Genomic DNA, 144,179 nt, shown 5'->3' on the forward strand with positions numbered 1-144,179 from the left:
TACCATATTCGTTTCGGTTAATCGATAAAATCCGTATTTTCGAGAAATGGGATCTTTTGATTAAACTATTATATTATCTTATCGTAATATGTGTAACCAAAATTCTGAGACCAAGTCTGTATTTACAAAATGTATAGATTTGGATATTTATCCTAAAACCAGTACCGATTTGGATCTGTTTTTCATAAGTGGCATTTTATACCACTTAAAACGTCTTATAATGGCTTGAATTGATGTCTTGAAATCAAGTATTTTGTTTATTTGATGTATTTTTCTAGTGTTTGTGCATTTCAGGGTATTAATTGCATTTCGGGAGAGATTTCATCAATAATAAGCCTTGGCATGTGTTTGGCAATGCAAGCGGGAAGATAGAAGCAGATTGCAGCGAAGAAACGAGAGAAAAACAGAGCAGTTTCCAGTAGGGAGCTGAGCGCCCGCTCAGGGACGGAAAATTAGAATAGTTATTTTGGACTCCTAGTTCTGTTTAACTTCTAACTTCTGAGTTAGCCGGGTATTATGGGACTCCTACATAAGTAGTTTTCAGAGACGTTTCACAAAGGTTGGATCGTAGTATTAATCGAAGAGCGAGGAGATAAGGAAGAAGACCGTTTTAGCACACCGCAATGAAGAGGAAGCATATTTTCTTGTGATTCTTTATTTCGTTATAACGTTGGATGCTAATTTTCTTTACTTTAAACCTATTTACTCTCGTGACGTACTCTGGTTTAATATAAGTAGTTTTAGTTGTTATTCTTGTGTGTTATTATCATGTTTTCATATGAACCCATGATGACGATGAGTGCTATCATGGGCTAATCGTGATCATGGGGTCGTAACAGATTTACTATGGAATTTTTTAGTTAGTTGTTTAATACCTTAGTGTGTGATGATTGTATGATATCTAGTATTGGTTGTGCTTATTCGTCTTATGTGCATCGCGAACATATAAGATAGGGTGTTAATTTCTTGTGAAGTGACGGTGGATCTTGAGATTTAGAACTTGCCATGCTAGCATAGGTTCGTGTATGAGTATGCATGATTAGTGGGTAACTCTAACCATTTTATTCGCCCTGTGTAATCAAAAGGAATAACTTGTGTTTAAATCGTTCTGTTGTCAATTTCTGTAGACATATAGGGACTCAACATAATTGATGTCTATTCAACTTCTATCTTAATTATGGGTGTTTGGTAGAATGATATTAGTACAATGAAAGTTGGCTTTTATCATTTTTGTGTTGTTCGATTAATATCATCACCATTGCATGCTAAGGGTAATAACAATAACTATTGAAGGAAGTAGTAATGAAGTTGAGATCTCATGTATCTTTAATATTGTTAATTCAAGTGTTAATTAAGTGCTTAATTCTCGTAGTTAATTGTAGTTGATAATTAGTTAATCAAATCTAAGTGTTATTGTTTTAACATTGAGAGGTAATCATACATTGGTGAGTGAGTGTAATTGAACATAATTAGTCTGAGTCTCTGTGGGAATGAACTAGAAAGTATTCTATATTACTTGCGAACGCGTATACTTGCGTGAATTATTAGCGCGTGTTTTCGCCCTAACAGTTTTATCAAATAAACGTAACATTTTATATCCAATGTGATCCAACGGGGTACGAATATTCCGTAAATATAAATAGCCTATATTGTAAGAAAAACATTATTATACAATAAAAATAGATAATTATTCAGAGAAACGAGCTGTGTTCTTCGTGTTCTTCGCAATCAAACGATAATTTGAATATGTTATTGGAATCCAATGGAGGCGTATGAATGGTCAAAACGAAGCTCTCGATGAGATGATTGTATTCATATCAAAATCTTCAAACAAGGCTACTTATTTTTCAATTTTATATTTTTAATTATTTAATTATCTAAATTTAAATTCGGATTTTGATTTAGATGGATTATTAGGTTGTTTTGATGATTGATTATCAATCCGGAGATCTTAAGGATTGATTTGGTATATAAACTTGTTGATTTTGGTTTAATCCCGAGTTCTTGGATTTCGCTAAAATTTCACATCAATTTTCTGAGTTTATTATCGATTGTTTGTTGATTATGAACATTGGGTTTCATTGTACGAATCACCAGCTTCGTTATGTTATAAACATCTTTGAATTTAGTCGAGTAATTTGTGATTTCGTTATTCGTCGGAAACTCGCTGATTTTTAATCGATTTTGGCCGGAGTTTGAGTTCCGTTGATGCTTATAGCTTATTCACTATTTTTAATCTGACCCGCTTTTGATCCAAACTTTCCTTATTCTTTTTCTGGAAATCTGTTTGTGCGGAAATTATTTTAAAAATAAATCCAAAATCTATTTCTTTAATTTTAAAATTACTTTTAATTATTAAATTAATTACAAAGATTTATTTTTATTATTAACAAATTCAGAATTAAATCTAGATTATTTAATTAATTAATTTTGATTGATAATTAAATATTTAATTAGTCAATTAATTTAAATATTTTTAATTAGTTATAAATTAATTTTAATTAATTATTAAATTACATTTAATCATTTTGTTTGATTTAAAAATTCCAAAAAATAGTTTCGAGCTTTAAAATATTATTTTAAATTATTTTCAAGGCTCGATAATTATTATTAAATCATTTCCAAGTCAGATTCGGGTGTTTGAACCCTATTATTTAATTATAAAATGATTCGGAGACTCGTTTTAATTCCGAAAAAAAATGTTTAATAAAATTTGTAGTAAATACCAGAAAAAACATTTTAGCCCCAAATACCTTGCATGCTATGTGTTATGTGTTGTCTGATTAATGTGATATATGGCTAAGTGCTTAATGATTGGCTTTTTAGTCATAACTTTTAATCCGTAAATCAGATTTGGGTGAAACGAAGGGTAGATAAACCCTTATGACATATATGTGACGATTAGAATAATGTGTGATAAATATTGATAGATACTTATGATGCCTTGCTGAGTAAGCGAGGCATAGAAAAAGGAAGCAAGTGATCAAAAAATGCAATCGATGTATAGAAAATGAAGCAAGTGATCAATGAATAGAAGTAGGGCATAGAAAAATATGGAAGTTGTTGTTGAATAGAATTATTAGATAAGTACAAATGAAGTTGGAATCATTTGAGATAAGGCAAGTACTTCTGAACCGTTCTCGAGATATATTGCAAATATTTCTAAACTCTCCCGTGACATATTGTTAGTATTCAAAATAGTTCTGATTTATATTGTAAGTACTTTGAATCATTCAGCTTTGAACCCTGATCACATCATTTGATCTGGAGCTGTAAGCCTTATTCTTTGTAAACCATCAACGATTACCAAATACTAGACCATAGAAATACGATACCACTCCACAAATACATATCCACCATATACCAAAAATTGGAACAACATTTCTTGAACATATAGAAACTTTTATACTCAATCATACCTTGTAACATCAAAGAAGTAAACCTTGTGAAATCGTTGTTCATCTAATACCTGATTCTCCCACAGGCTGGAGGCCATTCCTCATACATACCTCGATATACCCTTGTGATACTCATGAATTGCATTACGCTTTTATATAAATGTTTTATCACAGTTGATTATGATCTTGTTTTATTGAATTATATTGTTTATCATACTGAACTGTTTAGAATTTGATAGATTTATTTATGTGAACCAGATTCGTGGTCAGACCAGATTCGTGGTCGAATTAGGCCAATTTGTGCCTTGGATCCAGTTTATAGAGCAGAGCCGTTTGCCTTGCTCGGGGTTAGTGCATGACTGATCAGCAGTTTAACCTTGATTTTTAAAATTTAAAATAAATATCCAATTCTAATGATTATTTAACAAGAAACTTGATTCTTCTGAATCACCTCATTTGATCATTGTTTAACCACATCTATTGTGATTATGACTTGTTGAGTTAGTTAGCTCACTCTTGCGAATCTGTTTATGTATCCTAGAGTTAAAAAAAGAAATGATTGATAGCAAGGTTTCCTACCCCAATGTACGAGCTAGGATTCCAGGACAAGTTAGATCGAGCCAGCAGACGCTTTAAATTATATATGAGATATGCAAGCTTATAAGAATACTTTCAATATCGGTTGTAAGTTAGACTAGTTGGGATTTAGTACGATGTAATAAAAGTTAAGATTGTGGCTTGTTTTCATACTTTAATCTGTTGCGATCCGTGGTTGTGTAAAGCAGGGCCACTGTAAATAATATTTCATATACATGTTTATATACTATATGTGAGTTTTGAGTCCCAAACTTCTAACTCGGGTTTTGAGGACGACACAGTAATCCTCCCTCACTTTTCTTCCTTAATGCTTCTCAGATGTGTCTTCTCCCTTGAGTGTGTAACCCTCCTTCTAATGATAATAGATGTCCCTCTCTTACCTAGGGCTCCCAATTTAATATAAAAATTCTGATATATATTATAAAAAATGTTTTTCTATTATTTAATATTAATACAAGTGAATATCTTAGATAATATTGGTATCTAAAAATGGAATTTCGAAGTTGCTGCTTCTGGTAATTTTCTTTGCATTCTGGAACACCAATAAAATTTAAAACCATACTTGAATTAAAGGTCTTCTCGCAAGCTTTTCAACGATGCCTAAATCACCTCAATCGCATACCCCGAACACCAAATATGGTCAAAATAATGAGCACTGTACATTCTATCACAAACATTGCAAATTCCATCTCAAAAATCAGAATTCCAATAATATCAACTCCAAATTTTGCTATTTCAGCTCCAATCCTATTATTAATATAAAATCCAAACCGTTAAATCAAAACTATTAAATCTTTTAAATTGAATAATCAGAAAGACATGGAATTCGGTTAACCAGATCATTTTCAGATCGGATCAATTTCATATCACATATACTTTTGAACCATTAGTTCTAATTTAAATTTGATTAAGGTCAGACGAAATTCGGTTCAGATTAAGTTTGGTTCAGATATATCAGACAAAATTTGGTTCGGATAGATCGAACAAAATTTGTTTAGAATAAATTTGTTTGGGATATTTCTGAATCATATTTTTTATCAAATTTTTTTCAAACAATGTTAATTTATTTCAACTTGTAAGACTTTAAAAAATTTCTTTTATCAAATTTAGAATGTTTTATATAATGGAATCTAATTTTACAAAAAATTATAATTAAATAATTTTGTTATCATAAACATAAAATTTTCTTAAGTATAAATTTCGATTATTTCAGGAGACATTCCGTTCAAGATAATATATTGTTTGGTTTAAAAATAAATCAGATCTAGTACTTTAAATCATTTTTTATTAAATTTTCGTTTCGAGTAATTTTTGGATCAAATTAAATTAGTTTTCCGATAAATATCGAATTATATGAATGAGGACCTCAAATAGGATCTCGATTTTATGAATTTCGATTTCATTTTCCGGATTCAGACCCATTTTATCAGGTCTAATCAGAACCGTTGAATCAAAATATTTAAAACATGTACAACTCAAATTGTCATATATAATTTTCGTCAAAAACATATTAAATTATTTATTACTATTAACATTATTATTATTATTATTGTTAATATTATTATTATTAAAGATACACATAAAAATAGCCACCTATTTTTGTACAAGTTTCATTTACCCTATACTTTTGTTGGAAAGTACTAAATTCGATTATATCACTTGAATTTGTTTTGCCTTCTCAACAAAAGTCAAAAAATCCGATATTTTTCCGAAAAATTTGCATTAATATAAAAAATAAAGCGGATATTATCCGTACCAGAAACAGAACGGATATTATCTCATTTCAAATTCGACATTTGCCGATACAGATACGGATATAGGCATATTCGTATCCGATAATATCTGAATGTATCTAAATACACACACACATATATATCTAAATAAACAGTATTGGCATATATAAAAATATTATTTGAGTTCAAAAGTTCAGAGATAATATATTGAAAAAATAAATAAAAATTAATTTTTGAAGAAATTAAAATAGGATTAAATCGCTTTAACTCTTATTTTAATTTTTAAAAATGAAATTTTAATTTTATTGTATTTTTTCAATTTTTTGAGTTTTTAGTATAAAAATAAATTTTTTTATTGAAAATTGGATTCAGATCCGGATATTATCCGTATCCGGATAGTGTCCGTGGATCCGAATTCATATATAATTCTTTAAATATTTCCGGATCCGGATACAGATACATATATAAATTTTCGGATTTGGATCCGGATATAGGAAGATCTGTATCCGAATAATCCGTTTGACGGCCCTAAGTACTAGTATACTTGTAAAAGATAAGAAAAGAGATTACATCCATATAACATCAATTAGATTGCAGTTTAATGTATTTTTTAAAATTACTGGAATAGTCTCTACATATTTTAAATTTAACTTAATACTTGAAATATAAAATAAATTTAGAAATAGGTTGTGTATCATATTTAAAAAAACTATTACATAGCCTATACAAAATTAAATTCTTTGAGGGACATTGTTGAATACCGATACCATTTTGTAGGTCTTATAAATCTTTCACCCAATGGATGCAATTTGGAATGAGGTTAGCAATTTTATAATGCTCTCTTTGAGAATAAATTGTTGATAAACATTTTAGTAGTGCCATGTTTAGTATGTCTGTGATGTGTTTTGTAAATTTCTTGTCCCAGCATTGATTTCACATATTTAATGGAATTTTATTTGGTATGTAATTGGTGCGGCAATAGTAGACAAGTCGATTATAGGTATGTTCAAACCCTTAACTTTACAAGGATTTTATAAGTGTAGATAGCTAAATTAGGAATTTGGGACTTTAACATAATATGAATCTTTGTTTTAATGATTTTTCTTTATAATTCCTTTTTTTACTTTATTTTGTATTCTACAATCATTACTTCAGTTAAATAAATGATTAATTAATTATTTTGTACTCCACCTAAATTAAGTGATAGAGAATATATGGTTATCTTTTACTGAATTAATGATTAAAGAATACAAAATAAAAGTAGAAAAATGAATTATAAAGGAAAATCATGCAAAAAAAAAGTTGATGGCTTAGGTATACTCTACACTCCCACAAATTAATACTCACTATCCCTATACAGTTATTGTCTTGAACAAAACTATATAGTTGACCTTGTCTACTATCGAAATTAGCAAATATTATTCTACTAAAGGTTTGAAATATTTAATTCGTTTTAAGCTATATATGCACAAAACACATCATCTAACAAACTAAACATGCCACTCAAACTATTAACAATCAATTCTCAAAAAATACAAAATGCTAACTTCATTTTAAATTAAATCCATGGCATAAAAAATCGAGAACAATGACAAAACTCTAAACCTATTAAATGAAGTCCCTCAAACAATTTAGGTTTGTATAACTCTTGTCTAAAACTTCTTTTTAAATATAGTACCTAACATATTCTTATAGTACCTAACACAGTTTAAAAGCTTGGTTGGAGGTTTATGATACTTGGTCCATACACGACCAGATATCGCGTTTTATGTCGATATAATCAGCAGGTACATGGAAACACCTACGGTAATGCATCTTAATGCTGCAAAAAGGATCCTGCGTTATATCAAGGGTACCCTGAATTATGTTCTCGTGTATACAAGAAACAGTGGCAACAATGTGTTGACAGGCTATAGTGACAGTGATTTGGCAGGACAAGTCGAAGATTGAAAGAGTACCAGTGGGGTGGTGTTTTATTTGGATGAAAGCTTGATAACCTGGGTTTCGCGAAAACAAAAGTGTGTGGGTCTGTCATCTTTGGAAGCGGAGTTTATGGCAGCTACTGCAGCAGCCTGCCAAGCAATTTGGCTACGAAAATTGTTGGCTCAGATTACAGGTGAGTTTATCAGTCCTGTGGTGATCTACTTGGACAACAAGTCCTTTATCGATTTAGCTAAGAATCCTATGTTTCACAGACGCAACAAGCACATAGATATACGATATCATTTCATCCGGGAATGCGTTGAAAAGGGAGAAATCATTGTCAAGCATGTGAATACGAACATGCAGTGAGCAGATTCTCTAACTAAGGCTCCTGCAGTGGTGAAATTCGAGAGGATGCGTAAACTTCTGGGCATCAAGGAGCTGCTGGAATAAGTTTAGATTACGGGGGAAATTTGTTGGTTTTAAGCTAAACGTTTGAATTATGTTTTATTTATATCTATTTGTTTTTTGCACTCTGGTTAGACCGAGTCTTCAGCTGAAAGGATCAGGTGTCAAGTAGTTGCTAGTTAGTAGGACAAGTGGTAGAATAACGTTCTAGTCATGGAGAGTTTGTAGGAGTTAGTTTAGTTCTCTAATTCTCAGTTAGTTTCCTTTGCTTATGCATTCTATATATGTAAGTGTTGCTTCATAAATAAAATACGTCAGTTGGACAAATACTGCTTTTGTTTTCTCAGCTGCATTCAAATTTGTTAATAAAATGCATATATATATATATATATGTGTGATTTCCCAACAGTGTAGGAGTTCAAATTGCTCCAAGCACCAAAACCATAATAATAATGAAAATTCAAGAGCAGATATTGAGCAACAACCTGGTGTTTCTCCCCTTGAGGTCGTTTCTCAATATTTGCAAACAAATTTTCATTGTTATAATAGTTCTGGACAATGCTCAGAGAAATTTGAACCTAGGGTTTGTCTAACATGACTAATTTCTTTGAAATGCCCGTCGAGTTACAGGAAAAATGCCTACTTTGTCTAACATGACTAATTGCTTTGAAATGGAGAATGATGATGGTAGTAGGGGTGGTGATATGACAAATAACACTGAAATGAAGAATGATGAGGGCAGTAGGGGTGGTACGACAGGAAATCAAGAGCAGAATAACTTACACTTGAAAGTGGAAAATACTGATAGAGAAAGTGTGAAAAGAAAAAAGAAGCAGATTGCAGAGAATCCTAATTCCAAGAGAGTAAGTATTCAAATATTTTGATTCTTCTATGACAACAATAACATGCTCATATTTACGATTCATACTAAGAAAATAAATTCCAAGACTCCACTACTAGAAATAGTAGATACGACATCGGTCCTTAGACATCGGCATGTAATGCACCCGATGTTAAAATACAGTTTAACATCGGTTTTGTAAAAAACGATGTTGAATACGTATATTGACATCGGTTTCACTTAGTAGCCGTTGTCTATCTTCAGAAATTAAAAAGGCCACAAATATGTTTTTAACTTTGACATCGGTTCATTTTGTTAACCGTTGTCTATGGCCTTTTAAAAAAAATAAAAATTACTTAACTCCCCCCCCCGCTTTTCAGTACACTTCCCCCTTTAATTTTAACAAAAAATTCACTTTAACATATTTTCCCCCCTTTTCCAAAAAACCTCCCGCGAGCCTCTCATCTCTCCCCGACCCTCGCCTCTCTCGTCTCTCTCGTCTCTCTCCTCCTTCTCTCTTAGTCTTCTTACCTTTCTTCTCTCTTCTTAACTTAGTCTCTGCTAACCGTCTCTTCTCTCTTTTCTCCGAAACCCTAATTTTAGCCCCAATTCTAATTCAAGATTTGGAGCTTCAAATTAGAGCAAATTAAGCTTGAAATTGAGCTAGTATCTGAAGGTTGGAGCTAGTATCTGGAGGTAGACAGCATCTGGAGGTTGGAGCACTGAGGTTTTAGAACATTGGGGTTTCGGAACATTGAAAGCATCCGAAGGTATATTCTTCTTTACTTCTTTACTGTTTATCTCCCTCATTTTTATGTTTAATATCTTCTTTGTGCATGTAAATGTTTTATGTTTATCTTCTTTTCTTCTTTACTATTTTTCTTCTTTGTGCATGTAAATGTTTTATGTTTTTGGGGGTTTTATGTTTATTTCTTTTTGGGGGTTTTATGTCCTGTTTTTGGGAATTTTATGTCGTGTTAAATATATTAAGTACACTGATGTCAATCAATATTTTAGGTACATTGATGTAAATGTAAATGTTTCTGTTATGTTTTTAATTATGTGTTTTCTGGGGGTTGTTCATAAATATTAGTGTGTTTTGGGGGTGTTTTGGGGGCTGCATTTGAACAGGTCTCAGATATGAACAAGTCTCTGCATTTCTTGTTTTGTATGATAGTCATTTCTCTGATATGAACAAGTCTCTGCATTCCTGATATGAACTATCTGTTACTTGTGTTGTATTATAGTAATTGTTTTGTATATTTATCCTTCTCACAGATACAAGTAACAGATAATTTTAATTTATTTATTTATGGGCTGAATTTGTTTCAATACTCAAGTTCTCACGGAGTTTTATTTATGTGAAGGAAATTTAACAATTGTCTGGGCTGTGAATGTTGGAATTATTGGTTTTTAATTATGTGATATTTTCAAATATCTTGGTTTAATTTGTTTTAATTATCTTGGTTTAATTTAGTCTAGTTTATAAATTTAGTCTAGTTTTGTAATTAATTGGGTATATGTATAGGATCTTAGAGTAATGAATTAGTACTATAAATTATTAGGATATCAAGGTATTTACTCCTTTCTAAGTTTATATAATTAATCCCTACAGTAACCAACACAAATTTGATATGCATTTTATTAAATAATTATAAATAGGTATGTGTTGGATTTTTAATATTTATAGTGGCTATCAAGTAGGGAAATTTGATTGATAAGACATGGATTTTGCAAGATAGGGATTCTTTAGCATTTGAAATGGGGGTGGAAAACTTCTTGATATATGCTGAAGAAAACTCTGAAGATCGTAACAAAATTCCTTGCCCTTCTGGACGATGCGCCAATTTTAAAAAATTCTCTATAAAAATAATCAGGGGCCATATCTATGACAATGGCTTTTGTCTAGGTTATGTGCATTGGGTTTGGCATTGGGAGACTCCTTCTACGGGTCCTAAATCTTCAAGTGCTAGTTGTCCACCTGAAGAGCAAGCTCCAGACCCACCTCCTGAGCAAGCCTCTGATGAAGCGTCAGAGCAAGATCAGGAGCATGTCGCTACTTCGGAAACTGTTGATGTTTGTGAAGCGGCATATAACTCGGGTCAATATGATAATGATTCACATCAGTTTAGGAGGTTCATAGCCGATGCTGAGCAAACCTCTATATGAGGGTAGTGACTGTACTAAGTTAGAGTCGATGTTAAAGTTGCATAACTGGAAATCTAGGTTTGGTATTACCGATAGTGCATTCACTGACCTTCTTTCTTCTGTTGGGTGTCTACTTCCCAAAGATAATGTGTTACCTAGTAATGCATATGAAGCAAAAAAAACCCTCTCCAATTTAGGTCTAGAGTATATAAAGTTCCATTCATGTCCGAATGACTGTGTACTGTACAGGGGTGTACATGCTGATGCAACCAAGTGTCCTAAGTGTCGACTTTCTCGGTGAAAGTTGACAAAGAAAGGTAAAGAGAGGGTTAATCTTCCAGCCAAAGTCATGTGGTATTTTCCAATAATTCCTAGATTTAAACATCTGTTTAAATCTCCTTCCACCGCTGAACTAATGTGTTGGCATGCGCAACAGTGGACACAAGATGGTAAAATGCGACATCCAGCCGACTCTCCATCTTGGAAAAATATAGATTATAGGTGGCCATCCTTTGGTAGTGAACCGAGAAACCTTCGCTTGGCTTTATCGGCGGATGGTGTAAACCCGCACAATAATGGCCTATCTAATAGATATAGTTGCTGGCCAGTCATATTGGTGACTTACAATCTTCCTCCCTGGTTATATATGAAAAGAAAATTTATGATGTTGTCGATATTGGTCCCTGGCCCGCATGAGCCTGGTAATAACATCGACATCTACTTGCAACCGATGATTGATGATTTAAAAAAGCTTTGGAAGGAAGGGGAACCAAATGTGTATGACGCGTATAACCAATCATTTTTCACTTTAAAAGCAGTTTTAATGTGGACGATAAATGACTTCCCTGCTTACGGAAATTTATCTGGCTGCCTTAATAAGGGTTATAAGTGTTGTCCAGTTTGTGGAGATGACACCGTAGCTAAATATTTGACTCATAGTAGGAAAATGTGCTACCAAGGGCATCATCGATATTTGCCTCTACATCATCCTTATAGAAGGCAGAAGGCTGCTTTTAATGGACAACAAGAGTTTGGGTAGCCGCATCGAACCCTATCCGGAGAAGAAGTGTTAGCAGAGCAAGAACAAATCAAATTTGAATTTGGGAAGAAAATGAAGAAGGCAAAGAAGGTTGAAAGTCCATGGAAGAAAAAGTCAGTATTTTTCGAGTTAGAATATTGGAAATTTCACCATTTTAGGCATTGTATTGATGTCATGCATGTCGAGAACAATGTATGTGATAGTCTGATTGGCATATTACTAAATATGCGCCATAAGACAAAGGATAGTGCGGCAGCCCGTCGTGATATGATGGAAATGGGCGTTAGATCTGATTTAGCTCCCCAATTAGGAGTAAAGAAAATCTATTTGCCTCCTTCTCCCTTTACTTTGTCAAAGGCAGAAAACAGGACTTTCTTGTCATCATTAAAGTCAATGAAACTTCCATACGGACATGCATCGAACATAAAAAATTGTGTTTCCATGCCTGATTTGAATATTTACGGGCTGAAATCACATGATTGCCACATTCTTCTCCAACAATTACTCCCGATTGTAATACGCTCCGTTCTTCCGAAGCATGTTAGGGTCACAATTATTAGATTGTGTTTCTTTTTTAATGCTTTGTGCAACAAAGTAGTAGACGTGTCAAAACTGGATAAGCTGCAGTCAGATGTTATACTAACCTTGTGAGATCTAGAAAAGGTTTTCCATGCGTCATTTTTTGATGTAATGGTACATATAGTAGTCCACTTGGTCCAGGAACTACGCTTATGTGGACCAATATTTTATAGGTGGATGTATGCGTTTGAACGGTTTAATAAAGTACTAAAGAGTTATGTTCGAAACCGTTATTATCCCAAAGATTGTATGGCAGAGAGTTACCTTGGAGAAGAATCCGTAGAATTCTGCACCGAGTTTCTTAGTCAGAATTACTCCACTGCCGGTCTTCCAAAGGACCAAGATAATAAGATATCAGGTCCATTATCCGCTGTGATAATAAAATCAGTGGAAGAGAAGGAGCGAGATGAAGCACATCTACATGTCCTTCTAAACAACGCTGAAGTGTTTCCATATATTCTATGAGATTATGCAGTTTGTTATTTTTAATTCCTCATTATCCAGTAATTAGTCTTGTAATGTGTCTTTAATATATCATTCCATATGCATTTTTCAGAATGCATAAGGAATATCTTGAAGAAATTCACTGAGGGAAAAGGAAAAGCTTACATTGGCTCATGAGAGAGCACAATCGGCTCTTTGCTGATTGGTTTCAAAACAAAGTCAGTGTTGTATTAGGTTCTTTGATCTGTAGCGTAATGATGACTATTAGATATTTAGGATTTAAAATTTCTTATAATATCTGTAGGTGAATGATGAACTAAGGGAGAACAACAAAGGTGTTTCATATACGATAAGATGGCTCGCTGCCAAGCCATCATTTTCAGTACTAACTTATCAAGGTTATCTAGTGAATGAAGTGCGATATTTTATAAAGGAACGAGATGACATACACGTTGTTCAAAATAACTGGGTGTCTGTCATTACTAAAGCGGTCCAGGTTTCTAGTGCCAAGGACTTGAACCCCATAGAAAGTGATTTGACATTTTACGGTATCATACAAGAGATATGGGAATTAGACTACCATGCATTCAAAGCTCCCTTGTTCCTGTATAAATGGGCAAGTAATGATAAAGGAATAAGGGTTGATGACCTTGGGTTCACACTTATGGATTTTAGTCGACATGGTCACAAAAAAGATAAATATGTTTCTGTTAACCAAGTCAAGCAAGTGTTTTACCTTGAAGATCCCGTTGATGCTACCTGGTCTATTGTTCTGTCCTACACAACTCGAGACTACCATGAATTGTATAATGAAGATGACTTAGGAGACACGATCATGGAACGTCCCCCATTCTGCACTGAAATCCCCGCAACTAATGTCACTACTGATGATGTCGCTCATACTGCTAGACCAAATATTGAGGGAATTTGGATTAAAAATACTACTACTAATACTCTTGTACCTAATGTCGTTACTGACTAATAATGTAGCTTTATGTAAAATATATATCTTAATGGGAATTTGGATGACTGAATGAACCATATATATTTGCCTTTAATTGTGTTATAATGTGTAAAATCAATTGTTAATTTTTTTTTCTTTTGTTTTGCATTGTTATAATCATATAAGTAATTCATCCATAATTACTGATTGATGGCATTATTTTTTCTTTAATTATTTTGCATTATTTAATTGTACTTCTATAAAATGCTTTAGAGTTATTTCAGATGTGATTAATTACTGATTGCAGTTTAGGTAAATTATTGTTCTTGTATAGTTGTATTCGTACTTGCTGATTTTATAATTTATTATTTATGCTTGACTGTAATTAATGACAGACTGAAAATATATTGTTCAACTGATGGCTTTATTATTCAATTTAATGCAAACTAAGGGAGCAAAATGGCAAAGAAGCAAAAAGCCAAGAAAGTAATTTTCCAAGAAAATGACGGGAAAAATAACTCCGAAAAGTTTGAGGATGAGATTGTTCCTGATGTCAAAACTTCAGAGACTTGTAATTATAAGTTGGTTCAAGTCCCTCCACAATATCAAACTCAAAGTAGTGGTGAAGAAATGATGACCACTTCTGAATCTGCAAAAAAAGGCTAGGAGGTGCGCGTGGTGTTTCAGCTCTTCACAAAGTAGTGGTGAAGAAAGCTCGGGGAAAGAAATTTAAAGTTAGATATAATGATTTTGGAGTTCCCATCGGAAATACCAGGCCTACTTTACAGTCTTACATAGAAATGCTCGCAAGGACAATGATTCCAATCGACACTGAAAACTGGCCAAAAGTGGACTGTGATCTAAAAGCAAAATTATGAGATGATGTCCAGGTAAATTATATCCCTTGTTGACTTCTTCATTTTATTTAAATTGTGACTGTAAATTATGTGGATAATTTATATTATGTGGCTTTTTAAGACACATTCAAAATTTCCCCAGAAAGTGAGAAGCTTGTGCTACAATAAGCAGGTGAAAAATGGAGGCAGATTAAAGCCGATTTAACTGCAAAATATGTGATGCCGTTTATTGGAATAAAGAAGAAATTGATGAAGCCTCCGAAGAAGTATGCGTTTGTTGGTAAAGAACCTTGGAAGAAATTTGTTGTAGAAAGGACGAGCCCCAAATGGCTGGTATGAATATATTCTACTAATAAAATATACAGGATTGTCATTTTACTTGCTAAATGATTAAATAGATTTTGGTTAAATAATATTTATTAATTTTTACTAATTTATTTTGGTGCAGGCACAACATAAGTTACAGAGCAATAGAGTGGGTAAACGGAAATATCATCACCACTTGTCAAGGAAGGGGTATATTGGTTTGCAAGAAGAAGAAGTAAGAACCATATCTATTTGGCTTTGCAATTCTAAGTTTTAAGGGAGTTTAAACATTTTCACTTTTTTAAGAGATAAAGAAAGGGAACTTAAAGCGGAAAGAGAAACCTGATCGTGCAATTTTTTGGTGGAAGGCTAGGATTCCAAAGAATCCTGATGAGCTTACTGAATAGCAAGGGGAAATAAATGCGAGAATTGTAAGTGATATTTTTAATACTGCATTCCCTTCAAAGATAATTGCGTCATAAATAATGCACTAATTGTTTATATTTATTTTACAGGCTGAGTTACTTGAAATGTAGGAGAAGGGTGAATTTGTTCCACATGGAACAAAAGATGTGTTGACTACGGCACTTCAGACTCCTGAGCACGCAGGAAGGGTTCGAGGGGTTGGCAGATTTGTCACTCCAACAGCATTCCTCAATTTGCCGAAAGCGAAAAAGACTAAAATTACCAAGGCAGAGTTGTTGGATCAGTTGGAAAGAAATCAGCGGGAGATGGCTGAACTTAAGGCCTTGGTTAATGCTTCGAATGGTCACTCTCCTATGTTCTCTGACAAATCAAGTTATCAAGTACCTGTTAATAAAGAGGGAGCTGCTGATAAGTGGAATGTTGGAGTTGCTGTTAAACCGCTGAGTGCCAAACAGTTGTTGGAAAATGATGAAGACTTTGTTGGTTTTGACCCCTCTCCTCCGAGCGGAAAGAAGGTAAAATATTATTAAGATCTACTAGATATATGCCTACAGACTTGGGATTTATTCAATAAAATTAAATTGATCCCTCACTATATTGTAGGGTCCACAGTCATGTGAGCTTGTACTGGATTGCATAGAGAACAAGGTTGCTTTTGGAACAGTTTTTGATGATCACGAAGAGATGAATGTTTCAGTAAACGAAGTGCCTCTAAAGCCCGGACATGTTCGTGTGTCGGTTGACGGACACATCGAGCCAAAGGCGTCGGTTCCAGTGCCCATACCTGGTGAAATTGAGGTTGTACGCCAAGCAGTTGGCTCTCACATAGCATGGCCCCGTGAATTGATCATCTACCCAACTGTGGCGGTATGTCATATAAAAATTATGTCAATATACTCTGAATTGATTGTTGCATTCTTTAGTAGTTATGTCAATAATAATCGATTATTCTTGTTTTATTTAATTCTGTGTAAAAAAAGAAAAAGGAGGTGTTGTATGGGCAGTCTAAGCGGAAAGATGAGTTGCAGAAACTTCAAGATGATTATAGAAAAATGAAGCTAAACAAGAATGTGCCAAAGCAGTACAAGGTGTTATACAAACATGCTGCAGTCTTCATGAAATCCACTGGGGAGTCAATACCGATTCCGTGTGATTCGGACGTGTTTGGGACTGAGAAAATAATTTATATATTGCATGAAAATGTGAAAGCATTGTTGGAGTTCGATATGATTGGCCAAGCTGCAATATCTGCTTATATGGCGTAAGTTAATTTTTTATCGTTACATATTCAATATTCATGTTTTATACGGATATTATAAGTAATGTAATTCACTCCCTGGTAGGCTCTTGCAAAGACTGATTAAGATTGAGAGGAAGAATGATGATGTGGTCTTATATGGATTTTTCGATCCAGGAGCTACATTTACGTTGAACAAATCTTTTCATTCTTATTTTGTTAATCGGTTGAAAGAGAGTAGTCCCTATCGCATGTACTTCATGCCACATAATCATAAGTAAGTATTTTTCATTTAGACATGCTTTTACAAATTAATATATTTAGGTAATTTTTTTAAAATTTCTGACTTGTGTTTTTCTTTTTTCTTTTTTATAAACATAGTTGCCACTGGATTTTGGTTGTAAATTGGGATGGCGACATATATATTCTGAACCCTCTGACATATCCAACACATTTTGACGAGTTGGAAAAATCATTAACATAGTAATATATTTCTGTTTACTATATATATAAATATATATATATAGTAAATATTCTCCCTTTTAAAAAATAATCATGTATATTATTGTTGTTCTGGAATGTAGAGCGATGAAATCCTACAATGCTAAAACTGGAAGGGGAAATAAAGCTCCTCAGATAAAGAATCTTCTTGTAAGTTTTTTGTATTTTTTTATCACTTTGTAATTTTAATTAATTTCTGGAGCTAATTCAGATTTTATATTGTAACAGGGATCTCCCAAACAAGGGGTTTAATGTGGCTATGTTATAATGCGATACATGAAAGATATCATTGCTGATAATGAGCTATCTTTTACTACCAAGGTATATATGTAAATCATTTCCGATAGATGGCATGTAGAATTTTTTTGTGTAGTGTTTCAGAAAAGATAAATATGAGTGCCATTTTTATTATCAGTTTTTATTATTAGTGATTTCCAAATGGATCTTGTTTTTATTATTAGTAATCATAGATAACTATTAGTGATAAGGAACTATCTGGTATAGTTTTTGATTAATGAAGAAAATTACGGTTAAATATAGAAAAGGTCCTCTTCTGGTTAAATTATAAATAGTTGGTTCTGTTTATATTTAATTATACATATGGCATTTCTGGTTAATAATATTCTGGTTGCTAATTTTTACGTGTGTTTTATAGTGAGCAGCCAAAACTCGAAAGTCCTACACAAGGCAGGAGCTGGATGAGGTGCGGATGGAGGTGCTTGAATTTATCCAAGACAAGATGTAAAAATGATAAGTATCTATATATATAGCTTTCCTCTGAACTATGTGAATTGATATTGTGTTTGCTGGTGGTTGGTGGTTAATTAAGGGATGTTTGGTGACAATTACATCCATCAATCTGATTTATGTTTGGAATTGTCGAAATTTGACAAGTGGTACATATTAACTAGTCAAATATGTTTAGAATGTTGGATGTAATAACTAGAGAATTTGGGTTTTATTGTTTTTAGTTGGGATGTTTATTTTAGACTTGGAATGTAATGTCCGAATTGAGCTCTTATTGGATTGAATGTTAGTAAATTTGGTATCAATGTATACCTCTATGTTTTTACAAATTTGGTTGGATGTATTGCATATTGTTGGTATTTTTCTGGTTGAAAATGCAATTGGTTCCCTGGGCTATTAATAGTACCAGGATGGCATATGCAATTTACAGTACATTAACATCAGAATGGTAATTTAAAACTGATATAAAAATGAACAAAAGACATCAGGTGAAATAATATTAAAAGAAAAAGAACTACAAAAACCAATGTCAAATAGTCATTTGACATCGGTTCTGTAAAAAAATCAATGTATTTTAAGCCAAATAACATCGAATTTTCAATAGCTGATGTCTTAAATTTTACAATATTGAAGATTAAACATCGGTTAGAAAAAACACTGATGTTTAACAAAAGGATTTAACATCACCAAATGAATGAAACCGATGTCTAATCCAGTATTTTACATCAGTGGATAAAAGTATCCGATGTCTGATGGACCATTTCACATCGGTCAGACAACATAACCGATGTCTGATCTAGATTTTCACATCGGTTTGTTTGAAAGATTTTAAAAAAAATGTCTTTTAGAGCTTGTAGGTTTCATGTTTTAATGGATAATTACCCCATAATATACTTATATTCACCTAGAAATACTGTAATATAAGCTGAAATTTGTTGCAAAGACATCAGAATTATTCTTAAAACCGATGTATAGCACTGTAATAGACATCGGCTGTGAACCGATGTCAAAGGCTAATGACATTTAACATCACACGTGAAGACATCGGTGCAGTTTTTTTTTTAACATCGGTTCAGAACCGATGTCTGATCCCATATTTCTAGTAGTGCTCTTTTATCTGAAATATCGTCTCCATTAACACGAAGTTGATTAACAATTAAAATTGTTTGATTATAAAATTCCTTCACTATTTCACTTTCTTTCATCTCTAGTCAATCAAACTCACCTCTTAGAGCTTGAAGTCTCACCATTTTTACTTTTTCTGCACCTTTGTAGGCCTTGTTGAGGATATCCCATGCCTCTTTTGATGTTTATATAGTTGAAATTCTCTCAAAAATTACTCCATTCACCACTTGATAAATAAAATAGAGGGCCTTCTTGTCCTTCTTTCGGTTCTCCTTTAAAGTGTTGAATTATTGCAGTGAGAAATTGGCTTGATTCGCCGATTCTTCATAACCATTTTCAACTATTGATTGTAATTCTTTCCGATCAAATGTGGAAGTTGAGGTTGCAACATATTATTGATGGAAGACATCACTTAACCTTGCTCTTGATACCACTTTGTTGGAACTTAAGTATAAAAGAGTTGGAGATTAAAGAGAAGAAACTTGTTCTCAATAATCCACAACTAACTCACAAAAAAGATATAAACTCACACTTATATTTACTCAAAATGATTATATAAAACTTTATGATTATAAAGCTTGAAAGAGTGTCCTATTTATAGGCCTCCATAGAAACTAGTAGAATATTATTTAATATACAACTCCCTAGGTACAGGAAAAGCTAAAGGTCATGAACTCAAAAGACCATGAACTCAAAAGTCTTGAACCTCAAAGGTCTATTCTAGGGGCTTCCAAGAATATTCTATATTATTAATATAATAACCAATGTTTAGCTATAATTATTTGAAAAAAAGTGCCTTGTGCACTTCTTGTGGGGTTGGGTTCCCCTGTGGGTCAATGTCGTCGATTGCACAAATGACTAACCAATTCCCGACAGTGCCTTGAGAAATTGATAACTCGAAAATATGTCGAGGATGCTTTAAACATAGTAAAGAGTTAGATCTTAATATAGAGCTCCTGATTATCATCTATAACTTATAACTTTTATCTTTCAAATACAATTCAAGAAACTGAATTCTTTCGAATGTATACTGGTTTTTGTTCTTGATGACATGTGAAGTGCATAGTCTGTTGTATATTTGCTTGTTCCTTTCTTACTCAAACATGTTGCTTGTTGTAAAAACCAGGCTCCTATATAATATATAACTACGCTCTCCTACCTTCCTAAGTACACTTATGATCAAAATCTCTGGCAGTTAGGGTAACAATATCAAATTGGGTAGAAGTTCAATGAAAGGTGATAGCAATAGTTACGGTAAATTTTAAAAAGCACAACATAATGTATTATAAATTTTAAGTGATTCTTTTGTTCTTGGCCGCTGATACCTCTAAGATTTACAGTGTATGATCATTAATATCTCGCATTCTAAAGAAATTCAGTTCTCATATAGATTTTAATAATTAGTTTATAATTCACCACACATATCTCAGAGCTACTCACAAGAAGCCGCAAGCCAGAGTAGAGTATAGAAGGAACTCATTGCAGATCCACTAGTCATGATATCAGTTGAATTTCTTGGATGCATAGTAAAAATCTATATTACTTCTTAAGCTGCGTTCATTATTTACTTATTCCTTCCACCAATGCTACTTTCTAATTTTATTACTCTTTTATACTCGCTCTTTATCTTCTCTAACGAATATATTATACTCTTATTTTTAGTACCCTTAGTAACACTGTTAGTTCTCTTGAAGCCACTACCCTGAAACTTACTAATTAAATCAAGAACAATATTTGATACATTAAATACGGATTTTAAGAACTATTCAGTAATTTATCCAGAGGAATTCTTATAGACAGAGCTCGATATAACTAGGTAGACAATACAAGAAACAAGCAATCATACAACAGTTTTGCACTCGTGTGATAGAACATTGGAAACCGGTTGTTTATACCCTTATAATAAGAGAGAACAACCATTTTAAACACTTCTTACAATCAGGATGACATAACGGTCCTTTTAAATAAACTATTGTTGGAACGTTTTGAACATAACGGTCCTCATAGCAATAAAAAACGTAGCAATAATTGTTTATAAACAGAAGAAAAATAGTTGTTTATAAAAACCGTAATATAAGTATTTATTAGACAATGGGTAGTCAATGGCAAGAAAAACTTCACAACCAATTTCTTTATTATTCAAACAATGGTTTGTTTAAAGCAATAGTTGTGTAAAACCTTCTAAACCAATCATTTTGATATTGTGTTCTAAGTCATGTCTTCATGAATTCAAATAACGGTTAATAACTAATTGATGTTGTTGAATTGTTGCTTAGACAATGGCTTATATTTTGACATAATTATGTATTTGAGGTAACAGTTGTAATATAATGGTTACTTTTGGTTTAAAAAGCCATTATCTCATTAGGTATAAGAAGTTTGCATATCAGTTTCATATTTAATTAAAACCAGCTGCATAAAACTAAATTAACTAAATTGTAAATTAAAAATCCACAAAATCTAGACCCCTAACAAAACAAAATCAATTCCATACCATAAAATATATACTAAACAGAACCCCAACATAAAACACAAAAGTCCATACCATAATTCATACCATACCATAATCCATACCATACCATAATCCATGAATTCGTCAATGCAAAACGAAACACAAGATAACCAGATCTACTTACCAAACTACCAGCAATCCACCCAACACAAAATACATTATCTCACGTCTATTTGTCACCAACTACATACATAAAACATCCATTTTATGATAAGTTCAAAAGAGTCTACTTGTCACCAGCTACATACATAAAACATCCACTCTACGATAAGTTCAAAAAAAAGAGGACCTAGCTCGCACAATGTTTCATAAAATATATCACAAACTCAACCCTGATCTTGTTGATGTCATCCTCAACCAGGTTTGACCTACGAGCCAGTGAAAAATCATCCAAAATTTTTTATAAGTAACATGTTCTGCCATTATAAAAGTAAATACAAAGTGATGAAAAGGCCCAAAGATAGTCAATTGTGACCTTATTAGCAAAGTCTATATCTTTATCATGAATGATTTCCATCATGTATCGCATCACGATCCGACCACAATCCTTGTTCGCGGTCTACACTCGATCTCCGTAAAATATCAAACAAAAATTTAAATACAGTCTCCAGGTTCCTTTAATAACATAATTAATATGTGATCAAAAAAATGAATAAATACCGCCATTTCTCCCACAATACTTTCTACTTCGAAACCTTTTTCAAATCCTCCTTGTACATTTCAGTGGCACTGCAACCAAAATAATATTTATCAAAACATAAAATAACCACAGTAAAATATGGCTGGACAAGGTTTACAAGTCAAGAATTATTATAAAAAATTTATAAGGTGAACTGTTACTTGTCAGACAATATCCACCCATTCTCCATTTTTAATTTGGCGTTTAACAGGGTCCATTTTGTATGTCTGGATTGAAAACTGTCAAGGTCTAGTTGTTCGAATGAAAACATTAACATAGGTTCTTCTTTAAAATTAAAGCCTAAATTGTCAGTTTTTTGTCACCCTAACAACTCAAATATCATTAAAAATCACATTTCTATTAAATTAAAATCAACCTAAAAAATATTTAAACTCAGTAATTATGAAAAATAATCCAAAATGTGATACTAGTAGAGTGTAATTTATTGCAATAAACATGATCAGGTATAACATCAAAAATTGAAGGCTCGTAATTCCGATAAATAAATCAAATTTAAAATTGCACCTATACAACTATCATCAAATCTGAAATTCAAATATTATGATGTGTAACTATATAATTGCCCCTTTCTTAGAAACAAACCTAACATCTAGTAAGAAAATCAATTTAAAACTGTTAAGTCATTTGATTATGTTTATATTAAATTCAAAACTGTCAAGGCATTTGATTATGTTTATACTAAACAAATGCAATTAATATAAATTTCAACATCAAATATTATCGAGTTTAACTGTACAATTGAACCAGTTTCTTAAAAATAAAACCTAAATTCTTGAAAAAAATTAATGAAAAACTGGCAAGGCTTAATAGCTTAATAACTTGGGATACTATAAATACTGACACATCATTGTATAGAGAGAGAAAATGTTGCCATTTCCTAGAATTTTTAAATTGTTTAGACAATCCACGCGACCACTACCACATCCAATAGAACCAATTGTTCGAGGATCTACAAAGCTAATCATGTTGACTATTTTATGCTTCTTTATATATTCATTCAAGAATTTACAAATTAAATTATGCAGTCTTGAGTAAAGATTGTCATATTTATTCCTATGTTATATACTCCGAAAAAATCTTTGAATAAAAAGGCAATTGACAGAGGGTGCCATTTCACCTGTAGAGCATACTGCATGTATATCAGATAAAAACATGATTTACTTCATTGTAAATCCAAGTGCTTCTTTGCTTAGCTCAAAAGTAATTATTTGGCTACCACTCAAGGCTTCCTTTTCCCATGTCCACAAACATTTCATTGCAAAAGGATAATTTAGACCAATCTCAATAACAAGCTCTGGTTGAACATCCTTAATTACTTTACACGTCTTCTTCATTTTCTTAGTAGGGCCTTTCTTGGTTTTCTGCAAAAAATGGAAATCAAAATAGTAAAAGAACAGATTAAACGAACACATACTAGATATAATAACCATTCTGAAAAAGCAATATGTCCTTCGCGGCCAAAACATGAGAAGTACTTGTATTGTTTTCTACAACTATCATGCTATAAAGTTCCCATGGCTTCTTGAACATTCAAAATTTCATCCCCGACGGGGAAGGAATCTTAGCATCTCCTTGAATGCCTTTAGTAATAGACATTTTTGTGTTCTTTTCTCGAAGACATACTTCAGGTATAGTCTCCTCATGTCCTTCGAGAATGTATACTTCATTAATTGTTGCACAAATGACAATGTTGCTCAACGATCCAACAACCAATTGGCATACAGAACTACCCAAAGAATCTAGTTTCATTTCATTACATTTATTCTTTTCAAAAATAGTCCTTCCATTATCATCCTCACCTGCCACCTCTTTATTATCCTCAAGCTCTACCGCTAAATCCACAAATAAATTATCTATCAATTTCATATTTTTATGAACACCTGCATCCACATCTACATCAGCCCAACCCTTAGACTGAAAGCTTGCCTACTGGGAATTTGGTTTCGGACTACCGTCATGTTGTATACCATTTTTTGACGAATGTGCATTGAATTTTTCAAATTTAGCAACCCAGAATGCATCTTTCTCTTTAATAATTCTTAGAGTCTCTCTACCATGTACTTTTGCATTACCCTAGGTACCCTTCCTTCCACTCTCCTCGCTTTCTTTTCCCTCGGAAGATCAAAGTAAACTAACTGCTTCGCATGAGTTACCTGATCACGTACTCTGCCTCCGGGCTCAGGCTTACCGAGCGCCATTGTTAAGACATCATTAGTACCTTCAACTTTGAGATTTCCTTCCTTAACCTCCTCGTTAATCTTTTTCTAAAAAAAATTGGAGTAACATTTTTCTTACAATATGTTTGAATCTTAGATGTTCCTAGGTAAAAGTCCATTTTTTATGTACATAACATACTTCTATAGTTTTAATAACAAAAATAAAAAATGAAAGTTTGCTTATAGTTTTGAAAATAATATTTAAAGCATGAGAAATTGATTACGTTGAATACAAATATAAATAAATAACTTACGATTTCCTTAGTTTTTTTGGAACTTCGTCATTTAAAAAATTACCATCATCGTCCATCCTTGCTAGGATCTAGGTGTCCGATCAACCTACTTCCTCTGCATCTGGATGAGATTCAGTCTGCATTTAAATATAGAGGATCACCTTAGTAATAATATAAACATGCTTGTAAAATTAGTATGAAGTCAAAAATGTGCATGTTTTTTCATTATCACTAACCTATTCATTCTCAAGATTAGCATAACCTTTTCGAGACATTCGATGTGGATATTTACTCAGCCTCCTTTTATCTTGTTGTTTTTTTATGAATTTTCTTCATATAAAAGCAGCAATAATGTTAGAAGATTATAAGTAAGTAAATATTAAAATTAACATAGCTAAGTAGAAATATACTAGAAACTAAGGTGACACTACGCCATAAGTGCTCAAATGCAATGCCTTTTAAGAAGCGTTGCACCAAAAGCGTTTCATTATCTACAAATTTTTTGGTTTTTTGCAATAAAGTAGAATAAGCGTTGCATTATAGTTAAGTTATTGTTGCTAGTTATTGATAGTGTTGTGCAACAAGCAACACTAGAGTTACTGGTGTTGCATTACACATTTTAAAAAAATAAAAAAAAAGGCTGACATGGACAGAAAATGCTGACGTGGCACTGTGGGGCCCACATTCAGTGCTGACGTGGCATTGCGGGGCACACATTCAGTGCTGACGTGGCACAGTGGGGCCCACATGTGGGACCCACGGTGCTGACGTGGCGGTGCCATGTTGTGGGACCGGAGAATCGAATTCAAGACCTTCGACGTACTTAAAGAAAAAAATAAATTAAAATATAAAATATTTTAATTAATAAAATTATATTTTAATATTCAATTAAATAAAAAATGTAAAATATTTTTTTATTTTTTAATAAAATATAAAATGCAAAAAGAGGGGGTGTTGGGCCAACATGTAGGTGCCCATTTTATCCGGGAGCACTCTCTAACGGGTCAGAAACACTCTCTAATCGGACAGAGAGTGCTTTCATATAATGTGAGTTCCACGTGACCTCACTTAATATTAATAGTAATATTAAAAAAAAATTGTCAAGAAGGTTTGCTAGCCAAGGGAATTGAACCCAAGACCTCCCACTCAAACAAAGATGTTCACAACCACTGCACCAACTTAGTTGGTGTGTTTTTATATGCATAACTTATACTTTAACTATACAATAAATAAATAAATTTAATGAAAAAGCATTCAGACAGAGATATACTTTTATAGTACCGAGGCCAAAATTTTGGGAGGCCAAAATTTCCCCCAATTCTCAACATTTCCCCCTTCTTTCGACTCTCTCGGTGAAAAAGTACCATTTTAGTTTTTAGTTTCAATTTCTCAAACTCTCTCAGTGAAAAACTCTCTCAATTTGTAGTTTCAAAATTTGTACCACACCTCCGCCCGCTTTTGTGTCGTAATTTCTACTCAAACTCTTAGTGACTTCTCTCAAACTCTCAATTTCTGCACCATTGTCGCTTTGGGGCTTTTGGTTTTGCTTTCATTTAGGGGCTTTTGGATTTGCTTGCTCTAAAAAGATTTTGCAGGTAATTTCTAAAAAGCTTCTAATTTTTGATTTAGGGTTTTTGTTGATTTAGGGGAATTCGATTTAAGGTTTGATTTTGATATGTTTGTGTTTGATGTTTGTGGTTGATATTTGATTTTGATTTTAGATGTTTTTCATATTTTCATCACGGCATATCTTTATTGGGTTTGATTTAGTCTGCATTCTATTTTTTTATATTAATTTGTTATGTTTTTTTTATTATGTTTACTTGTAGCTGCACTCATTGCTCCTACTTTTTCTGAGATTATTTGTTAGTTATTTTATGTATGTGAATGTATGCATAATTGATTATATATGGGAAAGTTTTGTTAGTTTGAGGATTTATGTTACTTGTTATATTATGGTTTATAAGTAATTTATATTTTTCGCACCATGTGGTTTAGTTTGAGGATTTATATTACTTGTTATTATGTTATATTATATCCAGTCTTTTTCTTTCAAGATTGTGTGTAAACCGTTAAACTGATAAGAATGACGGTGAGGGAGTGTAATTCTTGATGGTAGAATTAGCGTACTTTTGATTTGGAATTATGAATGCAGATGGTAGAATTAGCGTACTGAACCTGTTTAGATAAAATGAATAGGTAAAACCATATAAATAGTATGATATTACTTTCCTCTAATTATAGTATGAGAGTATGATAGGTAACACTATCTCATTAGCGTACTTTCCTCTAATTATAGTACTTTGTATGATTTAAAATAGTATTAATGAGTAAGTAACACTGTATGAACATGACCTATTTAGATAAAATATGTACTAAGAATTACAAAAGTGTTGAATCTCCTATCGACTTTATTAATAGGTCACAGGGTTCGTAAAAAATGACGAGTATTACATTTGGATAGGTTTTCCAAGATCCAGTCCAGAGTATATAAGAGGGATAAAAGCATTTTTGAAAAATGCATTTCCCATCTATAAAAATGGTGATCAAATGAAGTGTCCGTGCAAAAAATGTACTGAACGTAATTGGTACTGTCAAGATGTCATCTACGATCATCTTGTTTGCAATGGCCCTTCTCCGTTGCATGCCGATTGGATCTGTGAGGTTTCACGGACAAAATTAGGGGGTACTAATGACTTTTAAGATTAAGAAATGGGAATTGAATTTGAAGATAATTTAGATGCAATGTTCAATTATACGCGTACGGAGGCTGTGAAGACGAACCAAATGCAGACGCTAAGAAAATTTTTCGGCATGTTGAAGAAGGAAAACAACCATTATATCCCGGTTGTACTACGTTTTCTCGATTAAGTTTCCTGATTAGATTTTATCATTTAAAATGCGTTTACGGAATTAGTGAGTCTGCATTTGGAGAATTACTAAAGCTGATCAAAGAAGCGTTTCCTGATGCCAATCTCTCTTTGTCTTTTAATGCTACAAAGATTATCATTAGGGATTTAGGCCTTGACTATGAGAAAATACACGCGTTCCCCAATAGCAGCATGTTGTATTGGGGTAAAAATAAAGAAAAAAATGAATGTGAAACTTGTCATTGAAAATAATGATCCACCAAAGTTGATTCATAAAGTAGCAGCAAATGTGATGAGGTACTTCCCACTACGACCAAGGTTACAGAGGATGTTCCTGTGCAAAGACTTTTCCAGACTTATGAGATGGCATGCATTCAGGGACGAACAAAAGATGGAAAATTAAGACATCCGGCTGATGCTTTGGCTTGGAAGGCGATGGATGCTTGTTATCCTGATTTTACAGCGGAAAATTGAAATGTTAGATTGGGTGTAGCAGCTGATGGTTTTAACCCATATCGTTCAATAAATTTAAGTCATAGTACATGGCCAATCATATTGGTAAATTATAACCTTCCCCTCTGGCTATATATGAAACCAGAAAATCTGATTCTGTTCACGTTAATATCCGATCCAGATTCTCCCAAGAACAATATTGATGTTTATATACATCCCTTAATTTCAGAGTTGAAAGCATTGCAGAAAGATGGTGTCAAAACTTATTATTCCCTGACCAACGAGAATTTTAATTTACGAGCAAGCACGTTGTGGACAATAAGCGATTTTCCGGGGTACGCTATGTTATCAGGCTGGAGTACGAAGGGGAAACTAGCATGTCCAGAGTGCCATTACGAGACTTCTTCTGTTTATTTAAAACATAGCAAAAAAACAGTCTACATGAATTATAGAAAGTTTCTTGATCTGACGCACGAGTGGATGCTAGATAAGAAGAGATTTAATGGTGAAATGGAAATGGGGAATAGTCCAGTGCCATTAACAGGAACAGAAATTGAAGAGTTATTATGGGGGTATGAAAATCAGTTTGGAGATAAGACCCGGAGGAAGATTAAAAGGGTTGGCCCTTTCAAAAAAATCAATATTTTTTGATCTGCCCTAATGGTTTCATAATCCGCTTTGACATAACTTGGATTCCATGCATATAGATAAGAACATATGTGATAAAATATTAGGTACTTTGCTTCATATAAGTGGCAAGTCGAAGGATCACCTAAATGCTCGTTATGATTTACAGGGTCGGGGCATAAGAAAGCCTTTTCATCCTATTAAAAGTGACGATGTAAAGCATATTGAACTTATGGCAGCGATATTTGACATGACAAATAAGGAAAAAGAAAATTTCTGTAGCCTATTGAAAAATGCCAAACTTCCTTATGGTTGTGCCTCAAATGTAAGTCGGTATGTGCACATAAAAGAGAGAAAGGTGGTGGGATATAAGAGCCATGATGCTCATTTCATACTTCACTATTTATTGCAATTTGTCGTAAAAAATACATTAAAACCCGAGGTCGCATTACCGATGATCAGGTTGGGTTCATTTCTTCGCGGTCTGTGGAGTAAGGTGGTAGAATTAGATGATATCAAGAAGTTGCAAAGAGAAATTGTGGTAATACTTTGTGAATTTCAAATGATTTTCACAGAGCCATTTTTTGATATTATGGTCCACTTGCCTGTACATCTATGCAGGGAAGTAGAATACGGTGGACCTGAGCACCTATGTTGCATGTTTGCAATTGAGCGATATCTAGCAAAGTTGAAAGGCTATGTTAGAAATAGAAGTAGGCCAGAAGGTTCTATTGCAGAAGGGTATTGGCTGAAGAGTGTGTCACATTTTGTTCAAGGTTTCTGGACGTCGATGGAGTAGTAGAAAATAATTCAAATGATTTTGGAAAATATGGAACAAATGTGGAATATCACATCGGAACAAAAAAGAATAAGGATGGCAGGATATTCAAAATGAAAGATGTAAATTGGAAGGCAGCGCATCGTTATATTCTTTTTAATTCCGATAATAAGGAAATATAAAGCTTAATCGAGTGAGTTCTAATATCCCTTTTAGTTTACTCACTAGTTAAGTATTGATATCTATATATTATTTGACCTTATTAACTATCCAGGGAGCATCGAGCTTTCATGGATGGTCTTGCAAGTCAGCAAAAATATAAAAGGGAACAAGCACACATGTAAGACTTTTGGAAATGGTTAAAAGATGAGGTTCTGAAAAAAGAAAATATTTCAAGGGATTTAGAGTTGTTTGCTTTGGGGCCTAATCGACTAGCTACAAAGTTTACGGGCTATATAATAAATGGATACAGATTCCATACCAAATTTAGAGGTTCCCGATGTACTACACAAAATAGTGGGGTATTTTTAACAGCCGAGACCACTACCTTTGCAAGCTCGAAAGACCAGAATCCAGTAGTTGGGGGTGTCAATTACTACGGATCAATTGAAGAAATATTTGAACTTGACTATTGGGGAGCTATTACAGTCATCCTGTTTAAATGTTGATGGTACCAAGAAGAAAAAGATCCTTTTGGTCTTACTCGAGTAAACTTTAATAAGTTACGCCAAAAATCTGATCCTTTTGTCCTATCTTCACAAGTTCAGCAAGTGTTTTATGTGGATGATCCAGTTGAGAAAAACTGTCAATATGTTATCAAAAAATTACATTGGGACTGGTGCAACACTGAAAATTAGAACGCAATGGAAGAAGACTTGAGCAGTTATCATTCATATAATATTGGAATAAATTGTGAAACTGAAGGGGTTTGGATTAAGGACGATGTTCCTTTAACACAAATTCGTGTTCCATTTCCTTAGATTGTGTATTTGTATAACATAATAGTGGTTAACTAAGTATTTTCATGTTGTTCTCTGTTTTTATGTAAGGTATTTAATTATGTGTTTGAAGTAAAGTTTATATATGCCGAACTATATATGTTTCTTTTCTTTATTTAATTACCTTCATGACCATTTGTTTTAGTCTACTTTTATTGCTTCTTTTTTTGTCTTTTTTGTCTTTTTTGTACATTTATTCTCTGTTCTTTATTTAATTACCTTCATGTCCATATGTATGTTGGTCATAGAGTTCTAATGTTTTTTTTTCTAAAGAATGGATAAAATAATAAATGTGAGGCTACACTATAAAGGACAGTTTCAGAAGGCAAGTTATGTTGGTGGAAAGTCAATGTTGCTAACACGCGTGGACGTGGAAAGATTTTCCTATACTGTCCTTATTGAGTTTGTGAAAGATTACCTCAATTTCCCAGAAATTGGAGGAATCTATATAAGTAAAGGAAAGAGGGGTGGCTGGAATCTTTTGTTGGATGACAAGGATGTAAATCAACATGTACTTGGCTACGAGAATGACGAAGAAATTCATTTTTACATTGATAACACTGTTGACCTGGACATTGAGCCCACTTGCCAGATGCAGCCATATGTTAAAATACGAGCAAGGAAAAACATAATTGAAGGTAATTAATTGCATTTCTTTGTAATCTTTGTGAAGCAGTCCCATTTTGTGTATACTGATGTTAAGCCTCCTTAATTTGTATTTATGTGTAGCTAATCCGGGTTCTGCTAAGAAACAACCAGGTTCTGCTAAGAAACAACTGAAGCGTAAGTACACTACAACTCATTTGCTTCAACAACAAAGAAGGAGTAAGAGGACGAAAATTTCCCCCGTGCCTGAGATGAGTTCAAGTAAACAAGAAGCAAGTCTGAAAAAAAACGATCGGCAAGGAGCAAATTACCGTTAGCAACTGAACCAGATGATGATGAAGACACCGCAGAGAATGACCTTGATGTTGAGGTACTTTTGATTTTTTGTTCTCTTCAGGTGATTTAATTTCTATGGTTTAATTACTTTACACCTTATAAATATGGTTGCAGTTGCCTCCCCCGCCACCACTACCCGTGACAAACTATGAACTAGGGAGAATACAACGTATGAAAGAAAATGATGTAGTTTATAAATCACTTGGGTTGCCCACTTTAGTTGCTGATAAGGGAAAGTAAGCTGAAGATATTAAAAAAACAAAAAATAAAGATCGATATCCAGGGGAAGGCGATGAATATTTTCCAGAAAATGAGAGTGAAGATGCCAGCGATGATTCATTAAAGGTACCAGATCATTACTAAATCTTTCGGAAAGATTTTTTAGTGCTTTTGTATTAGTACATAATTTAGGGTTAAAGGATTTTGTAATACTTAGTTGATAAAAGGTATCTTCCTATGTAGCAGCTCCTTCATAGCAATCTAGAACAAAACACAGTATGTAATGACGCTTATGTTTCAATCAATTCTTGCCAATAGCCATAATTAAATCATAAAAAAACATATTATTACGACCCCTGATAGTTATAATCTATATATCATTTCACATTATTAAATATTGATGAACAGGAGTTTTTGTGATATTGAATTTATATAAGATTTTATAATCATTAATTAAGATATTTAAATGATAAGGATTAATTTCCTTTATACAGTTTCCACATGGTCTCCGCGTTTTAGCATCTCTATATAAATAAGTTCAATTTTCATTATTAATCAAGTGCAAGTAATTTTTCCATTCTGGTACTAACTATCATTTTTTATTTTAGAGAAAAGAAATTGTCAAGTCAAAAAAAGCTAGAACTAACAGGGAAGCTGGACCGACAACTCGGTCGCGAGCTAATGCAGTAGTTCAAAGTGATGTCATTGTCACTACAACAAAGAAGCACCCCAACAAAGCTGGGAATAATAGGGAAGCGACTAGCTCATTTAATCCACCAGTTCTAAAGCCAACATGTAGAAAAATGTTTAAACAATCTGGCAATCATGAAGAAGCTGGTTCAGTTGCTGCTTATTTAGTAATGCGTGAGCGTCAAAAGCAGAATCTTGCAGCTCCAACAATGGAAAATGTTCCTAGACTAGGTCAAGAAGGGATGGAAACCGAAGAAGTTGAAACAGGTATATGTTTTTGGATTATTTACATGTTTTTGTAAGGTTATACATTGACTTGTATTCATTTTCTATAAACCTGGTATTTATGCAAAGTACAAGCTCCAAGAAAGCCTAGAGGGCGGTAAAAAATGAGTGCAGTTCATGCCAGAGGTCCTAATGAAAAAGTAGTCATTAATGTGAATGAAGAGGGTCAGCCAATTTCTGATGAGCAGAAAACTGTGACGGAGCTGAGTAATTTTCTTGGAACACTATCCAAGGGTAATGTATCTCTCATTTACATCAACTGGCATGTTGTTCCTGTGCAATTAAAGAACCAAATGCTGGAATATACTTTGGTAAATCTCTAAGACTTACTTGTGAATTTAAGTGGCACTTTAGTAATTTTTTTTACTTGTGAATTTGTTGTTACTATGAAGGTCGAGCATATTAATTTCTGCTTTTAAATTAACTGATTTATTATTGCATCATTAGAACTTATTGCATCATCAGAACTCATTATCAAAACTTTGGTAGATATTAATTTCTACTTTTAAATTAACTGATTTATTATTGCATCATCAGAACTTATTGCATCATCAGAACTTATTATCAAAAATTGGGTAGATATTAATTTCTGCTTTTAAATTAACTAATTTATTATTGCATCATCAGAACTTATTGCATCATCAGAACTTATTATCAAATCTTGGGTATATATTAATTTCTGCTTTTAAATTAACTGATTTATTTCTTTATATATGTATATGGTAGGCTAGGTATGTTATTCTGGAAGAAGGGCACAAGTGGGTCATGCACACACTTAATGAGTCTTGGAGGTGGTTTAAGTCTCTGATGAAAAAGGCACATTATAGGAAATATAGTACTGATGAGGAAAGGATTGAGAACAGGCCCGAGACAATTCCGCTTGAAGATTTTAAAATGCTTTTGAAGTACTGGGGGATGAATCAATTCAGGTACTATGCCCAATTTATATAATGTTAATATTGTTTCATGTGGAACATAAAAGATGAAATGAGGACAATTCATGATAATAATATAATTCAATGTAAATTAAATTAATGAGATTTAAATAATAATGGTTGGATACATTTATTGATATATTTTTTATTGCTTTTTAATTTTAAATCCCTATCTGAGGATAATGTTGGATGTCGTAATACAATAACTGAGACACATACCATGGGGCCCAAGACTCATGCACAAGCTAAAGAAAAGCTGGTATGATTTTGTTGTTTTCACTGTTAGTTTAAAATACATTTTTGTTCGGTCGAATATTAATTGGTCCATCGTTTATGCACCAAAATTTTCTTGTATTGATACATGATAGAAAAAGAAGGACCTAAATATTGCCAAGCCATCTGATGCTAAAATCTACTTGGAAACCTAGAAACGAGAACCAGGGAGAACTTACAAGACAGATATTGAAGAACTGAGAACAAAATATGTAAGTATAATATTATATTATACTGGTGTCATTTGAGTGCATGCCAGGCTTCAAATATTAATATAGTCATTTCTTCTAGAGGCAAGTTCAGGAATGGGTGAATGAAGGAAACATTGTTGAGGCGAATGCACTTGTCCATGGTGGTAAACCCTATGGACGAAATTGGTTAGTGGGAAGAAAGGGTAAAAAACCTATAAATGACACGACTTATGCTGCTCCTTCAGACTAGTATGTGCAGAAGTTGTCTGCAAAAATAAAGCAAGAACTTGAATCTGATTTGGAGGCCAAGGTGAACGGAAAAGTGTAGGAGAATATGTCATGGATGTTGAAAAAGCTCGGTGAAGCTAATCCAAGTCTTAAGTTCGACATTAGAGACTTGTGTTCCACTGCATCAAGTGATCAAGATGACAACGGTACTCATATTACTCAAGGCGGCACCGAAATTTAGACTATCCTTATGTCACTGGACCTAATATATAGAGATTATCGTTCCTTTTAAATGTTAGACTTAATTTTGTGTGCTTTTTGGCATATTGGACAACTTGTAATGAAATTAATAGTTAGTATGATGTTGGGGTTAGATGTATTTTGTGGATGGGCTTATACTGGGGTTGGATGATGGTTGTTGGATGGCTAGTTGAATTGTTGAATGGTTGTAGTTGAATGGTTGTTGGATGATTTTCACGGGTTTATGTAATTATCAAACAGTATCTTGCAATATTTTTATTAGAGCGTTGCATTTGATATTTGGGTGTTGTATTATAACTTACTAGTACTGTTTTTAACAGAAATTATGGTATTGCATTAATTATTTAAGTGTTGCCTTAAATTATGTTCTACTGTGCTAAAAAAAGAGAAAAAGCGTTGCATTACATACCACTGACGTGGCATGGGGACCACTGCTGACGTGGCATGTGGGCCCCAACTGCTTATGTGGCATCCACGTGTAATTTCTATGGGGACCAGTGCTGACATGGCATCCACGTGTCACATACTGACATGGCCTTAATGTGGGCCCCATAGATGACGTGGAGTTTGACATCTCTCTTATGTCAAATGCAATGCTGATTGGTGTTGCATTTGATGTATTTATTGTTGCATTACATCTATTAGACAATGCTTATTGGTGTTGCTTTAGACACCCAAAAAGCGTTGCATTAGGCCTCTAATGCAACGGCCGCAGATGTAACGCCCCTTGGTGTTGCATTATTGAAAATACAACGTTTTTCAATCATAAGGCAACATCAGAAGAGCATAGCATTTGAGCACTTATGGCGTAGTGTGACGTGCGATCGACCATAAATATGACCCAGTGTGATTTTTCTATAAAAGAAAAATCTGCACGAGGATGTGCAAAAATTGGAGTTTGACCCAGATAAGGAAGAATGTAGTACTTGGTCAGCCGACATTTAAATTCTCTCCTTTTTTTCGGCCGATCTGAATACCAACTTTCTTACAAACTCATGTACAACATAAGCCATCTACATACATATACCAACAAATTAAAGGTAAAAGATGCTAGTTAATGAAGAAAAAATAATAATTATAAAAGTTAAGAAGATGGTAGTTATTTATATTCGGTTTACATGTACACATTCCCAATTTTTATCTTTGTCTCTTTAGGAACACATTTCCAAGAATTATGCCATATCGGGGTTTTGGTTCTTTCCAAAACACAAATATATGATTGTATCTCTTTACCTTCATCACCAAACGGATCTCCTTTCGACTTAAAAGACACGGTAAGTTTGATCCCTCGGATCTTGCGTTTCACAATTTGGTGCATCGTTACACAGACTTGGTTCAATAGTTTTAGTCCTTGAGTATTGTCCGATGTGGTAACAGCTTTTTCACATTTTCTTTTCGTTGAAATTTTCTTTCGTAAGTTTTTAGAAATGGCCTTCTTCACAGTTTTTGGGGGAGAACTCAATAGAGTGGAGGTCTCGGTGGTTGAGGATTTTGTCTTTCTTAAAACCCTTAGCACAGTCATTGCCCTTGGATGGGGTGAAGATCACATCTTTTTGAACCCATTCCTGTGAGACGCTTCCTTTTTCGAATTTCTCTTGTCTGCCTTGGTCTTCTTCTTAGGATTAGAAATAACTTATAAAGCACACAAACAAAGAATAAGTACAACATTAACATGAGTGTGAACTGAGTAAATCTCAATACAATCGTGTGATTAACATTAATATTAACTTGAAAATCTAATTAAAGAAATAAAAATTGGACAACGGAGAGACATGTTTTTGTTAATCACTTACAAGAAACACAAGTTTTTAACATAACACTCAACACTCCATAATTTCATGTAAAGTTTCATCAAGTAAAGACAATTGCATGAAAAATTTTCACAAAGAAAGACTGGTCATCTTAAGTATGCCATATGGTATGAAAGACTGGCTATCTTAAGTACCAATGTGGTTGTCTCATTCATATTCAAATTATTACTTCTTCTTTCTTTTCAAGTATAAGTTTATTGAATTATGGATCCTTCTAGTTGTTTTGTTGCACTATTGTTCTTTACAAAAGTTCTCCAAAGAAGAAGAATCAAGAGGGAAAAGTTCCAGCTATGAAATTTTTATATTTTACGTATGGAAAACCAGGGCATATGACGAGGATTGTAAAGCACCAGCCCCGGTCAGTGATGAGTTAAAAATCAAGGGATCTAACCCGATAATGAATAAGTCTCCAAGAGAGAGAGTTTATGATATGACTGTGAAGTATGTTATTTAGAATATGAATGTGATTGAAGGAATGATTATTGTGAATACCTTATGTGTTAAAGTATTGGTAGGTGTGGGTGCAACTTAATCGTTGATAAGTTGAATTACCATGTGGACTTGTTAAATGAGATCATGACTATAAAACTAGGAAATAAAGAACGTGTAATTGTTAAATAATTTGTGATGATTTGACATTATTCTAGGAAATGGACTTACTATTTAAGTCTGATACTTAGATAGAACGTCATAATAAGAAGATAATTCTGAAGACTCCGGATAAGAAAGTGGTGACGTTTAGAGGTCGAAGGCAAGTAAAGAAGTTTTTAACAATGATTCAACTAAAAGGTTATGGTGGCAAAAGATGTGAGCACTTTGTTGATTATTTGATAAATAGAAGTCAGAAGCCAACAAAACTTGAAGATTTCCTAGTAATCAATAAGTTTGTAGAAGTGTTTCCAGACGAGTTACCAGGACTTTCTCCAAACAGAGAAATTTAGTTTGCGATCGATTTAGCACCTGGAATGGAACCAGTGTCCATGGCCACGTACAGAATGGCGCCAATTAAAATGAAGGAGTTAACAAAGAAACTGCAAGGGATGTTAAAAGAAGGAGCAATTAGACCTAGTGTACCCCATGAGGTGCACTGGTATTATCTATTACTAAGGATGATGGAAGCAGGAGTTTATGTGTCGACTAGCGAAAGCTCGACATGTTTGTTATCAAGGAAAAGTATCTTTTACCTCGAATTAAGGATTTGTTTGATCAACTGAAATAAGCGAAGAATTTTCCGAGATGGATTTAAGATTTGGGTATTATCAATTGAAGATTGAATCTGAGGATGTATCAAAGACAACTTTCAAAACTAAGTAGAGTTATTATTGAATTTTAGTAGTGCCATTTGGATTAACTAATATACCAACAATATTTAAACTTGATGGACATAACTTTTAAAGAGTATCTAGGTAGGTTGTATTTGTGCTTATAGATGATATTGTTGTTTACTCAAAGTTAAAGGAGGATCATACCAAGGTATTTAATGATAATTTGGGGAGTCTGAGAAGAAAGAAGTTGCATGTAAAGTTTTCAAAGTGAGGGTTTTGATGGTAGGAAGTTTAATTCTTAGCATAAATAGTCGGTGATGAAGAAACCAAAGTGGATCCAACAGGGATTAAAGATACTATGAATAGAGAAAGACCAAAAGTACCAATAAAAGTGAGAAGTTTTTAATATTGGCAGGACAAATATCAAAAATTTGTTCAAAATTTCTCGAAGATTACGACACATTTGATGAAGCTCACTAGGAAAAGTGACAATTTTATATGGAATGAAGAAGTGTGAAGAAAGTTTTGATGAGTAAAGAAGGGATTAATCATGACACCTATTTTATCGCTTCAAGATGATCAAGAAGAGTTTGTAACCTATAGTGATGCTTCTTATAAGGGATTAGATTGTGTGTTGACACAGCTTAACAAATTTATTGTATATGCATCTAGACAACCGAAACCTCATGAGCGGAAGCGTCATACTCATGACTTCGAACTAACAGTAATAATATTCCCTTTGAAGATTTGGAAAACATTATATTGATGGAGAAAGGTGTGAAATTTATATAGACCATAAGAGTTTGAAGTATATATTCATGAGGAAAAGAAAATATAGTGGCAACATGATAAGCAAAAAGGAGAAAATGAATGTGTTGACTGCACCAGAAGAGTTATCTATGGGATTTCAAAAGTTGGAATTGGAAGTCAGAATTTATAATCCAAAAGGAGCAAGGAAGTGTAGTATAATCTTTTAGCCAGAAGGGTTAGATAAGATAAAGAGATGTCAATAGGAGATAATGGATCAGGATGTTAACAGATTAGTAAGAGGAAATTTATGCACTCAGATGAATGATCACGGTATTATAAGATGTTCTTCGAGAATTTGGATGCCACAAGTGATAGAATTAAAAAATGAGATCCTTCAGGGAACTCACAATATTGAGTATTTAATCTATTCAAGAAATGCCAAGATATACGGAAATTTAAAGAAGAATATTGTTATCCAGATAGGAAAAGGAAATTTCAAAATGGATCAGGAGGTGTTAGGCATAGCAAAGAATTAAGGCGAAGTATAAGAGACCTAGTGGATTATTGCAAACATTAGAGATGCAGAATGAAAATGGGAGTGGGAGCATATTGCTTTGGGTTAAAGTCAGATTACCAAGAACGAAAGGGAACCACGATGCCAATTGGGTTATGGTGGACACGCTAGCTATGTTAGTTTATTTTCCACCTATTAATGGAAGATTTTTATTGGACTAGTTGGTTCACATGGATTTGAAGGAGATAGTAATTCGTCATGGAGTTCCCGTGTCTATGGTATTCGACCAAGATTCAAGATTTAATTCAAGGTTCTAGAAAAGTTTTCAAGAATATTTGAATATGAGTACAACTTATCTTCCACCGACTGGCGGCCAAAACAAAAGAATGATTCAAATAATCAAAGATAAGTTATGTGTTTGTGCTATTATTTTTAGAAGAAATTGAGATGAAGTTGGAAAAAAATGTGAAATACTTGGACTAGAGTTAGTACAAAAGATAAGGGAAGTTGTCGAGATTATTTAGAAAAGGTTAAGTGGATCACAAGATCGTCAAAGGAAATATGTATATCAAGCTAGAAAGAATGCGAAGTTTGAAGAAGAAGATTTAAAATTATTAAAAATGTCACCGTGATAAGGGATCATCTTCGATTAGAAAGAAATGCACTACCACATAAATGGCCTTTACCAACATTTAAAAATGGTGTTGCCACTAAAAATATTGCCTTAAGTGGAATAAACATGAAAATAATGATGTATAGCAACATGATAAACAAATGTTGCTATAAACGTTGCCTTAGATTTCTTATTCAAACACCTTCTTTGGTGTTACCTTTGATGGGTGAAAATTTGTTAAAAAAGTGAGGGAATTATCCCGCTCTTACCAAAATAATTTGCACGCACATATTAAAATAAAAAATAGAATAAGGAAAATCTCACACAAACACAGTCATATAGTCTCTCCACCCCCAAACACCCACTCAGTGCCGCTCACCTCTGGATCTCGGGGCAAATATATACTCACAAACGCATACTCGTCCCACCCCTCTGCTGCTGCACACTCAAAACTCTGTATCATCTCTGCCAAATCTTCATTTGAAAGCTCTGTTTCAAAACTCTGTTTGAAATCTTGGTTTCAATGCTCAGTATTAACAGTATACTTCATTGAAAGGTACAAACCCTAATTTTTGGGTTTTTTATAATTTTTTACAAACCCTAATATTTTGGAGTTTTAATTTGTTTTCTTGAATTTACAGAGATTAATGGCTAAGTCCTCTTACAAAAAGAGCAATCATTTGGTACATGTCCCTAATCATTTGATTTTATTTGTCTGATTTGATTTTGGGATTGAATGTTTAGGTGGAATTATTGCTATTGAGGTTTGTTTTTGTGTTTGAGTCGAGATAATTTCAGTCGTAATTATTTTGATTAGTTCCATGGTTGCTTTTTTATGAAATTTCTGTATCATTGATGTTCAAAATTTCTTCTCTTCAACTTGCTATTGAACAGTCACGCTTTAGTAATGTAAATAATCATATGCAATTTTCTACCACTTTTAATCATAATCTCTATTCCAAATCGGTGTTATGTTTATACCAAAATGCAGCACTTTCCTGTTTTATTCTGATTAACAGAGCAGAATAGTTTACTAAATGTATGTTATATAATATTTGTCTTAATTATATAACTTATACATGCTACTGCTTTTTGGCTTTTGTGATCCGACTACATTATCTGTCCAGGACTATTACTTGATCATCTTTTATATCAAGCACATATTAATGTATGTCTTGCTGTTTAAAGAATATAATGCCATGGATTTTGGATGTGCTTCCGACAGAATGCACTTTTTCTCCTCTTCTTTGATCAAAATTTAAGACAAGCACTAGGCAATAGGAAATACAATTTATAATTGTCGTAACGTACGTTTGCTGTATATTTCTATTTATGAGTACTTTATGTTTGAAATGTTTTAGATCACAATTTATTTTCCCATTTTGTTTCCTTGTACAAGGATCTAGTATGCTCCCTCTACTTCCACAAATGCCACTAAAGTCACCCGATAATCAGTCTGAACATGCATCATCTGAATCCGGTACCACATATTATTACAAGAAAATAGTCAACTGACATCACCCTGTTAATATCAGTTACATTGGTTCCCGATGTTAGAAGAGTTTTTTACATCAATTTTATCAGAACTAATGTGAATTTATTTGTCAAGTTTCTAAAAGCCCATCCTCTGGTTCACAACACAAATTGACATACTATGAAAATGGTTTTAGTGCTTACTACGCTTGTATAATGTGTTCAACCCAAACAAGGTACACGTATTGATACATTATATTACACATGCACTTTAAAAACTAAGAGCATCGAAAGCAGGTTACATACGAAGAACTGAAGCCTTCTACTCTGCTTTCTTTTAGTATTAATGGACATAGACAATGATGGTGAAGTTACATACAAAGAACTGAAGGCTGGGCTACAAAAAGTTGGATCACAATTGGCTGAAACGGAAATAAAGAAGCTGATGGATGTGATAATTTTTACTTTTCATTCAAAAGATCATATCCTATATGACTATATCTATTCATCTCTGACATCTGTTGCATCTTTGGGACTTATCAATAAGAGAGATTTGTTTAGCCAATGTGTCTTCTTAATCTAAAATATATTCCAGTCATCTGGTCACTAATGTTTGCAGCAGCTCGATGTTTAAAATCTTGCACTAGTGCACTATGGTGCATTCCTATAGGCCTGACTCATCTTTCTGAAAGATTACATATGGTTATGAATATATGAAAGATAGTTAACTAGTTTCTATATGGTTGTGTTTTGTGAATCTTGTCGCATGAAATTTGTTGTTCTGCACTTGGACTAAAAGCTCCCTTGCCTTTGTTGTAAATTTAGGTACTGAAAAATGAAAGGATGTAATTTTGTTGATCATTTAAGTACATCTACTTCTTTATTCATCTACTACTTAATTTGTTTATAATGCGAGAGGTTGACACATACAAGGTCAGAAAACAAACCAAAAACTCATAATCTCAGCTTGTAATTAACATGGTACTTGATTTACTAATCATGTCATCATAAGTTCTTCATTTCTATTTCATTTAACTTGTCAAACATAACAATAACAATAGTTGATTTGATGTTTTAATCTTCTGAAGTTTTGTTGTTGTATGATCATTTATTTATTATATTTCATTGGCAGAATTTGATGATGTTCATTTGTCTGTATCTCCTCCTCCGCCACTGCCTCTAAGGACAGAGAAAAATCAATCTGCTAATTTGGGCAATTTGATCTTGCAGGAGCCAATTTAGGTAATATATTATTGTTCATTTATTATTGAATAGTGACATATTCTTCCTTGTAACAGTTTTCAGAGTTCACTTATAATTGTTGTAATGTACTTCTGATGTATATTTCTATTTATAATTTGAGCATAAGCTTATAAATTTTTGCTGCACAACTATGTTTATCTCCTCAAATATTCTGATAACGACGATTTAACTTTCTCCAGATCTCCCAATAGATAAAATAAAAAATTGCATGGGTGACCCTAAAGCTGATATTGAAAATGAAGTCCTAAATATTGAACAAGATCGTCTAGGTAATTTTTTATTTTCATTCATACATTGTCTATATCAATAAATATACTTGATTGTATATTTTCTAGTGATTATGTGCTTGTGAATTATTGAAGTAATGTAAACATTGTTTATCAGGATATACTTATTGATGCAGTGTGTTTTAAATTCTAATACTGAATCATCTAAGAAGTCGTGCAAGGATCTTGTGGTGATATTACTATATTACCAACACTATTTATAAACGATGTTTAGTATAGAGGTTGGTAGTACATTGTCATATGATAACCCCTCTATGAGTCAGACTCATAGTCAAGTTTGCAACATCTGTATAATATATTTTCATCTTTTTCCTCTATCCTAATAAGTAATTATCATCTTTACTTAATCTAAGGCATAAATTTTCATTTTTACTCTTTCATAGGAAAACTGGAGAGGACTGCAATTTTGAAGACTATGTGTGCTGGATATGAGGAGACCGTGGATCCTCCAATATGTCTAAGTGGAGGTTAAATTAACAGTCCTTTTGTACTATTAGTAATGAGTCATGGTTGTGTAAACAGATGTTCTTACTACAACTACCAAGTGAGCATCCACCAAGTGATGCAACTGGAACAAGCAATCAACCACCAAGTGATGCAACCGGAGCAAGCAGTTCTGGTCCTTGATCCTGCATATCGAGTCCTTGATGCCTTTTGCGATATTAGACCATATATGGTACTTTTTAAAAATTCTCTTATGGTCGTAGACTGTAAATGAAGTACTTCATTTTATTTAAGTAGAATCAAGTCGGAATGTTGGAATTGATATTGGCATTATGTAGTGCTTGTATGATTGAAAGTATGTATTCAAGTTTTCTAAGTAGTTTTTGACTTGGCTTGCATCCGGGGATTTGGTTTTTGTGTTGTTGTTATTGGATTTGAACTATATTGGGATGTTATAATTTAGGCAAGAAACTGTCAAATTTTTTTACTAAACATTGTAAGTCACATGTCATAGCCTATTTGTATATTCGAGGATTCAACTCAACTCAAATAAGAATGTAATAAGTAAATAGTGGATCTACCGTCAGAGAGATCTCGCAAAGTAACATCTGTCAAAGGATTCAGAAACAAGGTTCATCTACAGACTTGAGGAATTAATTCATTGGAAGAAGTTCAAGAAATTGATCATGCCTCAGTGATATAAATCAAGATTGTGGATTTAATCAAGTGACAGAGATCTCGTCAGGGTATCAGATAATTACAAGGATTTAATCTGAAGAAAATCAGAGTATCAAAGTCAAGACATGAAAAAATGTCACGGAAGTTAGTCACTCATGAACCAGACAGTACATCGAGTGTCAACATTGAAGTGGTGGAATTGATTCATAATTTTCAGTGATTTTCAGAAGATTTGCAGAAGAATGGTTGCAGTTCAACAATAGTATTAATTCTCTATTAATTAATTAAGTCATATAATTTAATTAAGAAAATAAATTATATCTGCAAAGATTAATTTATTTATTAATTGAATTAATTGATTAATTAATTCTGAATTAATATTAAGATTTTTCAGAATTTTTTTTGGATTAAAATCAGTTTAAATCAGCAAGACAATTGAAAATGAACTAGCAAGACAATCTGGATTGTCATACCGATTGTCATGCCAAGTCATTTCAATTGTCATACCGAAAGTTACACTGGGAGGAGGATTGTCTTGCCAGTTCATTCTGATTGTCTTGCTAGTTCAATCAATAGTCTCACCGAAAGTCTTGCTAGCTCAATGGATTGTCTTGCTAGCTCAATGGATTGTCTTGCTGAGCTAAAAGGATTGTCTTGCCAACAAATCAGGTGGTTGTTTTATTATTTAAACAACAGAAGCAATAGAAGTCAATCATCCATCTGAAAAACAGTTCAAGAACAAAGAAAAGCAGAAGCTGAAAAATATATCATCTCTTCTCTGCTAAAATCAAGATCACAATTTCTAGCTAGTAAAGTTAAATCCAAACCACTAGAAATCATTATCTTGTTCTTGTGTAACAATCTAGCGGATCAAAATCCCTAGAACTTAATCTCAAATTGCGTTTAGCATTTGAATCTTTTTATTACAAAAATAGAAAAAGTTCATGTCGAATTTATTCTAGATTTGTGATAATTAATTTGAGATTAATTCCTTGTAATCGATACAGTTGTTGTAACACCTTTCAAGTTTAATAATATTTTTATTTAACTTGAATTTTGTTTCACATTTTTTTATTCCACATTTAATTCGATTATTCGGTACTGTTTGTATTCAACCCCCCTTCTACAAACTCATTGGGACCTAACAATTGGTATCAGAGCCTTCTGATTAACGAACAAATCAAGATCCTAGACTTTTGTGATTTTTCAACTCCTTGAATTTTTATTTATTCAAAAATTCATAATGACTTCACATAAAGTTGGAACCGTAAAAATTCCACAATTTGATAAAGAGAATTATATCATGTGGAAGAAGAAGATGCTCTTATTTTTACAAGTTGCAAATCCCAAATATTCAATCTTGTTAAAGAAGGGTATAAAAACTCCGATGGTTATTGAACCGGAGGTGATAATAGATGATGTGGTGACTACTAAAGCTAGAACCTATCCAAAAGAGCCCGAAGATTTTACTCCTGATGAGAAGGAAGGAGCCTCCTTGGATGCCAGCCTTCAATTAATATTAATTGATTCCCTAGATCCCTTAATGAACAGACATGTGATGAACTGTAAAAATTCTAAACACATGTGGGAAACTATTGAGGTAATTAATGAAGGCACAGAGGAAGTTAGGGAGAGCAAGTTGGAGATCCTAACCTCTGAGTATGAATATTTTAAATCAAATCCAGGAGAAGGAATTACTGTAGTGTTTGAGAGGTACAATGCGTTGATCAACAACCTGAACATAAATGGAAAATATTATTCAATCAGGGAGGTCAACAAAAAGTTCCTTTTAACACTGCCAGCTCATCTTGAACATAGAATCACTGCCATTAGAGAAGCTAGAGATATGAGTGAGATTTCTTTGGACAGGCTCTATGGAGTGTTAAAAACCTATGAGTTGGAGCAGATTCAACAGAAGGAAGTCTACGGGAAGGATAGAATGGTCAGCACATCTACTGCACTTGTAGCTGAAGATCAACAATAACAATAATCTCAACAGTTAGAAAGAATGGCACAGTTTTCCAAGGGTGAGGAAAATGAGTTAGTAGCAGAATATGATCCTCCTACTACAAATCAATCAAGTGATGATTTTTATTCCTTGGAAGAGCTGGAGCAATTGGAAGATGAATCAATGGCCCAAATTGTCAAGAGATTCTCTAATGTCAGATTCAGGAGGAATCCCAAGCTTAAGTACGAGTCCAACTACAACAAATTCCAGAAAGGTGGATCTTCATCCTCTAACACCAGCAGTGGTGGGTACAAATCAGGGATGGTTGATCGAAGCACCATTAGATGCTATAACTGCAATGAGTTGGGACACTTTGCCACAGAATGTAGGAAGCCAAAGCAAGTAAGAAAGAACTCTGAAAGGGCTTATCTGGAAAAGGGAAGAAGCTGGGATGATACTGATAGTGAAGATGAAGAAGAAGGAAATCTTGCTCTTATGGCTATTGATGGAAAAGCTTCATCGTCAAGAATAGAGGTAAAACTTTCTGATGCTGAAATGGTTTATCATCTAAGAGGTAACTTAGATTGTGCACGTCATGATAATGAAATGTTAAGTTTACAGATCACAGACCTTGAGAAAGAGGTCAATGAATTAAGACTTGTGCACATTAATCAAGACAAATTAAAAGAACAAGTATCTTTTCTAGAGAATAGAGTTGACTGTTATAGAAAACTCGAAACTATTCTCAAAGACAAGATCACCGGTCTTGAGACTAAGGTTAGAGCTTACTTCAATTCTTGTTCGAAGGCTAAAGAGTTCTACAATAAGCAAGCTGTTAATTAAACATCTGGAATATGTTATGATTACAATGCTGCTATTGGAGAATTAGGCATAAACTCCCCTCCTCATGTCTGTGCTAAAGGGAGGGAAGTACCACATGTGCTTAAGGGTGTTGATGAACCTCTCTATAAAGCATCAATTGCTGAACCATTTGATGCGACCTCTTCTGTTATTCAAGAAGAAATACGTGCTGAGGATCATGCTTATGAGGAGATTGTTTCCAAGTCAAGTGAGTCGAAAGTTCCAGTCAAAGTTGTGAAAGCAACTGAGACTAACTCAGACACACATGAGTTGGATAATAATAATGCCATGCCTACCATGCATAAATTACCTGCTGTTAATCACTCTCATAAAGCATGTGGTGTTGCTAATTGTATGTCTTGTGTTTTTAATATGATGTATGCTTATTTTAATGGTAAGCATGTGTCTAATGATAAGACTACTCCTTGTCAGTGTGTGAATAACAAGAAGCATGATAGGTCTAAGACTGCTAGTCCTTCTAGGGCTAGAAAGGAGACATTTGTGCCTAAGCTTAAACAGAAATTTGTTAAGGCTGTTTACAAGGTCAAATGTTCAGTCATTGAGAAAGTTGAGGCAATTAAAATTAAAAATATTGTTTTGCCTGACAAAGGACAGTTCTACAAGTATGTCGGGCCCAACCAAGTTTGGGTTCCGAAGAAGGTCTAATTCATTTGAAGTGCAGGGCAGTATACAGGTGTAACCGGTAGTGTGGATTCTTGACAAGTGGATCATCAAGACATATGACCGGAGATAGAGACCTGCTATCAAATGTGGATTGAGAAAGCTGCCCCCTGGTTACCTTTGGAGATAACAAAAAAAAGTTTATCTGAGGGATATGGCTGTTTGCAAGCTGGTAATATTATCTTGAAATTGTAAATAGTTTCTATATTTTTGCAATATTTATTTAAAATTTTATTTGTATTTTCTGTAATTGTAAATATTGTATGATATATGAAATTGAATGCTGATATCTTGTTGATAGATATTTGGTATTTAATTCATTGATATTTGTTTTTATTATTATTATTTGTATTGTATTATTTTATTTTTATTTTATTTTAAATCTTATGCAACATAACAATTAGTATCTAAAGTACTTGACAAGTATCGGTCAATGATATGTTGTTAACATTATGTTGCAGATATTTGGAAGCTTTTGACAAGAATGAGAATTACTTAGACTTTACCCTAAGTGATCAATGTTTTATCAAAAACTCATTCATATTGAAATACAAAATCAAACTTCTTTCTACATTAGTGGTTTCTTATTTCATGTAAAATCTTTTGAAATCACCAGTGTAAATCATTTTCTCTCAATTACCATATGTTCTGTGTTACAAGTTCAGTCTCCAATGACTTTCTTTCATTGACAGTCATGAGGTTGAAAACCCACAACATCTATCCCAGACTGTAAAGACAAACACAAAAACAGAACCAACCAACACTTTCTTACCACTAAATGTAGTATGAATGAGCGTGAGGGAGAAAGTGCCTTAGTGCACCACATAAGGAAGGTTCTGTAGTCAACCCAGTAGCTCTGTCTCCTACATAGATGAGTAGTATTTAAACCGAGACAACTGCTAGCCCCCATATATCTTCTCAAAAAGATGTAATGGCTGAAAAGGCACAAAAATAGTTACTAGATTCATTCTCTCAACAGGGTGTGTCTATTGAAATTTGCCTATCGGCCAGGTATCCGATGTAGTGTCACCACTTCAAACATAAACAATTCTTGATGCACAAGGAAAGGTTACACACACAAAGGATGAGTTGACGGAAACAAGAGTTTCGACCATTTTAAGGTCAGATTCGATTGTTCAAGGTTCGTTAGTGGACCAATTGCCTTTACAGGTGTTAGGAGAGGATACTGATCCAAAAGCCATATGTCAGTGGTCAGTGTCTACCTCCCTAGGCTTAAATCCCCTGGATGCATCTGCGGATAGTGGATCTGACATAGGCGCAGATCGGCAACTTGTTGACAATGATTCAGATATTACCTGATGAGTCACAAGGAAATTTCTTAACAGACATTAGAAGGGAACCTTGATCTTTATGCTAAATTCTTTGGATCATTGTTTACCTTCCCAGAATTCAAATCTAGAACCCTAAAAGGGAAACTAGCAACTTGTAAATTATGACTCAGATTCATCTGACGAGTTTAACAAGGATGGGGATTTGTGAACTCCCATTGCACCACCTGTGACCTCCTTAAGGATGGCTAAGGTGATTTTCCTTGCAGGTACAGCTGAATGTTGGAGCTATGAGAGGAGTGATACACTTGTGAGAATGAGTGTAAACATGAGTGGAGAGAAGAGTGAAACATATGTGAGGTACACTAAACAGAATCACACACTCACAGTGAGGAAGAAAGAGAAACTACTTGTTATTTCTTTTCCATCCAAGTGAAATATGAGAACTCCTTCAGACGATGGCATACATTCCTTCTTTAAGGGGGAGATAAAAGCTTAAGTAATAGTTTGGAGGATTCCTCAACTGAGGGGGAGAAATAGCAGGGAGGAAGAAAAAGATGAAGTTTATGTACACTACACCACACCATTGTTGTTTGTAACTATGGATCCTATTGTACGGGAGAGGTGGTAAATACAAGGTGATTTTCTAGTAAGGGAAGAAGCTGTTTTCAAAAGGGGAGTACCATTGGTTTTTATCTGCGGATCCTATTGTACGGGAGAGGTGGTAAACGAAGGTGATCTTCTTTAATCAGTTGATTCTCATAGGGGGAGAAGCAAGAGAGATATGGGCTTCTCAACAGGAAATGTGGTTGTACAAATGAAGATGGAACTACTTGAAGATATGTTCAGTCTAGAGGAACATCTACTTAGAATCTGGAAAATGTTAAATCTAGTCCAGAACTTTTCTCCTATTTACTTTGTATTTCTTTTTATATCTTTTTCTTATTTGTTAGTTGAGTTGTCCTCTAGGTATTTGTGTGTTATTATCTAACAAACAAATAGGGGGAGATTGTAAGTCATATGTCATAGCCTATTTGTATATTCGAGGATTCAACTCAACTCAAATAAGAATGTAATAAGTAAATAGTGGATCTACCGTCAGAGAGATCTCGCAAAGTAACATCTGTCAAAGGATTCAGAAACAAGGTTCATCTACAGACTTGAGGAATTAATTCACTGGAAGAAGTTCAAGAAATTGATCATGCCTCAGTGATATAAATCAAGATTGTGGATTTAATCAAGTGACAGAGATCTCGTCAGGGTATCAGATAATTACAAGGATTTAATCTGAAGAAAATCAGAGTATCAAAGTCAAGACATGAAGAAACGTCACGGAAGTTAGTCACTCATGAACCAGACAGTACATCGAGTGTCAACATTGAAGTGGTGGAATTGATTCATAATTTTCAGTGATTTTCAGAAAATTTACAGAAGAATGGTTGCGGTTCAAGAATAGTATTAATTCTCTATTAATTAATTAAGTCATATAATTTAATTAAGAAAATAAATTATATCTGCAAAGATTAATTTATTTATTAATTGAATTAATTGATTAATTAATTCTGAATTAATATTAAGATTTTTCAGAATTGTTTTTGGATTAAAATCAATTTAAATCAGCAAGACAATTGAAATGAACTAGCATTACAATCTGGATTGTCATACCGATTGTCATGCCAAGTCATTTCAATTGTCATACGGAAAGTTACACTAGGAGGAGGATTGTCTTGCCAGTTCATTCTGATTGTCTTGCTAGTTCAATCAATAGTCTCACCGAAAGTCTTGCTAGCTCAATGGATTGTCTTGCTAGCTCAATGGATTGTCTTGCTGAGCTAAAAGGATTGTCTTGCCAACAAATCAGGTGGTTATTTTATTATTTAAACAACAGAAGCAATAGAAGTCAATCATCCATCTGAAAAACAGTTCAAGAACAAAGAAAAGCAGAAGCTGAAAAATATATCATCTCTTCTCTGCTAAAATCAAGATCACAATTTCTAGCTAGTAAAGTTAAATCCAAACCACTAGAAATCATTATCTTGTTCTTGTGTAACAATCTAGCGGATCAAAATCCCTAGAACTTAATCTCAAATTGCGTTTAGCATTTGAATCTTTTTATTACAAAAATAGAAAAAGTTCATGTCGAATTTATTCTAGATTTGTAATAATTAATTTGAGATTAATTCCTTGTAATCGATACAGTTGTTGTAACACCTTTCAAGTTTAATAATATTTTTATTTAACTTGAATTTTGTTTCACATTTTTTTATTCCGCATTTAATTCGATTATTCTGTACTGTTTGTATTCAACCCCCCTTCTACAAACTCATTGGGACCTAACAAACATGTTGCTTAACCCTAAAATAATATTAGCAAAAATAAATCAAAAGATGTTGCTATAGCCAGGTAAGTGTTGGCAAAGATAAGAAATGTTAATAAAATTTATGTTGCTATAGACTGAGACTATGTTTCCATAAGAATTAAGGCAACATCAAATTTGTGTTGCCTTTAAAACCCCAGTATTGCCATAAACTTAAAGCCAAAACCGGTTCAGATGGTGCTATTGACATTAAAATGTTGCCATAGAGGTCTACAGCAACACATTTTTGGTGTTGGCATTGTTCTGTAAAATATGTTGGCAAAATATCAAAGGCCCCATGTAAATTTCCAACACCCTCAAAATTGACCAAAGTGTTGCCTTAAGCTTTGTGGTAACATTTTTTTAGCATTTTTCACATTTTTTTTGATGTTGTTGTAGGCCAGTTATGTGGTAGTGAGGAAAGCTCGATCCTATTTACATTGGACCTTTTGAAATTTTGAAAAACGTGTCATAGCATACGAATTAGAGTTACCCTGGCATATGCAATGTATTCATAATGTTTTCATGTGGCAATGTTTAAAAAGGTAAAATCTAGAATTCTAGACATGCTATAGAATATGAGCCGATATAACTTCAGGTAGAGTTTCCCTATGTTGAGAATCCAATAGGGATCATAGAAAAGAGAGAGAAAATGTTAAGAAAGAAAGTTATAAAGTTAGTAAGAGTATTGTGGAGAAACCCAAGGGTTGAAAAGTCAACCTGGGGTTTAGAAAGTGATATGCATGAAATAGTACCCTCAGTTATTACTTAAATGATTCTCGGGACATGTGTGTAACCCTCCTTCTAATTATAATAGATGTCCCTCTCTTACCTAGGGCTCCTAATTTAATAAAAAAATTCTAATATATATTCTAAAAAAATATTTTTTCTATTATTTAATATTAATACAAGTGAATATCTTAGATAATATAAGTATCTAAAAATAGAAATTCGAAGTTGCTACTTCTGGTAATTTTCTTTGCATTCTAGAACACCAATAAAATTTAATACCATACTTGAATTAAAGGTCTTCTCGCAAACTTTTCAACGACGCCTAAATCACCTCAATCGGATAACCCGAACTCCAAATAGAGTCAAAATAGTGAGCACTGCACATTCTATCTCAAAAATCAGAATTCCAATAATAATAACTATAAATTTTTCTATTTCAGCTCCAATCGCATTGTTAATATAAAATCCAATTTCCTAAAAGAAAACATGAAAATCTATTAAAAAAATTCAATTCCATGCAAATTAACTAAAAATATAGAGAAAATGTGATCATATTGATCACATATCACGAATATGGGTATAATTTGTTGTTAGTCAATCATTAATTTTGGTTATCCCTCTCAATCAAAATGTTAAATCTTTTAAATTGAATGATCAGAAAGATATGGAATTCGGATAACTAGATAATTTTCGGATCGGATCAATTTCAGATCAGATGTACTTTTGAATCATGATCTATTGGAGAAGATTCTGATCATATCGAATGTGATTTGATTCGGGTATAATTCTAATTTAAATTGGATTAAGTTTGAACGAAAGCCGGTTCGGATTAAGTTTGGTTTGGATATATCGAACAAAATTTTGTTCGGATATATCGAACAAAATTTGGTTCAGACTAAATTTGGTTGGGATATTTTTGAATCATAACTTATTAATTTTTTCAACTTGTAAGACTTTAAAAAATTTCTTTTATCAAATTTAGTATGTTTTATATAATGGAGTCTAATTTTACAAAAAAATATGATTAAATAATTATGTTATCATAAATATAAAATTTTCTTAAGTATAAATTTTGATTATTTCAGGAGACATTCCGTTCAAAATAATATATTGGTTGGTTTAATATTAAATCGAATCTAGTACTTTAAATAATTTTTGATTAAATTTTCGGTTCAGGTTATTTTCTGATCGATTTAAATTAGTTTTCCGATAAATATTGAATTATATGATTTGGACCTCAAATAGGATCTCGGTTTTATGAATTTCGATTTCGTTTTCCGGATTAAGACCCATTTTATCAGGTCTAATAAGAACCGTTGAATCAAAATATTTAAAACATGTACAACCAAAATTTTCATATATAATTTTCATCAACAATATATTAAATTAATTATTACTATAAACATTATTATTATTATAATAATTATTATTATTATTATAAATTTTTTTATTATTAAAGATACACACAAAATTAGCCACCTTTTTTTATTACAAGTTTATTTTCCCTATACTATTGTTGGAAAATAGTTAATTCGATAATGTCATTTGAATTTGTTTTGCCTTCTTAACAAAATTAAAAAAATCTGATATTGTTCAGAAAAATTCGTATTCGTATACAAAATAAAGCATATATTATCCGTATCGGAAATAAAACGGATATTAACTGTATTCGAATCCGACGAGTGCGGATAAATACACACACAGATATATATATATATATATATATATATATATATATATATATATATATATATATATATATATATATATATATAGAGTAAAGTTCTATGGAGTCCACCTTTAATTGGAGTCCTCGGAGTCCATATATGTTCTGCAAGTAAAATATAGCTTAAAATATTGCAAAACATATTATTTTTCGACAAACATTACTATTCTATCAAAAATCTTGTACATTGCATACATTTTACAAGCAGAACATTGCAAAAATATATATTCTACAAAACATGTTTAGTTTGCAGAACATAAATGTTCATGTTGCAGAACATATTGCAGAACATACATATTGTACCGGAAATATATGAGATTTGCATGATTTTGTTGAAGTTATGCTATTTGTGTAACATGTTTTGCAAAATAACACGTTTTACAATATATTTTATTTGCAGAACGTAGATGGACTCCGAGGACTCCGATAAAAAGGTAGACTCCATAGAACTCACCCCTATATATATATATATATATATATATATATATACAAATTTTATATAATTGTAAAAACAATATTGACATATATAAAAATATTATTTGAGTTCAATAGTTCAGAGATAATATATTGAAAAAATAAATAAAAATTAATTTTTGAAGAAATTAAAATGGGATTAAATCGCTTTAACTCTTTTTTTAATTTTTAAAAATGAAATTTTAATTTTAATATATTTTTTCATTTTTTTGAGTTTTTAATATAAAAATAAAAAATCTTATTGAAAATTGGATTCACATTCGGATATTATCCGTATCCGAATACGGATATAGGAAGATTCGTATCCGAATAATCAGTTTGACAGCCCTAGGTACTACTAACTTAGATTGTTGCATCCATATAACATCAGTTAGAGTGTTGCAAATTAATGTATTTTTTAATTTCAGGATTCCATGCTAAGGCTATAAGTGGGCAAGTCATGTAAGGATAGTCTATACATTTTAAATTTAACTTAATACTTGAAATATAAAATAAATTTAGAGATAGGTTGTGTATCACATTTAAAAAACTATTACACAACCTATACAAAATTAAATTCTTTGAGGGACATTGTTGAATACCGATACCATTTTGTAGCTCTTCTAAATCTTTCACGTAATGGATGCAATTTGGAGTGAGGTTAGCCATTTTATAATGCTTTCTTTGAGAATAAACTGTTGATAAACATTTTAGTACTGCCATGTTTAGTATGTTCTGTGATGTGGTTTGTAAATTGCTTGTACGAGCATTGATTTCACATATTTAATGGAATTTTATTTGGTAAGTAATTTGTGCTGCAGTAGTAGACAAGTACATTATAGGTATGTTCAACCCGTTAACTTTACAAGGATTTTATACAGTAGATAGCTAAATTAAGAATTTGCGAGTTTAACATAAAATGAATCTTTGTTTTAATGATTATTCTTTATAATTACTTTTTTTTTAATTTTATTTTTTATTCTTCAATCATCACTTCAGTAAATTAATGATTAATTGATTATTTTGTACTTCACCTAAAGTGAGTGATAGAGAATATATGGTTATCTTTTAATGAATTAATGAATAAAGAATACAAAATAAAAGTAGAAAAATGAATTATAAAGGAAAATCATGCAAAAAATAAAAGTTAATGGCTTTGGTATACTCTACACTCCGGAAATTAGTACTCACTATCCCTATACAGTTATTGTCTTGAACGTAACTATATAGGTGACCTTGTCTACTATTCAAATTAGCAAGTGTTATTTCACTAAAGGTTTGAAATATTTAATTCAGTTGTAAGCTCCATATGCACAAAACAAATCATCTAACAAACTAACCATGCCACTCAAATTATTAACAATCAATTCTCAAAAAATACAAAATGCTAACTTCATTTGAAATTAAATCCATGGCATAAAAAATCGAGAACAAAGACAAAACTCTAAACATATTCAATGAAATCCCTCAAACAATTTAGGTTTGTACAACTCTTGTCTAAAACTTCTTTTTAAATAAAGTACCTAACATATCCAGAAATTTTCTTATACTCTAATTTGTAAATTAAAATTAATATTTATACAATGTCATTACTCACCTGCCAACTTATAAATTTTGAAAGTTTTTGACAACACATCCCATCTGTAACTTTGACAAATGTAATACAAAGTAACTCTAATAGGTCACGCATGGTGTCTAATTACAATGTTTGTGGTTATCTTTTTATATTTATAATATCAATTATTTTTATAATATTTATTATTTCTCAACCAATTTTTTTGCAAAAACAGCAGTTGGTCCCACTATGATTTTAAGATTAATGAATGTGCCGGGCTTGAAGTATCACTGCAAAAATTGCTTGGTCTACCTAAAGAGGAAGGTTGGTTGGGCCTTATGAACATAGTGGATTGGAACCGAGCCTTGATTCTTGATCATTTGTTAAACCTAATCACCAAATCCAAGTCTCTATGGGCTTCTTGGGTGAATGGCACGGTTCTTCTGGGCTATGCCAATCCCAACTGATTGTTCGTGGATTTGGAAGAAGCTTTTAAGGCTTAGAGTTGTGGCTTTGCTATTCATTTCATACTCCATATCCAATGGGGAGTCCATTTCTTTGTGGTTTGAGCCGTGGTAAGGGAACTCTTTCCTTGCTAGCACAACTAATTCTCTAATCATATCGCAGTGTAACTCTCATCATAGTGCGAAATTTAGTAGAATTTTAAGTAATGGAGCTTGAGTTCTTCCTTCTACTAATGCCATGCACCGACACTTAGAGCCTTTGTTGGAAAGGTGGTTTTAAATGTTCAATTGCCCAGGCCTTTGAAATTTCGGGCATGACATTATTCTTTGGGATGGTTCTGATGCAACGAAGGTAAAGACTAAGGATAATGCAATTTGGCATAAGCTTCGCATTAACAGGTATGCGCATCACCAATGGGTTGTTTTTCATGGGCATCTGAATACTCTGGCTAGGCTTCATCGATTTGGCATTGCAGATTCTCAAAAGTGCCTCCTCTGCATATGTGGTCGTGAGACTATTATCCACCTTTTTCTGCATTTTCATTATAGTAGATGGGTTTTAGAGCATCTAATGGCTTTCATTTTGATCTCGGTGAATGGTGAGTCCTGGTTGTATTTTTTGCATGGTTTTGTTGTTTTTCCTGATAAAAGCAAGGGGATGGTGGATCTTTGTTGTGCTCAGGTTTTTTGCTATGACATTTGGCGTGAGAGGAACGCTGGTTTGCATGGCAAGGGTGTTTTTGGCCCTTCGAAGCTTCTTCAAGGAATCTGCAAGGATATTTCTACTAGGCTCCACTCCTCGCCTTGGTTTTCTAAAAGTTTTTGTAATAAGCCTGACTTAGTTATAGTTTGTTTATAGTTCTTGTAGTTTGTAGCAGTTTGTAGTAGGTCGTTGCAGCTTTGTTTGTAGGCAGTCCTTTGCTTTCTATCTCTAATATATTCTAGATTGGTTATAGATAGGGCCTTCTCTATGGTTTGTCATAGAGCTTGGGGTTGATCCTTTTGTTTATATATATATTTAATTTAGCAAAACAAATTAAAAAAAGGTACAAATTTCCTTCAATAACTTAAATCATTCATATTTATATATCATCTTCGTTACTAAAATCTTCTATCTTCATTGCAAAAACATAGAAATAAGACAAGGCCATCTGGTGATCTTCCGAGAAGTGCTAATCCGTATTAGCGTGCAACAGCAACCAGTGACGTGGTAATACCAAGCGATCAACTGATATTGGGACTAGGATGTAGGGAGAGGGAAGTGGAAATCGGTTTGTTTGACGGAATATGTAGGGTGGCAATTAAAATTGAGATGCTAAGAAACTTCGGAAATGGTCCAAGTAGACTTGATCTCATTGTAACAATTCAAAAGTTTTTTTCTTTAGCCACAAAATGAAATAGATGTACTTGGAGATTTCTGATTTCAGGGCTACATGTATTAGTTAAAAAAATCAATATGTGTTTTCCACTTTTCTCATTTACTGATATTATGTTTTAAGTACTTTTCCAATTTTCTCAATGATTCGTATAAGTTTTTAATTACAACAAAAGAAAGTGAGAATTGAATATATGGTGGATTTAGATGATGGAATTTTGGGCCGTCTATTTTTTACCTACTATAGTAATTTTAATTGCAATGAATTTTTAAAGAAAGATGTTCAAGGTTGATTTTTATTAGATTTTTTATTCAAAACAACAAGTACACATTTCATATTGTAGTCGCTGTATATATAGGAAAATGAACAAATAAAAACCAGTAAAATAAAACTTAAATAGAAACCAAAACAAACAATCCCTATATGAGATCACCCCCTCCTAGATCACATAACCTATGCGGGGCCTAATTCCGGCCCCTAAAATCCATCTCGGGCCCATTAGGCTCCACCAAGGTTGTAATCATAATCCCATATAGGCCCTGGATATGCAAAATGGACAATAATGGGCCCTAGTAGGCCTCTCCTTGGCCCACTAAGCCCCTCGCGACCCCAACCTAACCCTTCCAAGGTCAACCCTTGTGGCCCACACTCGGGCCCCATTACTAGTCATATCATCCTAAAAGTTAAGTTTTCATTAAGTTTCTATTTTATATTCAAGTGGTTTTTACTCGAGTAGCGCCCTTATATATAGACACACAAAACGCACTGTAGCACTTCACGGAGGCGGAGGTCTTCATATATAGAGAGTTCTGTACACAACCATTATTCAAAAAATATTAAATATATAATTTATTTCTTCTTTCATCATACGTCTATAATTACAAATTTTAATTACCAAGTTAAAAATCGAAGTTACAAAATTTTATTATTATTCTACACTAGCATCGACTTTTATTACTTTTTAAAATAAAATTTTATAATTTGTGATGAAATTCTATAATAAAATCAAGGGTTGTCCACGTTATCATGGAGTAAAGACCTGTATATACAATATGAATACGTCACACGTTATGAGCAGTATATTTAGTAATTTTCAGTGCATCGCGACGATCTTGGAAAATTAGGATATTTCGATGAATACGTAGAGTGCCCACTGCGTAGGTTTGCTCAATAAGAGGTGAGGCAACTTGTTCTCGAATTGTTTTATGTTTTGAACATATAACTTTCTTGATAGGAGTACTGCAACATGTAAAAAAATTGTCACAAAAAAGCTTACAAAATGACGTGACAAATCAGATGTAATATTTTAATTGGTCTAAGTTGTGTTAACGGGGCCATTACAATTAACACTTGCTACATGCCATTTTGTGAAAAAAATTATTCAATTTTGTGATCTAGAATTTTCCTTTTTATAATTCCTTCAAACGATTGCAAACATATTGGATATGGAGGATATGAAAGAGCAAATGTTGGATGTGAAAGAACAAATTGGATGCTACATAAGCAAATGTTTGAGAAGAAGCCAATTATCGCTAAATCAATTATAAAAGGGAAATCAATTCTTTTGTCCTTTAACTTTATGTTGTTTTTGGGTATGGTCCATAAAATACAAAACAATATTTTATGATCCTTATCCTTTTAAATTTTGTAATTAAATTCCTTCTATTAAAAATTGACTAACATACGTTAGTCATGTTTGGCGTGTAAATTGAAAAAAATTGAAAAGAAAATGAGTTGTAAACTAATCGGACATGTAGTGGCAAAAACTAGACATGGAGAAATCATATGAGATATTTTATTACTTACAAGTTCAAACACATATAGCCTAAATATGTTAAGTGTTAAATTGGGAGTGTTATTAGGGTTAAGAGAGTATTCAGGTTATATAGTTCATCGATAAATTTGTTGAATCGAAAGCTTTTTGACTGTCATCAAGGTATGCGTGTATATATTCAAGGCTTCACACAATCATTCATCACATTTCATTGATAAACCCTGATTATTTCATTATCTTACAAATGGGGTTATATCATGTGAATATACGGATTTATCAGGACATGAAGTTCACTAAAAATGATGAAGTACGATATTACAAAGGAGCTAAATTTAAATACATTTACGACCAAGATTTAGATAGAATCACTTTTATTGTGTGTCACAAATTAGGGATTATAAAATTTATTGGCACAAGGAAGGTTCTTCTCTTGATATTTATAGTATATTATGGAATAATGATGTTGTAGGAGAGAAGAATGCATATGCTTTAAAATTCGGTATTGCTGTTATATATGTTGATCATTCGTCCAAGACTAGTATGATTGTGAGTATTGCTCTTGAAATTGATGGTAATGAGAAGGAAATTGATGATAGTCAGAGTGATAACAGTGAGAGTGAATGGTATAAGAGTGAGGAGGATGAGAGTGACGAAGAGTATACTGGAAATGAAAGTGATGTCATGAAATTAGAGATAAGGTAAAACAAGGAACTTGAGCTAAAAATAAATCCAAATAGAAATGAAAATGAGGCCTTAGAAGAATATTTGCTTGCTTCATTGACTACTTTTTCCAATAAAAAAAAGTTAATAAAAATTCCAAAAAAAAAGAAAAATAGTAGACATGAGTAAAGACACTGACTGGGAGAGGGACCATGACAGTGATACCTTTAGAATGCTTCATGAAGAGACATCATGCTCTAGTGATTATGATAAATAATCATATCAGTCCGTGCAGAGAGAAAAAGGATCATAATATGTTGTATTTAATCCTAGAACCCCAATTAAGTATATGGAATTTGATCCTGGATTATTGTTTACTAGTGTATCAGTCTTGAAGCATACTGTTTTTGACTATGTTGTGGAACAAATGAGAGATATTTGTTTTCTAAAAATGATTTGCAAAAGGTCTAGACTAAGTGCAGACCAAATTGTCCTTGGTATTTTAATACTAGTAAGATTGATGTGGATGGAACTTTTTAAATTAAAAAAATAATAAACAACCTAGTTACATCTTAGTGCATAAATATAGGTTTGCGAGATTTGATTGGTTGGCAAGAAAATTTGGGAATCAAATCAGTAAAAATCCTAAATGGAAGCTAAGAGAGTTTCAACAACATATCAATGAAGTGCATTCTATGATAATATCAAAGAATTAGTGTTGGTTATCTAAAAAATTAGCACTGTTCGAAACTGAAAGTGAAACTGGTAAGCAATATAAGAGGCTGTATGATTTTGGAGCAGAGATATTAAGGTCAAATTTATGGAGCACAATAAAGATTGATGTCGATAAAAATGATAGTGATAACTTTTAAAAGAATGTACATTTCTTTTATTATTGTGAAAGAGGGTTTTTCTCAAGGCTGCAGGAAGTTCATTGGTGTAGATGGTTGTTTCTTGAAAAGTTCTATGAAAGGTGAGCTATAGGTTGCAATAGGCAGGGATGGGAAAAATAAGATGTTCCCTATAACCCCGACTATAGTTGATGTTGAGTGAACTGAAAGTTGGGAATGGTTTGTATCCTTACTGAAGACTGATCTCAACTTAGATAATGATTTTGACTACACTTTAATGACTAAATAACCAATAGAAGGTAAATTAGTTGTAATTTTTTATCTTTCATTTTGTTACACACATGCGTATACATGTAAAATTTATAATAATTTGTTGGTGCACTATGTGCGGGATCTAAAAAATGCAATTGATAACATTCTACCCAGTGCTAAGTACGGGTCTTGTGCAATGTATATACATGCCAAATGGAAAAATAGACATCCAGAAAATATTTTGAAAAATATTGTTTGGCAAGCCGCAAAAGCCAATACTGTGGAAGAATTTAACTTGATCATGAAGGAAATTAAAGCTATATCCCCCTTGGTCACTATGACTTACTTAATACTGAACTTAGATACTGGAATAGGGCATACTTTGATAGTTTAAGTTGTTGTGATATGAATGACAATAATTTCTTTAAATGCTTAAATAATTGGATAGTTGAAGCAAGATTAAGCCTATACTTGAGTTGTTAGATGATATAAGATTTAAAGTCATGGAGAGATTACATGTCAAATCAGACTTAGTGTTAAAAATGAATATGTCATTTGTTCTCAAATTATCAAGAAGCTTAAATATTCAAATGAGGAAACTAGATTCTGCAAGTCGACATGGACTGGTGTAGATGAATATGAGGTTAATAAAATAATGGTGGACAGTGGGTGGTGAATATGGTCACAAAGGCATGTTCTTGTAGAAGATGGGAATTAAGGGGTATTCTTTTAGTCATTGTTGTAGTGCTTTATTTGCGACGAATGAGAAAATAGAAGAGAAGATAAATGAATGCTATAACCGAGATGTCTACATAAAAGCATATGAGCACATGCTTAAAACAATGAAAGGGTCTTTGTATTGTCCAGACACGGTATTTCCTCATGTTCTTCCCCCAAATGATAGAAGAATGCCATGAAGGCCTAAAAAATAGAAAAGGGAGCAAGGTGAACCAGGTGAACGAATAAAGTTAAGAAAGAAAAGGATCAGAATTACTTGTAGTAGGTGCCTTATGTTTGGTCACAACAAAGTCAGTTGTAAAACATATGTGGATGAAGTAAAAGAAAGACATAGGGAAGCAGTTGAGGTAAAGAAAGCTCAAGCCGAGGCGGAAAAGGCACAAGCTGCAGAAGTAATTTATCTTATTAGTACCTATCTTGTTTGTCTTTCATTCACAAACAATATTTGTTGTTTATTGAATTTCTTACAAATTAATTTGGGATGAAAGATCTCGGTGATACCTCTTTTGTATTAGGAACTAAGATACATCAAGACAGTTCTTGGGGTATCACCAGGTTATCACAAAAGAGCTATATCGAGAAGGTGCTTGTCAATTTCGGCATCAAAGAATGTGCACAAATAAATACTGTTATTTCTAAAAGAGACACGTTTATTCTAAAATAGTCCCCAAGAAAGATCTCGAACAAAATGAGATACAAAACATTCTATATGTTTCAACTAAAGGGAGGCTTATTTATGCTCAAGGAGATTTATGCTCAAGTTAGTATCCTGCTAGATTTTTTATACATTGTGGCTATGTTAAACATATATTCGAGTGAATCTGAAATAGATCATTGGATTGCAGTAAAATGGGTTATTAGGTAATTGTAAGAAAAAATGATTACATTCTCTTTTATTAATAATCAAAAAACATATTCGAGTAAATCTGGAATGGATCATTGGATTGCAATAAAATGGGTTATTAGGTAATTGCAAGAAAAAATGATTATATGCTCTTTTATTAATAATCAAAAATTTTGAGTTGATTGTATATTTCGATTTTGTTTTTTCCTGGTTACGTAGATATAAGAAAATCTCCTTACGATTATGTTTTTTTATGTCTAAATATATAGGCATTAAATATCTAATTTTTTTAAATCGAGTAGTGAGTATTGAGTATATAAAAACTAATTTTATGTTAGTGGACCCACTAAGTAAAGATTTGACACCTAAGGTCTTTCATCGGCATACTACTCATGTAGGTGTTGTCACTTTGGAGGATTTACAATTTTAGTGAAATTTTTGTTTTATTCTTATATTCAACATTTAGTTTTATATTTATACTATTTTGATGCATTATGTATTTTGAGTTTTTGTACAATGAAGTAAAGTTTTCTCTCTCTCTCTATTACTCTAAATGAGTTTTATCTTTCAATTGTAGTTTGGACCTGAAGTTGAAAGTATAAATATTGATCTCACCAAAGTATTAATGACCAATTGAAAATAGACATGATTGAGATCACATTGCACATAATTTTTAATTACAAATCCATACTTGATCAAAGTCATTGAATATATATAAGTGGTGATCAATGAGAATCAAGTTACCAAAATATGACGAATGTGGCTTTGGTGTCATGTTTATATATAAGATGGACGAGATTGACTAAGAAAGATGTTTTGAAAATAGGCATATTTGTGATCATATGGCATGTAATTTTCAGTTACTTATCCATACTTGATCTATGTCATTGAATATATTTATGTGGTCATCAATGGGGATGGAGTTATGACAATATAATAAAGGTCGCTTTGGGTTCATGTTTATATATAAAATGGACTAGATTAACTTAGGACGATATTTTCAAAGAATAAATAATTAAGTGCACACCTAAGATGTTTAGAATACTTTGTATCCCAAGTGGGAAATTGTTAGAATATTTTATAATTTTAACAATATATGGGTTTAATTAAGTGGTCTAAATTAAAGAGTCCAATAACATCTTATTTGATATGGGGTTTATAATTTGTAATACCCAATATGAGATTGATGACTCTAATTGGACCACTGAACATAGTAGGTTTTTGGTCCCCAATACTATTCACAACCTCTACTAATCTATTCCCATTATTTGGAGTGAGACACAACTAGACAGCAAATCAAATTTGTGAAATATCAAGTCCCACAATATGTATTCATATCTACAGTCATGAAATCAGGTTAGCTACTGTATTATAGCATATTGTGTAAGCTTGATAATATCAGGTGATCGTAATTATGTATATGATCTATCATTTCAAATTTTTTGGGCTATACCCTTTCATTTTAATGATTCATCTATCTCTATCTATTGTCTTTTAGTTTTATTCTTATTATTCACCTTCATTATTTCTATCTACAGTCTTTTTAGTTTTATAGTTCAATTTATGCTTCTTTATTATTATCATTTCTTATTTGAAATTTTAAATCTTATCTATCATTTTACTTTTGAGTAACCGTAACTAATCAATCTTTATCACTAACCGGAACCAATCAATTTTTATATATAAAGATTTTTTCTTTTCTGCACCTAAAGATGAGATTCCTGTAATTCTTCTTGATCACCCATGGAAACTAAAAAACGAGGTAAGTTTAAGAATTAATATAATTTATGAATTTATTTAATTATATATAAAATTTATTTAAAATATTTAGATAATCGAGAAGATTTACATTATACTTACCAAATCTTCTAGATGTCCTACATTGATTCGGGTTACTGATTTTAGATTTTAAAATATCAAAAAAAAATCTCTTGAGAATTTATTAGAATGTATCAATTTAACAATAATAAAAGATAATATAATATCTGAATTGAATATCTTACCTATTTAGTATTAATTATTGTTTTTATCTGCATATCATCAATTTTTTCTAATTCTTTTAAAATAATAATTAAATATCAGAGGATTTAATAATTTTTTTATTATTCTTAATATCTAAATGTGCCCATCTTTATAAAATCTTGACGTGTCCTTCAAATTACATATTCCATTTTACTAGAGAACTCAGCTAGGCGGCCAGGTCTATCGTGGTACTCCCTGATCACTATGTGCATATCCTAGGCTACGTCGCTCTTCTCTCTGAAATGGTGGTACTCCCTGATCACTTGTGCTACTGACTATGAGGCCTCTGCAGAAATTGAATCTAGGTTTTCCCTCTTGATAAATACATCTTAATTTTGATCCTTCAGCATGTTCTCAACTCAAGTAGCCTGGATTTTGATTCTGGTTCCAAGCATGCCAGAACCTTGCCTCCTCAGTCCACTCTTTTTTGTGCTCTCTAGTTTAATATGTACATGGGTCTTGTTGGGCCTCTCCCATTTTTTCTTGCACATCACTATTAATTAGTTTTATGTCCTCACTTTCTTGACCCTAGTCAATATTACTTGTTACCATGATATAATCAGTATAAACACCTTCCAAGTGTGCCCAAGTTTTCATTTGATACTCAAATACATATTTTGCTACCATATTCCTATTCACTTTTCATGAATGTTAAATATTTAAAACAATTCCATAATGTGTAAAGAGTGATATAAATAGCTGCATTGGTGGCTGATTATTCTAGACTTGAGGAAAAAATGCCTAATTTTAGTGAAAATCAATTATTAATGGATAATTGTAAAAATATTTAATCAGATCTAGGCACCGTTAATTTGTAAAAAAACTATCAATATAAGGATTAAATTATAAATAAAAATTATAATATTCTACCAAATATTCTACTATTTTCCACCTTATTTTGCGTAAGTACTTGTGTGAGATTAGGATTTATTTAAATTATTGCAACTATACTTTGTGAAGACATATACAAGATCTTTGCGTGCAACAATGACCTAAATATAGTGGGTAATACTCTTGATGATGTAAATGATGTTAATGCAACTATCTACATCGTAAGTACTCGAAAAGAGGAGCGGAGCGCGGTGTAGGAGTTCAAATGTTGTTTTTCAACATTTGCATACGAATTTTCATTGTTATAATAGTTCTGGACAATGCTCCGAGAAATTTGAACCTAGGGTTTTGAAAATCTCTATTGGAGATACTAATGCATTCTCGTATATAATGATATTTAGTGTCAATATGCTTGCTTCGTTCATGAAATACTGAATTTTTCGCCAAAGCTATAGCTGACTTGTTATCGACCAATATTTCTGTGGGCTCATTTTGTGACATGTTGGGCTCCTCCTAAACTCTCCTTAACCATATAGCTTGACAAACACAAGAGCATGCCGCCACATATTCCGCTACACAAGTAGATAAGGTAACAATGAGTTCCTTTTTTGAAGTCCATGAAAAAGATATATCACCCATAAAGAACACATATCTGGTGGTACTCTTTGGTTCATCAATATCACCGGCCCAATCACTATCACAATAACCAACATATTTGAATTCATTAGAACGATAATAAAATAACCCATAATTCATCGTACCTTTAAGATAACGAAGAATCCTCTTGGTCGCCTTCAAGTATGTTGTTGTTGGAGTCTCCATGTAGCGACTAACAAATCCAACACTATAGAGTATGTCAGGCCTCGTGCATGTCAAATATCTCAAACTTCCCACAAGACTTTTGAAGTAAATGGGATCCACCTTCTCACCTTTTTCAAATTTTGACAACTTTGATCCACACTCAATAGGGGTGCTAACGGCTTGACAACTTTCCATCTTGAACTTCTTCAAAATCTCCCTTGTATAGCTTCTTTGTGATATTTGTATTCCATCATTCATTTGCTTAACATCAATGCCAAGATAGTAAGACATAGGCCCAATGTCAGTCATCTCAAATTCTCTTGCCATGTCTTTCTTAAAATTCTCAAACATACTTGAACTATTTCCCGTAAATATTAAATCATCCACATACAAGCACACAAGAAGAAATTCTCCATTTTTTGTAACCTTGGCATATAAAGCATGTTCATGTAGATACTTGTGAAATCCATGAGATTGAAAGTATTTGTCAAGTCTACTATTCCAAGCTCTTGGCGCTTGTTTCAATCCTTATAGGGCCTTCTTTAACTTTAATACTTTTCCTTCTTGTTCTTTCACGATATATCCCAATGGTTTCTCCACATACACAGTTTCTTCAAAAACATTATTCAAAAAAGCGGATTTTACATCCATTTGATGAATTTTCCATCCATTTTGTGCAGCCAATGAGATTATTAGCCTTATAGTCTTCATTCTTGCGACCGGTGCAAACACTTCGTCATAATCCACTCCATGTCTTTGATTGTAGCCTTTAGCTACCAATATTGCCTTGTATTTTTCAACCATTCATTGGGCATTTTTCTTCAACTTATATACCCACTTCACACCAATAGTTGTTTGCCCTTTAGGAAGTGTTGCTAACTCCCATGTATCATTCTTCTTGATTGACTCAATCTCCTCGTCCATTGCTTTCTTCCAACTTTCATCTTGCACGGCTTCTTTGAAACTTGTTGGTTCAGTTTCCGCTTGAAGACAAAGTAAAGTTAAGTCGGAAATGGCGGGAACCTCATCCATTTCATCATAAATTTCTTGAAGATTTCTATAATTCCTTGGTGGTGTCTCATCACTATCACTTGAAGAAGATGAGGGAGTTATTTGCCCATCACTACTTGTTGCTCGTGGTGATGTGGGAGGAGTGATATGTTGCCCATAATTTTCTTCAATGTCTTCTTCATCAAAAAATGGGAAGAAATTATAATCTTCTTGTGCATTGCTCCAATCCTATGACCTTTCTTCATCAAACACAACGTCTCTACTAATAACAATTTTTCCATTAATGGGGTTGTAAAGTTTGTACCCCTTTGCTCTTGCATCATAGCCAACAAATACATACTTCTCACTTTTGTAATCCAACTTTGTTTGTAGCTCATCATCGACATGTGTATAAGCTATGCTTCCAAAAACACGTAAGTGAGTAATAGATGGTCTTTTTCCTTTCCATGCTTGTTGTGCAGTCATGTCTTTCACACTTCTTGTTGGGCGTCAATTTGACAAGTAAACGGCATAATCTACCGCTTCGGCCCAAACTTCCTTAGGCATATTTTTTCTCTTTAGCATGCTTCGAACCATGTTAAAAATGCTTCTATTTTTTCTTTATGCGACTCCGTTTTGTTGAGGTGATCTTGGCACCATTGCGGGTCTTCTTATTCCATGATCTTCACAGAATTTCAAGAATTCATTTGAATTGAATTCGCCTCCTCGATCCTAACGAATTGCTTTTATTTGATATTTGCTCTCCTTTTTAACTCGGGCTTTGAATTTTTTATGGCATTTAAAAACTTGAGACTTCTCTTTGAGAAACTACACCCATGTCTTGCGGCTAAAATCATTAATGAATAATAAGAAATAACGATTTTTGCTAAAAGATGGAGGATTAAAAGGCCCACATACATCCGAGTGAATAAGTTCAAGCGGCTCTTTTACTCTTGTCCTGGATTCCTTTGGAAAAATCCTTCTTGATTGCTTTCCGAATAGACATCCATCACAAACTTGATTTGGATGATTGATGTGAGGCAAACCATTCACCATGTGCTTCTTATATAGTGAATTTAATCCTTCAAAATTTAAGTGTCCAAGCCTAAGATGCCGAAGCCAAGAAAAATCTCTAGCATAAGCCTTTAAACATTTGGACCATCATTTTCAATTTTGAAAATAAACATACTATTCTTGGTCATAAGCACCTTAGCAATTAAATTATAACAAGAGTCTCTCAAGTTAAGAAATTCATCTTTCATGGTGATGGTGTAGCCTTTCTCCATTAGTTGGCCCAAACTTAAGATATTATTTTTCATACTAGGCACATAATAAACACTTGAAATAAAATCATGATCTCCATTTTTCAAGCGTATTAAGATGCTACCTCTTCCTTTGATAGGCACTCCCGAAGAGTCTCCAAAAGTTACTTTCCCATTCACATTTTCATCGAGATCAACGAATAAGTTTTTATTTCCACACATATGATAGCTTGCCCCACTATCAAGATACCGTAGATTGTCTCCACAATTTTCTTCTCGTTTTTGTGCTAAAAGTAAAGTGGGTTCATTGTCTTTGTCTTCTACAAGATTAGCTTTCTCCTCTACTTGATTTCTTGAAGTGCGGCACTCAGAAGCATAATGACCAAAATTTTGACAATTATAACACTTGACATTTAATTTGTTATACCTTGAAATAAATCTTCCTCTTCCACGGCCTCTTGAATTTCTTGTCTCGCACACTATTTTATCCTTTTAATTTTCCTCTCTTTGTTGGCCACGTCCTCTTCCTTGTCCATGTAAGAAGCTTCGTCCACGTCCTTGGCCACGACCTCTTTGACTTGTGTATCTTCCATCATTATTTTTGAAAGATAATTTTCTTGAAAGGCTTGTTCAATTGGTTCATTCCTTTTTAGCATTTTTTCTTCATGGGCTTGTAGTGATCCCATAAGCTCATCAATAGTCATTTCATCTATATCTTTAGCCTCCTCAATTGTCACGACTTTATAATCAAATTTAGAGACAAGTGAGCGAATTTTTTTTTCAATAACACGAACATCACTTACCTCTTCTCCATTGCTTTTCATTTAGTTGACAATGGTCAAGACCCTTGAAAAATAAACCGAGATTGATTCGGATTCTTTCATTCGCAAAGCCTCAAACTCGCCACGAAGTGTTTATAACCGAAGTCTCTTCACTTTTGCATCTCTACTTAAAGAAGAATTTAGAATATACCAAACTTTCTCTGATGTTGTCGCGGAAGCCACCTTTTGTAGAATAGAATCATCCAAACATTGATGAATGACCATAATCGCCTTTTGGTCCTTCTTTCATTGGGCTTGTAGTTGATCTTTTTGAACTTGATTCAAACTTGCTTAATCTTCGGGCACCATTAATCCTTTCTCCACAAGTTTCCACACATCATTTGCTCCAAGGATCGCCTTCATACGAATGCACCAATTCTCGTAATTGTCTTTGGTAAATTTTAGCATTTGCCATTGAGACATTCCATTTTCCATGATTTCCTTCTTCTTTAACAAACACAAGTCTTTTTTGAAGACAAATAGAACCTTTGGCTCTTGATACCACTTTGTTGAAAGAAAGGATCTCACTCAAACTCACACAACTCAAGATATTTAGGAGAAGAGATATTTTATTTAAATTATAATGCTTGAAAATGACTTAATAACAAATGATTTGGTAAAAGGCTTTATATAGGATTCTATGGAAAATTCGAGACACTTACTTAATTGCTAGAATTCAAAAGACACCTACTAGAAAACTCTATGGATAGTTCTAGAGATTAGACAAAATCAAGAATAATCTAGAATAATCCATACACTTCTATTATTTTAAGTCAAAATTATATTTTAATTTTAATAGTAGAAAATAACAACGACCTTGCAAGAATGATTCAAAGCCTCCAATATCTTATTTTTTATTCACTTATTCAAGAGTATAGATTATAAAGTGTAGTGGTTTAGGCCGATCAGGACATCTTTGGATTTGAGAGCTCTGAGTACTTTCATGTAGTCTATAGTTGCAATATTATACGTTTGTCGCTCTAGGAAATTTATGAAGTAGAAAACATAGTTGGCAAAATATAGGAAATAGAAAACATAGTTGGACTAATGCATGACAGATCATGAAAGTCAATAATAAACATAGATTTATAGATAAGCAATGAATTATACCATTTACAATAATAATTAATCAATATTATATTCAAGAAAAATTTATAACTATAACTAAGTAATAATATGACGATTACAGTGCTTATAAAGGATTAGAAACCTTAATAAATAGCGTAACAATCGCGTAACAATTGGACTTTATTATAAATAACCAACTTAATTAATACACTACTAGCCCATATATAAAACATATTGGTGAATATATTATTTATATTTAAACAAAATAAATATAAACTAATTAATAATATATATTATTTCTTTGTTCTCGTTCCTCATCATTCTCCCCTTTTAGAGAAAACTCGACCACGGGTTTTGTAAAAATTAAAAATCGCACAAGGATTAGTTCGAATCAGAATGAACTTCATACTCTTCTAGAAAAATTGTTGAGGTTCAAAGAACTCAAAAAATTGACAAGCAGCTACTCCTGAATAATGAAGTTAATGTGCTCAACCAATTTATGATCCTCAACAATTTGAAAGCAATCAGTTTGTGGCTTGGTTTCTTGGACTTCCTTACTAGTAACCTCTATATGCTCAACTTGGGTAACCTCGTTAGTTGGATATTTTGTAACCTCAATTAAATCTTTTACAACAGATTCTTCAGTATCCATATCTCCACTGACCTTGTTATCATTCTCCAAATGTGTTAGATGTTGAAGCTTTGGGGTTAGATTTCTGTAAAATCTTTTTCGGTTATCACGTTCCTCATTGCTCGTCTGTCCCTTTCTTTCCTCAGCTCAATATAGTACTTCTTTTCCAACCTTTCAAGTTCATCAAGTTGATTATTTAGCTCTTTCACTGTAAGTTTATATTGAAGTAACCAACAATCATGCTGACAAATATAGACTTCGTATTAGAACTCATCATGTTCACGCTCGAGAAAATAGATGTTATATCACACAATATCAATTTGGCGGTTGATGTAAGAAGACATGTTTTAAACATAGAAAAATAGTCGGAACTGAAGAATAAATCAGAACTCAGAGCGAGCAGATTGTGAAATTTAGGGGCTGATCTACACTTTGTGAAATCAGAACTCATTTATTTACCTTATTTGTGTGTGATTCGCACCGAGATGAATACTTTTTCTAATTCATTATAATCAAATATGAATCGTTTTATTTAAAAGGATTAATGAAATTTGTTCACTTGTGTTGACCCGTCAAACTTTGATATGTATTGGATATTATGCTATCACTTTTGTTATACATTTATTTTCCTTATTTGTGTTTGATTCACACAGAGATAAATACATTTTCTAATTTTATTCTTCATCATTTTAATATCAAGCAAATCAACTTAATAGTAAATTATACAATCCCTTGTAATCGAATATGAATCCTTTTATTTAAAAAGATTGATAAAATCAGTTAACTTGTGTTGACCTGTCAAACTTTGAGATGCATATATAGAATACTCTACCATCATTTTTGTTATAGATTTCTTGATTGTTCCTGTCACATATTTAGCAAGAGACCAATATTCCTTAGAGTATAATCACTTCACTTGGGCTTTCTTGATTCAAGAAAGAATGGACATGAATGGTATTAGTACCGATGCAGGTGCCGGACAAGATGGTGCCTTACCACATGTAGCTCAGCATGTTCGTATTTTGTTGGTGGATTGTGACACAACCTCTCTCATGAGCCTGGCATCTCAATTTGAGCAACAACTCTACAAAGGTAATGATTTATTTTATGTATATATCATAATATGTTTATAGGACTACATCTTTTTTTTCAATACTTTAAAATTTTGATTTATCATTATTCAAGTTTTGAAAATTTGTGAATTCTTCGTTGTTATGTTTATATGTGTACTTTGCATCTTAATAATTTATATTGTAGTGCTACATAACCCAAAGATATTCTAAAAATACTTTTAAGGGGCCTATTGCTTTTGATTCCAAGACATCAATATATAATTGAAAATAATAGTGAAACAATTTGTTTTTATATAGTAAGTAGATTTTAAGATGCTACAATTTTATAAAATGACTAATTTAAAATTTCAAAGACGAATTTGTATTCAAAAATTTATTTATGTTATATTCTCTCTCTATCTCTCTCTTACTGCTTTTTAATCAATATATATATATATATATATATATCTTACTACTAATAATGACGTGCCTCTTCAATTAATTTCAGTAACCACTACGGAATCTGCAAAAATTGCACTGGCGTTGTTTCAAGAACGAAGCAACTATTATGATGTGCTAATTGCTGATATTTGCATGCAAGAAATGTCAATATCTGAGTTTGTAGAGAAAGTTCATAATCAGCGCATGAACGTTCCTATCATATGTAAGCCAATCAGTTTACTATTTAAAATGACTTGAACATATTCTCCATCCTTTTTCGAAATTCATTAGCTTATATGTATGCAGTGACTGCTGAAGAATATTTAACAGAAGATTTAGCGAGGGAGGCCATGGCAAATAATGTGTGCTATTTTATGTCCAAGCCACCCAGCCATCGTGATCTTTTAAATGTATGGATCCATGTCCGTCGAGTTACAGGAGAAATGCCTGCTTTGTCTAACATGACTAATTACTTTGAAACGGAGAACAATGATGGTGGTGACATGACTAATTACATTGAAATGAAGAACGATGACGGCAGTAAGGGTGGTGCCCCAGGATATCAAGAGCAGAATAACTTACACAGGAAAGTGAAAAATAAGCAGATTGCAGAGAATCCTAATTCATCAAACCAAGCTCAGGAGGAGGATGCTCACAATGCAAAGAAGCCGCGCTTGACTTGGACTCCTGATCATGACGACAAGTTTTTGCAAGCAATAAACATGCTTCGCGAACACGGTAATTATATCAGTAGTATTTTTTAATAATTTTCTTTCCAGATTTTTTGTAAATATGTATGTTGTATAATAGTAATAATGCCAACTATTGTGTTCTTTTGGAAACAGGAGCTCAGCCTCAGAAAATTTTGAGCTTGATGAATGTGCCTGGCTTGACTGCTCGGGTTATTGGTAGTCATTTGCAGGTACATAATTGTACAAATATATTGTGGGTCAATACATAAATAATTTTTTTAAATAGTTGTACAGGTACTTTTATTTGCCAAATGTAAAAATATTGCTTCTAATGTTTATTGTATTCAAGTATTATTAATTACAATTATAACTTTTAGAATGATGGACAACTAAAAAATTCCATCCTTAATGCAGAAATACATAAGACAGAAAAAGCAGTCTTCGAATCTGCAGAAGGAAAACCTCGGTGAAGACTCTGTTGGTTCCAATCAACAGTTTGATAACGCGTACTAATCAGTTACGTATCAGACCAGATTCATAGATGGGTTTATCATTATTATTTGCTTGAAATGTCAATGGGTTTACTTAGTTAATGGGTGTATGGAGTAATTCTGCATAAAACAATTATTATCAACAATGGGTTCAAAATGTCTAAAATGTCTAAATCAATCATCTACCTCAAACTCTGGCAGCCAATAAAAACTGTCAAGGTGTGCAGATATGATTTAGCACATTACTATGTAGCAAATTTTGTCAGTTATTGTCACTTAGAGCAGTATGCTCTAAATTAAGGAAAATCCCGTCATTTTACTTATAGTCTCCTTTTGCTAGAAAATCCCGTTATCATAAGATTTGGAGGTTCCAAATTGTCCAACTGCTCAGGTTACACATATGACATATAAGTATTATGCGTGCCTGCATTTTCTAACACTCATCTTGTCCTTTCCTAAATTGTTAACTTTCTTAATTATTGTCTCTGCATTTTTTCACATTCACCTTGTCCTTATTAGTTGGTATCTCTTCCAGAACCCTACATAAGAAGGAAATGAATATCAGTTTTCAGCAACTCCATATATCTAATCTTTCTCAAGTTTCCTAGTTTAAAAAAATTAGGAGAAGGAAGTGCTCGCAGGGTTTGCTAATTGTACCCAGGCCGCTAATGATTTTGCACAGGCCCATAGATCTTCTATTTTCCTAACCAGTTCTAGTGTCTACCTCAACTTAGACGACATGTATGTTGATTGCATTGACCGGTTCTTAATTTAGATTTGGATTGCAGGAAAAAGATCAACAATGAAAGGGACGGTAATTACATTAGTTGTTGAATTGTACATATAAAACCTCAAAATTACGTAGAGATGTCAGATGTTACAAGCACCCACACGAGTTAGAGATTAAAGAAAAGAAACTTGTTGTCAATAATCCACACAACTAACTCACATGAAAAAGATATAAACTCACACTTGTATTTACTCAAAATGATTATATAAAACTTGATTATTACAAAACTTGAAAGAGTATCCTATTTATAGATTCTCCATAGAAACTATTAGAATATTATTTTATATGCAACTCCCTACGTACATGAACAGTTAAAGGTCATGAACTCAAAAGTCTTGAACCTCAAAGGTCTATTCTAGGTGCTTCCGAGAACATTCTATTTTATTAAAATAATAATCAAAATTTAGCTTATAACTCTTTTAACATCCCCCCTTGAGCTAAACTTTTTCTGATGCCGACTTTATTCTTCAACTCCTTAAAAATGTCGGGCCTCAAATGTTTCGTAAAGATATCACCAATTTGGTCTTGTGACTTGCTATATTGAATCACAACTTCTCCTTTCTTCAATAGGTCTCTCATAAAATGATATTTGATTCTTATGTGTTTGCCAAAAAATACCGAATTTTCCGTGAGTGCTATAGGTTAGCATAAATAATTGGAATTTCTTTAGCGGCATGCTTAAAGTCCTCCAACACCCATGTCAACCATAATGCTTGGCAACTAGATAATTCTTGATAACTAGCTAATGATAAAGAAATATATTCTTCCTCTACTGTTGAGAGAACCACAACTTATTTTTTTTGACATCCATGTGATAGCACAAGAGCCAACAAAGAAATTTCCGAAGTACTTTTACTATCATCAAAACTTACGTACCAATCACTGTCACAATATCCAAGCACTTTAGAGTCATTTTTCTTTTGATAATAAAGTCCATCTCCAAGTGTTCTACAAACATACCTCAAGATTCTTTTTTCGGCCTTCCAATGTGTCTTCTTTGGTTGCTCCATGAATCTACTAATCAAACTATCATCATATATGATATACGGCCGAGTAGCGGTTAAGTACATCAAACTCCCAACAAGACTTCTGTATAATATAGGATCTACAAATTTAGAATCATCATCGTTACATAATTTCAAGCATGTTCAACGGGAGTACTACATGGTTTCGCCTCTTCCATTCGAAATTTCTTCATCACATCCTTTGCATACTTTTTTTGAGAGATAAAAATTTCTTTTTCATCTTGCTTTACCTCAATACCAAGAAAGTAGTGAAGTAAAGCCAAATCGTTCATCTCAAATTCAATCATCATATTCTTCTTGAATTCTCCAATATTTTATCTTGTGTATCAATAATACATATATATATATATATGTGATGGCGTGTATGGATATACTTGTATCTATTGTGTATTTTGTAAACTTGAAGTCTTGCAAGAAACAAATATCATGTGTTTACATTTCTTGAGATGTGCTTTAGAAGAAGCTGCTTAGATGCTTAGGTTTGATAGTCATCCTCTTCGGACCGCCTTATTATTAAGACTAGTAGTTTCGTATTCAACCTTTGGTTCTATATAAGTAATGATATACATAACTTGTCACTGGCTGAATCTTTATTTGCTTCAAATATTGGCGCTTAAGTTGTCTTGAGCTTTTTTCGTAGTCTAAAATGATAATTTTTTATAGTTTCTTTTCTGGTCCTTGTGTTGTGCTCTGAAGAAGAATCATTGGCTTGAATTGTTTTTTGGTAGCATAAGTGATTAATATTATTGTAGTTATCTTATCTGGTTGTTGGGTTGTGGTCTGAAGAAGATTATTTGGGTCTTTTTAAGGGTTTGTTGTTTTTCCCGAGCTAGGATTTGTGTAGATAATTGAGTTATAATGGGTGGAACAAGTTCAAAACCTGATAGTTACATGCAGTCTTCATCAAGTTCGTGGAATCAGAACGATTATTATCAATCATCATCATATTCTCAGAGTAATCAAAACTATGCTCCACCTGCTCTGGAGGCTTATCCATATCCCTTATCCATACAATCAGAAATGTAATTATCCACCCCCGCCACCCCAAGTCCATAGCGGTCATGGAAATAAAGTACAGAGAAAGTTTGACAGGAGGTATTCAAGGATTGCTGTAAACTATAATTCGTTAGACGAGGTAGGTATACTTTAATTTCTTGATATGGAATAGAACATGAAGAAGTTTATAGAATTGATTGAAATTTGTATCTCCTGTATTAGACTTGTGTGTTTATACATGTTATATATATCATTTTCTTCCTAAATAAATTCATTTCCACGAACTTGATTGCAAGATCTTGCTATGTAAATTGAAAATGTTCCTTCTTGTTTCCTTTGTCAACTATACTTAGTGAACATATTTTGTATGATAAGTACTGGAGCCGTAAAGCAATATTTTCCGGAGTTAGTTGTTGGGTCTGTAGCTTACTTCTACGAGTGAGTAAATCATTTGGTACTTATAATAGGAACATGTTTATTTCCATCTTCAAACTGAATTTTCTTAGTTGTGGTTTATTGCATTACTGATAACTGACAAGGCCTTCCTTCAAGAACCTTCAGAAACCACTTCTGCGGTACCTTCTGAAATTAAACTGTTTGCATTATATTTCAATTTCCTGATGTCTTGTCATCACTGATTAATTGTATATATATTGTTTTGACTGCAGGGTTAAAGTTTGCAGGCATATAATAAACTTTTATACCTGGATAATTATTAGCCAAGCCTGTTACTATGAATATCTTAAAAAATACCATGTCATTTCTGAATTGATTCTACTGTATTTGGACGTTGTTGCAGCATTTTGATAGATTTTGGTGGCTATGTACTGTTATAAGTTTCCAACCTACTGTCTAGAACTAATTTTAACATCGATCGATTCCTTTAGTTGCTTGTATGGATGATGGAGACGAGACTGCCACAGGTGCTGAGAAAGAAACTGCATGAGTTGATGTCTAAAGATGATTAACGAAGACTTTTTGGTCTATGTGTTATTAACTTGAGATCGTATGTAACCTTTATTTCATTGTTTATATGTAGATGTTGGAATAATATTAGTGGTGATGTACAGCTTGTTGAATTCAACAAGCATTGTGTTGTGGATATACTAATTAAATTTGGTGGTTGTTAATGGTTGAATCTTTTTTTTAAAAAAAAATGTGTTGCAGTGGAGGGTAAAATGGTTGCCATACACTTTAAATTTGTTAAGGAATTATGTTATAATTAACTCGAAATATGTTACAATTAACTCGAAATATGTTGCATAAGTCCATATATTGCAATAATTATTACAAAAAAGGTTGCAAAATAATGTTGCCATAGGAAGCCTCTTGTATTGTAATGCTTTTATATTCATTGCTATAAATGTAAAAACGTTATTGTGAACTAAATTTGCAACTTCTTTACTCTATTGCAATATGCTCCCAAATTCGTTACCATAAGCCCTTATGTCAACGAGACCAAACGTTACGCCTAATTTTTCGAAATACGTTGCCATAGACACTATTGCAATGAATTTGTGTCATATAAAAATATTTTTTTATGGTTACTATAGGCAATCTATGGTGTAGTGGTAGAGTCTTCCATTCTACACTTTTAGTAGTGCATGATTAAGAACATAATAAGAACATGTCACCGCTTTATCCCAAAACATCTTAGGCAATATTTTTATTTTCAACATACATCGAACAAGTTCCATAATTATTCAGTTCTTCCACTTGGCTACACCATTTCGTTAAAGGGTTGAACGAACCGTTAGTTGATGGAGAATTCCATGATTCTTTAAAAAACTTCCAAATACTTTGGACATATATTCACCATCATAATCGGATCGTAGTGTCATTAAAGGACGACCACTTTCTTTCTCCACATATGCTTTAAAATCTATGAAAACTTCAAATACTTGAGATTTTTCTCTGAGAAAATAAATCCACATCTTGCGACTATAATCATCAATAAAAGTGAGGAAATAACGGCTACCTCCAAAAGAGTTTTGCGCATGGGTCCACACAAATCTGAATTACATATCCCAATGGCTTTTTAGCTCGCCATGCCTTATCTTTTGGAAATGGATCTCGATGATGCTTACCAAAAACATAATCTTCACACACTCGATCTTGCCTTTAAATATTTGGGATGCATCTCACAATATGACCTTTGCAAAACTTGGATAAAGTGCTAAAACTCAAGTGATTATATCGAAGATGCCAAGGCCAGGACTTGTCATTCATAATAATAGAAAAACATTGAAGAGACTCATTTTAGATTTTCAATGGATATATTTTAGTTGATGTCATCTTTACTCGTACAACAAGAAGGACATTTTTGTCTCTAATCTCACAAAAATCATCTTTAAAATTCACATGATGTCGCTTTCTTAAAAGTTTCCCAACACTTAAAATATGATTCTTAAAATCAGGAACATAATAAACACTGGATATATAGTCTGTACCTTTCTTTGTTTGTATTGGAACATCTCCACACCTTTTGACGATGAACCTATTTTTGTTACCCGGCTTGACTTCTCGTTGGAAACTTTCATCAAAATTCACAAAACAATTTTTATTTTCGGTCATGTGGTTGCCACAACCACTATCGATATACCGAAAAGAAGCATACTTTCATCTTTCTCCTCAACATCCTCATGTAGAAAATTGGAATCTTTTTCATCATTAATTCTTGTATAACAAACTTTTTTCATATGCCCAATTTTATGAAAATAATGGCATTGAAAATTAAAAGAATTACCTCTTCCTCTTCCATTGAAACCTCCACGAGCTCTTCCTCTTCCTCTTTGATATGAGTTAAAAAAATTACTTTGCACATTTCCTCTTCCTTGTCCTCGACCACGAAATGATCCTCTTCCACATCTTCCTCTAAAACCACCACGACTAGTATCTTGAACTTGAAAAACTTGCTCGGAAGGAGAGGAGTCAAATTGCTTGATGCGGAGTTCGTGAGATTGTAGTGAGCCCAACAATTCTTTAAGATAGAAAGTATTCAAATATTTTGATTCTTCTATGAGAACAACAACATGCTCATATTTTCAAGTCATACTACGAAAATAAATTCCAAGACTCTTTTATCAGAAATATCATCTCCATTAACACGAAGTTGATTAATAATTAAAATTGTTCGATTATTAAATTCCTTCACCGTTTCACTTTCTTTCATCTTTAGAAAATCAAACTCACCATTTTTACTTTTTCTTCACCTTTGTAGGCCTTGTTGAGGATGTCTCATGCCTCCTTTGATGTTGATGTCGTTGAAATTCTCTCAAAAATTACTTCGTCCACCACTTGATAAATAAACTAGAGGGCCTTCTTGTCCTTTTTTCAGTTCTCCTTTAAAGTGTTGAATTGTTGCAGTGAGAAATTGGCTTGATTCGCAGATTCTTCATAACAATTTTCAACTATTTCCCAAAGATCTTGAGATCTATATAACACCTTCATTTGGATTCTCCATTGATTATAATTCTTTCCCATCAAATATGGAAGTAGAGGTTGCAACATATTATTGTTGGAAGACATCACTTAACCTTGCTCTTGATACTAGTTTGCTGGAAATTAAATATAAAAGAGTTGGAGATTTTATATAAATATTATTTTTGATTAATTTATTTCTATGTAAATTAAAAATTTTGGAATTTTAACTTTTTCTTAAATATTAGAATTAAGGGTTCTCAAAGGATTGGTAGACGCGAGATTCCTCCGGGCTTTTAAAGATGATTTTAATCTTTCGAAGAAAAGGAAGACCATGTGCTATTCAAACGGAAAATTCCGGAACACAGAAATTAAAGATAATGGTTTTCTTATTCCAATGAAAATGATTTCAAGACTTATAGATAAAAAATGTGGAACTTCCTTATAGGCTTACTCCATAAGATATCACTGAGTTTTCAGACGAAGGAAAATAATGAAATTTTTACGGGTACAATTTTTCTCGAAGATTTTAAAGACAAATCTATTATTTTAGATTATACAGTAACACAGTGGTTTGTACTAATGCTACATTTATTCGGGAATCATTGAGACCATACATGCAGGAATTGTGGAGTACAGAGAGAATAATGGGGACATAAAAATTTCTCAGTTACATGCAGTAAAGTTGGAACCTCAGGACAAAATGTAAGAGTTACTGATAGTTGAATTAGAGGAAGCTCAGGTAGAAGTACTTGAGGGACTGGATGTTAGGGCAGTGTTTCACTTGTCAGGAAAGTCTAGTCACTTCAGATTCACTAGGAGTACTTAAGCTATACTAATGATCATGCATATCTATTTCGAAGCAGAGACTTATACAGATTCAGTTCAAAATGTGATTACAAGGCTTAGATTGGGACATAAACAAGATTTGATAGTTATAGTTTTGACAAGATATATACACCAAATAATTATCAGGGGTTTTGCTACAAGAGAACAAGAAGATTGACAAATAAGGATGAGTAGGGATTCAGTTAAAGAGCTGTGATAAAAGTGAAATATTTTCTTAGGGAAGCGGCTAGTCAAAACTTATAGTGTATCGTAAAGGAGTTGGGATGGATCAAATGACGAGAATGAAGATCATGAATATTTTGCTTTCTTAGAAATCTCTAAAGATGGTCCAACTCACATATCTCAGGGTTCAATTTCTTAAACCACTGTAACATCTTGTTCTCAATATTCAATGGATGATAAGATCTTGGTGCTTAAATGTTTAACACTCGCACAAGCATGATAACATCACATATAGATAATGCTGAACTAGTTCACTAGTTTATTTTTCTGGTAACTAGGATTGATGTTTAATTTGTGCATATTACTTTAGATGATCTTAAATATGTGTTTGAATATTTGTTGAACATGATTAATTGCCTTAGTGAGATACATGTTTTTCAGCACTTAAGATCTTTGTTTATGCTTATCTCATGTATCCTATTATATTGGGATTTATTCATTTGATCTAAATTGTTTGTTAAATGTATTGATTTATAATTGGATTAAGATAGCTAGACGAGATATATCAACTAGATTGTACTAGATAGAATTAGTGATTTATTTGTTAATTAAGTTTGTTCCATATCATGCCTATATTGTTTTATTCTTATGTGCACTCGTTTTGAATGAATGCCATGTATTCTTAATATAATGCTTTCTTATTTCAATACCATAAATGCATCTCTAGGTACTTGAATTAGTTGTGAAAAAAGTATGTTTAGGATTACAATAAGGAAAAGACTGCTAGTCCTCCTTATATAAGGCTGGAACCATTTTCCCTAGCCTAGAGATAAATTTTGTCAAGGGTATCAAAATAGAGAAAATGTTCAGTTAAAGATAAGAATTAGCATGATAAGGTTGCAGCTGTTGTTATCTCTGGTTAGAGTAAAATCTCTAATTCATCTGGACCCAAACTAATAAGTTGGGTACTAGGAACTGTTAATCCATTTGTGAGGTCAGGACATAACGGGTCAATTGATTCTTATGTATTCTTGGTAATTCATACTCAAGACATATGATCAAAGAAAGAGCCTCACAAACAAATATGGTTGAAAAAAGCTATCCCGTCAATAATTTTTGGAGATGAAAATAAAGGTTTTCATTAGGGGACAAAGTTATGCAGAAAAAGGTATGTCATTATGGATTCAACAATTGCTATCACTGATAACAACTAATCATTGGAGTGATTGATAATAATTGAAGCATCTTTCTTGCTAGAGAATCGAGGCACAAATCCTCTTATCAAATAGGTTTGATACAAAGGACACAATGCCAATTCAAAGAAGGATTAGGGTCTCATCTTAAGCAAGAAGGTTATAAAGCTTGCTCTTCTTAGAGTAAGGAAAAGAAAAGCTCGTAGCTATATTGGAATCTCAAGAAAGGTGAAGTCACTGCTTTCTACTGTAAAGCTTTATCTGATAAAAGTTTAGCTATGGCATTAGAAACTCTCACCTTTGTACATCAACTCAAGTAACTCTTTTGTAAAAAGGGGTTAGTGAGAGGACTGCCTCATTTGGAATTCAGAAGGATGATAAATATGAGGCATGTCAGGAAGATAAGTCAAAGACACCATCACATCAAAGTAAAGACATAACTTAGTGATGGTGGATGACTACTCATAAAAAAGTTGTTGTTTATGCATTCTCAAGACAAGACATCACAGGTGGTGATTGATCGTATCATAAGATCAAGATGGAAGCAACTGTAAAAGAAATGATCTTGTGGTCAGATAATGGAACTAAATTCAAGAAGCAGTTCTGATTAAAATCTGTAATATCAAGAATATTTTGAGACATATTTAGCACTAGGAACTCCATGTCAGAATGGAGTGGTACAAAGTGAAGAACCGGAACTTGCTTAAAGCAACAAGGAAATCTCGAGCTAATCAAGACTTTCTAAAAATCAAAGGGCTAAAGCAGTCAATACAGTTTGCAACAAGTAAGATTAGGCCTTGATCAGGATGTATACATGAAGACCACTAATGAGTTAATGGCCAACAGAAGCAAACACTAGATATCCTGAAAGTGTTTAGGGAGAATGTTCTACAGCAGCAACCAAGAAATGTTTTCATTTATTTGAAGCTCTTGGCATTTGCAGCTATGACTAGATAGGATATTTTTCATGGCTACTCAGTGGAGTCTACAACCTACAGGGCATTTGGGGTTGATAAACAGAAGGTGATAGGCAGTCTAAGTGCACAGTTCAACAACTCCATGCTTCAAGCTGTTAAAGGAGAAATCAATGGTATTGATGATTCATATTCGAGTAGTGGAATGGCAGTGTATAAGAAAAATCATTATTTCAACGAAGCCAGTCTACAAGGGTAAGGATTTATAAGAAATCCCAGCAACAGCTTAGGGGGAGAAAATGATGGATTAATTAGTCAGACACAACACCACATTGAAAATCAAGAGGATACTACAAGAATAAATCTGCTGAGACAAAGGGTTTGACGTCAATATGATTCCAAGAGTCTAGTTATTAAGTGATCCAGATGGTGGAGTAATGATTAGCAGGGCTACTGAGTATGGATGATTATTTTTCTAATTTTCTATCTGAAGCAGAAACTAAGAAAGTTATAGAAGCTCTGATAGATCCGGATTAATTGGGTGATTGCAAAGCAAGATGAACTCAATCATTCAGAAATCAGATTGTAGGGAAGCTAGTATCCAAACCTAATGATAATATTGTAATTGGTACAAGGATTACCCGAAGTCAAACTGGATGACAATGGCATTGTGGTGAGGGATAAGGCCAAACTGGATGCTAAGTTATTATCACGAAGCAGTATCTAACAGAAAGCACTAGTGACGAGACTTGAGGGTATTATGACATATATGGCACATGTTGCACATTCTACCTAGAATTAGACTCTGGTAAATATGAATAAGCGTACTCTGGGTTGTTGAGTTAAAGGAAGTAGTCAATGCACAACAGTTCATGGAGTTTGTAGTTGCACATCTATTGAACTCTGTCTATCTCTTCTTGATAAGCTTACTTCAGCTTAGTATGAACTAGTATGCTACTCAAAAAATCGTCAAGGACATGGTATGACACTTTAACTGAAGTTAAAATTAAATATGAACTAGTAGAGTCGTTATATTAATAACTCTCTTATCTCTAGGCACAAATATAATGTTATACATGTGTAGTGATATAATGGTAATGTTATATGTTGTTCTATTAACAAAGACTTGTGCAAAATTATTTTCTAAATAATTGCAGAGTAGGTATGGAGAAACCTGTTGGAAAGGTTGTAATTCTTTTTGGAATTATATCAAGCAAACCATTAGAATAATTTTTTTAGGAGCTCAAGCAAGCCGAAAGAAAAATTCTTTTAGGAGCACAAAATGATGGCAATTCAAGTAAGTTAAGGATCTTTTGAAGATGCAAAATTTGGAAGATTCAGAACATTCCAAGACTACTTAACAAGTAGAACTACTTAAGCTTGATCAATGCAACTCAGCTAACAATGACAAACTACGGAGGTATGACAAGTTCACTCTTTTACTCAAATACTAATTACAAATATTTAAGTGCTAGAATCTTATTGATAGATATTTAGTATTTATTTATTTAATATTTATTTTAGATAGTTTGGATTATAGAAATTGAAGCAATTCCATGATTTTATTTGCTCCATAATTCAAACTAACTTAAAATAAATAAGCAGCATGATTGATTATAACTATAGTTGTCAATAATTGATATATAATATATTGATTGTACCTTATGTGTTATAAGTTAATTATGAGATTTTGGTTTTAGTAAATTTAGCAATATTTGCATCTCAAGAATTCACTGAAATCATAATCATGATTGTAGCATAAATAGTTATATTCTAATTTTTAACTTATACCAGTTAATGATATTTAGTTAAGATTACAACTCTTAACTAATTATGAAGTATTAATATTTGTGACATTATTTAGAACTCCTTTAAGTAATCAATGATTATCCTCGGTCACTTATACTAATATAAAAGATGTAAAAATCTTTCTTAAGCGCAACTATGGTCAATGTGAATAATGCTTTATTAGAAGTAACCATATGTTGTCAACTTAGAATAATTTTTATACTTGGTTGTAAATTCCCAGACACATGATAAAAGATGCAGTATTCGATGGATCAAAGTATGTGGAACTTAGAATATTTTTCTAAGATTACAAACAAGACAATGCTGGTTAATGTTGACTTATTTTTTGAACCAGTGTTGTTTGAGATATTACACTTGTTACGAGTTACCAATTGTATAGAATATGAAATTGAATGTTAATATCTATTTTATAGATAATTGGTATTTAATTTATTGATATCTTATTCTAATATATTTGAATTATGATGTTAGACAATTCCATATTAAAACAGTTTCATGATTTAAATTATATTAAAATAGGGTGCAACATAATTATTAGTATGTAAAATACTTGACAAGTATCAGTCAATGATTTATTTTTAATATTTTTTTGCTATTTAATTGTGAGATTTTAAGTTCTAGTGAATTTTTATTAGTTGTTATATCTGACATATTCACTTCAATTTGAAATCGGTAGCATAATCACTCTTATTAAGATTATTTTTCAATAAACAATACTGTTGATTATAATTTTATAAAGACAGATTATGGAGGTTTTGACATGAATAAGAATTGCTTAGACTTTACCCTAAGTGATCAATACTTTTACAAAAACTCATTCATATTGAAAGACAAAATCTTTCTTTCTCTTGTTAATAGTGTTATATCATCAGTCTGTGTCTTTTTAATCATTTATCTTTTTACGCATAAAAATAGACTTGTGCACTTGAACAGTTTTAAGAGAAAAATTAAACTTCTCTTTACAGCGGTGATTGCTTATTTCATTAAAATCTTTTGAAATCACTATTGTACATCATTTCTCTCAAAAGGTTAAATGCATAATTTTCATTCATTATAGATCTTGAGTGCATTTCATCTTTATATTGTCATATGCTCTATGATACAGGTTCAACCTCCAATGGTCTTCTTTCATTTGATATTCATGAGGTTGAAACCCACAACTTTTATCCTATACTATAAAGACAAACACAGAAACTGAACCAACCAACACTTTTTTACCCCTAAAATGAAGTATGAAAGAGCGTGAGGGAGAAAGTGCCTTATTGCACCACATAAGGAAGGTTCTGAAGTCAACCCAGCAACTCTGTCTCCTACAAAGATGTAGTATTTAAACCGAGGCAACTGCTAGGCCCCGTACATCTTCTCAATAAGATGTAAAGGCTGAAAAGGTACAGAAACAGTTACTAGATTCATCCTCTCAACATGGTGCGTCTATTGAAATTCTCATGTCGGCTAGGGTGTCTGATGTAGTGTCACCACCTCAAACAAAAACAATTTTTCATGCACAAGGATAGGTCATACACACAAACGATGAGTTGATGGAAATAAGAGTTTCGACCATTTTAAGGTCATATTCGATTGTTAAAGGTTCTTTAATGGACCAACTGTCTTTACAGGTGTTAGGAGAGGATACTGATCCAATAGTCATATGTCAGTGGTCAGTATCTACCTCCCCAGGCTTAAATCCCCTGGATGTATATGTGGATAGTGGACCTGACATAAGTGAAGATCTGCAACTTGTTGACAATGATTCATATTTACTTGATGAGTCATAAGGAAATGTCTTCACAGATATTAGAAGGGAACTTTGATCATTATGCTCAATTCCTTGGATCATTGTTTACCTTCACAGAGTTGAAAGCTGAAACCCTAAAAGGGAAACTAGCAACTTGTAGATTATGACTCAGATTCATCTAATGAGTCTAACAAGGATGGGGATTTGCGAACTCCCATTCCACCACCTGTGACCTCCTTAATGATGGATTAGATGATTTTCCTTGCAGGTACAACTGGATTTTGGAGCTATGAGAGGAGTGATACACTTGTGAGAATGAGTGTAAACACGAGTGGAAAGAAGAGTGAAATATAAGTGAGCTACACGAAACAGAATCACACACTCACAGTGAGGAAGAATGAGTAACACCATATTCCATTTCCTAACTCTCAGGGACCTAACATTTACAGATTGGATTAGAATTCTTCGAGACCTAACAAGTTGGGAGCTAACAATTGGTAATAATTGGTGATCTCACAGTTGGGAGGTATAAGGAGTTGGGAATTTTAATTAACAGGATGATGAACGATGAAGTCATTCTTGCAGTATTTAAAGGGACATGGTTGATTAAACTATGCCTTGTTATTTCTTTTCCAACTAAGTGAAATATGAGAACTTCTTCAGAAAATATCATACAATCCTTCTCTAAGGAAAAAATAAAAGCTTATATAATAGTTTGGAGGATTCCTCAACTAAGGGGGAGAAATAGAAGACCGGTGCGAAAAGGTAAAGTATATAACCATAACACCATTGTTGTTTGTGACTATGGATCCTATTGTACGAGAGAGGTGATAAACACGAAGGTGATTTCCAAGTGATCAGAAGAAGTGGTTTGATTTATCACTATTCTTTATAAGGGGAGATGCTGATTTCCAAAAGGGGACTACCATTAGTTCTTATCTGCGATCTTATTATACGGGAGAGGTGGTAGACGAAAGTGATCTCCTTTAAGCATTTGATTCTTATAGTGGAGAAGCAAGAGATATATGTGCTTCTCAACAGGAAACGTGGTTGTACAAAAGAAGTTGTTGATGATTACTTCAAGACTGATAAGTATTATCTAGAAGAGATTTGAAGAACCAAGGAAATGAAGATGAAAATAATTGAATATCTGTTCAGTGCTAGAGGAACAAGCATCTTTCATTTCAGTTACTCAAGAAATCTGGAAATTTAGTATTTGATCCAGAAAACCAGTATCATTATTTACAAGTCCTGGTACTTTACTTTTTCCAAGTTGTTAGTTGAGTTATCCTCTCTATTTAATTTTTTTGTTAGGTTTAACAATTAAGTAGGGGGAGATTGTTGGTGAGACTGCGTAGCTGTATTAGCAATTACGTAATAACTCAGCACGAGAACAACACTAGAACAAGACATGTTAATAATACTATGACTACACAAAAAATTAGAAAAAATGAAGACAAGGCAAATACAAAGAATCAAAGTATTAAAAGAAAGCTTGTAGTATGTGTACAGGTCACTGAAAGAAGTTCATTAATATGATCAGGCCTTAGTGAAGAATAATAATTAAAGACTTTCAGGGTTTAAGAAATATTAAAGATTTAGTGTATAAGTGCTACCAGAAGATTTCAGTGTATTGGCATTGATTGAAGATAGATAGTGTTCAAAGCATAGGACTCTGAAAAATTGAAGACATGGTATATAGAGGTTAAAGAAGACAGCTACAGTCTTGAAGTTATACTCATTGACAGGAGTTCATTTATATGTTCAAGCGTCGGTGAAGAATAGTGAATGAAGTATTCAATATTTTAGTATCAATGAAGACGTTGTCTAAAGTACCAGAAAGGATTCCAGTGAAAGTATAGTTGTTTATTAACAGTCAGTGTTCGAAGCGTAAAAGTTGTTGCAAGCTTAACAATGTAATCAAGGCTATAATACGAAGACCTGAATCGGGGTTAGTCGTCTCTGAACCAGACTAGTTGCACTAGGCGTGAACAGCTCGTGAAAGGAATCTGGATATTATTTATAGAAAAATTGTTATGTTGAGGAACGTACTTGGATTGAACATTTTTCTGTTAAAGTACGAGAAGAGGTGCATGGTGTATAAAGCTAAACTGCTCGAGGGACTTGCGAAGCTCAAAGTTCAATTATTAAATTAAATAAATTTATTTAATGGACTTTAATATAATTTATTTAATAAACTTAAAATGATTTAATTTATAAAGTTTAAATAAGTTAATTTTATAAATCTAAATTAGTTTATTTATATAATATATATTTTTACGTTTATTTAATAAATTAATTTAGTTAAAATTTAAACTTAAATAAAAAGAAAAAGAAAAGAAAGGAAAAAGAGAAGAAAAGAAAAAGAAAAAGAATAAGAAAAGAGAAAAGAGAAAAGAGAAAATATAAAAAGAAAAGAAAAAGAAAATAGAAAAAAGGATAAACAAAAAAGGGAATAGAAAAAGAAAAACAAAAAAATAATAATAAAAGAAAAAAGCAACCACATAGGTCGCGGGTTAGAAACAATTAAATGAGCACATCTGATTGGTAGCAGGTTGTGGAGTACATAAAGAAATAAGTTAGTTTATATTATGTTAGTCACCAGTTAGTTTTTGTTAGTCGTAGGTTACAATATTACTCCTTATCTCAGCTCTCTCCTCAGCCACACGTTATTGATAAAAAGTCTACACAAGTAGCAGATCAGATTTGGTAATTTTAAAGTTATTCTGTTAATCTTATCTCCCAAAAGAGGTGAAGAACTAAAGCAAAGAGAAACAGATGAGATACACACAAAAATCTATATCAGTTATTTTTCTCACCAGAGTAACGTTATAATGCCCGATTTAACTCTTGTATATTCATAGGGGCATTATAATCGTTACCCGATAATTAAATCCTTAGACAAAAATAGCTAGAACATTGTATAAGATTTAATTTATTAATTTTTGTATAAGCTAGGAACTTTGTTGTTCTTAAATTATAGCCGATTAATTTATTTATCGAAGTGTAGCAACACCCCTCGCAGATTTATATACAAATATATATTTCCCCGAATATCTTGTGTTCATCATTTTATCGTCCCAAACACTATTCACCTCAAGAACACGAAACCACTAACCGAGCACTAAATTTTATATCCGCAAAAGATTCGAAAGAATTTTTTAATTTAGTGAGTATCATATTCAACCCCCTTCTACGATAATTCGGGACATAACAAAGCCTATATTACAGTGGGAAAATGTTGGAAATTATGCATTTATGACTTTGGAGCAAGGAGAGTCATCCTCATAAAAAAACAGGTACCAACTCTTACCACCATTGATTTAAATGTGAGTCAAAATAAGGAAACTGTTGAAAAGATGAGCACAAAAATGTTTCATATTCATACAAGTATGGTTGTTGCTAATGAATAGGTTAGCAGACTAACAAAGATAAATGAGAAAATTGAAAATGAGAAACAAGAAACTGAATTGTTGCTCGTAGAGCTTGAAGCTGTGAAACAAGAAAATGCATATCTGAAGAACAAGCTCAAGTGTGCAAATGAGATTGAAGTTGTGTTAAGGGAGAAGCTAGAAAAGAATGAAGTCAAGTTAAAATCCTTTGGGAATGCATCTGAGTTGGTAGGAAAATACCATGAGAAGAACAAGCCATGTGCAAATATTGCTATTGGTCTTGATTATGATGCCTTGAACAAGAAGAAGAAAGATGCAGGTGAAAAAGGAAAAGCAAATAAAAATGAAGATGTTCCAGCTATGCTGAAAAAGGTTGTTAACCGATATTATATCCTCTTTTTCTAGTAGTGATGTGGACACTTTCGTAAAAGATCCTTGACCCTATCATAAGCTTCATAAAGAGACTCCATTTCAAACTGATGAAAGTTCTGAATTTCCTTAACCAACTTGTTTAGAAATTTCTCAACAAGTTGATTCCATGTAATGATATAATTATGTCGAATATAATTAAGCCACTCTCTTACTCTCCATCCAAAGAATGACTAAATAGCCTCAGTCTGATGACGTCTTTAGAAACACCATTCACCTTAAAATAATCAACAATTTCAAGAAAATTTCTTAAATGAGCATTAGGATCTTCAGTTGAAAGCTCATTATATTGGTTTTCCCTATTAGCTTGCATTGTTGCAAAGTTAACATAAAAATTATTTGTTGCAATAGCTGGCCTTGCAATACTAGAGTGAATTCCATCAAATGAAGGCATAATGTACCCCTTTACCCACTTCCTTCCAGCATTAGGATCCGGAGGATTATTCGCATTTTCAGCCAGTGTGGATGGTTGATTCCTTATTTCCTTAGCTTTCTCCTTATTCCTTTTACAGTTTTCTCAATCCCCAAATCAAGTGTAAGAAGTGAAGATAAACCAAGTGTAAGTATACAACGTTAAACTCCTACAAAATACAAGAAAAGAATAATAAATAATTTGACCTTAAAATACTAAACCGTGTAATGATATGAACAAATAAATAATAAAAATTAGTCCCCGGCAACAATGCCAAAAACTTGTTAGAGGTTTTAAAACCTTGACGCAGGAGCACGTATCATGACAAGTAGTATCAAATTTCATTACCACGAATACTAGCTTTAAGTTGCTAACTATCAAACACTATTATTCAATTAATCCAAGTCAAATAAAATCTGCTTTAAAAGAGAATCTAAATATCGTTATCAAATTAAATTACTCAAGTACTATTTGAAGATTAGACAAAACCAAGCTATTAATTTCATCTTGTGCTTTTAATAAGTACCAATGTTCTCTGTTTTAGTGCTCCAGTTGCTAGTCTAAAGTTTTTCACTCATCACAAGGACCTTTCGTCTCACAAGTGATACCTAATTCATCAATCAGTTCTCATATTTCTATGAAGTATTTAGAAATCTAAACAGCACTATAACCACCTTAATAACTACCTGGGGTAATTAGGTACATACCTATCATAATCACAAATTAAATCTTATATTAATCCCAGGCTATAGCGATTAGGTCTAAACATGGGTTTTCTCTTCCAAGTCAACCTAAATTATAAATTTAATTCCAAGATTAATTATTTTTTGAAAAGCACTAAAATTAAATCACCATAAATAATTGTACAAAACACCAAAATAGAGAATTGAACAATTACTTGTATATACAAACACAATAGTCCATTAACACAAGTAATAAGACATGGAATTGTAGTGAAGGAAAGAGAATAAGAAAATGATAAAATCTAGATGTAATTATAATATCCGGGATATATCGTGTAATTATTTTTTATCGATAAATAAATATTATGTGATTATTATACGAATTTTGGTGAATTATCTGTTAAGTGATATATGTGTTTGGATATGTAAATATGATAAAATTTGAGTATCTTAATTTTTATAGGTCGAAAATAAAATATAGATAATTGTGATATTTTTCTATTAATTTTTATGTTTTTATATGGTTTTATAAATAATTTATGTATTTTATAAATTATTTTTCCGAGTATTTATATACTATTTTGTATGATCGGGAAACAACCGGCTTCAACTGTCTTTACGTTTTTATAACCCGGAAGTTTCGGAAAAACTCCTTCCTAACCTAATTGTAATATTCCGAGCATTTTCCATGTTTTGACTTTTTCGATCCGGATTACGGTTTTCCCCGTGCGGGTACCATATAAAACCTGGATTTTTTAGAAACTGGATCTTTTGATTTAACTATTATATTATCTTCTCGTAATACGTGTAACCAGAGCGTTGAGACCAAGTCTGTATTTACAAAATATATAGATTAGGATAATTATCCTAAAACCGGTACCGATTTGGATCTGTTTTATCAAATAAACATAACATTTTATATCCGATGTGATCCAGCGGGGTACCAATATTCCGTAACTATAAATAGCCAATACAGTAGTGTATCTTGTACAGATAAATATTATTATACAGTAAAAATAGATAATTATTCAGAGAAACGAGTCGTGTTCTTCGTGTTCTTCACAATCACGCAATCAAACGAGAATTTGAAGACGTTATTGGAATCCAATGGAGGCGTATGAATGGTCAAAACGAAGCTCTCTAAGAGACGATTGTTTTCATATCAAAATCTTCGAACAAGGTTACTTATTTTTCAATTTGTATTTTAAATTATTTAATTATTTAAATTTAAATTCAGATTTTGATTTAGAAGGATTATTTGGTTGTTTTGATGATTGATTACCGATACTGAGATCTTAAGGATTGATTTGGTATATAAAATTGTTGAATTTGGTTTAATATGGAGTGAAACCCAGTTCCTGGATTTCGCCAAAATTTCAAATCGATTTTCTGAGTTTATTATCGATTGTTTGTAGGTTATGAATATTGGGTTTCATTGTATCAATCACCAGCTTCGTTTTGGTATAAAAATCTTTGAATTTAGTCGAGTAATTTGTGATTTCGCTGTTCATCGGAAACTCGCTGGTTTTTAATCGATTTTGGCCGGAGTTCGAGTTCCCTTGATGATTATAGCTTTTTCATTTTGTTTATGGGTTCCAGGACTTCTATGGAATGTTTTGGATTCAGAATCGTGGCTAACCGAGTTGATTTGCAACTCACCGGAATCTGGTTGCACATCAGAGAAGACGACGGAATCTGGAAAACCCATATTCCGGCGACAACTCCGGTGGGTCGTTCCCCTGTTTTTAGAAACCCGAAATTGACCCGTTTTGTTGTAATTCCGACCCGCTTTTGATCCAAACTTTCCTTATTCTTTTTCTGGAAATCTGTTTGTGCAAAAATTATTTTAAAAATAAATCCAAAGTCTATTTCTTTTATTTCAAACTTACTTTTAATTATTAATTTAATTCCAAAGATTTATTTTTATTATTAATTAATTCAGAAATAAATCTAGATTATTTAATTAATTAATTTTGATTGATAATTAAATATTTATTTAGTCAATTAATTTAAATATTAATTGATTAATTAATTTAATTAGTTATAAATTAATTTTAATCGAATATTTATTTAGATTTAATTATTTCTTTTGATTTAAAAATTACAAAAAATAGTTTCGAGCTTTAGAATATTATTTTAAATTATTTTCAAGTCTCGAAGTTTACTGAATTATGGATCCTTCTAGTTGTTTTGTTGCACTATTGTTCTTTAGAAAAGTTCTCTAAACAAGAACAATCAAGCGGGCAAAGTTCTAGCTATTTAAGTATGATGCTCAGATAGACTGTCGTGATAAAATGATAATTTTAAAGACATCGAAAAAGAAAGTGGTGACGTTTAGAGGTCGAAGGAAAGTAAAGAAGTTTTTAACAATGATTCAACTAAAAGGTTACGGTGGCAAAAGATGTGAGCACTTTGTTGATTATCTGATAAATAGAATTCAGGAGCCAACAAAACATTAGGATTTCCTCGTAATCAATGAGTTTCTAGAAGTGTTACCAGACGAGTTACCAGGACTTCCTCCAAACAGAGAAATTTAGTTTGCGATCGACTTAGCACCTGGAACGGAACCAGTGTCCAAGGCCCCATACAGAATCGTGCCAGTTAAAATGAAGGAGTTAATAAAGCAATTGCAAGGGATGTTAAAAGAACGATCAATTAGACGTAGTGTACACCATGAGATACACTGGTATTATTTGTTATTAAGGATGATGGAAGAAGGAGTTTATGTGTCGACTAGGGAAAGTTCAACAAGTTTGTTATCAAGGACAAGTATCTATTACCTCGAATTAAGGATTTGCTTGATCAGCTAAAAGAAGCGAAGAATTGATTTAAGATTTGGGTATTATCAGTTGAAGATTGAACCTGAGGACGTATAGAAGACAGCTTTCAGAACTAAATAGAGTTATTATGGAATTTTAGTAGTTCTATTTGGATTAACTAATGTACCAACAATATTTAAACTTGATGGGCATAACTTTTAAAGAGTATCCGGATAAGTTGTATTTGTGCATATAGATGATATTGTGGTTTACTCAAAGTTAACGGAGGACCATTCAAGGTATTTAATGATAATTTGGGGAGTCTGAGAAGAAAGAAGTTGTATGTAAAGTTTTCGAAGTGAGAGTTTTGATGGTAGGAAGTTTAATTCTTAGCATAAATAGTTAGTGATGAAGAAACCAAAGTGAATCCAACAGGGATTAAAGCTACTATGAATAGAGAAGGACCAAAAGCACCAACAAAAGTGAGAAGTTTTTAGTATTGGCAGGATAAATATCACAAATTTGTTCAAGGTTTCTAGAAGATTACGGCACATTTGACGCAGCTTACTTGGAGAAGTGAGATTTTTATATGGAATGAAGAACTGTGAAGAAAGTTTTGAGGAGTAAAGAAGAGATTAATCATGACACCTATTTTATTGCTTCTAGATGATTAAGAAGAGTTTGTAACCTATAGCGATGCTTCTCATAAGGGATTAGGTTGTGTGTTGACGCATCATAATAAATTTATTTCACATGCATCTAGATAACCGAAACCTCATAAGCAGAAGTATCCTACTCATGACTTGCAACTAGCGATAATAGTATTCACTTTGAAGATTTGGAAAACATTATATGTATGGAGAAAGGTGTGAAATGTATATGGACCATAAGAGTTTGAAGTATATATTCACGAGGAAAAGCAAATATAGTGGCAACGCGATAAGCAAAAAGGATAAAGTGAATGTGGTGACTGCACCAGAAGTGTTGTCTATGGGATTTCAAAAGTTGGAATTGGAAGTCAGAATTTATAATCCAAAAGGAGAAAGGAAGTGTACTTTGATCTTTTAACCAGAGAGGTTAGAGAAGATAAAGAGATGTCAAGAGGAGATAATGGATCAGGATGTTAACAGATTAGTAAGAGGAAATTTATGCAATCAGAAGAATGATCACTGTATTATCAGATGTTCTTCCAGAATTTGGATGCCACAAGTGACAGTATTAAATAATGAGATCCTATAGGGAACTCACAATATTAAGTATTTAATATATTCAAGAAATTCCAAGATATACAGAAAATTAAAGAAGAATATTGATATCCAGATAGGAAAGGGAAATTTTAAAATGGATTAGGAGGTGTTAGGCATACCAAAGAATTAAGGCGAAGTATCAGAGGCCTAGTGAATTATTGCAACCATTTGAGATGCAGAATAAAAATGGGAGCATATTGCTTTGAATTTATAGTCAGATTACCAAGACCAAAAGCGAACCACGATGCCAATTAGGTTATGGTGGACAAGCTAGCTAAGTCAGTTCATTTTATACCTACTAATGGAAGATTATCATTGGACAAGTTGGTTCACATGGAGTTCCTGTGTCTATGATATTCGACCAAGATTCAAGATTTAGTTCAAGGTTCCAGAAAAGTTTTCAAGAATATTTGCGGAGCTAAGTTGAATATTAGTACAACTTATCATCCACCGACTGATGGCCAAAGCGAAAGAATGACTCAAATAATTGAAGATAAGTTATGTGTTTGTGTTATTACTTTTAGAAGAAATTGAGATGAAGTTGGAAAAAAATGTGAAATACTGTGACTAGAGTTAGTACAACAGATAAGGGAAGTTGTCAAAATTATTTAGAAAAGGTTAAGTGCATCACATCATCGTCAAAGGAAATATGTAGATCAAGTTAGAAAGAATGCGAAGTTTGAAGAAGGAGTTTAAAATTGTTGAAAATGTCAGCATGATAAAGGATCATTCTCGATCTGAAAGAAAGGAAAGCTGAGTCCTAGATACATTGGACCTTTTGAAATTTTAAAAAATGTGTCGGTATGATAGCATACGAATTAGCGTTACCCTCGCATATACAACATATTCATAATATTTTCATGTGTCAATGTTTAAAAATGTATAATCTAGAATTCTAGACATGCGATAGAATATGAGCCGATAGAACTTCAGGTAGAGTTGCCTTATGTTCAGAATCAAATAAGGATCATATAAAAGAGAGAGAAAATGTTAAGAAAGAAAGTTATAAAGTTAGTAAGAGTATTGTGGAGAAACCCAAGGGTTGAAAAGTCAACCCGGGGTTTAGAAATTGATATGCGTGAAATAGTACCATGAGTTATTGCTTAAGTGATTCTGGGGACAGAATCCTTTTAAGAGGGAAAGATGTAATATCTGGGATATACCGTGTAATTATTTTTTATCGATAAATAAATATTTTATGATTAATATATGAATTTTGGTGAATTATATGTTAAGTGATATTTGTGTTTGGATATGTAAATATTATAAAATTTGAGTATTTTAATTTTTATAGGTCCTAAATAAAATATATATAATTGTAATATTTTTCTACTAATTTTTATATTGTTATATGGTTTTATAAATAATTTATGGATTTTATAAATTATTTTTCGAAGTATTTATAAACTATTTTGTGTAATCGGGAAACAACTGGCTTCAACTATTTTTACGTTTTTATAATCCGGAAGTCTTGGAAAAACTCCTTCCTAACCTAATTTTAATATTCCGAGCATTTTCCATATTTTAACTTTTTCGATCTGGAGTACAGTTTATCATGTACGGGTCCCGGCGTAAAATTTTGGATACCATATTCGTTTCTGTAAATCGATAAAACCCGTATTTTAGAGAAATGGGATCTTTTGATAAAACTATTATATTCTCATCTCGTAATATGTGTAACCAAAGCACTGAGGCGTTATTGGAATCCAATGGAGACGTATGAATGGTCAAAATGAAGCTCTCGCAGAGACGATTGTATTCGTATCAAAATCTTTGAACGAGGTTACTTATTTTTCAATTTTGTATTTTTAATTATTTAATTATTTAAATTTAAATTCGGATTTTGATTTAGAAGGAATTATTTGGCTATTTTGATGATTGATTATCATTCCTGAGGTCTTAAGGATTGATTTGGTATATAAACTTGTTAATTTTTGTTTAATATCGAGTGAAACCGAGTTCTTGGATTTTGCCAAAATTTCAAATCTATTTTCTGAGTTTATTATCGATTGCTTTTTGATTATGAACATTGGGTTTCATTGTATGAATCACCAGCTTCATTTTGGTATAAACATCTTTGAATTTAGTCGAGTAATTTGTGATTTCGCTTTTCATCGGAAACTCGCTGTTTTTAATCGATTTTGGTCGGAGTTCGAGTTCCCTTGATGATTGTAGCTTATTCAATGTGTTTCTGGGTTCCTAGTGGAGTGTTTGGGATTCAGAATTGTGGCTAACCGAGTTAATTTGCAACTTGCCGGAATATGGTTGCACACCGGAGAAGACGACGAAATCTGGAAAACCCAGATTCCGGCGACAACTCCGGCGGGTCCTACCCCTGTTCTTAGAAACCCGAAATTGACCCGATTTGTTGTAATTCCGACCCGCTTTTGATCCAAACTTTCCTTATTCTTTTTCTGGAAATTTGCTTGTGCAGAAATTGTTTTAAAAATAAATCCAAATTCTATTTCATTTATTTCAAAATTACTTTTAATTATTATTTTATTTCCAGAGATTTAAATTTATTATTAATAAATTCAGAAATAAATTAACACTTTTAATTAATTAATTTTGATTGATAATTAATTATTTAATTAGTCAATTAATTTAAATATTAATTGACTAATTAATTTAATTAGTTATAAATTATTTTAATTGATTATTTAATTAGATTTAATTATTTCTTTTGATTTAAATATTCCAAAAAATAGTTTTGAACTTTAAAATATTATTTTAAATTATTTTCAAGCCAAATTCAGGTGTTCGAACCCTATTATATAATTATAAAATGATTCGGAGACCCGTTTTAATTTCGAAAAAAAACCAGTAAAATAGAAACTTGAATGGAAACTAAGAGAAACAACCCTGATATGAAATCACCCACCTACTAGATCACATAACCTATCCGGGGCCTAATTCCGGGACATATAAAATAGCCAGCAATGGGCCCTAGTAAGCCTCTCCTTGGCCCACTAAGCCTCTCGCGGCCCCAACCTAACCCTTCCAAGGCCAACCCTTGGGGCCCATCCTCGAGCCCCACTACTAATCATATCATTCCAAAACTTAAGTTTTCATTTAGTTTCTATTTTATATTTTAGTGATTTTTACTAGAATAGCTCTCTATATATATAGACAGACAAAGACATATTTTAGCACTCCACGGAGGCGGAGGTCATCATATATAGAGAGTTCCGTAGAGAACCATATTCAAAAATTATTAAATATATAATTCATTTCTATTTTCATCAAATATATATAATTACAAATTTTAATTACCAAGTTAAAAATCGAAGTTACAATTTTTTTTAAAAAACTCATTGAAATTCTTTGAAATTTTTTAAAGTTGTTCTATAGTACAATCAAAATAGAATCACACTTATTCAAAATCATCCACTATAAAAGTAAATTAAAAATATATTTTTAAATATTAATTGTCAAACTTTTTATTATATTCAAATATAATTATTATTTTGCACTAGTATCGATATTTAATACTTTTTTAAAATAAAAATTTATAATTTCTAATGAGATTCTATAATAAAATCAAGGGTTGTCCACGTTATCATGGAGTAAAGGCCTATATATACAATATGAATACGTCACAAGTTATGAGCAGTATATTTAGTAATTTTCATTGCATCGCGACGATCTTCAAAAATTAGGATATTTGGATGATCAGGTAGAGTGCCCACTGCGTAGGTAGAGTGCCCACTGCGTAGGTTTGCTGGATAAGAGGTGAGGCAACTTGTTATGCAATTGTTTTATGTTTTGAACATATAACTTTCTTGATAGTAGTAGTACTACATGTAAATAAATTGTCACAAAGAAGCTTATAAAATGATGTGACAAATGAGATGTGATATTTTAATTGGTCTCAGTTGTGTTAAACGGGCCATTACAATTAACACTTGCTACTTGCCATTTTGTGAAAAAAAAGTTATTCAATCTTGTGGATCTAGCATTTGGGATGTGGAGGATATCAAGGAGCAAATGTTGGATGTGAAAGAACAAATTGGATGCTACATAAGAAAATGTTTGAGAAGAAACCAATTATAGCTAAATCAATTATAAAAGGGCCGGGAAAATCAATTCTTTCGTCCTTTAACTTTATGTTATTTTTGAGTAAGATACCTAAACTACAAAACAATATTTTATGATCCTTATCCTTTTAAACTTTATAATTAAAGTCCTTCTGTTAAAAATTGACCAACATACGTTAGTCGTGTTTGGCCTGTATATTGAAAAAATAAAAAGAAAATGACTTGAAAACTAATCGGACATGTAGTGGCAAAAATTAGACATGGAGAAATCATATGAGATATTTTATTATTTACAAGTTCAAACATATATAGCCTAAATATGTTAAGTGTTAATTTGGGAGTGTAATGTCGATTAAAAGAGTATTGGGGTTATATAGTTCATCGATAAATTTGTTGAATCGAAAGCTTTTTGACTGTCATCAAGGTATGCGTGTATATATTCAAGGCTTCACACAATCATTCATCATATTTGAGTGATAAATCATGATTATTTAATTATCTTACAAACGGGGTTGTATCATGTGAATATACAGATTTATGACGGCGAGAAGTTCACTACAAATGATGGAGTACGATATTACACACGAGGTAAATTTAAATACATTTACGACCAAGATTTAGATGGAATCACTCTTACTGTGTGTCACAAATTATGGATTATAAAATTTATTGGCACAAGGAAGGTTCTTCCCTTGATATTTATAGTATATTATAGAATGACGATGTTGTAGGAGAGATAAATGCATATGCTTTAAAATTCGGTACCGGTGTTATATATGTTGATCATGCGTCCGAGACTAGTACTATTATGAGTATTGATCTTGAAATTGATGGTAATGAGAAGGAAATTGTTGATAGTCAGAGTGATAATAGTGAGAGTGAATGGTATGAGAGTGAGGATGATGAGAATGATGAAGAGTATACTGGAAATGAAAGTTATAAAAATGGATAGTTTCATGAAATTAGAGAGAAGGAAAAACAAGGAACTTTGGCTAAGAAAAATCCAAATATAAATGAAAATGAGGCCTTAAATGAAGATTTGCATGCTCCATTGACTACTTTTCACAATAAAAAAAGATGAGAAAAATTCAAAAAAAAATGAAAAACAGCAGACATGTAAAAACACTGATTGGGAAAGTCACCATGACAGTGATACCTTTAGAATGCTTCTTGAAGAGACATCAGACTCTAGTGATTATGATAAATAATCATATAAGTCTGTGCAGAGAGAAAAGGGACCATAATATGTTGTATTTAATCCTAGAACCCCAATAAAGTATATTGAATTTGATCCCGAATTATTGTTTACTAGGGTATCAGTCTTGAAGCATATTGTTATTGACTATGTTGTGGAACAAAAGAGAGATATTTGTTTTCTAAAAATGATTTACAAAAGCTCTAAGCTAAGTGCAGACCAAATTGACCTTGGTATTTTAATACTAGTAAGATTGATGTGGATAGAACTTTTTAAATTAAAAAAATAATAAACAACCCAGTTGCATCTTAGTGCATAAACATAGGTTTGTGAGATCTGATTGGTTGGCAAGAAACACTAGAAGAAATTTGATCATCACCTACCAATTATAAAGGCACGTAAAAGTATAGTGTTGGTAAGCATAAAGATTTACTTACCAATAAAGTATTGGTAGTCATTGGTAGATAAAAGTTGGTGGAGAAAAACTCTTCACCTACACATGTGTCAATTGGTAAATAATATAAGTTGTGAACCCCACATCACCTGAATAACTAATAATGAGTCATCAACTTACTTGTCACAAGCTTACGTGGCCATAATAGTACACGTGGGACCTACATGACATGTTAATGTGGCGCGTATGGATGTGCCACTTGGCATATGTTTATTTTGCCATGTGGCGATTTTGGTCATGCCACATGGAGACTCTTTATAATGCCAAATGGCGACTTTGCATCTTTTCATGTGGCGTTCCACGTATAGGCCATGTGGCACCTTACTAATGACAGTTGTTTTCATAAATATGTTCTATTTTATTTGTAAGGATAAATATATATAATTGATTTAAGAAAATCTTTATTATTTATTTACCAAATAAACTGTGACCACCAGCAACATAGTTTAATGAATTAAAACAACAAATATACATCAAAATATCTAAATCATCTTCAATCTCCTACACAATAGTTCTACATATTAATATGTTGGAAGTATCGGAATATCCCCCAACACAATAAAAAGCAGAACTAGATCTGGCTCAAGCATTAGAATTTTAGAGGTGTGCTTGACCACTTCAATTACATTTGCCTCTTAATGTGTTTCGAGTAAAAATTTGACTAGTTCAATGAATTGTATCGTCATTACTCCGGTAGATATGAAACTTTCCTGTAACACGATAATAGTACATTAGCTCATGATTTTACCATGATGATATTTAAGCCATAAATCATACACTTTTGAATTTAATAATTACCAATACTATGTCACGAGAATCCACATTTTTCTAGGACCAACTAAACTTTAATAAACATAAAATTTAAGATTGTAAAATAATGTAAATTAGAGTAACAAACGTGTCACCTTCAAGTAGCTTTCGATCTTGTAATTCACTCAAAAGTTTGTCCTCCTAATCCACGTTCCTAGAATAAGACTCCTAAATACTACAACAATATACAGGGAACTTAGAAAGCATATAACATGCAAAATATTTCTTTTTCTAGAGAGAAAATATCAAGCAAATACTTAAAAAAACATATGACTAACACTACAAGAAAAACAACAAAATACAACCGATTTAAAATCGGTTGTATTTAGGTAAATTCAACCATTTTCGGTTGTATTTACCTAAATACGACCGGTTTTTGGACCGGTTGTATTCGCTCGAGTCATATTTAGTAAACCGGTTGTATTTAGTACTAAATATGACTAAATAAATATATCCGGCTAAATATAACCGCTTAAATACCATCGGCTAAATACAACCGCTTCCGGTCAAATTTAATTTTTCAGATAAAATTCGAATATCACGCCCAAATAATTAAATTTATTGACAAAATTCAAAAGGCCCGCCCAATTATTAAATTCAACCGTATTTGGTCAAAAATAGAATTCTAAATGATAGCGAATATAGTTGAATTCAGGCTCTACAATTTCAAAAAAATAGCGCCGGAAAAACTTTTCCCACGGTGGAGCTTTTTCAGCTATCTAAAATACAAAACTGCCTTCAATTTCTTACTTATTTCACAAAACCACTTCTAAAAACAAACCGTAAATCCTCTTGAACTAAAAAATGATCCACTGTCCAGGGAAAACATATCATTCAACCACTATCATCACCTCAAACAACTACTAATGATATCCCCACGAACAGATTCAAATCAGCAACATAAAACATAACTCCACAAACCAATTCACCTAAATAAATACTCGAAAATAAACATGAAAACTCGAAATCAAACAACCACAACTTCAAATTCACAATCTGGCTCCGTTAGATCCAAACAAATTCAAACACCACACTTTATAACAAACCCAAATTCGAATTAAAATTAAATATTAGAAAATTTTGAAAAATTTCTTACGCTTTCTACCAAATCGTGGGAGAGACGGAGAGGGAGGGGGAAGAGAGAGAGGTGGGGAGGACTGCCAGAAAAGACAAGGGAAGGGGAGGGAGGCAGTGCGTGAGGGATAAGAGGGTGGGTGTTGGGGCGACGAGGGGGTGGGGGTAAGGGTTAAGGTTTTTTTTAATTTATAATTTGGTTTTTTTTTATTTATAAATATTTAATATAAAATATAACTTCAACCGTTGGATTGATGTGATACTAGTTGAATTTGGTATATTAGATATAATTCACGCGCATCGCTGACGTGGCTCTAAATACACCCGTATTCGATTGAATTTAGGAGTGACAATTTTATTTTTATTTTATTTTTATTATTATTTTTTTTATTATTATTATTTTTATTATTTTTATTATTATTATTATTTTTATTATATAATTTGATAACTTTTACAGGACATAAATATTAGTTAATATTTTCTTTACAAAGATTATTATATTCTAAATTTTAAAATTAATTTTTGAGAACTCACTGTTTTATGAAAAATTTTAATTCATGATTTAGATCAATTTTATCATAAATATCATATTTATTTTTTTGAAATTTTTTATCATATCACTAAAATATATAACTATTGATATTTGTAAGGTTGGATCATTCACAAAATTTTTTAAGAAATCGAAACACCAGTATGGGACTAAACACTAGTAAGAATTATAGGTCAAACTATTAGTTGACTCTTAAAATAGCGAACCAAATATATTTATTTTTTTCTAAAAAAATTATCATATCACTAAAATATATATATCTTGACATCTCTAAGGTTGGATCATTCATAAGCATTTTTTAAAAAATTAAAACATTAGTATGGGACTAAATAATAATAAGAAGTATTAGTCAAACTTCTAGTTGACTGTTAAAATAGCAAACCAAATACAATTATTTTTTCTAAATTTTTTATCATATCTCTAAAATATATAGATTTTGACATCTGTAAGGTTGGATCATACATAATCATTTTTTGAAAAATCAAAACATCAGTATGGGACTAAGAAATACTAAAAAGTACTGGTCAAACTGCTAGTTGACTATTAAAATAGCGAACCAAATACATTTATTTTTTTCTCAAATTTTTATCATATCACTAAAATATATAGAATTTTACATCTGTCAGGTTGGATCATTCATAAGCATTTTTTTAAAAATCAAAGCATCAGTATATGACTAAACACTAGTAAAAAATACTGGTCAAACTACTAGTTGACGGTTAAAATAGCAAACCAGATAAATTTATTTTATTTCTAAAAATTTTATCATATCACTAATATATATATATATATCTTCGCATCCTTCTGTTTGGATAAATGATAAATTATTTTGAAAAAATCGAAACATTAATATGGAACTAAACACTATTATGAAATACCGGTCAAACTACAAGTTGACTGTTAAAATAGCAAACCAAATACATTTATTTTTTTTATAAATGTTTTATAATATCACTAATATATATAGATCTTCACATCCTAATGGTTGGATCATTCATTAATTGTTTTGAAAAAATTAAAAATTAATATGGGACTAAACACTATTAAGAAGTAGTGGTAAATTTAGCAAAAAAAAGTACTCGTCAAACTACTAGTCGAGTGTTAAAATAGCAAACCAGATAAATTTGTTTTTTTCTAAAATTTTTATCATATTACTAATATATATAGATATTCACATCATTACGGTTGGATCATTCATAAATTATTTTGAAAAAAGCATAACATCAATATGAGACTAAACAGTATTAAGAAGTACTGGTCAAACTACTAGTCGACTGTTAAAATAGCAAACCAAATAAATTTATTTTTCTCCAAATTTTTTCTCATATCACTAATATATATAGATTTTCAGATCCTTATGGTTGGATCATTCATAAATTATTTTGAAAAAAGCATAACATTAATACGAGACTAAACAGTATTAAGAAGTACGAGGTGAAACTACTAGTTGACTTTAAAAATAGCAAACCAAATAAATTTATTTTTTTCTAAATTTTTTATCATATCACTAATATATATAGATCTTCACATCCTTATGTTTGGATCATCCATAAATTATTTTGAAAAAATCGAAACATTAATATGACACAAAACACTATTAAAAAATACGGGTCAAACTACTAGTTGACTCTTAAAATAGCAAATCAAATAAATTTATTTTTTTCTAAAAATTTTATAATATCACTAAAATATATAGATCTTAACATCTATAAGGTTGGATCACTCACAAAAGTTTTGAAAAAATCGAAATATCAGTATGAGATTAAACACTAGTAAGAAGTACCGTTCGAACTACTTTAGTGTTAGGATCTCACCCCCTAAATTCAATTTGTAAAATAGTTAAAATTTAAATATTCAAATTACTTACATTTTTCAGTAAACTTTTTTTTTGACAATTTTCATATCCGTATAGTTGGATTATAATTTAAAACAAATACAAAATAAATTGAAAGTCAAACTATATTTATTAATTGAACCATAAATATCTCACTACCATAATAATCTTTTTTGCAAGAACTAAAATATAAATTTCATGTAAACTTTATTCTATATTTTTTCTAGAAATTTTCTGCCATTTTAAAAATATATCCACCGAAATCGGTTGAATTTAGTACAAAATTCGTTGGCGGGAAGTTTCCTCCATTTTTTGGCAAGGCTAAATTCGACCGAAGACAGTTAAATTTAGGAGCACGGCTAAACTTAACCGTATACGGTTGCATATAAATACGGTTGTATTTATTCGGTTGTAATTATTAAGGCTAAATTCGACTGAATGCAGTGGAATTTAGGAGCACGAGTAAACTCAACCGTAGACGGTTGTATATAAATATAATATATTTATTCGGTTATAATTAGTACTAAATTCGACCGCGTAAACACGATCGTATATAAAAACGACCGCATGCGGTTAAATTTAGCCGCACCTTTAATTCAACGGAAAATAGTTGAATTTAATGTCGGTTGTATTTGTGCGGTTGTATTTAGCCCTATTTTCTTGTAGTGTAACTATTTGGTCCACCATGTACAGAACCTGTTCTTTCTTTTCCAGCAGGTCTTCTTGTGCCGAACCCGACACACTGAGCTGATATAGGAGCCTTCTTGTGGCTATATATATTCTACAATAGAAAAGAGACATTGCACTTGATAAAGAAATTGTAACTGCACATAGAAAATATGACTTCATAATAGAGATTTTATTCATTTACGAAGAGATATGGTAAGTTTGAGCATTTAGTTGACTTTTGTTGAGTAATACAGTCAAGCAATTGGCATGCAGTTAAATAGATACAAGCCGAACCAAGCGTACGTTGAGCACAAAATTCAACAAAGACTTAGAGACATAATATCAATAACGTAGTAATGTGAACCATAGATATATACAATTTTAAAAAACTAGAATTGTGAATGAAAACTAAAAGAAATTTCATCTAATATGTACAAAGGGAGAGGGAATATCATTTACAAATTAAAGATTAAGAGAACAGTAGCCCACCGAGAACGAGGTGATAAATTTTTTCTAAAGTTAGTATTTTGGGGTGAAATGGGAGATTTGAATTTGTTTGGAGGATGAGGTTTCATAGGCCAAGCACCAGATCAGGAGAAATGGTGTATTTAATACAACTATCAAATTTCTTAACTAGAGGTTCAAATGTTTGATTAGTGCTTAACCTAAAAAAATTCAAAAATTGGTCGGGAAATTGAAAATTTTGCTCTCTTTTACAATTATATAAGGCTCGCCGTTCGCGACATATCTAACCAATTATGTTTTATTATATTATTATAATTTAATTTATGGATATTAAATTAACAAACTTGATTTTTGTTGATCAAATTGATATATTTTGGCTTAAAATTATGAATTTTCTTTATTCTTCTAAAAATATATAAAATTATAAATTGTTTTAGTAATATGACCTTAAATTCGAGAATTAATTTAAATTGGTTTAGTCGGAAAGTGATCACTAGACATACAAGTTAGAGATAGGGGTGTGACTATTATTTTTGCATTTTAACCACAAATATTAAAGATTAGTTTTAGAGGTACCTATAAAATTTGGTCACAACTAATGTGATATTAACTTTTAATAATTTATGATATTTTTATTGGTGAAATTTAAGTGAATGCACGTCAATCCATGATTATAAATTAATTTGTAGCCCAATTAGATCATAACACCAGATATTTGAGATTCATTTTAGTTATCAATTTGGGACCCTATCATTATTCAATACTAAATTCACCATAAATATTATAGTGTAAAAATGCATGATTCAAATATAAATTTAATAAGTAACAAAAATACTACTTTTTGAGATATTTGTTTTGTAATTTTTTTATGAAAATAATTGGAAAAATATGGTTCATGACTTAAGTTTATGTATCATGAAACCACATAATCCGTGAAAACCACCTGCACCACGCTACATCGCAGCAAAATACGATTTTTAATATTTTTGGTGCAGTTGCAGTTTAAAATTTTAACATTGCGGCTCAAACCGCACAACACCTCAATTTGAAATATACATATATATATATATATACATATCATATACTATAATTCATTTTTTCTTTAATATAACTTTATGATATATATGCTAGCTTAAATATTACAAATTACTGATATATTTTTATTCTTAATCAACAGAATATTAGTTTTCATCTCTATGCTGGCTAAATTTTTATTATATTTATATGTAATTATTAATTTTATGAATATATAAATCGCACAAACCGAAACATATTGGACCGTATTTCTGTGATGTGATTATACGATTTTTTAGTGTACTTGATGGAGGTGGGATTCAGAAATTTGATCAAACCACTCCAAAATGCATGTGCAATTTACTCTGTAATTTAAAGAAAAAACTGCAACACCCACATCACAATCGCCGTTAATAAGTTAGGACCATTCCAACAATATCTCACGATAGGTTTCCCGAGACCAAATGCAAATTACTAGCTATATCATGCTCCTAATCTTGATTTCAAGAATGAGATCAAAAACCACTCTAGCTTGCGTGTTTCAAAGCCCAAATAAGTGACTCATTATGTCCTTAATAACACCTCTATATTCAAGTATAGCAGATTTTTAGGATCTTCTTATGATTATTTTATTATATATTATGAATATTATTAAAAAAATTGATTAATTAAACTAATATGCATTATAAATAAATATTTATTATGATAAAAATCGGAGATAAAATACAATTAAACTCGAAATTTGAGACGGGAATAGTCCTTTTCTATTTGAGATATCGATCATGAGAATATCTTTATTTCCTATTATACCTTGACTAATACAATCTATATATATTATATTATTACAAGTGAAACATGATTTCGTTAAACATTTGTTTTCACCTTAAAAAATAAAGTTAAAACAAAAAAAAAATGATTTAAATATATTAAATCAGGTATGTAATATAACTACAAACTCTTTCAACTACAATTCAACTTAACTTCTAATTACCCTCAACTTCTTTATCACCTCTTTCACACGAAACCAAACACTCCCAAAGTTAATTTTAATAAATCATATTTTAATATTAAAAACTAATTCATATTTTTAATTTTACTTTAAATCAAAAAAAATATATTATAATCAGTTCGTGCATCGCACGGGTTATATGCTTTAGTAAAATATTGAACGAGGAACATGTATAGATTCATGTTCTAAACAAACCTACTCATTAATTTCTTAGTTAACTAAGAGATAAATCTTTTATATTATATTTAAAAACCGGAATGCGGAGGCAGTTGAAATGACTCTGCTCAAAAACTTATAACAGGCCTGGAACCAAATTTAAGTTTGTCACATGGTAAAGAATAAAATATTGGAATAATGAATGGAAACTCTATGTATCACCAAAAATATGCAATTACAGTTAGAAATTTAGGCCTCACACGAACTAAACGTGTACTAATTTTTACCTAATATTGTTAATTTTCTCGTCCGATTTTTTTCATCGAATAATCAGAGCCGTTAAATCCAAACACTAAAAAAATACATTCCACAAATTCTCAGGTTCGAATCCCGTCAATAAAAAATATTTATATTATTATTTGGAAAGATACTAGCTTACGGGCCGTGTAATGCACGGGTCTGGGTTACGTTATAGATATATAAGTTCATGTTCAAATTCCGTTAACAACATGTTGACGGAGAAATTTGGGAGCAACAAAGTTTGAGATTCGTAGCCGGAAACAAGATATGTGATGGTGGTTCTTCGTCGGAAACGTGAACAGTAATCAGTATATCCAATGAACAGTATTCGTCAGAAAAGATGAACAGTATTTGGTGGTGGTGGTTATTGGTGGCTGAGATTGTTTAGGGTTACTGGTGGCTCCTTTGCACTCTCGCTTCTGACCACTTGCAATTTGTCTACGTATCCCTATTTAAAGGGAATCAAGCCAACGTAGTTCTTGAGGGAAAATGAACCTAATGGACTTACATCTCTTGTCCTGAGGCCCAATGGGAAACCCACTGGAAACCGTCTTCTACTAGCTTTAGGACTGTCCGCCGATGAGGCTCAACCACAAAGGCCCAAGGCTTGTCCGCGGCTTCGAGACTTCATGAACAAGGAATCTCCCTGGCCAAGGATAACCCTCCGCGACCAGCTATTTCTCTAGTCCGTGAACGTAGGTATAGCCATGGTTCACCCCAAAGGTTGGACGCATCCTTACCCCCCAATAAGGAGCCCCTACCAGATTACAGGACAAGTGATCCCAAGCTTTTGGGTGCAAAGTACAAGAGACTCTGAAGTCCCTCAACAAGGACACCCGTTGACTACAGAGACAGAGCTTCCAAAGCACACACGAGATTTCACCCCACATCCCTAATGAGGACACTCATTGACTACAGAAAGAGGCCTTTAGTCCAGGCATATCCCTGGAGGTCTTTGACCACGGACACCGCCTTTCCAGTAGATATGCTACAGGAATGAGTTTTTCAATAGATATGCTACAGGAAGGAGTTCTTCAATAGAGTACATGCATCAAATAGGTTAGTAATAATAATCTCCATCTTCCTTGAATCTTCCAAAGAACCCGACCAAGTAATCTTGTTGAAGTCTTCCCAAGATTTTCCTACTCATTCAGGGTGCGCCCTAAGGCTCACCATAGGAAAGGATTCAATTAGGGAATTCCATTCCCTTTCCTTAGTAATTGGGAGATCATCCTAATTATGTTCAGGGCGCGCCTTCTTCTTCTACTGATCTTTAGTTTCATATTCATGAGACGCGACTCCCTTATAAAATTCAGGGCGCGCCTTGCCCTTTTCAGATAAGGAAACCTTATTTGTCTTCTCCTTGATTTCAGGCATATATATCTTAATTTTTGACTATTTTCTTATCTTTAATCTGAATATAGTTTTTACCAATTTTTGGGTATAACAACTACCCCCAAATTCCATATGTAATTGTAAATGGGATTGGAATTTTTACTCATCTTTATCTAAATTTGTATAAACATATTTATTAATTCTTTTGTCAAGGCGCGCCCTCATCAGGGCTTGCCTTCCCTCTTTTCCTTAAAAATCAATGCTGCTATGGTATCTGAATAGGGTGCGCCTTCCTGAGGACGCGTCCTAGAATTTCAAATGGTTTAGAAACGGTTTCCCTTATTCCTCGGGAATCGTGGCCGACGTGATTGATGTGATCTGATTTGACAGTTGTCACTTTTTCTGCTATAAATACCAGTAACTTTTCATGTTCTCACTTTTTATTTTACTTTCTCTTTCCCTTATTTCACATTTTCTTTAAACACTATCACACCGGCGAGATAAAATCTGCCTGAAATCGGCCTTAATCCCCACCATTTCCTCAACTTTCCCGGTTAATCTTCTTCTTCAATCAAAAAGGTATGTAAAGCTTTCTAAATTTCATAATTTCATCAAGTAAATCATATTACATGCTATAAAAACTATTCATCTTCCATTTCTAGAATGCACATGTTCTTGTATGTGTCTGTGTGTGTATGTGTGTGTATATTTAAATTTCTGTGACTTAGATCCAAAATCGTTTGGTAAAATTTTAAATTCTTTTTTATGATAATTTCAACCAATCACCCATTATTTTTAATTAGATTTAAGAGTATATATATCGCGAGACCTGTTTACATTTATACAAGGCGCGTCTTCTCTCTTCATTATTAGTAGTGCCATTGTAATCTAATTTCCCAACACCTTAACGTTTAATCTTCATAATAGACCTCATTGGTCTTATAACTAATAGGACGCGCCTTCTTAGCATAGGACGCGCCCTAGAAGGGAGTTGGCATAAGTTCCTACAGGAAATACCATTTTCTCAAGGCATCCATTACTTTGTTTGTTTCTTTCATTCTTTCTTTTTCCATTCTTTCGACTTGGGCGCTCCCTCAATATTTTTTTGATTTTCTTGACCGCTGGAAGACGAGGGCGCGTCCTCACCTTTTTATCCTTTAAAGTATTTTTGCTCTAGGCTAGGAATCTATTCTCCCCCACCCATCACCTTTGAACTAGACTTCCCAGATGCACACAGGACTCCCCATTTCTTAGAACAGGAGGCGTGCCTTGTTGAAGAGTTCAAAGTCAGTGACATAATGACAGAATCATCAAATGATTCCCAAGACCACATCCCTCTGAATCAAGAAGGGGTAAATAGAAATTAGTTAAAAAAGAACGATCTCCCCTCCCTGTTAGTACATAGTTGGATGATGACGATTGGTTGGAAAGCTTGAACGCAGACAGGTATAAGGGGACTGAATATGGAGTAAATATTGGGGAAGGACCCTCTAAGATTTCGTATAAGGTTGTTTCTCCAAGCCCCTCTCCACAACAGTCTGAGGGCACGCCTGCTTCTCCCATTCCTGATGGCGCGCCTGAAGAGAGTATGTCGCCACTTCGCAATGAAATGAACTTCTTTGATGAGAATACTCTTCAGTTCTCCACCTCTCCTAAACCTTCCCCAATCCCTTTTCAGCATTGGGAAGTCTCTGAAAGTGAGTTAGACTTTGACTGGGATAAGTTCGAGCCATGCAATGAAGCTGTAAAGAAGCGTTTTAGGAAAGAACATGGGAAGCTTTTTGTGTGGGCATACCCTCAGCTTGTTCCGATGAGCAACTAAAATGACTCATGGAGTTCTATGATATGAAGGGCATTTGGGCGCGCCCTCTTAGCATGATGCGCCCCCATAATTTTAACTATGGGAGAAACTTCAGGATTCCAAGGATGGTAATGAGCCCTAAGCTGGTTTCATTGGGTATAGGCGCGCCTTTGTATTTCTACCTTAGGGGAGTGATAGAACTTTATGATGTGGCTCCATTTTAACTTTCTTCCAACAGCTACAAATTTGTTCTTGCCCTATTCATTCTCTATATAGAGCTGGGCTTCTCTCAGCCTTCAATGTCCGAAGTCAGCTATTTTTTTATCTTAAGGAAGTCTGACCATGGATACTACTACCTGGTTGCAGACAAACAACATAATAAGAAAGGTTTCTCCTCTGGAAAGGAAAACTTATTTTATCTGTGTGATGTTCCCAGGCTAAGAATTAGATTCAACACATCTTGAAATAAGGGTGCGCCTTCTCACTATCTTTTCCTTATTTTGTTTCTATTTTCTTTTTTTTCCTCACAACATTATTCCCTCAGACAAACTAGTGGCCAAACCACTTAAGGGCGAGCCTAAAAGGCGAGCTCAAGCCCTTCTTAGAGTTGCCGCTGAAAGATGGAACTTAAAGACTTTGGGTACTAGGACCAATTTGATACGAGTCGGAATTCTTTCCGACCAAGTGGGAGTGAAGCGTAAATTTATAAAATTTAGGAAAGGTATCCCTGTTTCTCGTGCCCATGACCTAGATAGTGAGGAAGAAGCTAAAGAAGAAGAGGACGAAGCAGAAGATAGCTCTTTTCCAGGCGAGGTTCCTTCAGGTTTGATCATTTCAAATTCTAAAAGCGTGCCTTCCATAGTTGGTGCGTCCTTGTTACCCGATAAATTTTCCTGTTATTTTTAATCTTGGCATATTAAATTATTGATAGAACTTCCTATTAGTTTTACTTGACAAAACTCCCTGTTACTTAGGGTGCGCCTTTTACCTGGGCTTTATAAGTGACACATCTATATTATTGCTATTTTTACTAATTGCTTTTGTTTATTGCCTTGTTCCGCGCGTCCTCATTATTAGACGTGCCTGATTGCCAAGTTTAACTAATATATTTTTTATGTTTTGTGCAGAGATGGCTCCTCCAAGGATTCCTAAGTCATTCGAGGCACGCCCAAGCGACAAACCTAAGCCCAAACCAAAGAGAGATCCTCCTATGGCACCAACATCCATCCCTGTGCCAACCCCTACTCCTCAGCCTACTCCTGTTCAAAAGAGGCCAATCATTGACCTGACCGAAAAATAGGTTGCGGCCAAAAAATCAAGGATAAATGGCGCGCCTTCTGGTTTTTCTGCTGCAATTAATTCCCTTGGTCCCCTGGGTTCACTTCATGTTACATATGAGGAGGTGGAGCAGTGGAAATCTATGATCCTGGAGGGAGAAATTGCAAATTCATCCTCTTTGCTAGAGATTGCCAATAGAAAGGCAGAATATCTTCATGTCGAGATAGCTGAGGCCAAGGAAATGATTGAATACCTTGAGGATCAAGAGTGGAATGGTTGGCTGGATGAGAGGAGGATCATAACAGATGATGCTTTCGCCAATGGCTTTCATTTCTAGAGGATTGGATTCATGGCGAATGATCCTCAGTACACTTTTGAGAAGTTTGGTGAAGAGATCGCCGCTGAAATGGCTGAATTTAAGAGGGAATTTGACAAGGAGATTCGAGAGAAAAGGGTGGAGCTTGGCTTAGAGGAAGCTGAGGGCACGCCTGCAGACGGGCCCGAAAAGGACGCGCCTAAAGCTGACCCATCAATCCCTTTCCAATCCATTCCGCCAACTTATGCAAATCAGGGCGCACCCTAATTTGCTATCTTTTCTTTTCTGAACTAAGTCTCTTATTACGTTGAGGAGCCATCTGTCTTTTGATGTTGTGCAAAGTTGTATGACTATGTTTTTACTACTATTTTACTTTTGTGATTTATCTTATAGATTTATCTAATTTTATGTCTTCATCATCCGCTTGGGCGCCTCAACCATTTGGGCACGCCTTGTCATATGGATTCCTATTTTTAGCTTCTTTTGCCAACCTTTATATATTAATATTAACTTGATAATCTAATTAAAGAAATAAAAATTGGACAACGGAGAGACATGTTTTTGTTAATCACTTACAAGAAACACAAGTTTTTAACATAACACTCAGCACTCCATAATTTCATGTAAAGTTTCATCAAGTAAAGACAATTGCATGAAAAATTTTCACAAAGAAAGACTGGTCATCTTAAGTATGCCATATGGTATGAAAGACTGGCTATCTTAAGTACCAATGTCGTTGTCTCATTCATATTCAAATTATTACTTCTTCTTTCTTTTCAAGTATAAGTTTATTGAATTATGGATCCTTCTAGTTGTTTTGTTGCACTATTGTTCTTTACAAAAGTTCTCCAAAGAAGAAGAATCAAGAGGGAAAAGTTCCAGCTATGAAATTTTTATATTTTACGTATGGAAAACCAGGGCATATGACTAGGATTGTAAAGCACCAGCCCCGGTCAGTGATGAGTTAAAAATCAAGGGATCTAACCCGATAATGAATAAGTCTCCAAGAGAGAGAGTTTATGATATGACTGTGAAGTATGTTATTTAGAATATGAATGTGATTGAAGGAATGATTATTGTGAATACCTTATGTGTTAAAGTATTGGTAGGTGTGGGTGCAACTTAATCGTTGATAAGTTGAATTACCATGTGGACTTGTTAAATGAGATCATGACTATAAAACTAGGAAATAAAGAACGTGTAATTGTTAAATAATTTGTGATGATTTGACATTATTCTAGGAAATGGACTTACTATTTAAGTCTGTTACTTAGATAGAACGTCATAATAAGAAGATAATTCTGAAGACTCCGGATAAGAAAGTGGTGACGTTTAGAGGTCGAAGGCAAGTAAAGAAGTTTTTAACAATGATTCAACTAAAAGGTTATGGTGGCAAAAGATGTGAGCACTTTGTTGATTATTTGATAAATAGAAGTTAGAAGCCAACAAAACTTGAAGATTTCCTAGTAATCAATAAGTTTGTAGAAGTGTTTCCAGACGAGTTACCAGGACTTTCTCCAAACAGAGAAATTTAGTTTGCGATCGATTTAGCACCTGGAATGGAACCAGTGTCCATGGCCACGTACAGAATGGCGCCAATTAAAATGAAGGAGTTAACAAAGAAACTGCAAGGGATGTTAAAAGAAGGAGCAATTAGACCTAGTGTACCCCATGAGGTGCACTGGTATTATCTATTACTAAGGATGATGGAAGCAGGAGTTTATGTGTCGACTAGCGAAAGCTCGACATGTTTGTTATCAAGGAAAAGTATCTTTTACCTCGAATTAAGGATTTGTTTGATCAACTGAAATAAGCGAAGAATTTTCCGAGATGGATTTAAGATTTGGGTATTATCAATTGAAGATTGAATCTGAGGATGTATCAAAGACAACTTTCAAAACTAAGTAGAGTTATTATTGAATTTTAGTAGTGCCATTTGGATTAACTAATATACCAACAATATTTAAACTTGATGGACATAACTTTTAAAGAGTATCTAGGTAGGTTGTATTTGTGCTTATAGATGATATTGTTGTTTACTCAAAGTTAAAGGAGGATCATACCAAGGTATTTAATGATAATTTGGGGAGTCTGAGAAGAAAGAAGTTGCATGTAAAGTTTTCAAAGTGAGGGTTTTGATGGTAGGAAGTTTAATTCTTAGCATAAATAGTCGGTGATGAAGAAACCAAAGTGGATCCAACAGGGATTAAAGATACTATGAATAGAGAAAGACCAAAAGTACCAATAAAAGTGAGAAGTTTTTAATATTGGCAGGACAAATATCAAAAATTTGTTCAAAATTTCTCGAAGATTACGACACATTTGATGAAGCTCACTAGGAAAAGTGACAATTTTATATGGAATGAAGAAGTGTGAAGAAAGTTTTGATGAGTAAAGAAGGGATTAATCATGACACCTATTTTATCGCTTCAAGATGATCAAGAAGAGTTTGTAACCTATAGTGATGCTTCTTATAAGGGATTAGATTGTGTGTTGACACAGCTTAACAAATTTATTGTATATGCATCTAGACAACCGAAACCTCATGAGCGGAAGCGTCATACTCATGACTTCGAACTAACAGTAATAATATTCCCTTTGAAGATTTGGAAAACATTATATTGATGGAGAAAGGTGTGAAATTTATATAGACCATAAGAGTTTGAAGTATATATTCATGAGGAAAAGAAAATATAGTGGCAACATGATAAGCAAAAAGGAGAAAATGAATGTGTTGTCTGCACCAGAAGAGTTATCTATGGGATTTCAAAAGTTGGAATTGGAAGTCAGAATTTATAATCCAAAAGGAGCAAGGAAGTGTAGTATAATCTTTTAGCCAGAAGGGTTAGATAAGATAAAGAGATGTCAAGAGGAGATAATGGATCAGGATGTTAACAGATTAGTAAGAGGAAATTTATGCACTCAGATGAATGATCACGGTATTATAAGATGTTCTTCAAGAATTTGGATGCCACAAGTGATAGAATTAAAAAATGAGATCCTTCAGGGAACTCACAATATTGAGTATTTAATCTATTCAAGAAATGCCAAGATATACGGAAATTTAAAGAAGAATATTGTTATCCAGATAGGAAAAGGAAATTTCAAAATGGATCAGGAGGTGTTAGGCATAGCAAAGAATTAAGGCGAAGTATAAGAGACCTAGTGGATTATTACAAACATTAGAGATGCAGAATGAAAATGGGAGTGGGAGCATATTGCTTTGGGTTAAAGTCAGATTACCAAGAACGAAAGGGAACCACGATGCCAATTGGGTTATGGTGGACACGCTAGCTATGTTAGTTTATTTTCCACCTATTAATGGAAGATTTTTATTGGACTAGTTGGTTCACATGGATTTGAAGGAGATAGTAATTCGTCATGGAGTTCCCGTGTCTATGGTATTCGACCAAGATTCAAGATTTAATTCAAGGTTCTAGAAAAGTTTTCAAGAATATTTGAATATGAGTACAACTTATCTTCCACCGACTGGCGGCCAAAACAAAAGAATGATTCAAATAATCAAAGATAAGTTATGTGTTTGTGCTATTATTTTTAGAAGAAATTGAGATGAAGTTGGAAAAAAATGTGAAATACTTGGACTAGAGTTAGTACAAAAGATAAGGGAAGTTGTCGAGATTATTTAGAAAAGGTTAAGTGGATCAGAAGATCGTCAAAGGAAATATGTATATCAAGCTAGAAAGAATGCGAAGTTTGAAGAAGAAGATTTAAAATTATTAAAAATATCACCGTGATAAGGGATCATCTTCGATTAGAAAGAAATGCACTACCACATAAATGGCCTTTACCAACATTTAAAAATGGTGTTGCCACTAAAAATATTGCCTTAAGTGGAATAAACATGAAAATAATGATGTATAGCAACATGATAAACAAATGTTGCTATAAACGTTGCCTTAGATTTCTTATTCAAACACCTTCTTTGGTGTTACCTTTGATGGGTGAAAATTTGTTAAAAAAGTGAGGGAATTATCCCGCTCTTACCAAAATAATTTGCACGCACATATTAAAATAAAAAATAGAATAAGGAAAATCTCACACAAACACAGTCATATAGTCTCTCCACCCCCAAACACCCACTCAGTGCCGCTCACCTCTGGATCTCGGGGCAAATATATACTCACAAACGCATACTCGTCCCACCCCTCTGCTGCTGCACACTCAAAACTCTGTATCATCTCTGCCAAATCTTCATTTGAAAGCTCTGTTTCAAAACTCTGTTTGAAATCTTGGTTTCAATGCTCAGTATTAACAGTATACTTCATTGAAAGGTACAAACCCTAATTTTTGGGTTTTTTATAATTTTTTACAAACCCTAATATTTTGGAGTTTTAATTTGTTTTCTTGAATTTACAGAGATTAATGGCTAAGTCCTCTTACAAAAAGAGCAATCATTTGGTACATGTCCCTAATCATTTGATTTTATTTGTCTGATTTGATTTTGGGATTGAATGTTTAGGTGGAATTATTGCTATTGAGGTTTGTTTTTGTGTTTGAGTCGAGATAATTTCAGTCGTAATTATTTTGATTAGTTCCATGGTTGCTTTTTTATGAAATTTCTGTATCATTGATGTTCAAAATTTCTTCTCTTCAACTTGCTATTGAACAGTCACGCTTTAGTAATGTAAATAATCATATGCAATTTTCTACCACTTTTAATCATAATCTCTATTCCAAATCGGTGTTATGTTTATACCAAAATGCAGCACTTTCCTGTTTTATTCTGATTAACAGAGCAGAATAGTTTACTAAATGTATGTTATATAATATTTGTCTTAATTATATAACTTATACATGCTACTGCTTTTTGGCTTTTGTGATCCGACTACATTATCTGTCCAGGACTATTACTTGATCATCTTTTATATCAAGCACATATTAATGTATGTCTTGCTGTTTAAAGAATATAATGCCATGGATTTTGGATGTGCTTCCGACAGAATGCACTTTTTCTCCTCTTCTTTGATCAAAATTTAAGACAAGCACTAGGCAATAGGAAATACAATTTATAATTGTCGTAACGTACGTTTGCTGTATATTTCTATTTATGAGTACTTTATGTTTGAAATGTTTTAGATCACAATTTATTTTCCCATTTTGTTTCCTTGTACAAGGATCTAGTATGCTCCCTCTACTTCCACAAATGCCACTAAAGTCACCCGATAATCAGTCTGAACATGCATCATCTGAATCCGGTACCACATATTATTACAAGAAAATAGTCAACTGACATCACCCTGTTAATATCAGTTACATTGGTTCCCGATGTTAGAAGAGTTTTTTACATCAATTTTATCAGAACTAATGTGAATTTATTTGTCAAGTTTCTAAAAGCCCATCCTCTGGTTCACAACACAAATTGACATACTATGAAAATGGTTTTAGTGCTTACTACGCTTGTATAATGTGTTCAACCCAAACAAGGTACACGTATTGATACATTATATTACACATGCACTTTAAAAACTAAGAGCATCGAAAGCAGGTTACATACGAAGAACTGAAGCCTTCTACTCTGCTTTCTTTTAGTATTAATGGACATAGACAATGATGGTGAAGTTACATACAAAGAACTGAAGGCTGGGCTACAAAAAGTTGGATCACAATTGGCTGAAACGGAAATAAAGAAGCTGATGGATGTGATAATTTTTACTTTTCATTCAAAAGATCATATCCTATATGACTATATCTATTCATCTCTGACATCTGTTGCATCTTTGGGACTTATCAATAAGAGAGATTTGTTTAGCCAATGTGTCTTCTTAATCTAAAATATATTCCAGTCATCTGGTCACTAATGTTTGCAGCAGCTCGATGTTTAAAATCTTGCACTAGTGCACTATGGTGCATTCCTATAGGCCTGACTCATCTTTCTGAAAGATTACATATGGTTATGAATATATGAAAGATAGTTAACTAGTTTCTATATGGTTGTGTTTTGTGAATCTTGTCGCATGAAATTTGTTGTTCTGCACTTGGACTAAAAGCTCCCTTGCCTTTGTTGTAAATTTAGGTACTGAAAAATGAAAGGATGTAATTTTGTTGATCATTTAAGTACATCTACTTCTTAATTCATCTACTACTTAATTTGTTTATAATGCGAGAGGTTGACACATACAAGGTCAGAAAACAAACCAAAAACTCATAATCTCAGCTTGTAATTAACATGGTACTTGATTTACCAATCATGTCATCATAAGTTCTTCATTTCTATTTCATTTAACTTGTCAAACATAACAATAACAATAGTTGATTTGATGTTTTAATCTTCTGAAGTTTTGTTGTTGTATGATCATTTATTTATTATATTTCATTGGCAGAATTTGATGATGTTCATTTGTCTGTATCTCCTCCTCCGCCACTGCCTCTAAGGACAGAGAAAAATCAATCTGCTAATTTGGGCAATTTGATCTTGCAGGAGCCAATTTAGGTAATATATTATTGTTCATTTATTATTGAATAGTGACATATTCTTCCTTGTAACAGTTTTCAGAGTTCACTTATAATTGTTGTAATGTACTTCTGATGTATATTTCTATTTATAATTTGAGCATAAGCTTATAAATTTTTGCTGCACAACTATGTTTCTCTCCTCAAATATTCTGATAACGACGATTTAACTTTCTCCAGATCTCCCAATAGATAAAATAAAAAATTGCATGGGTGACCCTAAAGCTGATATTGAAAATGAAGTCCTAAATATTGAACAAGATCGTCTAGGTAATTTTTTATTTTCATTCATACATTGTCTATATCAATAAATATACTTGATTGTATATTTTCTAGTGATTATGTGCTTGTGAATTATTGAAGTAATGTAAACATTGTTTATCAGGATATACTTATTGATGCAGTGTGTTTTAAATTCTAATACTGAATCATCTAAGAAGTCGTGCAAGGATCTTGTGGTGATATTACTATATTACCAACACTATTTATAAACGATGTTTAGTATAGAGGTTGGTAGTACATTGTCATATGATAACCCCTCTATGAGTCAGACTCAGAGTCAAGTTTGCAACATCTGTATAATATATTTTCATCTTTTTCCTCTATCCTAATAAGTAATTATCATCTTTACTTAATCTAAGGCATAAATTTTCATTTTTACTCTTTCATAGGAAAACTGGAGAGGACTGCAATTTTGAAGACTATGTGTGCTGGATATGAGGAGACCGTGGATCCTCCAATATGTCTAAGTGGAGGTTAAATTAACAGTCCTTTTGTACTATTAGTAATGAGTCATGGTTGTGTAAACAGATGTTCTTACTACAACTACCAAGTGAGCATCCACCAAGTGATGCAACTGGAACAAGCAATCAACCACCAAGTGATGCAACCGGAGCAAGCAGTTCTGGTCCTTGATCCTGCATATCGAGTCCTTGATGCCTTTTGCGATATTAGACCATATATGGTACTTTTTAAAAATTCTCTTATGGTCGTAGACTGTAAATGAAGTACTTCATTTTATTTAAGTAGAATCAAGTCGGAATGTTGGAATTGATATTGGCATTATGTAGTGCTTGTATGATTGAAAGTATGTATTCAAGTTTTCTAAGTAGTTTTTGACTTGGCTTGCATCCGGGGATTTGGTTTTTGTGTTGTTGTTATTGGATTTGAACTATATTGGGATGTTATAATTTAGGCAAGAAACTGTCAAATTTTTTTACTAAACATTGTAAGTCATATGTCATAGCCTATTTGTATATTCGAGGATTCAACTCAACTCAAATAAGAATGTAATAAGTAAATAGTGGATCTACCGTCAGAGAGATCTCGCAAAGTAACATCTGTCAAAGGATTCAGAAACAAGGTTCATCTACAGACTTGAGGAATTAATTTATTGGAAGAAGTTCAAGAAATTGATCATGCCTCAGTGATATAAATCAAGATTGTGGATTTAATCAAGTGACAGAGATCTCGTCAGGGTATCAGATAATTACAAGGATTTAATCTGAAGAAAATCAGAGTATCAAAGTCAAGACATGAAAAAATGTCACGGAAGTTAGTCACTCATGAACCAGACAGTACATCGAGTGTCAACATTGAAGTGGTGGAATTGATTCATAATTTTCAGTGATTTTCAGAAAATTTACAGAAGAATGGTTGCGGTTCAAGAATAGTATTAATTCTCTATTAATTAATTAAGTCATATAATTTAATTAAGAAAATAAATTATATCTGCAAAGATTAATTTATTTATTAATTGAATTAATTGATTAATTAATTCTGAATTAATATTAAGATTTTTCAGAATTGTTTTTGGATTAAAATCAATTTAAATCAGCAAGACAATTGAAATGAACTAGCATTACAATCTGGATTGTCATACCGATTGTCATGCCAAGTCATTTCAATTGTCATACGGAAAGTTACACTGGGAGGAGGATTGTCTTGCCAGTTCATTCTGATTGTCTTGCTAGTTCAATCAATAGTCTCACCGAAAGTCTTGCTAGCTCAATGGATTGTCTTGCTAGCTCAATGGATTGTCTTGCTGAGCTAAAAGGATTGTCTTGCCAACAAATCAGGTGGTTATTTTATTATTTAAACAACAGAAGCAATAGAAGTCAATCATCCATCTGAAAAACAGTTCAAGAACAAAGAAAAGCAGAAGCTGAAAAATATATCATCTCTTCTCTGCTAAAATCAAGATCACAATTTCTAGCTAGTAAAGTTAAATCCAAACCACTAGAAATCATTATCTTGTTCTTGTGTAACAATCTAGCGGATCAAAATCCCTAGAACTTAATCTCAAATTGCGTTTAGCATTTGAATCTTTTTATTACAAAAATAGAAAAAGTTCATGTCGAATTTATTCTAGATTTGTAATAATTAATTTGAGATTAATTCCTTGTAATCGATACAGTTGTTGTAACACCTTTCAAGTTTAATAATATTTTTATTTAACTTGAATTTTGTTTCACATTTTTTTATTCCGCATTTAATTCGATTATTCTGTACTGTTTGTATTCAACCCCCCCTTCTACAAACTCATTGGGACCTAACAAACATGTTGCTTAACCCTAAAATAATATTGGCAAAAATAAATCAAAAGATGTTGCTATAGCCAGGTAAGTGTTGGCAAAGATAAGAAATGTTAATAAAATTTATGTTGCTATAGACTGAGACTATGTTTCCATAAGAATTAAGGCAACATCAAATTTGTGTTGCCTTTAAAACCCCAGTATTGCCATAAACTTAAAGCCAAAACCGGTTCAGATGGTGCTATTGACATTATAATGTTGCCATAGAGGTCTACAGCAACACATTTTTGGTGTTGGCATTGTTCTGTAAAATATGTTGGCAAAATATCAAAGGCCCCATGTAAATTTCCAACACCCTCAAAATTGACCAAAGTGTTGCCTTAAGCTTTGTGGTAACATTTTTTTAGCATTTTTCACATTTTTTTTGATGTTGTTGTAGGCCAGTTATGTGGTAGTGAGGAAAGCTCGATCCTATTTACATTGGACCTTTTGAAATTTTGAAAAACGTGTCATAGCATACGAATTAGAGTTACCCTGGCATATGCAATGTATTCATAATGTTTTCATGTGGCAATGTTTAAAAAGGTAAAATCTAGAATTCTAGACATGCTATAGAATATGAGCCGATATAACTTCAGGTAGAGTTTCCCTATGTTGAGAATCCAATAGGGATCATAGAAAAGAGAGAGAAAATGTTAAGAAAGAAAGTTATAAAGTTAGTAAGAGTATTGTGGAGAAACCCAAGGGTTGAAAAGTCAACCTGGGGTTTAGAAAGTGATATGCATGAAATAGTACCCTCAGTTATTACTTAAATGATTCTCGGGACATGTGTGTAACCCTCCTTCTAATTATAATAGATGTCCCTCTCTTACCTAGGGCTCCTAATTTAATAAAAAAATTCTAATATATATTCTAAAAAAATATTTTTTCTATTATTTAATATTAATACAAGTGAATATCTTAGATAATATAAGTATCTAAAAATAGAAATTCGAAGTTGCTACTTCTGGTAATTTTCTTTGCATTCTAGAACACCAATAAAATTTAATACCATACTTGAATTAAAGGTCTTCTCGCAAACTTTTCAACGACGCCTAAATCACCTCAATCGGATAACCCGAACTCCAAATAGAGTCAAAATAGTGAGCACTGTACATTCTATCTCAAAAATCAGAATTCCAATAATAATAACTATAAATTTTTCTATTTCAGCTCCAATCGCATTGTTAATATAAAATCCAATTTCCTAAAAGAAAACATGAAAATCTATTAAAAAAATTCAATTCCATGCAAATTAACTAAAAATATAGAGAAAATGTGATCATATTGATCACATATCACGAATATGGGTATAATTTGTTGTTAGTCAATCATTAATTTTGGTTATCCATCTCAATCAAAATGTTAAATCTTTTAAATTGAATGATCAGAAAGATATGGAATTCGGATAACTAGATAATTTTCGGATCGGATCAATTTCAGATCAGATGTACTTTTGAATCATGATCTATTGGAGAAGATTCTGATCATATCGAATGTGATTTGATTCGGGTATAATTCTAATTTAAATTGGATTAAGTTTGAACGAAAGCCGGTTCGGATTAAGTTTGGTTTGGATATATCGAACAAAATTTTGTTCGGATATATCGAACAAAATTTGGTTCAGACTAAATTTGGTTGGGATATTTTTGAATCATAACTTATTAATTTTTTCAACTTGTAAGACTTTAAAAAATTTCTTTTATCAAATTTAGTATGTTTTATATAATGGAGTCTAATTTTACAAAAAAATATGATTAAATAATTATGTTATCATAAATATAAAATTTTCTTAAGTATAAATTTTGATTATTTCAGGAGACATTCCGTTCAAAATAATATATTGGTTGGTTTAATATTAAATCGAATCTAGTACTTTAAATAATTTTTGATTAAATTTTCGGTTCAGGTTATTTTCTGATCGATTTAAATTAGTTTTCCGATAAATATTGAATTATATGATTTGGACCTCAAATAGGATCTCGGTTTTATGAATTTCGATTTCGTTTTCCGGATTAAGACCCATTTTATCAGGTCTAATAAGAACCGTTGAATCAAAATATTTAAAACATGTACAACCAAAATTTTCATATATAATTTTCATCAACAATATATTAAATTAATTATTACTATAAACATTATTATTATTATTATAATTATTATTATTATTATAAATTTTTTTATTATTAAAGATACACACAAAATTAGCCACCTTTTTTTATTACAAGTTTATTTTCCCTATACTATTGTTGGAAAATAGTTAATTCGATAATGTCATTTGAATTTGTTTTGCCTTCTTAACAAAATTAAAAAAATCTGATATTGTTCAGAAAAATTCGTATTCGTATACAAAATAAAGCATATATTATCCGTATCGGAAATAAAACGGATATTAACTGTATTCGAATCCGACGAGTGCGGATAAATACACACACAGATATATATATATATATATATATATATATATATATATATACAAATTTTATATAATTGTAAAAACAATATTGACATATATAAAAATATTATTTGAGTTCAATAGTTCAGAGATAATATATTGAAAAAATAAATAAAAATTAATTTTTGAAGAAATTAAAATGGGATTAAATCGCTTTAACTCTTTTTTTAATTTTTAAAAATGAAATTTTAATTTTAATATATTTTTTCATTTTTTTGAGTTTTTAATATAAAAATAAAAAATCTTATTGAAAATTGGATTCACATCCGGATATTATCCATATCCGAATACGGATATAGGAAGATTCGTATCCGAATAATCAGTTTGACAGCCCTAGGTACTACTAACTTAGATTGTTGCATCCATATAACATCAGTTAGAGTGTTGCAAATTAATGTATTTTTTAATTTCAGGATTCCATGCTAAGGCTATAAGTGGGCAAGTCATGTAAGGATAGTCTATACATTTTAAATTTAACTTAATACTTGAAATATAAAATAAATTTAGAGATAGGTTGTGTATCACATTTAAAAAACTATTACACAACCTATACAAAATTAAATTCTTTGAGGGACATTGTTGAATACCGATACCATTTTGTAGCTCTTCTAAATCTTTCACGTAATGGATGCAATTTGGAGTGAGGTTAGCCATTTTATAATGCTTTCTTTGAGAATAAACTGTTGATAAACATTTTAGTACTGCCATGTTTAGTATGTTCTGTGATGTGGTTTGTAAATTGCTTGTACGAGCATTGATTTCACATATTTAATGGAATTTTATTTGGTAAGTAATTTGTGCTGCAGTAGTAGACAAGTACATTATAGGTATGTTCAACCCGTTAACTTTACAAGGATTTTATACAGTAGATAGCTAAATTAAGAATTTGCGAGTTTAACATAAAATGAATCTTTGTTTTAATGATTATTCTTTATAATTACTTTTTTTTTAATTTTATTTTTTATTCTTCAATCATCACTTCAGTAAATTAATGATTAATTGATTATTTTGTACTTCACCTAAAGTGAGTGATAGAGAATATATGGTTATCTTTTAATGAATTAATGAATAAAGAATACAAAATAAAAGTAGAAAAATGAATTATAAAGGAAAATCATGCAAAAAATAAAAGTTAATGGCTTTGGTATACTCTACACTCAGGAAATTAGTACTCACTATCCCTATACAGTTATTGTCTTGAACGTAACTATATAGGTGACCTTGTCTACTATTCAAATTAGCAAGTGTTATTTCACTAAAGGTTTGAAATATTTAATTCAGTTGTAAGCTCCATATGCACAAAACAAATCATCTAACAAACTAACCATGCCACTCAAATTATTAACAATCAATTCTCAAAAAATACAAAATGCTAACTTCATTTGAAATTAAATCCATGGCATAAAAAATCGAGAACAAAGACAAAACTCTAAACATATTCAATGAAATCCCTCAAACAATTTAGGTTTGTACAACTCTTGTCTAAAACTTCTTTTTAAATAAAGTACCTAACATATCCAGAAATTTTCTTATACTCTAATTTGTAAATTAAAATTAATATTTATACAATGTCATTACTCACCTGCCAACTTATAAATTTTGAAAGTTTTTGACAACACATCCCATCTGTAACTTTGACAAATGTAATACAAAGTAACTCTAATAGGTCACGCATGGTGTCTAATTACAATGTTTGTGGTTATCTTTTTATATTTATAATATCAATTATTTTTATAATATTTATTATTTCTCAACCAATTTTTTTGCAAAAACAGCAGTTGGTCCCACTATGATTTTAAGATTAATGAATGTGCCGGGCTTGAAGTATCACTGCAAAAATTGCTTGGTCTACCTAAAGAGGAAGGTTGGTTGGGCCTTATGAACATAGTGGATTGGAACCGAGCCTTGATTCTTGATCATTTGTTAAACCTAATCACCAAATCCAAGTCTCTATGGGCTTCTTGGGTGAATGGCACGGTTCTTCTGGGCTATGCCAATCCCAACTGATTGTTCGTGGATTTGGAAGAAGCTTTTAAGGCTTAGAGTTGTGGCTTTGCTATTCATTTCATACTCCATATCCAATGGGGAGTCCATTTCTTTGTGGTTTGAGCCGTGGTAAGGGAACTCTTTCCTTGCTAGCACAACTAATTCTCTAATCATATCGCAGTGTAACTCTCATCATAGTGCGAAATTTAGTAGAATTTTAAGTAATGGAGCTTGAGTTCTTCCTTCTACTAATGCCATGCACCGACACTTAGAGCCTTTGTTGGAAAGGTGGTTTTAAATGTTCAATTGCCCAGGCCTTTGAAATTTCGGGCATGACATTATTCTTTGGGATGGTTCTGATGCAACGAAGGTAAAGACTAAGGATAATGCAATTTGGCATAAGCTTCGCATTAACAGGTATGCGCATCACCAATGGGTTGTTTTTCATGGGCATCTGAATACTCTGGCTAGGCTTCATCGATTTGGCATTGCAGATTCTCAAAAGTGCCTCCTCTGCATATGTGGTCGTGAGACTATTATCCACCTTTTTCTGCATTTTCATTATAGTAGATGGGTTTTAGAGCATCTAATGGCTTTCATTTTGATCTCGGTGAATGGTGAGTCCTGGTTGTATTTTTTGCATGGTTTTGTTGTTTTTCCTGATAAAAGCAAGGGGATGGTGGATCTTTGTTGTGCTCAGGTTTTTTGCTATGACATTTGGCGTGAGAGGAACGCTGGTTTGCATGGCAAGGGTGTTTTTGGCCCTTCGAAGCTTCTTCAAGGAATCTGCAAGGATATTTCTACTAGGCTCCACTCCTCGCCTTGGTTTTCTAAAAGTTTTTGTAATAAGCCTGACTTAGTTATAGTTTGTTTATAGTTCTTGTAGTTTGTAGCAGTTTGTAGTAGGTCGTTGCAGCTTTGTTTGTAGGCAGTCCTTTGCTTTCTATCTCTAATATATTCTAGATTGGTTATAGATAGGGCCTTCTCTATGGTTTGTCATAGAGCTTGGGGTTGATCCTTTTGTTTATATATATATTTAATTTAGCAAAACAAATTAAAAAAAGGTACAAATTTCCTTCAATAACTTAAATCATTCATATTTATATATCATCTTCGTTACTAAAATCTTCTATCTTCATTGCAAAAACATAGAAATAAGACAAGGCCATCTGGTGATCTTCCGAGAAGTGCTAATCCGTATTAGCGTGCAACAGCAACCAGTGACGTGGTAATACCAAGCGATCAACTGATATTGGGACTAGGATGTAGGGAGAGGGAAGTGGAAATCGGTTTGTTTGACGGAATATGTAGGGTGGCAATTAAAATTGAGATGCTAAGAAACTTCGGAAATGGTCCAAGTAGACTTGATCTCATTGTAACAATTCAAAAGTTTTTTTCTTTAGCCACAAAATGAAATAGATGTACTTGGAGATTTCTGATTTCAGGGCTACATGTATTAGTTAAAAAAATCAATATGTGTTTTCCACTTTTCTCATTTACTGATATTATGTTTTAAGTACTTTTCCAATTTTCTCAATGATTCGTATAAGTTTTTAATTACAACAAAAGAAAGTGAGAATTGAATATATGGTGGATTTAGATGATGGAATTTTGGGCGGTCTATTTTTTACCTACTATAGTAATTTTAATTGCAATGAATTTTTAAAGAAAGATGTTCAAGGTTGATTTTTATTAGATTTTTTATTCAAAACAACAAGTACACATTTTACTGGTTTTTATTTGTTCATTTTCCTATATATACAGCGACTACAATATGAAATGTGGGGCCTAATTCCGGCCCCTAAAATCCATCTCGGGCCCACTAGGCTCCACCAAGGTTGTAATCATAATCCCATATAGGCCCTGGATATGCAAAATGGACAATAATGGGCCCTAGTAGGCCTCTCCTTGGCCCACTAAGCCCCTCGCGACCCCAACCTAACCCTTCCAAGGTCAACCCTTGTGGCCCACACTCGGGCCCCATTACTAGTCATATCATCCTAAAAGTTAAGTTTTCATTAAGTTTCTATTTTATATTCAAGTGGTTTTTACTCGAGTAGCGCCCTTATATATAGACACACAAAACGCACTGTAGCACTTCACGGAGGCGGAGGTCTTCATATATAGAGAGTTCTGTACACAACCATTATTCAAAAAATATTAAATATATAATTTATTTATTCTTTCATCATACGTCTATAATTACAAATTTTAATTACCAAGTTAAAAATCGAAGTTACAAAATTTTATTATTATTCTACACTAGCATCGACTTTTATTACTTTTTAAAATAAAATTTTATAATTTGTGATGAAATTCTATCATAAAATCAAGGGTTGTCCACGTTATCATGGAGTAAAGACCTGTATATACAATATGAATACGTCACACGTTATGAGCAGTATATTTAGTAATTTTCAGTGCATCGCGACGATCTTGGAAAATTAGGATATTTCGATGAATACGTAGAGTGCCCACTGCGTAGGTTTGCTCAATAAGAGGTGAGGCAACTTGTTCTCGAATTGTTTTATGTTTTGAACATATAACTTTCTTGATAGGAGTACTGCAACATGTAAAAAAATTGTCACAAAAAAGCTTACAAAATGACGTGACAAATCAGATGTAATATTTTAATTGGTCTAAGTTGTGTTAACGGGGTCATTACAATTAACACTTGCTACATGCCATTTTGTGAAAAAAATTATTCAATTTTGTGATCTAGAATTTTCCTTTTTATAATTCCTTCAAACGATTGCAAACATATTGGATATGGAGGATATGAAAGAGCAAATGTTGGATGTGAAAGAACAAATTGGATGCTACATAAGCAAATGTTTGAGAAGAAGCCAATTATCGCTAAATCAATTATAAAAGGGAAATCAATTCTTTTGTCCTTTAACTTTATGTTGTTTTTGGGTATGGTCCATAAAATACAAAACAATATTTTATGATCCTTATCCTTTTAAATTTTGTAATTAAATTCCTTCTATTAAAAATTGACTAACATACGTTAGTCATGTTTGGCGTGTAAATTGAAAAAAATTGAAAAGAAAATGAGTTGTAAACTAATCGGACATGTAGTGGCAAAAACTAGACATGGAGAAATCATATGAGATATTTTATTACTTACAAGTTCAAACACATATAGCCTAAATATGTTAAGTGTTAAATTGGGAGTGTTATTAGGGTTAAGAGAGTATTCAGGTTATATAGTTCATCGATAAATTTGTTGAATCGAAAGCTTTTTGACTGTCATCAAGGTATGCGTGTATATATTCAAGGCTTCACACAATCATTCATCACATTTCATTGATAAACCCTGATTATTTCATTATCTTACAAATGGGGTTATATCATGTGAATATACGGATTTATCAGGACATGAAGTTCACTAAAAATGATGAAGTACGATATTACAAAGGAGGTAAATTTAAATACATTTACGACCAAGATTTAGATAGAATCACTTTTATTGTGTGTCACAAATTAGGGATTATAAAATTTATTGGCACAAGGAAGGTTCTTCTCTTGATATTTATAGTATATTATGGAATAATGATGTTGTAGGAGAGAAGAATGCATATGCTTTAAAATTCGGTATTGCTGTTATATATGTTGATCATTCGTCCAAGACTAGTATGATTGTGAGTATTGCTCTTGAAATTGATGGTAATGAGAAGGAAATTGATGATAGTCAGAGTGATAACAGTGAGAGTGAATGGTATAAGAGTGAGGAGGATGAGAGTGACGAAGAGTATACTGGAAATGAAAGTGATGTCATGAAATTAGAGATAAGGTAAAACAAGGAACTTGAGCTAAAAATAAATCCAAATAGAAATGAAAATGAGGCCTTAGAAGAATATTTGCTTGCTTCATTGACTACTTTTTCCAATAAAAAAAAGTTAATAAAAATTCTAAAAAAAAAGAAAAATAGTAGACATGAGTAAAGACACTGACTGGGAGAGGGACCATGACAGTGATACCTTTAGAATGCTTCATGAAGAGACATCATGCTCTAGTGATTATGATAAATAATCATATCAGTCCGTGCAGAGAGAAAAAGGATCATAATATGTTGTATTTAATCCTAGAACCCCAATTAAGTATATGGAATTTGATCCTGGATTATTGTTTACTAGTGTATCAGTCTTGAAGCATACTGTTTTTGACTATGTTGTGGAACAAATGAGAGATATTTGTTTTCTAAAACTGATTTGCAAAAGGTCTAGACTAAGTGCAGACCAAATTGTCCTTGGTATTTTAATACTAGTAAGATTGATGTGGATGGAACTTTTTAAATTAAAAAAATAATAAACAACCTAGTTACATCTTAGTGCATAAATATAGGTTTGCGAGATTTGATTGGTTGGCAAGAAAATTTGGGAATCAAATCAGTAAAAATCCTAAATGGAAGCTAAGAGAGTTTCAACAACATATCAATGAAGTGCATTCTATGATAATATCAAAGAATTAGTGTTGGTTATCTAAAAAATTAGCACTGTTCGAAACTGAAAGTGAAACTGGTAAGCAATATAAGAGGCTGTATGATTTTGGAGCAGAGATATTAAGGTCAAATTTATGGAGCACAATAAAGATTGATGTCGATAAAAATGATAGTGATAACTTTTAAAAGAATGTACATTTCTTTTATTATTGTGAAAGAGGGTTTTTCTCAAGGCTGCAGGAAGTTCATTGGTGTAGATGGTTGTTTCTTGAAAAGTTCTATGAAAGGTGAGCTATACGTTGCAATAGGCAGGGATGGGAAAAATAAGATGTTCCCTATAACCCCGACTATAGTTGATGTTGAGTGAACTGAAAGTTGGGAATGGTTTGTATCCTTACTGAAGACTGATCTCAACTTAGATAATGATTTTGACTACACTTTAATGACTAAATAACCAATAGAAGGTAAATTAGTTGTAATTTTTTATCTTTCATTTTGTTACACACATGCGTATACATGTAAAATTTATAATAATTTGTTGGTGCACTATGTGCGGGATCTAAAAAATGCAATTGATAACATTCTACCCAGTGCTAAGTACGGGTCTTGTGCAATGTATATACATGCCAAATGGAAAAATAGACATCCAGAAAATATTTTGAAAAATATTGTTTGGCAAGCCGCAAAAGCCAATACTGTGGAAGAATTTAACTTGATCATGAAGGAAATTAAAGCTATATCCCCCTTGGTCACTATGACTTACTTAATACTGAACTTAGATACTGGAATAGGGCATACTTTGATAGTTTAAGTTGTTGTGATATGAATGACAATAATTTCTTTAAATGCTTAAATAATTGGATAGTTGAAGCAAGATTAAGCCTATACTTGAGTTGTTAGATGATATAAGATTTAAAGTCATGGAGAGATTACATGTCAAATCAGACTTAGTGTTAAAAATGAATATGTCATTTGTTCTCAAATTATCAAGAAGCTTAAATATTCAAATGAGGAAACTAGATTCTGCAAGTCGACATGGACTGGTGTAGATGAATATGAGGTTAATAAAATAATGGTGGACAGTGGGTGGTAAATATGGTCACAAAGGCATGTTCTTGTAGAAGATGGGAATTAAGGGGTATTCTTTTAGTCATTGTTGTAGTGCTTTATTTGCGACGAATGAGAAAATAGAAGAGAAGATAAATGAATGCTATAACCGAGATGTCTACATAAAAGCATATGAGCACATGCTTAAAACAATGAAAGGGTCTTTGTATTGTCCAGACACGGTATTTCCTCATGTTCTTCCCCCAAATGATAGAAGAATGCCATGAAGGCCTAAAAAATAGAAAAGGGAGCAAGGTGAACCAGGTGAACGAATAAAGTTAAGAAAGAAAAGGATCAGAATTACTTGTAGTAGGTGCCTTATGTTTGGTCACAACAAAGTCAGTTGTAAAACATATGTGGATGAAGTAAAAGAAAGACATAGGGAAGCAGTTGAGGTAAAGAAAGCTCAAGCCGAGGCGGAAAAGGCACAAGCTGCAGAGGTAATTTATCTTATTAGTACCTATCTTGTTTGTCTTTCATTCACAAACAATATTTGTTGTTTATTGAATTTCTTACAAATTAATTTGGGATGAAAGATCTCGGTGATACCTCTTTTGTATTAGGAACTAAGATACATCAAGACAGTTCTTGGGGTATCACCAGGTTATCACAAAAGAGCTATATCGAGAAGGTGCTTGTCAATTTCGGCATCAAAGAATGTGCATAAATAAATACTGTTATTTCTAAAAGAGACACGTTTATTCTAAAATAGTCCCCAAGAAAGATCTCGAACAAAATGAGATACAAAACATTCTATATGTTTCAACTAAAGGGAGGCTTATTTATGCTCAAGGAGATTTATGCTCAAGTTAGTATCCTGCTAGATTTTTTATACATTGTGGCTATGTTAAACATATATTCGAGTGAATCTGAAATAGATCATTGGATTGCAGTAAAATGGGTTATTAGGTAATTGTAAGAAAAAATGATTACATTCTCTTTTATTAATAATCAAAAAACATATTCGAGTAAATCTGGAATGGATCATTGGATTACAATAAAATGGGTTATTAGGTAATTGCAAGAAAAAATGATTATATGCTCTTTTATTAATAATCAAAAATTTTGAGTTGATTGTATATTTCGATTTTGTTTTTTCCTGGTTACGTAGATATAAGAAAATCTCCTTACGATTATGTTTTTTTATGTCTAAATATATAGGCATTAAATATCTAATTTTTTTAAATCGAGTAGTGAGTATTGAGTATATAAAAACTAATTTTATGTTAGTGGACCCACTAAGTAAAGATTTGACACCTAAGGTCTTTCATCGGCATACTACTCATGTAGGTGTTGTCACTTTGGAGGATTTACAATTTTAGTGAAATTTTTGTTTTATTCTTATATTCAACATTTAGTTTTATATTTATACTATTTTGATGCATTATGTATTTTGAGTTTTTGTACAATGAAGTAAAGTTTTCTCTCTCTCTCTCTATTACTCTAAATGAGTTTTATCTTTCAATTGTAGTTTGGACCTGAAGTTGAAAGTATAAATATTGATCTCACCAAAGTATTAATGACCAATTGAAAATAGACATGATTGAGATCACATTGCACATAATTTTTAATTACAAATCTATACTTGATCAAAGTCATTGAATATATATAAGTGGTGATCAATGAGAATCAAGTTACCAAAATATGACGAATGTGGCTTTGGTGTCATGTTTATATATAAGATGGACCAGATTGACTAAGAAAGATGTTTTGAAAATAGGCATATTTGTGATCATATGGCATGTAATTTTCAGTTACTTATCCATACTTGATCTATGTCATTGAATATATTTATGTGGTCATCAATGGGGATCGAGTTATGACAATATAACAAAGGTCGCTTTGGGTTCATGTTTATATATAAAATGGACTAGATTAACTTAGGACGATATTTTCAAAGAATAAATAATTAAGTGCACACCTAAGATGTTTAGAATACTTTGTATCCCAAGTGGGAAATTGTTAGAATATTTTATAATTTTAACAATATATGGGTTTAATTAAGTGGTCTAAATTAAAGAGTCCAATAACATCTTATTTGATATGGGGTTTATAATTTGTAATACCCAATATGAGATTGATGACTCTAATTGGACCACTGAACATAGTAGGTTTTTGGTCCCCAATACTATTCACAACCTCTACTAATCTATTCCCATTATTTGGAGTGAGACACAACTAGACAGCAAATCAAATTTGTGAAATATCAAGTCCCACAATATGTATTCATATCTACAGTCATGAAATCAGGTTAGCTACTGTATTATAGCATATTGTGTAAGCTTGATAATATCAGGTGATCGTAATTATGTATATGATCTATCATTTCAAATTTTTTGGGCTATACCCTTTCATTTTAATGATTCATCTATCTCTATCTATTGTCTTTTAGTTTTATTCTTATTATTCACCTTCATTATTTCTATCTACAGTCTTTTTAGTTTTATAGTTCAATTTATGCTTCTTTATTATTATCATTTCTTATTTGAAATTTTAAATCTTATCTATCATTTTACTTTTGAGTAACCGTAACTAATCAATCTTTATCACTAACCGGAACCAATCAATTTTTATATATAAAGATTTTTTCTTTTCTGCACCTAAAGATGAGATTCCTGTAATTCTTCTTGATCACCCATGGAAACTAAAAAACGAGGTAAGTTTAAGAATTAATATAATTTATGAATTTATTTAATTATATATAAAATTTATTTAAAATATTTAGATAATCAAGAAGATTTACATTATACTTACCAAATCTTCTAGATGTCCTACATTGATTCGGGTTACTGATTTTAGATTTTAAAATATCAAAAAAAAATCTCTTGAGAATTTATTAGAATGTATCAATTTAACAATAATAAAAGATAATATAATATCTGAATTGAATATCTTACCTATTTAGTATTAATTATTGTTTTTATCTGCATATCATCAATTTTTTCTAATTCTTTTAAAATAATAATTAAATATCAGAGGATTTAATAAATTTTTTATTATTCTTAATATCTAAATGTGCCCATCTTTATAAAATCTTGACGTGTCCTTCAAATTACATATTCCATTTTACTAGAGAACTCAGCTAGGCGGCCAGGTCTATCGTGGTACTCCCTGATCACTATGTGCATATCCTAGGCTACGTCGCTCTTCTCTCTGAAATGGTGGTACTCCCTGATCACTTGTGCTACTGACTATGAGGCCTCTGCAGAAATTGAATCTAGGTTTTCCCTCTTGATAAATACATCTTAATTTTGATCCTTCAGCATGTTCTCAACTCAAGTAGCCTGGATTTTGATTCTGGTTCCAAGCATGCCAGAACCTTGCCTCCTCAGTCCACTCTTTTTTGTGCTCTCTAGTTTAATATGTACATGGGTCTTGTTGGGCCTCTCCCATTTTTTCTTGCACATCACTATTAATTAGTTTTATGTCCTCACTTTCTTGACCCTAGTCAATATTACTTGTTACCATGATATAATCAGTATAAACACCTTCCAAGTGTGCCCAAGTTTTCATTTGATACTCAAATACATATTTTGCTACCATATTCCTATTCACTTTTCATCAATGTTAAATATTTAAAATAATTCCATAATGTGTAAAGAGTGATATAAATAGCTGCATTGGTGGCTGATTATTCTAGACTTGAGGAAAAAATGCCTAATTTTAGTGAAAATCAATTATTAATGGATAATTATAAAAATATTTAATCAGATCTAGGCACCGTTAATTGGTAAAAAAACTATCAATATAAGGATTAAATTATAAATAAAAATTATAATATTCTACCAAATATTCTACTATTTTCCACCTTATTTTGCGTAAGTACTTGTGTGAGATTAGGATTTATTTAAATTATTGCAACTATACTTTGTGAAGACATATACAAGATCTTTGTGTGCAACAATGACCTAAATATAGTGGGTAATACTCTTGATGATGTAAATGATGTTAATGCAACTATCTACATCGTAGGTACTCGAAAAGAGGAGCGGAGCGCGGTGTAGGAGTTCAAATGTTGTTTTTCAACATTTGCATACGAATTTTCATTCTTATAATAGTTCTGGACAATGCTCCGAGAAATTTGAACCTAGGGTTTTGAAAATCTCTATTGGAGATACTAATGCATTCTCGTATATAATGATATTTAGTGTCAATATGCTTGCTTCGTTCATGAAATACTGAATTTTTCGCCAAAGCTATAGCTGACTTGTTATCGACCAATATTTCTGTGGGCTCATTTTGTGACATGTTGGGCTCCTCCTAAACTCTCCTTAACCATATAGTTTGACAAACACAAGAGCATGCCGCCACATATTCCGCTACACAAGTAGATAAGGTAACAATGAGTTCCTTTTTTGAAGTCCATGAAAAAGATATATCACCCATAAAGAACACATATCTGGTGGTACTCTTTGGTTCATCAATATCACCGGCCCAATCACTATCACAATAACCAACATATTTGAATTCATTAGAACGATAATAAAATAACCCATAATTCATCGTACCTTTAAGATAACGAAGAATCCTCTTGGTCGCCTTCAAGTATGTTGTTGTTGGAGTCTCCATGTAGCGACTAACAAATCCAACACTATAGAGTATGTCAGGCCTCGTGCATGTCAAATATCTCAAACTTCCCACAAGACTTTTGAAGTAAATGGGATCCACCTTCTCACCTTTTTCAAATTTTGACAACTTTGATCCACACTCAATAGGGGTGCTAACGGCTTGACAACTTTCCATCTTGAACTTCTTCAAAATCTCCCTTGTATAGCTTCTTTGTGATATTTGTATTCCATCATTCATTTGCTTAACATCAATGCCAAGATAGTAAGACATAGGCCCAATGTCAGTCATCTCAAATTCTCTTGCCATGTCTTTCTTAAAATTCTCAAACATACTTGAACTATTTCCCGTAAATATTAAATCATCCACATACAAGCACACAAGAAGAAATTCTCCATTTTTTGTAACCTTGGCATATAAAGCATGTTCATGTGGATACTTGTGAAATCCATGAGATTGAAAGTATTTGTCAAGTCTACTATTCCAAGCTCTTGGCGCTTGTTTCAATCCTTATAGGGCCTTCTTTAACTTTAATACTTTTCCTTCTTGTTCTTTCACGATATATCCCAATGGTTTCTCCACATACACAGTTTCTTCAAAAACATCATTCAAAAAAGCGGATTTTACATCCATTTGATGAATTTTCCATCCATTTTGTGCAGCCAATGAGATTATTAGCCTTATAGTCTTCATTCTTGCGACCGGTGCAAACACTTCGTCATAATCCACTCCATGTCTTTGATTGTAGCCTTTAGCTACCAATATTGCCTTGTATTTTTCAACCATTCATTGGGCATTTTTCTTCAACTTATATACCCACTTCACACCAATAGTTGTTTGCCCTTTAGGAAGTGTTGCTAACTCCCATGTATCATTCTTCTTGATTGACTCAATCTCCTCGTCCATTGCTTTCTTCCAACTTTCATCTTGCACGGCTTCTTTGAAACTTGTTGGTTCAGTTTCCGCTTGAAGACAAAGTAAAGTTAAGTCGGAAATGGCGGGAACCTCATCCATTTCATCATAAATTTCTTGAAGATTTCTATAATTCCTTGGTGGTGTCTCATCACTATCACTTGAAGAAGATGAGGGAGTTATTTGCCCATCACTACTTGTTGCTCGTGGTGATGTGGGAGGAGTGATATGTTGCCCATAATTTTCTTCAATGTCTTCTTCATCAAAAAATGGGAAGAAATTTTAATCTTCTTGTGCATTGCTCCAATCCTATGACCTTTCTTCATCAAACACAACGTCTCTACTAATAACAATTTTTCCATTAATGGGGTTGTAAAGTTTGTACCCCTTTGCTCTTGCATCATAGCCAACAAATACATACTTCTCACTTTTGTAATCCAACTTTGTTTGTAGCTCATCATCGACATGTGTATAAGCTATGCTTCCAAAAACACGTAAGTGAGTAATAGATGGTCTTTTTCCTTTCCATGCTTGTTGTGCAGTCATGTCTTTCACACTTCTTGTTGGGCGTCAATTTGACAAGTAAACGGCATAATCTACCGCTTCGGCCCAAACTTCCTTAGGCATATTTTTTCTCTTTAGCATGCTTCGAACCATGTTAAAAATGCTTCTATTTTTTCTTTATGCGACTCCGTTTTGTTGAGGTGATCTTGGCACCATTGCGGGTCTTCTTATTCCATGATCTTCACAGAATTTCAAGAATTCATTTGAATTGAATTCGCCTCCTCGATCCTAACGAATTGCTTTTATTTGATATTTGCTCTCCTTTTTAACTCGGGCTTTGAATTTTTTATGGCATTTAAAAACTTGAGACTTCTCTTTGAGAAAGTACACCCATGTCTTGCGGCTAAAATCATTAATGAATAATAAGAAATAACGATTTTTGCTAAAAGATGGAGGATTAAAAGGCCCACATACATCCGAGTGAATAAGTTCAAGCGGCTCTTTTACTCTTGTCCTGGATTCCTTTGGAAAAATCCTTCTTGATTGCTTTCCGAATAGACATCCATCACAAACTTGATTTGGATGATTGATGTGAGGCAAACCATTCACCATGTGCTTCTTATATAGTGAATTTAATCCTTCAAAATTTAAGTGTCCAAGCCTAAGATGCCAAAGCCAAGAAAAATCTCTAGCATAAGCCTTTAAACATTTGGACCATCATTTTCAATTTTGAAAATAAACATACTATTCTTGGTCATAAGCACCTTAGCAATTAAATTATAACAAGAGTCTCTCAAGTTAAGAAATTCATCTTTCATGGTGATGGTGTAGCCTTTCTCCATTAGTTGGCCCAAACTTAAGATATTATTTTTCATACTAGGCACATAATAAACACTTGAAATAAAATCATGATCTCCATTTTTCAAGCGTATTAAGATGCTACCTCTTCCTTCGATAGGCACTCCCGAAGAGTCTCCAAAAGTTACTTTCCCATTCACATTTTCATCGAGATCAACGAATAAGTTTTTATTTCCACACATATGATAGCTTGCCCCACTATCAAGATACCGTAGATTGTCTCCACAATTTTCTTCTCGTTTTTGTGCTAAAAGTAAAGTGGGTTCATTGTCTTTGTCTTCTACAAGATTAGCTTTCTCCTCTACTTGATTTCTTGAAGTGCGGCACTCAGAAGCATAATGACCAAAATTTTGACAATTATAACACTTGACATTTAATTTATTATACCTTGAAATAAATCTTCCTCTTCCACGGCCTCTTGAATTTCTTGTCTCGCACACTGTTTTATCCTTTTAATTTTCCTCTCTTTGTTGGCCACGTCCTCTTCCTTGTCCATGTAAGAAGCTTCGTCCACGTCCTTGGCCACGACCTCTTTGACTTGTGTATCTTCCATCATTATTTTTGAAAGATAATTTTTCTTGAAAGGCTTGTTCAATTGGTTCATTCCTTTTTAGCATTTTTTCTTCATGGGCTTGTAGTGATCCCATAAGCTCATCAATAGTCATTTCATCTATATCTTTAGCCTCCTCAATTGTCACGACTTTATAATCAAATTTAGAGACAAGTGAGCGAATTTTTTTTTCAATAACACGAACATCACTTACCTCTTCTCCATTGCTTTTCATTTAGTTGACAATGGTCAAGACCCTTGAAAAATAAACCGAGATTGATTCGGATTCTTTCATTCGCAAAGCCTCAAACTCGCCACGAAGTGTTTATAACCGAAGTCTCTTCACTTTTGCATCTCTACTTAAAGAAGAATTTAGAATATACCAAACTTTCTCTGATGTTGTCGCGGAAGCCACCTTTTGTAGAATAGAATCATCCAAACATTGATGAATGACCATAATCGCCTTTTGGTCCTTCTTTCATTGGGCTTGTAGTTGATCTTTTTGAACTTGATTCAAACTTGCTTAATCTTCGGGCACCATTAATCCTTTCTCCACAAGTTTCCACACATCATTTGCTCCAAGGATCGCCTTCATACGAATGCACCAATTCTCGTAATTGTCTTTGGTAAATTTTAGCATTTGCCATTGAGACATTCCATTTTCCATGATTTCCTTCTTCTTTAACAAACACAAGTCTTTTTTGAAGACAAATAGAACCTTTGGCTCTTGATACCACTTTGTTGAAAGAAAGGATCTCACTCAAACTCACACAACTCAAGATATTTAGGAGAAGAGATATTTTATTTAAATTATAATGCTTGAAAATGACTTAATAACAAATGATTTGGTAAAAGGCTTTATATAGGATTCTATGGAAAATTCGAGACACTTACTTAATTGCTAGAATTCAAAAGACACCTACTAGAAAACTCTATGGATAGTTCTAGAGATTAGACAAAATCAAGAATAATCTAGAATAATCCATACATTTCTATTATTTTAAGTCAAAATTATATTTTAATTTTAATAGTAGAAAATAACAACGACCTTGCAAGAATGATTCAAAGCCTCCAATATCTTATTTTTTATTCACTTATTCAAGAGTATAGATTATAAAGTGTAGTGGTTTAGGCCGATCAGGACATCTTTGGATTTGAGAGCTCTGAGTACTTTCATGTAGTCTATAGTTGCAATATTATACGTTTGTCGCTCTAGGAAATTTATGAAGTAGAAAACATAGTTGGCAAAATATAGGAAATAGAAAACATAGTTGGACTAATGCATGACAGATCATGAAAGTCAATAATAAACATAGATTTATAGATAAGCAATGAATTATACCATTTACAATAATAATTAATCAATATTATATTCAAGAAAAATTTATAACTATAACTAAGTAATAATATGACGATTACAGTGCTTATAAAGGATTAGAAACCTTAATAAATAGCGTAACAATCGCGTAACAATTGGACTTTATTATAAATAACCAACTTAATTAATACACTACTAGCCCATATATAAAACATATTGGTGAATATATTATTTATATTTAAACAAAATAAATATAAACTAATTAATAATATATATTATTTCTTTGTTCTCGTTCCTCATCATTCTCCCCTTTTAGAGAAAACTCGACCACGGGTTTTGTAAAAATTAAAAATCGCACAAGGATGAGTTCGAATCAGAATGAACTTCATACTCTTCTAGAAAAATTGTTGAGGTTCAAAGAACTCAAAAAATTGACAAGCAGCTACTCCTGAATAATGAAGTTAATGTGCTCAACCAATTTATGATCCTCAACAATTTGAAAGCAATCAGTTTGTGGCTTGGTTTCTTGGACTTCCTTACTAGTAACCTCTGTATGCTCAACTTGGGTAACCTCGTTAGTTGGATATTTTGTAACCTCAATTAAATCTTTTACAACAGATTCTTCAGTATCCATATCTCCACTGACCTTGTTATCATTCTCCAAATGTGTTAGATGTTGAAGCTTTGGGGTTAGATTTCTGTAAAATCTTTTTCGGTTATCACGTTCCTCATTGCTCGTCTGTCCCTTTCTTTCCTCAGCTCAATATAGTACTTCTTTTCCAACCTTTCAAGTTCATCAAGTTGATTATTTAGCTCTTTCACTGTAAGTTTATATTGAAGTAACCAACAATCATGCTGACAAATATAGACTTCGTATTAGAACTCATCATGTTCACGCTCGAGAAAATAGATGTTATATCACACAATATCAATTTGGCGGTTGATGTAAGAAGACATGTTTTAAACATAGAAAAATAGTCAGAACTGAAGAATAAATCAGAACTCAGAGCGAGCAGATTGTGAAATTTAGGGGCTGATCTACACTTTGTGAAATCAGAACTCATTTATTTACCTTATTTGTGTGTGATTCGCACCGAGATGAATACTTTTTCTAATTCATTATAATCAAATATGAATCGTTTTATTTAAAAGGATTAATGAAATTTGTTCACTTGTGTTGACCCGTCAAACTTTGATATGTATTGGATATTATGCTATCACTTTTGTTATACATTTATTTTCCTTATTTGTGTTTGATTCACACAGAGATAAATACATTTTCTAATTTTATTCTTCATCATTTTAATATCAAGCAAATCAACTTAATAGTAAATTATACAATCCCTTGTAATCGAATATGAATCCTTTTATTTAAAAAGATTGATAAAATCAGTTAACTTGTGTTGACCTGTCAAACTTTGAGATGCATATATAGAATACTCTACCATCATTTTTGTTATAGATTTCTTGATTGTTCCTGTCACATATTTAGCAAGAGACCAATATTCCTTAGAGTATAATCACTTCACTTGGGCTTTCTTGATTCAAGAAAGAATGGACATGAATGGTATTAGTACCGATGCAGGTGCCGGACAAGATGGTGCCTTACCACATGTAGCTCAGCATGTTCGTATTTTGTTGGTGGATTGTGACACAACCTCTCTCATGAGCCTGGCATCTCAATTTGAGCAACAACTCTACAAAGGTAATGATTTATTTTATGTATATATCATAATATGTTTATAGGACTACATCTTTTTTTTCAATACTTTAAAATTTTGATTTATCATTATTCAAGTTTTGAAAATTTGTGAATTCTTCGTTGTTATGTTTATATGTGTACTTTGCATCTTAATAATTTATATTGTAGTGCTACATAACCCAAAGATATTCTAAAAATACTTTTAAGGGGCCTATTGCTTTTGATTCCAAGACATCAATATATAATTGAAAATAATAGTGAAACAATTTGTTTTTATATAGTAAGTAGATTTTAAGATGCTACAATTTTATAAAATGACTAATTTAAAATTTCAAAGACGAATTTGTATTCAAAAATTTATTTATGTTATATTCTCTCTCTATCTCTCTCTTACTGCTTTTTAATCAATATATATATATATATATATATATATATCTTACTACTAATAATGACGTGCCTCTTCAATTAATTTCAGTAACCACTACGGAATCTGCAAAAATTGCACTGGCGTTGTTTCAAGAACGAAGCAACTATTATGATGTGCTAATTGCTGATATTTGCATGCAAGAAATGTCAATATCTGAGTTTGTAGAGAAAGTTCATAATCAGCGCATGAACGTTCCTATCATATGTAAGCCAATCAGTTTACTATTTAAAATGACTTGAACATATTCTCCATCCTTTTTCGAAATTCATTAGCTTATATGTATGCAGTGACTGCTGAAGAATATTTAACAGAAGATTTAGCGAGGGAGGCCATGGCAAATAATGTGTGCTATTTTATGTCCAAGCCACCCAGCCATCGTGATCTTTTAAATGTATGGATCCATGTCCGTCGAGTTACAGGAGAAATGCCTGCTTTGTCTAACATGACTAATTACTTTGAAACGGAGAACAATGATGGTGGTGACATGACTAATTACATTGAAATGAAGAACGATGACGGCAGTAAGGGTGGTGCCCCAGGATATCAAGAGCAGAATAACTTACACAGGAAAGTGAAAAATAAGCAGATTGCAGAGAATCCTAATTCATCAAACCAAGCTCAGGAGGAGGATGCTCACAATGCAAAGAAGCCGCGCTTGACTTGGACTCCTGATCATGACGACAAGTTTTTGCAAGCAATAAACATGCTTCGCGAACACGGTAATTATATCAGTAGTATTTTTTAATAATTTTCTTTCCAGATTTTTTGTAA

This window comes from Apium graveolens, chromosome 8, assembly GCF_009905375.1.
Source record: "Apium graveolens cultivar Ventura chromosome 8, ASM990537v1, whole genome shotgun sequence".
In the NCBI taxonomy this organism is placed as follows: Eukaryota; Viridiplantae; Streptophyta; class Magnoliopsida; order Apiales; family Apiaceae; genus Apium; species Apium graveolens.